This window comes from Oncorhynchus mykiss, chromosome 3 (genome assembly GCF_013265735.2).
Source record: "Oncorhynchus mykiss isolate Arlee chromosome 3, USDA_OmykA_1.1, whole genome shotgun sequence".
Classification (NCBI taxonomy): domain Eukaryota; kingdom Metazoa; phylum Chordata; class Actinopteri; order Salmoniformes; family Salmonidae; genus Oncorhynchus; species Oncorhynchus mykiss.
In genome coordinates this window covers 16596962-16741140 of record NC_048567.1, presented here as the reverse complement: position 1 = coordinate 16741140, position 144179 = coordinate 16596962, and the positions used below count along the sequence as shown (strand labels likewise).

At 44.0% G+C, this 144179-nt stretch overlaps 2 protein-coding genes and 1 pseudogene across 3 annotated transcripts in view; all 3 read right to left on the bottom strand.

Annotated features, from left to right (window-relative positions):
• Positions 1-40306: 40306 nt before the first annotated feature.
• On the bottom strand, positions 40307-62248 carry sim1a (SIM bHLH transcription factor 1a). Of its 2 annotated transcripts, none has more exons than XM_021592640.2 (12): positions 61928-62248; positions 60998-61594; positions 55457-55560; positions 54550-54639; positions 54308-54416; positions 54114-54199; positions 53576-53775; positions 53224-53330; positions 50367-50514; positions 44226-44391; positions 43501-43927; positions 40307-43164 (listed from the first exon to the last, which is right to left on the bottom strand). In XM_021592640.2, exons 2-12 carry the CDS (start codon positions 61170-61172, stop codon positions 42410-42412), a joined length of 2367 nt encoding a protein of 788 aa, XP_021448315.2. In that variant the 5' UTR covers positions 61173-61594; positions 61928-62248; the 3' UTR covers positions 40307-42409. The 2 variants fall into 2 exon arrangements, with proteins under 2 accessions (XP_021448315.2, XP_021448318.2); XM_021592643.2 differs by having other exon boundaries at positions 55478-55560.
• A 4154-nt stretch (positions 62249-66402) lies between these two features.
• On the bottom strand, positions 66403-121949 carry LOC110503770 (annotated as a pseudogene).
• Positions 121950-143138: 21189 nt separating this feature from the next.
• Positions 143139-144179, bottom strand: part of LOC118936471 (activating signal cointegrator 1 complex subunit 3-like) — a 5849-nt gene continuing 4808 nt past the window's right edge. Inside the window, exon 3 of the mRNA XM_036970560.1 lies at positions 143139-143258. Coding sequence (XP_036826455.1) covers positions 143223-143258 — 36 coding nt within the window. The 3' untranslated portion in view covers positions 143139-143222. The remainder of the gene's footprint in view (positions 143259-144179) is intronic.

The window sequence follows — 144179 nt, the reverse complement described above, 5'->3', positions numbered from 1 at the left end:
CATTCTGTCAATATTTAGTAAATATGGAGAAGTCTATGGCCAAATCTCTCAAAGTGTATTTGCTTCTCTCACTGATTAATTTATCTGTCCTCAACTAATGTTGTTTCAACCTTCTATTTCTTTCTCTTCCTCTTTCCCTCTGTGTCTTTCTCCGTCTCACTGTCTTTCTCTCACATACTGTAACTTGCAGTGTAACTTCTATATAGCATAGAATTACAATTAGTATTCCCCCTCCCTCCATCCTTACCTCCATCCTTACCTCCCTGTGAGTGTCTATAATTACCCTGTTAATATATTACTGCACAGCATCGATTACCTGGCTAATCTGATCCCAAGCCTGCCATTGATTCTTGAGCTGTGAGCAGCCCGACAATAAGCACTTTGAGCTGAGGGCCGCTCAATAGCGCTCCCACAATGGGCTCTCTCACTCAGCTAATAGGCTAAAACAAGCCAAACATTTTGGTTTCCTACTCAACAAACCAATGAAGAGTATGGGAGCTGAATGCAGATGACTTTCTTAAACCTCTCGAGTGTAGGGGGCAGTATTTTGATGTTTGGATGAAAAACGTACCCAAATGAAACTGCCTATATCTCAGGCCCAGAATCTAGAATATGCATATACTTGTCAGATTAGGATAGAAAACACTCTAAAGTTTCCAAAACTGTCAAAATATTGTCTGTGAGTATAACAGAACTGAGGAAAATCCAAAGAGGAAGTGCCTTCTATTTTGAAAGCTCCCTGTTCTATTGCATGCCTTCCCTCTATTTAAAAGGATATCAACCATATTCCTTTTCCTATGGCTTCCACATGGTCTGAACAGATTTTAGACATAGTTTCAGGCTTTTATTCTGAAAAATTAGCGAGAAAGATCACATCGAGTCAGTGGATGGCTTTTTCGAATTTTCGTCTGCCCGTCATGACCTGCACGAGCCTGTGAATTTCTGAACAAAACTCGCCAACCAAATGGAGGTATTTTGGATATAAAAATAATCTTTATGGAATAAAAGGAACATTTATTGTGTAACTGGGAGTCTCGTGAGTGCAAACATCCGAAGATCATCAAAGGCAAGCAATTCATTTTATTGCTCTTCTGACTTTCGTGATCAATCTACTTTGCTGCTAGCTGTTTGTAATGTTTTGTCTACTGAGAGAGATGTCCTTACATAAACGCTTGGTTTGCTTTTGCCGAAAAGCTTTTTTGAAACCTGACATGCCAGATGGATTAACAGCAAGCTAAGCTGTGTTTTGCTATATTGCACTTGTGATTTCAGGAAAATCTAATATTTTTAGTAATTTAATTTGAATTTGGCGCTCTGCAATTCAGCGGATGTTGACGAAAATGATCCCGCTAAAGGGATGGGTGCGCCAAGAAGTTTTAACAAGCAGTTTTTTTCTCTCCCTCTTCTATCCCTCTCTCTCTACGCCTCCTATTGCACTCCTCTCCTCATCTTCTTTCTCTATTCATTTCCTTTTTTCTCCCTTTCCCTCTCTCCTTCCCTCTCCCTCTCTCTTTCTCTCCAAATCTTTCTCTCTCCCTCCATCTCTCCTTATCCTTCTCTCTTTCTCCATCTCTCCCATCTCTCTCACACTCTCTCTCTAGCTCTCCCTCTTTCCCTACACACTTAGAAAAAAAGGTGCTATCTAAAACTTTAAAAGGTTTCTTCAGCTGTCCGCATACGAGAACCCTTTGAAGAACCATTATTGGTTCCAGATAAAACCCTTTTGGGTTCTATGCAGAACCCTTTCCACAGAAAGGGGTTCCACCTAGAACCAAAAAGGATTCTACCTAGAACCAAAACGGGTTCTCCTATGGGGACAGCAGAATAACCCTTTTGGAACCCTTTTTTCATAGAGTGTATCTCTCATTCCCTCTCTCTCCTTCTTTCCCTCTCTATCTATCTTTCTCTTTATCCCTCCCTCTCTCTTTTTCCCTCTGTCCCTCTTTCCTTCCTTCCTTCTCTCTCTCCCTCTTTTAGTCCGAGGCCCATCTGAGGGCCAGCTGGCTTGAAACAGCTGAAGCTCATAAATCACAGCAGAGAGGCAGAATTCCATACGCCACGTTGGCATGCGCTCTGTCAGCCATGAAATAAAGATGTAGTGGAGCAGGGGGTCAAAGGATATTACCCCCCACTAGCACCATCGTATACCCCCTCTTTCCACCTGCATGATGACATCCTCTCCCCAGGAAGTCGATCTGAGTCTCACATCCCTGTGGTTAGGTTTGTGTGGTCCCCACTAGCCTTCCATAATTCACAGCTTGTAACACCTCAGCAGTCTCCGTGTTCTCTTGTCCTCCCACCACAGTCCCCCCACCCTGAACTCTCGGTCCTGGGTCCGGACTGGGCCCTGCCGCCCCCCACCCTCCTCTCCCAGAAAAGCGGACAGGTCACCCTGTGGCTGACAGAAACCTGACACTCAGCCAGAGTGTCTGTAATGATGTCAAACACACCAGGGCTATGTGGCCTCTGTTAGGAACATATCAGTCACAAGTAGGGAACAGGGACACACATCTTTATGACTGCCTGTCAGTACTAACATACAGGACCCACATGCTCACACAGACACACAGACACACACACACACAGACACACACACACACACACACACACACACACACACACACACACACACACACACACACACTGACACACACACACACACACACACACACACACACACACACACACACACACACACACACACACACACACACACACTGACACACACACACACACACACACACACACACACACACACACACACACACACACACACACACACACACTGACATAAACACCAACGTCCAACACCATAAACCAACGTTATGTATTTTTGTTTTTCAATGTGTCATGCTGTATGTGTTGACATGTTTATCCCAGGCCTCTTCCCTCCCCCTGAACACAACTCTCCAGCATGTCATCATGACACACACACTAATTCAGGAACAAGCAAGACATGGATTATCCAGATATCCTCCATGTGATTCCCATGTGCTCCAGTAGCTCAGGCAGCCATGATGAAGTCTGGGCAGCTGGTCAGCCAGCCACAACAATAAAGCCTTTCACATAGTTACACTACACTACATTAACACACACTTTCCTTTTAGTTTTCCTCTTAAATATTTATTCCTTTTACTCTTCTCCTTTTACTACCTCAAACTTCTTTTATAAAACGTTGACTAAAAACAACGCCATATGGCCATGAATTGATAGATCTCCATCAATACACACACCAGACTCATTTGTGTTGGTGTACACATTAATTAACGTATTGCATGTAACCTGGATATTACACTTTCTATGTCTTGATGTGTTCATGTTTTTTGCATCACTTTTTCAACAACTGCTCCAATGAACCCTTCCATGGTGTAGAATATAATACTAATTATAAACTGGATGGTTCAAGCCCTGAATAATGATTGGTTGATTACTAAATAAACACTGATGTATTTCTTACCTTCAATTCAAATTTCTCCCAACCCTCTCTCTCTTTTACCCCTCCTCCATCTCCCTTTCCCATATTCTCTCTCTCTCTCTCTCCTCCCTCCCTCCACCTCTCTCTCTCGCTCTCTCCCTCTCTCTCTCTCTCTCTCCCCCTCTATCTCCCCGCCCTATCTCTCAATCTCTGTCCCCCCCTCTCTCTCCCCTCTCTCTCTTCCCTCTACCCCCCCCCCCCCCCCCCCCCCCTCCTCTATCTCTGAATTCAATTCAATTCAAAGGGCTTTATTTGCATGGGAAACATATGTTTACATCTCTCTCTCTTTGTGTGTCTGTCTTTTAATCTGTCTCTCTCTGTCACTGTATTTTTCAATTTCAATTTATGGGGCTGTATTGGCATGGGAAACATAGGTTTACATTGCCAAAGCAAGTGAAATAGATAAAAGTGAAATAAACAATAAAAAATGAACAGTAAACATTACACTCACAAAAGTTTCAAAATAATACACTTCAAATGTCCTATTATGTCTATATACAGTGTTGTAATGATGTGCAAATAGTTAAAGTACAAAAGGGAAAATAAATAAACATAAATATGGGTTGTATTTACAATGGTGTTCTTCACTGGTTAACCTTTTCTTGTAGCAACAGATCACAAATATTGCTGCTGTGATTGCACACTGTGGTATTTCACCAAATAGATATGGGAGTTTATCAAAATTGGATTTGTTTTTTGAATTCTTTGTTTGTCTGTGTAATCTGAGGAAAATATATGTCTCTAGTATGGTCATACATTTGGCAGGAGGATAGGAAGTTAACAAGGATCAGGCTAAGACCCAGATGCAGACTCAGATGCGGACCCAGATGCAGATAGTACGAGTCTCAGAGTTTATTATAGTACAAGACGTAGACAAAAGGTAGGTCTAGGCATGTAAAGAGTCGTAATCCAAATCAGAGTCAGGCAGGCAGGACAGCAGGCAGGATCAGGACAGCAGGCAGGCAGGATCAGGACAGCAGGCAGGCAGGATCAGGACAGCAGGCAGGCAGGATCAGGACAGCAGGCAGACAGGATCAGGACAGCAGGCAGGCAGGATCAGGACAGCAGGCAGGCAGGATCAGGACAGCAGGCAGGCAGGATCAGGACAGCAGGCAGGCAGGATCAGGACAGCAGGCAGGATCAGGACAGCAGGCAGGCAGGACAGCAGGTAGGCAGGCAGGACAGCAGGCAGGCAGGATCAGGACAGCAGGCAGGGAGGCAGGCAGGCAGGCATGCAGGACAGCAGGATCAGGACAGCAGGCAGACAGGATCAGGACAGCAGGCGGGCAGGATCAGGACAGGCAGAAGGGTCAGAACTGTGAAGACTAGGAAAACCAAAAACTAGAGTACAGGAAACACTGGAACAGGCTGGTAGGACTTGACAGGACAAGATGAACTGGCAACAGATAAACAGAAAAGGCAGGTATAAATACTCAGGGCATAATGAGGAGAGATGTGAGACACCTGGTGGGGGGTGGAGACAAGCACGAAGGCAGGTATAAATACTCAGGGCATAATGAGGAAAGATGTGAGACACCTGGTGGGGGGTGGAAACAAGCACGAAGGCAGGTATACAGTGCCTTGCGAAAGTATTCGGCCCCCTTGAACTTTGCGACCTTTTGCCACATTTCAGGCTTCAAACATAAAGATATAAAACTGTATTTTTTTGTGAAGAATCAACAACAAGTGGGACACAATCATGAAGTGGAACGACATTTATTGGATATTTCAAACTTTTTTAACAAATCAAAAACTGAAAAATTGGGCGTGCAAAATTATTCAGCCCCCTTAAGTTAATACTTTGTAGCGCCACCTTTTGCTGCGATTACAGCTGTAAGTCGCTTGGGGTATGTCTCTATCAGTTTTGCACATCGAGAGACTGACATTTTTTCGCATTCCTCCTTGCAAAACAGCTCGAGCTCAGTGAGGTTGGATGGAGAGCATTTGTGAACAGCAGTTTTCAGTTCTTTCCACAGATTCTCGATTGGATTCAGGTCTGGACTTTGACTTGGCCATTCTAACACCTGGATATGTTTATTTTTTAACCATTCCATTGTAGATTTTGCTTTATGTTTTGGATCATTGTCTTGTTGGAAGACAAATCTCCGTCCCAGTCTCAGGTCTTTTGCAGACTCCATCAGGTTTTCTTCCAGAATGGTCCTGTATTTGGCTCCATCCATCTTCCCATCAATTTTAACCATCTTCCCTGTCCCTGCTGAAGAAAAGCAGGCCCAAACCATGATGCTGCCACCACCATGTTTAACAGTGGGGATGGTGTGTCCAGCTGTGTTGCTTTTACGCCAAACATAACGTTTTGCATTGTTGCCAAAAAGTTCAATTTTGGTTTCATCTGACCAGAGCACCTTCTTCCACATGTTTGGTGTGTCTCCCAGGTGGCTTGTGGCAAACTTTAAACGACACTTTTTATGGATATCTTTAAGAAATGGCTTTCTTCTTGCCACTCTTCCATAAAGGCCAGATTTGTGCAATATACGACTGATTGTTGTCCTATGGACAGAGTCTCCCACCTCAGCTGTAGATCTCTGCAGTTCATCCAGAGTGATCATGGGCCTCTTGGCTGCATCTCTGATCAGTCTTCTCCTTGTATGAGCTGAAAGTTTAGAGGGATGGCCAGGTCTTGGTAGATTTGCAGTGGTCTGATACTCCTTCCATTTCAATATTATCGCTTGCACAGTGCTCCTTGGGATGTTTAAAGCTTGGGAAATCTTTTTGTATCCAAATCCGGATTTAAACTTCTTCACAACAGTATCTCGGACCTGCCTGGTGTGTTCCTTGTTCTTCATGATGCTCTCTGCGCTTTTAACGGACCTCTGAGACTATCACAGTGCAGGTGCATTTATACGGAGACTTGATTACACACAGGTGGATTGTATTTATCATCATTAGTCATTTAGGTCAACATTGGATCATTCAGAGATCCTCACTGAACTTCTGGAGAGAGTTTGCTGCCCTGAAAGTAAAGGGGCTGAATAATTTTGCACGCCCAATATTTCAGTTTTTGATTTGTTAAAAAAGTTTGAAATATCCAATAAATGTCGTTCCACTTCATGATTGTGTCCCACTTGTTGTTGATTCTTCACAAAAAAATACAGTTTTATATCTTTATGTTTGAAGCCTGAAATGTGGCAAAAGGTCGCAAAGTTCAAGGGGGCCGAATACTTTCGCAAGGCACTGTAAATACTCAGGGCATAATGAGGAGAGATGTGAGACACCTGGTGGGGGGTGGAGACAAGCACGGAGGCAGGTGAAACAGATCAGGGTGTGACAGAAGTGCAGCTCAGTTTAAACCACATTTTGTGGGCAGTGTGCACATAGCCTGTCTTCTCTTGAGAGCCATATCTGCCTACGGCGGCCGTTCTCAATGGCAAGGCTATGCTCACCGAGTCTACATAGTAAAAGTTTTCCTTAATTTTGGGTCAGTCACAGTGGACAGTTATTCTGCCACTGTGTACTCTCTGTTTAGGGTCAAATAGCATTCAGTTTGCTCTGTTTTTTTGTACATACTTTCCAATGTGTCAGGACATTATCTTTTTGTTTTCTCATGATTTGGTTGGATCTAATTGTGTTGCTGTCCTGGGGCTCTGAGGCATCTGTTTATGTTTGTGAACAGAGCCCCAGGACCAGCTTGCTTAGGGGACTCTTCTCCAGGTTAATTTCTCTGTAGGTGATGGCTTTGTTATGGATGGTTTGGCAATCGCTTCCTTCTAGGTGGTGGTAGAATTCAACGTCTCTTTTCTGGATTTTGATCATTAGCGGGTATTGGCCTAATTCTGCTCCGCATGCATTATTTGGTGTTTTACATTGAACATGGAGGATATTTTTGCAGAATTCTGCATGCAGAGTCTTAATTTGGTGTTTGTCTCATTTAGTGAATTCTTGGTTGGTGAGCGGACCCCAGACCTCACAACCGTAAAGGACAATGGGTTCTGTAACTTATTCATGTATTTTTAGCCGGATATTAATTTGTATGTTGAATTTTATGTTCCTTTTGATGGCATAGAAGGTCCTTCTTTCTTTGTCTCTCAGATCGTTCACAGCTTTGTGGAAGTTACCTGTGGCACGGATGTTTAGGCCGAGGTATGTATCGTTTTTTGTGAACTCTAGGGCTATGGTGTCTAGATGGAATTTGTATTTGTGGTCCTGGCAGCTGTACCTTTTGTGGAACACCATTTTTTGTCTTACTGAGATTAACTGTCAGGACCCAGGTCTGACAATATCTGTGCAGAAGATCTAGGTACTGCTGTAGGCACTTCTTGGTTGGTGACAGAAGCTCCAGATCATCAGTAAACAGTAAACATTTGACTTCAGATTCTAGCAGGGTGAGGTGCTGCAGACTGTTCTAGTGCCATCGCCAATTAGTCGATACATATGTTGAAGAGGGTGGGGCTTAAGCTGCATCCCTGTCTTACCCACCCAGCCCTGTGGAAAGAAACATTTGTTTTGCCCATTTTAACTGCCCACTTGTTGTTTGTGTACATTAATTTTATAATGTTGTATGTTTTCCCCCAACACAATTTGTATAGCAGTGTCACTCCCTGACCATAGAGAGCCCTTGTTTCTCTATGGTGTAGTAAGTCAGGGCGTGATGAGGAGGTGTTCTAGTTAAAAATGTCTATGTTGGTGTTTTGGTTTGGATCCCAATTAGAGGCAGCTGGTAATCGTTGTGGAGCTCCACGCACCAGGTCTCCAGTGCGCCTCCACAGCCCAGTACGTCTTGTGCCAGCTCACGGCACTCGTCGTGCGGAGTGTGTCATCGTTCCGGAACAATTTGTGCCAGCTCTACGCACCAGGTCTCCAGTGCGCCTCCACAGCCCAGTACGTCCTGTGCTAGCTCCCCGCGCTCACCGTGCGGAGGTTGTCATCTGTTCGGTACCAGTTGTGCCGGCTCCACGCACCAGGTCTCCAGTACGTCTTCCCAGTCCGGTACGTTCTGTGTCTCCTTCTTGCACTCGCCCTGAACTGTGTGTCCCCAGTCCGGTACGTTTCACAGTCTGTAACCTCCTGAGACGGTCCACAGTCTGGAACCTCCAGCAACGGTCAACGGTCTGGAACCTCCAGCAACGGTCAACGGTCCGGAACCTCCAGCGACGGTAAATGGTCCAGAACCTCCAGCGACGGTCAACGATCCGGAACCTCCTGTGCCGGTGCCCAGTCCAGGCATGGACTGTCACGCCCTGACCATAGAGAGCTCTTGTTTCTCTATGGTGTAGTAGGTCAGGGAGTGATGAGGTGGTGTTCTAGTTTAAAATGTCTATGTTGGTGTTTTGGTTTGGTTCCTAATTACACTCAGCTGGTAATTGTTGCCTCTAATTGGGGATCATATTTAAGTTGCTGTTTTTCCCACCCGTGTTCGTGGGAAATTATTTCGTATTTATGCACCACGTAGTCACGTTTCGTTGGTCCTTTATTTGTTTTTGCTCGAAGTTTCACTTGATAATAAAGATGTGGAACTCTACGTACGCTGCGTCTTGGTCCGTCTCTACACATGATCGTGACAAGCAGACCCTCATGCCAAATTGAGCCAAAAGAAGACTTTTGCCTTTGTTTTGTTTGTTTGTCAATTAGGGTATGCAGGGTGAATATGTGGTCTGTCGTACGGTAATTTGGTAAAAAGCCCATTTGACATTTTCTCAGTACATTGTTTTCACTGAGCAAATGTACAAGTCTGCTGTTAATGATAATGCAGAGGATTTTCCCAAGGTTGCTGTTGATGCATATCCTCCGGTAGTTCTTGGGGTCAAATTTGTCTCCTCTTTGTGGTTTGTGGTGATCAGTCAATTGATCCAAATATTGGGGAAGTTGCCAGAGCTGAGGATAACGTTAGAGTTTTAGTTCAGCCAACTGGAACTTGTTGACTGTATATTTGATAATTTCATTGAGGATACCATCAAGACCACAGGCCTTTTTGGGTTGGAGGGTTTGTATTTTGTTCTGTAGTTCATTCAAAGTAATTGGAGAATCCAGTGTGTTCTGGTAGTCTTTAATAGTTGATTCTATGATTTGTATTTGATCCTGTATATGTTTTTGTTCTTTGTTATAGAGCTTAAAAGATTGGATAAGTGGTTTATCCAAACATCTCCATTTTGGATAGATACAGTGGCTTGCGAAAGTTTTCACCCCCTTGGCATTTTTCCTATTTTTTTGCCTTACAACCAGGAATGAAAATAGATTTTGGCGGGGTTTGTATAATTTGATTTACACAACATGCCTACCACTTTGAAGATGCAACATATTTTTTTATTGTGAAACAAACACGAAATAAGACAAAAAAACAGAACTTGAGTGTACATAACTATTCACCTTAACTATATACCACCATAACTATTCATTTGCAGCCCATTCAGGGTTATATTTGGTCTCTTTGTTGCCTCTCTGATTAATGCCCTCCTTGCCTGGTCTGTGAGTTTTGGTGGGCGGCCCTCTCTTGGCAGGTTTGTTGCGTTGCCATATTCTTTCAATTGTTTTTTTTTCATGTGTTCTCCGTGTTCAAAGTTTCTGATATTTTTTTATAACCCAACCCTGATCTGTACTTCTCCACAACTTTGTCCCTGACCTGTTTGGAGAGCTACTTGGTCTTCATGGTGTTGCTTTCTTGGTGGCGCCCCTTGCTTAGTGGTGTTGTAGACTCTGGGGCCTTTCAGAACAGGTGTATTTATACAGAGATCATGTGATAGATCATGTGACACTTAGATTGCACACAGGTGAACTTTGTTTAACCAATTATGTGACTTCTGAAGGTAATTGGTTGCACCAGATCTTATTTAGGGGCTTCATAGCAAAGGGGGGTGAATACATATCCACACACCACTTTTCAGTTTTTATTTTATTTTATATTTTTTGAAACAAGTAAAAAAAAAAAAAATTCACTTCACCAATTTGAACTATTTTGTGTATGTCCATTACATGAAATGCAAATAAAAATCTATTTAAATTACAGGTTGTAATGCAACATCATAGGAAAAACGCCAAGGGGGATGAATACTTTTTAAGGGCACCGTAACTCTGTGTTGTTTGTTTTTGAGTTTTTCAATTTTCCCAGAAGTTGTTAGAGTCTATGGCTTCTTCAATTACATTGAGCTGATTTCTGACGTGCTGTTCCTTCTTTTTCCGTAGTGTATTTTTGTATTGTTTTTGTAATTCACCGTAGTGAAGGCTTAGGCTCGGGTTTTCTGGGTCTCTATGTTTTTGGATGGATAGCTTTCTCAATATCATTCTTAGGTTTTTGCATTCTTCATCAAACCATTTGTCATTGTTGTTCATTTTCTTAGTTTGTCTGCTTGAAGTGTTTAGATTTGATAGGGAAGCTGAGAGGTCAAATATACTGTTTAGGTTTTCTACTGCCAAGTTTACACCTTCACTGTTACAATGAAACATTTTGTCCAGGAAATTGTCGAGAAGGAATTGAATTGGTTGTTTTTTTGGTAGATTTCCACACTATTTTCCTTCCATTTTTAGCATTTCTTAAAATATCTTGATGCCTCATGAATGAGCAAAGCTCTGTTCAAGAAGTGTGAGATTTTGCTGTGATCTGACAGGAGTGTCAGTGGACTGACTGTGAATGCTCTAAGAGACTCTGGGTAGAGGTCAGTGATAAAGCAGTTGCAGTACTACTGCCAAGAGATGAGCTATAGGTGTACCTACCACAGGAGTCCCCTCGAAGCCTAACATTGACTATGTACATACCCAACATCCAACAGAACTGCAGGAGTTGTGACCCATTTTGTTGATTATGTTGTCGTAGTTGTGTCTAGGGGGGCATATGGGGGAGAGAATGCTGTCACCACCAGGCATGTGTTTTTCCCCCTGTGTACTGAGGGTGTCAGGTTTTGTCCAGTTTGGGCATTTAGGTCGCCACAGACTAGTACATGTCCCTGGGCCTGGAAATGGTTGATCTTCCCCTCCAGGATGGAGAAGCTGTCATCATTAAAGTATGGGGATTATATTGGGGGGATATAGGTAGCACACATGAGGACTTTTTTCTCTGTTGAAATCATTTCTAGCCAGATGTTCCTGTTTTGACTAATTGAATAGAGTGGGTTTGGTCTGCTCTATATCAAATTAGCATACTGCCTGAGTCTCTTCCCTGTTTCACACCTGGTAGTTTGGTGGATGCGACTACCAGCTCTCTGTAACCTAGAGGGCAACCAGTGGGTCCGTCTCCTTTATACCATGTTTCTTGTAGGATTACAATGTCTGTATTTCCAATTTCTTTGAAGAAGTCTGGGTTCCTGCTCTTTAAACCAAAGGCAGATAACCTCAGACCTTGTATATTCCAGGCTGTATTTTTCTCTGTCTGTCATTGTTTGTCCTCCTGCCCCCTGGTCAGTGAGAGGGGTCAAATGTGAAAAGGATAGGTCCATGTTTGTCCAGTTGTATTGTCTCTGCTGGCCCTGGTCTGTCTCACCTAAACTCTCTGTCTACAGACTCACTCACAGGATGTGCTGCCAGGGTCACAGCCCAAACACCCTATCACTGTGTGTGTGTGTGTGTGTGTTATGTGTAAAGTTGGACATGTGTACAACTCACACGTATACAGAACATAAACACCAACTTTCCTTTCGTTTTTTTCCTCTTAACACTTTCTTCTTTTAACTCCCTCACACACACTTCTCACTCATACACCCACAGCTGTTCTGCTTCCTCTGTCTAATCTGTAGAGCAGAAACATCAATGGGCTAGGAACAGGAACAGCACAATGGCTCCAAACACATCAGGCCTCTCTGTGTTTTAATGGACTGTGGCCATTGGTCTCCGGTGGAGGAGCTGTCTGTCTGTGTTCTGTTTTGTCTGAGAGGTTTAACTCCACACTGTAAAACCTGAGGTGGATTTCTCCGACCTAAGACCCTTTGACGAGGAACAAAAGAAAGCCTCGTCGTGGAGATTATTCCATTAGGTCAAGACCCGCCTTGGCCACCCACGGCGTAACACACACACACACACACACACACACACACACACACACACACACACACACACACACACACACGAACGAATGCATGCATACACGCACACAGAGACACAAACACATATACACACACTGTAACCGTCATATCGGTGAGGACGTCAACGTTAAACCAGCCCAGCAGGCAGTGGACGTGACCACATAATTACCGGATAGATACTGAACACTGTTGGCCAGGTGCTGCGTTTCACCCAGATTAGTGAGGGTTTTATTTTACCAGAAATAATATATCTTTGAGGGGGGGGGGGGGGGGGGGGAGTGAGACAGTGATAGATAGATATGAAGAGAGTCTGAGACCAAATGAGAGAGAGAGATACAGTAATACACTGACAATTTACACACAAAAAAAATCACACTTTAAACAGATAGAGGAAAAAGGAATGAGAGAGAAAATTACATTTCAATGAGAAAGACAAAGACAAAAGGACAGAGAGATTGACACTTCAATTGACACTTTTGTTTATTATCTAGTTAACTTACTTTGGCAATGATAACATATGTTTCCCATGCCAATAAAGCCCTTAAATTGAATTAAATTGAATTGAGAGAGAAACACTGTGAGACAGCAGTAAGAGGAGACTGTGTACGCCTTGTTGGCACTAGCCCTGTTGGCTCTAGCCCTGTTGGCTCTAGCCCTGTTGGCTCTAGCCTTGCGACTCGTTTCATGGAATGGAACAGCCCTGATAAAATACTGTGTGACAGTTTTATTGTGACTGGTGCCTCCCTCAACATGAATTTCCTTCACTCTGACACACAGCTGTTATTTAGACAGCAATTAACAATCTCTGCATCGCCAAGGCGATTTGATACGACTCAGCAGCGAGGAGGGGAAGGGGCTGGTGTGATGAACGTAAATAACAGAGTTTAATGAGACCTTCTGATTTTGATAGCGGCAGAAACATAAAACATATTCCCTACATCTGTGCAGTCAATCACAGCCCATGTAGGCAGAGTGGAACATTGCAGCTTCTTTTACAGGTGACATTAAAGGGGCCAGGATAGCCTGGTGTGACAGCCTTACAGAGCCTGATAGAGTGTCTGGGACACAAAGGCATGTAGGACACACCTGTAGGACAGCGATGCTATCATTGGGAGCCCTGCCAACCCTCTGACCCTTCAAGCCCATGTGTTTGGAAGAGATGCAATCATACTACTCTTAGAAAGGCAGCCATTGGCATCAATTCATCCCCCCTCCACCACCTCCCCCACCTCCACTTCACACACCCAGAGTGTTTCTCTCTACATCACAGGCATCCACCTGCCCCCCATCACCTCACGACAGGGGTAAACAAGCTGCTGGTATCTAAATAAGGTTACATCTGCCACTCCAAGTGTAGGAGGATGAAAAATAAAGAGGTATTTGCCCACAGCAGCAGACCAGAAAAGACCAATCCATCTGAAACAGTAGCCTGTGCCTGGAGCTAGTGGACCATTGGGAAGCTGAGTTTGAGACATGGTGAAAGGAACAGGACTGTGAGTGCAGCCAGCACCATTCATCGATTTACCTGGAATGGAACCTAAATTAGAAGTGTGTGTGTGTGTGTGTGTATGTCCGCTTGCGCACAAGAGAGAGTGAGAGAAGGAGGAGTCGGGTTAGATGGCAAATAGAGAGGTCATTGACAGCGAGATGGGGGTTGGGAGGGTGGAGAGACGAGAGTGAGAGATGGACAGATAGAGCATAGGATGGGGGTGTGTATGCTCTACAAGGAGGAGGAGGTAGAAACAGGCAGATAGCGTAGAGTCAGGGGTGGATGGGTTGTGTGTCTGTGTGTCTGGCAGACAGGTGAGGTGAGTGATAGTTTTATGTCTCTATCCACTGGCCGAGAATCTGTCAGGTTTGTCGCCCAGGGAGTACGCAGAGTCGAGGCTGCTGTATCAATGTCACTCAGAAGTGGGGAGGGAGAGTGGGAGGTGGGAGCTGGTTTGAGGAGGGAAAGGGATAGAGGACCACAGGGGTAGCAAGGTGGGGCTTCAAGTCTTCACTCCGGACTCACAGCTGCCCACTCACTTACTCACTTACGCCGGGGGGGGGGGGGGGGGGGGGGCAAGGAAGCAAAGGAAGGAAGCAAGAGTTACATTACCTGAAACACATTACATACCACATAATCTCAGTGGTAATTCTATATAAGGATATTAATGTATGTGACTGGGATGAACATGAACATGTCAACAGCTGTACGATTGTAGACATGCAAACGTGTGTGTGTGTGTGTGTGCGTAAAGTGTAGAGTTTGGGGAGGTCACCCTGCGGGACACTAGGCTCCTCCCCCCTCAGTCCTCTCAGTAATGCAGACTGGCAGTCTGGACTGGGGCATGAGGGATCTGTTCTGGGGTCAGCTTCCCCTGCTGACCTTTTTAACACCTCACAGCCCCCAGAAAGCATCGGGACAAAAGTTACTTTTGAAAGAGTCCCGGAGCGCAGTGGAAGCGTGCTCTGAGGGACTAACACAGTAGAGATCTACAGCATGTTAGGAATCCACCAGCAGTTAGACTCCCAGTTTCACCCAGCAGGCTCCCCCTGCTGCCACTGACTATTCCTCTGTCCCTGTGTCTTACACCTCCATCTCCACGGTGCCGTTAGCGCAGACTCAATGCTGCCGTTAGCTCAGACTCAATGCTGCCGTTAGCTCAGACTCAATGCTGCCGTTAGCTCAGTCTCAATACTGCCGTTAGCTCAGTCTCAATGCTGCCGTTAGCTCAGTCACAATGCTGCCGTTAGCTCAGTCTCAATGCTCCCGTTAGCTCAGTCTCAATGCTGCCTTTAGCTCAGTCTCAATGCTGCCTTTAGCTCAGTCTCAATGCTCCCGTTAGCTCAGACTCAATGCTGCCGTTAGCTCAGTCTCAATGCTGCCGTTAGCTCAGACTCCCACTGACCCACTTGGATTAGATAATTTCTCATAACCCTCACATAGAAGGAAATTGCACTATATTTTGCATTTTGCAAATAAGATCTTGAGGAACAGTGTAATTTCCATTACGGTCCATATCCACCTGTGGCCTCCAGCCAGCCAGAAAGATGACCAAGGACCTGCTGGGGGAACACTAAAGAAATAAACACACTCATCCCATCCAAACACCAGCCAGCCCTGTCTGACAAAACACTGGCAGAGTCTGCAGACACAGGCTGCTGAGGAGGTTTGAATGTGAGAGAGTGTGTGTGTTGGGTCGACATGCTCCCCTGAGGGTATTGTTTTCAGTAGCAGTGTGGGTTGTGGAGAGGGCCTGTCCTGTTACGCAGAGGCCTGGTCCTGTGAGAGGTCTTGTTAGCACAATAAGCAGTGGCCAGGGAATCCAGGGGCAGTGTGTTTGCCCAGGTGGGAGCCCCTACTGTCAGAGCAAGCATAAATCTACCAGGGTCAGGAGAGGGTGTGTGTGTGTGTGTGTGTGTGTGTGTGTGTGTGTGTGTGTGTGTGTGTGTGTGTGTGTGTGTGTGTGTGTGTGTGGGAAAGCTTGTAGAGGGGCACAGACAGTCTGACCCGAGAGAGAGTAGCATGTCTGGGCTATGGGTTCACACTGAGGCAGGGGGAGACATGGAAAGATACTGGAGGTGCCAACTGGAGGTGCTCTACATGCCAACTGGAGGTGCTCTGCAAGCCAACTGGAGGTGCTCTTCATGCCAACTGGAGGTGCTGTACATACCAACTGGAGGTGCTCTGCATGCCAACTGGAGGTGCTCTGCATGCCAACTGGAGGTGCTCTGCATGCCAACTGGAGGAGCTCTGCATGCCAACTGGAGGTGCTCTGCATGCAAACTGGAGGTGCTCTGCATGCCAACTAGAGGTGCTCTATATTCTAACTGGAGGTGCTCTACATTCTAACTGGAGGTACTTTACATGCCAACTGGAGGTGCTCTGTATTCTAACTGGAGGTGCTCTACATTCTAACTGGAGGTACTTTACATGCCAACTGGAGGTGCTCTACATGCCAACTGGAGGTGCTGTACATACCAACTGGAGGTGCTCTGCATGCCAACTGGAGGTGCTCTGCATGCCAACTGGAGGTGCTCTGCATGCCAACTGGAGGAGCTCTGCATGCAAACTGGAGGTGCTCTGCATGCCAACTAGAGGTGCTTTGCATGCCAACTGGAGGTGCTCTATATTCTAACTGGAGGTGCTCTACATTCTAACTGGAGGTACTTTACATGCCAACTGGAGGTGCTCTATATGCCAACTGGAGGTGCTCTGCATGCAAACTGGAGGTGCTCTGCATGCCAACTAGAGGTGCTCTGCATGCCAACTAGAGGTGCTTTGCATGCCAACTGGAGGTGCTCTATATTCTAACTGGAGGTGCTCTACATTCTAACTGGAGGTACTTTACATGCCAACTGGAGGTGCTCTACATGCCAACTGGAGGTGCTCTACATGCCAACTGGAGGTGCTCTACATGCCAACTGGAGGTGCTCTACATGCCAACTGGAGGTGCTCTACATTCTAACTGGAGGTATTTTACATGCCAACTGGAGGTACTTCACATGCCAACTGGAGGTGCTCTATATTCTAACTGGGGGTGCTCTACATTCTAACTTGAGGTACTTTACATGCCAACTGGAGGTGCTCTACATTATAACTGGAGGTGCTCTATATGCCAACTGGAGGTGCTCTACATATCACTGGAGGTGCTCTACATTCTAACCTGAGGTCCTTTACATGCCAACTGGAGGTACTTTAAATGCCAACTGGAGCTGCTCTACATGCCAACTGGAGGTGCTCTACATGCCAACTAGAGGTGCTCTGCATGTCAACTGGAGGTGCTCTGCATGCCAACTGGAGTTGCTCTACATTCTAACTGGAGGTACTTTACATGCCAACTGGAGGTGCTCTACCTACCAACTGGAGGTGCTCTGCATGCCAACTGTAGGTGCTCTACCTACCAACTGGAGGTGCTCTGCATGCCAACTGGAGGTGCTCTGCATGCCAACTGGAGGTGCTCTGCTTGCCAACTGGAGGTGCTCTGCATACCATCTGGAGGTGTTCTGAATGCCAACTGGAGGTGCTCTGCATGCCAAGTAGAGGTGCTTTGCATGCCAACTGGAGGTGCTCTATATTCTAACTGGAGGTGCTCTACATTCTAACTGGAGGTGCTCTGCATGCCAACTGTAGGTGCTCTACCTACCAACTGGAGGTGCTCTGCATGCCAACTGGAGGTGCTCTGCATGCCAACTGGAGGTGCTCTGCATGCCAACTGGAGGTGCTCTGCTTGCCAACTGGAGGTGCTCTGCATACCATCTGGAGGTGTTCTGAATGCCAACTGGAGGTGCTCTGCATGCCAACTAGAGGTGCTTTGCATGCCAACTGGAGGTGCTCTATATTCTAACTGGAGGTACTCTACATTCTAACTGGAGGTACTTTACATGCCAACTGGAGGTGCTCTACATTCTAACTGGAGGTGCTCTGCATGCCAACTGGAGGTGCTCTGCATGCCAACTAGAGGTGCTTTGCATGCCAACTGGAGGTGCTCTGCATGCCAACTAGAGGTGCTCTACATGCCAACTGGAGGTGCTCTATATTCTAACTGGAGGTGCTCTACCTTCTAACTGGAGGTGCTCTACATTCTAACTGGAGGTACTTTACATGCCAACTGGAGGTGCTCTACATTCTAACTGGAGGTGCTCTACATGCCAACTGGAGGTGCTTTACATTCTAACTGGAGGTGCTCTACATGCCAACTGGAGGTGCTCTACATTCTAACTGGAGGTACTCAACATGTCAACTGGAGGTGCTCTACATTCTAACTGGAGGTGCTCTACATGCCAACTGGAGATACTCTACATTCTAACTGGAGGTACTTTACATGCCAACTGGAGGTGCTCTACATTCTAACTGGAGGTGCTCTAAATGCCAACTGGAGGTGCTCTACATTCTAACTGGAGGTACTTTACATGCCAACTGGAGGTTCTCTACATGTCAGCAGCACACCACCCTGCATTCCACTGCTGGCTTGCTTCTGAAGCTAAGCAGAGTTGGTCCTGGTCGGTCCCTGGATGGGAGATCAGATGCTGCTGGAAGTGGTGTTGGAGGGCCAGTAGGAGGCACCCTTTCTACTGGGATAAAAAACATGTAAAAAAAATATCCTAATGCCTCAGGGCAGTGATTGGGGACATTACCTTGTGTAAGGTGCTGTCTTTTGGATGGGATGTTAAACAGGTGTCCTGACTCTCTGTGGTCACTAAAGATCCCATGGCACCTATCGTAAGAGTAGAGGTGTTAACCCCAATGTCCTGGATAAATTCCCAATCTGTCCCTCATACCATCACAGTCACCTAATCATCCCCAGTTTACAATTGGCTCATTCATCTCCCCTCCCGTGTAACTATTCCCCAGGTCATTGTTGTTAATGAGAATGTGTTCTCAGTCAACGTACCTGGTAGAATTAGGGATTCAAAAATACATGCCAACTGGAGGTGCTCTGCATACCAACTACATAGTACATGTTGTAGTTCTCAACCCTCCATAGTACATGTTGTAGTTCTCAACCCTCCATAGTACATGTTGTAGTTCTCAACCCTCCATAGTACATGTCGTAGTTCTCAACCCTCCATAGTACATGTTGTAGTTCTCAACCCTCCATAGTACATGTTGTAGTTCTCAACACTCCATAGTACATGTTGTAGTTCTCAACCCTCCATAGTACATGATGTAGTTCTCAACACTCCATAGTACATGTTGTAGTTCTCAACCCTCCATAGTACATGTTGTAGTTCTCAACCCTCCATAGTACATGATGTAGTTCTCAACCCTTCATAGTACATGATGCAGTTCTCAACCCTCCATAGTACATGATGTAGTTCTCAACTCTCCATAGTACATGTTGTAGTTCTCAACCCTCCATAGTACATGTTGTAGTTCTCAACCCTCCATAGTACATGATGTAGTTCTCAACCCTTCATAGTACATGATGCAGTTCTCAACCCTCCATAGTACATGATGTAGTTCTCAACCCTTCATAGTACATGATGCAGTTCTCAACCCTCCATAGTACATGATGTAGTTCTCAACTCTCCATAGTACATGTTGTAGTTCTCAACCCTCCATAGTACATGTTGTAGTTCTCAACCCTCCATAGTACATGATGTAGTTCTCAACTCTCCATAGTACATGATGTAGTTCTCAACCCTCCATAGTACATGATGCAGTTCTCAACCCTCCATAGTACATGATGTATTTCTCAATCCTCCATAGTACATAGTTTAGTTTTCAAACCTCTCACTCTGACTCTTCTTTGTCTCCCAGTCTCTCTCTCTCAACTGACTGACAAAACATTATCTGAGCACAGGTGCAGCGTGGGCAAAAGGAACTAATCATATGAAACATGTTACTGTAATAACGAGGTGTTAAACCTCCTCGTGTTTACATCCTCCCTCCAGAAGCACAACAGGAAACATTAACAGGTTTTGCCCTCTGGTATCAGTGAGAAACTAACCACTAACACATAAAGTGTGAAACTAATGTGTCATTATCAGGGAATACATTCAAACCATGCTTTAACCCCTATTAACACACTTCCTGCTCTTCACAAATGGTTAACTTTACACATAAACAGCTAATAACAGGCCATTTAAACCGGGGGTTTTCTGCACATTTACAGTGTTTTAGTGTATTGGAAAGTGTTGGCTGAATGGTAGAGTTTGAACATTTAACTGCAGCGAAGCAGTGCAGGTCTTCTCTGCTGCCCTTGACTGAGGAAGAGGTCAGACTGTGTTTTCACTGTTAAACGGAGCCTGAGGGGATGACTTCACAGGACAGGAGAGAACCCTTCTCTGTTCTGCCTATTCTCTGGGAATTGATGTGTGTGAGTGCGTGCGTGAGTATGTGTGTGTTAGTGTGTGTGTTTGTAATCCTCCTGTCCATGTACACAGCTGGTAACAAGGTGCAGGAGGATTGCAGCTGGGGGACCAAGACAGCGTAAACATGGCCTCACCTCTCTTCTCCTCTCTCTCCTCTCTCGTCTTCCTCCACCCCCTTCTCATTGCTCTCTTGTATCCCTCTGCTTTTCTTCTCTCTCTCACCTTCCCCTCAATCGACACTCTCTCTCTCTCTCTCCTTCCTTCCTTCCTTCCTTCCTTCCTTCCTTCCTTCCTTCCTTCCTTCCTTCCTTCCTTCCGTCATCCCTCCCTCCTCCCTCCCTCCCTCCCTCCCTGTCGACTCACTCTCTTCCCTCTCTCTCTCTCTCGCTCTCTTGCTCTTTCACTCACTCTCTCTTTCTGTCTCTCTCTCTCTCTCTTCTCTCTCTCTCTCTCTCTCTCTCTCTCTCTCTCTCTCTCTCTCACCTTCCCCTCTCAACTCTCACTCTTCCCTCTCCTCTCTCTCTCTCTCTCTCACCTTCCCCTCTCCCCTTTCTTTCTCTCTCTCCTTTTTTCTCACTGTAACATGGCAGGATAAACAGATGCCATCACATCTGGAATGGATCTGCCAGAACCTTAATTGACTTGCAACATGGTTGTTTGCCTTCCACACAAGATGCATTACTTTCTTTCCAAATTCCATCCACCAGATACAAGAAGCACACTGGTTCCAGATCTATTAGTGCCGCCTTGTCAGTGGTGTGACAATGACCATATGAGTTGGCAAGCCAGCACAAACAGGTCTGGGACCAGGCTAGCAGGCCAGGGATTGGATAGAGAAGAATGAGGAAAGTTCAATTCCCTGAGCATGATCTCCATTCCTTATGAATGTCTCTGTCTATTATTAAAAATGAAATTCTAATACTAGACAAGAAACTAAAACGCCATTAAATATGACCACCCAGCCCTTGAAATGTGAAGGAAGAGGACCTTCTCATTCTTGGGGCAGGGGTGTGAAGGAAGAGGTGTTGAGTGATTACAGGGTGCTAATGGGCGAGGAAAGGAACGTGTGTCTAAGATCTTCTCTAACTGAGAACCACCTGTTCAGAATAAGTTATAGTGTTATCCACCCAGCTCCTCTGTAGTGGGACAAAGAGACCCAATGTAATCTCTACTATGGCCTCATCTCTAGAGAGATCAGAGAGAGAGAGAGAGAGAGAGAGAGAGAGAGAGTGGGAAAAATAATGAGTGAAGAAAAAAGTGAATCTCAACAAGCAGTAGCACCAAATGGTGTGTTTAATTCATCTCCAATCCTCCACACAAAACAGGCCATTTGTATGTTAAAGAAGGGAGAAGGGAGTATGTGGGGGACGTCCGACATGAGGGAGTGCCCCTAGGTGCCCTCAGCAGCCACCAATCTGTTGCCTACTGCTGACTGGTAATAGTGGCGTTTTGATAGCGAGAGGCGCTGTTGGAGCCTGGGTGGAGGTTTGGAGTACCATGGGTTGATAGACAGAGAGACAGAGACATACGGGGTGTCATGAGCATACAGGGGTATGGGGGAGAGATGAAGAAGGGAAAGGGGGGACATTGAGACGGGCAGAGGGGGAGATTGAAAGCGGGAGAGGGGAAAGGAGGGGGAGACGGGGAGGGGGCACGGGGAGGGCAGGGGCCATGAGCTATGATGTCTTCTCCTTTGTTCCCCATTATCTGCTTAAACACACAAACTCCTCATTCTGCTGTTAGACACTCAGCTCACTATGCTCTAGCAGTCTGCTCAGAGACAGATGGCTGAGAACCCCTCCCAGCACAACACTATGGCACACACACAGAGATACACATACAGACAAACATACAGATACATTCTCAGACACTCACATCCCACACTATGGTACTCAACATTCACACTTATATGGTCACATACGCATAGACCACACACATACAATAAATGCATCCCAATACTTTAAATAGAGTACCAGTCAAAAGTTTGGACACAAAATACTCATTCAAGGGTTTTTCTTTATTTTGATTATTTTCTACATTGTAGAATAATAGTGAAGACATCAAAACTACGAATTAACACATATGGAATCATGTAGTAACAGAAAAAGTGTTAAACAAATCTAAATATATTTTATATTTGCGATTCTTCAACGTAGCCACTCTTTGCCTTGATGATAGCTTTGCACACTCTTGGCATTCTCTCAACCAGCTTCATGAGGTAGCCACTTGGAATGCATTTCAATTAACAGGTGTGCCTTGTTAAAAGTTAATTTGTGGAACTTCTTTCCTTCTTAAAGCGTTTGAGCCAATCAGTTGTGTTGTGACAATGTAGGGATGGTATACGGATGACAGCCCTATTTGGCAAAAGACAAAGTCCATAACATGGTAAGAACAGCTAAAATAAGCTAATAGAAATGACAGACCATCATTACTTTGATACGTGAAGGTCAGTCAATCAGGAAAATGTCAAGAGCTTTGCAGTTGTGCAGTTGCAAAAACCATCAAGCGCTATGAAGAAACTGGCTCTCATGAGGACCGCCATGGGAAAGGAAGACCCAGAGTTACCTCTGCTACAGAGGATAAGTTCATTAGAGGTACCAGCCTCAGAAATTGCAGCCCAAATAAATGCTTCAAGTAGCAGACACATCTCTGTGTTATTTCATAGTTTTGATGTCTTCCCTACTATTCTACAATGTAGAAAATAGTAAAAATAAAGAAAAACCCTTGAATGAGTAGGTGTGTCCAAACCTTTGACTGGTACTGTATATCAAACAAGACTTTCATCAAATCTGTCAAACAAGATACATAAACAATCTAATAATACATGTTACATTGAACGTATATACGTTTTTCTTTACTATACAAGTGGCTAGAAGACATTTCTACTTCCTCAAACAGTCATTATATTGAATTGTTCGAACATCAGCAATCATCAATTTACAAGACATCCAATCTTCAGATGGAAAACAGCAACACGAACTGTTGATTTTTCAAAGAAGATAAGATGAGTTTTGGAAAACACATTTTTCTCAGTAATTGCTCATCAGCCAGGGCAGGACAATCCACCTCTCACTCAATCAGGCTGAGCTGATGACTTCAACAATGGAAAAGCTAAGGACCTTTCCAAAGCTAAGGACCTCTCCAATACATCAGCCGACACGCAGCAGGTTTCGCCTCACACAGTCCTGCTCTCTCAGAATAACCCTGGTCTTCTCAGAATAACCCAGGTCTTCTCAGAATAACCCTGGTCTTCTCAGAATAACCCAGGTCTTCTCAGAATAATCCAGGTCTTCTCAGAATAACCCTGGTCTTCTCAGAATAACCCAGTTCTTCTCAGAATAACCCTGGTCTTCTCAGAATAACCCTGGTCTTCTCAGAATAACCCTGGTCTTCTCAGAATAACCCTGGCCTTCTCAGAATAACCCTGGTCTTCTCAGAATAATTCACTGTGGAAATGCTTTGACTCAATGATGTTTTTAGGTTCCAGTTTTGATTGCTGCTTTGTTGGGTGAAAGAGATGGGGGGGGGGGGGATTATTTGTTTTCTCTATTTCTTTATCATTATTTCTCTCGTCAAACTCCTACACCGTGAACTTTCACCCCAGCACCTGGACACGTTCTTCCTCAAATCAATTATACTCCCTTAATCCATGTTAGTATGTACATTACAGAATTTACACACAGAATGAGTGTGTGAGTGTGTAAGCGTGTGTGTGTGTTCGGGCCTGTTTGAGTTCTTGTGACCCTGTGTGCCTTGTCACACTCATCAAGTTTATTTTCATCACAGCAGGAGAGAGAATCTTTAGTCACTGCAGAGGCAGAGCATACTGAACCTACTTCACTCTGTGGATTCTACAATGTGTGTGTCTACACACTTTCATCTCAACCAGGAACAATAGGGCATAAATATGTGTTACATACTGATGAGATCAAGTGATGCCTGTGTGTGGGCCACAGTACTGGATGTGTGTGGCTGTGTTGTGTAAGTGAATCTGAGAGTGTGATGATGGTATCTAACCACCGGTCGTGACAGGCTTCGTTTCACTTTCCCTTAGGTAAACATTCCAATTGTATCTCTCTGTCCGTGTCCTTCTGTTCCTGTCTGTGTAGCACCATGCCCATCCCACCAATCCACTCGGCCTGCCTGCCACTCCGCTGGGCCTCATAAAGCTGTGGTGGAACTGTGGTGCAGCTGGCCCAGAACACAACTGATGAGGGGGCTTTCATCCTTTCATTCCTCTCTTTCCATTTAGCCTTTATCTTTGATGAGGGGAATCAGAGATAAGGCTGGGCTTTGCCTTGAGAAAACAGAGGGACACACATGAAGCCAGAGATGAGGAAAGGAGGAGAAGAGGAGGAGGAGGATGTAGGTGTTCTGTTTCAGGCTCTTGCCGGACTTAGTGAGGAAAGGTTGTGAAAATAACACTGGAGTCAAAAGCTCATGCGTGAAATCGCCAACAGAGAGATTATTTGAGACTGTGAAAGGAGCATTAGAGTGGCGGGCGGGCTGGTAGGAGGACCCCCCCCCCTTCATAGAGGTATGCGTGAGCCGACCCAATGCTGCAAAAGTCTGTTCCACTTTTGAGTGAGAGGGGGTTTCAAGGATGAGGGTTTAAGGATTCTTTGAGAGTGACCTCATAAACATTCCTTAAGATGAAGAGAGAGGAAAATAAAATACAATATGGCTTTATTCCAAAAACACACAAAACTGAAAGGTTAGTGGGAAAAAGCATTTGAGATGTAGGTTTCACTGCTGCGTGGCCTTCGGTGGCTTGTGAGGGATGTCATCACGCAAACTAGATGATAAACACTGTATGAAATTCAAATGTATGATCCCACTTGCCATCTTTGATGGGTTGAAGAAAAAAATCATATGATCAGTCCCTGAACAAACCTCCATGTCTGAATAATATCATACAATATACATTTACAGTATAGTACACTTGTACATTTAGGCTATATACAGTACATCTGTATACATTTATAGTCCACTTACATTATACTACACAGTGAGCAATGGAGACAGTAGTACCACCAATAAATATTTTAAAATGTTTTATTGAATATATTTGATCTAAACCCTCAATGGTTTTTGCATCTGTAACCTTTCTCTGTGCAGACGTATCGAACTGTACTGCGTTGTTTGCTGTGACATTTTCTGACATTTGAGCATAAGAACAAACATTTCAGATGGGACAAGAATATTTAATCTGGACTAGCATCAAGATAATCCCCAAAACTAACAGTGAAGTCTGTGCTTGTGTGGCTAGGATCGATATAATAGACAAGCCACTCTTTTCACAGTTGAATAACAGGTTGGTGGGGTAAACAAGCCTTCTGTTCAGGCAGATGGACGCACGCACACACACGCATGCACACACATTCCCGGATAGACGGAAAGACAGACAGTGGCCCTCTGCTCGTCACAGGGAAAGACAGACAGTGGCCCTCTGCTCGTCACAGGGAAAGACAGACAGTGGCCCTCTGCTCGTTACAGGGAAAGACACAGTGCCTTCGGAAAGTATTCAGACCCCTTGACATTTTCCACATTTTGTTACGTTACAGCCTTATTCTAAAATTGATTAAATTATTTGTATTCCTTATCAATCTACACACAATACCCTATAATGACAAAGCGGTTTTTAGAAATGTTTGCAAATGCATTAAAAATAAAAAACATAAATATATTATTTACATAAGAATTCAGACCCTTTGCTATGAGACTCGAAATTGAGCTCATATGCATCCTGTTTCCATTGCGCCTCCTTGAGAAGTTTCTACAACTTCATTGGAGTCCACCTGTGGTAAATTCAATTGATTGGACATTATTTGGAAAGGCACTGTCTACATAAGGTCTCTCAGTTGAAAGTGCAAGTCAGGGCAAAAACCAAGTCATGAGGTCTAAGGAATTGTCCGTAGAGCTCCGATACAGGATTGTGTTGAGGGACAGATCTAGGGAATGGTACCAACAAATGTCTGCAGCATTGAAGCTCCACAAGAACACAGTGGCCTACATCATTCTTAAATGAAAGAAGTTCAGAACCACCAAGACTCTTCCTAGAACTGTCCACCGGCCAAACTAAGCAATTGGTGGAGAAGGGCCTTGGTCAGAGAGGTGACTAAGAACCCGATGGTCACTCTGACAGAGCTCCAGAGTTCCTCTGTGGAGATGCGAGACATTTCCAGAAGGACAACCATCTCTGCAGCACTCCACCAATCAGGCCTTTATGGTAGAGTGGCCAGACGGAAGCCACTCCTCAGTCAAAGGCACATAGCAGCCCGCTTGGAGTTTGCCAAAAGGCACCTAAAAGACTCTCAGACCATGAGAAACAAGATCCTCTAGTCTGATGAAACCAAGATTGAACTCTTTTGTCTGAATGCCAAGCGTCACGTCTGGAGGAAACCTGGCACCATCCTTAATGTGAAGCATGGTGGTGGTAGGATCATTCTGTATGGATGTTTTTCAGAAGCGGGGACTGGGAGACTAGTCAGGATAGAGGGAAAGATGAATGGACCAAAGAGAGATCCTTGATGAAAACCTGCTCCAGAGCATTCAGGACCTCCGACTAGGGCGAAAGTTCACCTTCCAACCAGACAACTACCCTAAGCACACAGCCAAGACAACGCAGGAGTGACTTTGGGACAAGTCTCTGAATGTCCTTGAGTGGCCCAGCCAGAGCTTGAACCCGATCAAACATCTCTGGAGAAACCTGAAAATAGCTGTGCCACTCAAGGAGATAGCTGTGCCACTCAAGGCGATGCTCCCCATCCAACCTGACAGAGCTTGAGAATCCAACCTGCAGAGAAGAATGGGAGAAACTCCCCAAATACAGATGTACCAAGCTGGAGCGTCATGCCCAAGAAGACTCGAGGCTGTAATTGCTGCCAAAGGTGCTTCAACAAAGTACTGAGTAAAGGGTCTGAATACTTATGTAAATGTGATATTTATGTTTAAAAATATTTATTCATTTGCAAGAAATTCTAAAAACCTGTTTTGATTTGTTAATATGGGGGATTGTGTGTAGATTGATGAAGGGGGGGGGACAATTTAATCCATTTCAGAATAAAGCTGTACTGTAACAAAATGTGGAAAAAGTCAATGGGTCTGAATACTTTACGAATGCACTGTCCATATCACAGAGATCTACGTATAACAGACATGTACATATCACAGAGATCTGTGTATAACAGACATCTACGTGAAACAGACATGGACATATCACATCTACGTATAACAGACATGTACATATCACATCTACGTATAACAGACATGTACATATCACAGACATCTACGTATAACAGACATGTACATATCACATCTGTGTATAACAGACATGTACATATCACATCTGTGTATAACAGACATGTACATATCACAGACATCTACGTGTAACAGACATGTACATATCACAGAGATCTATGTATAACAGACATGTACATATCACATCTACGTATAACAGACATGTACATATCACATCTACGTATAACAGACATGTACATATCACATCTACGTATAACAGACATGTACATATCACAGACATGTACGTATAACAGACATGTACATATCACATCTACGTATAACAGACATGTACATATCACAGACATCTACGTATAACAGACATGTACATATCACATCTACGTATAACAGACATGTACATATCACATCTACGTATAACAGACATGTACATATCACAGAGATCTACAGTACAACAGACATGTACATAGCACAGACATCTACGTATAACAGACATGTACATACCACAGAGATCTAAGTATAACAGACATGTACATATCACATCTACGTATAACAGACATCTACGTATAACAGACATGTACATATCACAGAGATCTATGTATAACAGACATGTACATATCACATCTCCGTATAACAGACATGTACATATCACATCTACGTATAACAGACATCTACGTATAACAGACATGTACATATCACAGAAATCTACGTATAACAGACATGTACATATCACATCTACGTATAACAGACATGTAGATATCACAGAAATCTACGTATAACAGACATGTACATATCACATCTACGTATAACAGACATCTACGTATAACAGACATGTACATATCACAGACATCTACTTATAACAGACATGTACATATCACAGACATCTACGTATAACAAACATGTACATATCACATCTGTGTATAACAGACATGTACATATCACAGACATCTACGTATAACAGACATGTACATATCACAACTGTGTATAACAGACATGTACATATCACATCTGTGTATAACAGACATGTACATATCACAGACATCTACGTATAACAGACATGTACATATCACATCTACGTATAACAGACATGTACATATCACATCTACGTATAACAGACATGTACATATCACAGACATCTACGTATAACAGACATGTACATATCACATCTACGTATAACAGACATGTACATATCACATCTACGTATAACAGACATGTACATATCACAGAGATCTATGTATAACAGACATGTACATATCACATCTACGTATAACAGACATGTACATATCACAGAGATCTACAGTACAACAGACATGTACATACCACAGACATCTACGTATAACAGACATGTACATACCACAGAGATCTAAGTATAACAGACATGTACATATCACATCTACGTATAACAGACATCTACGTATAACAGACATGTACATATCACAGAGATCTATGTATAACAGACATGTACATATCACATCTACGTATAACAGACATGTACATATCGCAGACATCTACATATAACAGACATGTACATATCACAGACATCTACGTATAACAGATATGTACATATCACATCTACGTATAACAGACATCTATGTATAACACACATAAACATATCACATCTACATATAACAGACATGTACATATCACAGAGATCTACGTACAACAGACATGTACATATCACAGAGATCTACGGATAACAGACATGTACATATCACAGAGATCTACGGATAACAGACATGTACATATCACAGACATCTACTTATAACAGACATGTACATATCACAGACAACTACGTATAACAAACATGTACATATCACATCTACGTATAACAGACATGTACATATCACATCTACGTATAACAGACATCTACGTATAACAGACATGTACATATCACAGACATCTACGTATAACAGACATGTACATATCACAGACATCTACTTATAACAGACATGTACATATCACAGACATCTACGTGTAACAAACATGTACATATCACATCTACGTATAACAGACATGTACATATCACAGACATCTACGTATAACAGACATGTACATATCACAGAGATCTACGTACAACAGACATGTACATATCACATCTACGTACAACAGACATGTACATATCACAGACATCTACGTATAACAGACATGTACATATCACATCTACGTATAACAGACATGTACATATCACATCTACGTATAACTGACATCTATGTATAACACACATGTACATGTCACATCTACGTATAACAGACATGTACATATCACAGAGATCTACGTACAACAGACATGTACATATCACAGACATCTACGTATAACAGACATGTACATATCACATCTACGTATAACAGACATCTACGTATAACAGACATGTACATATCACAGAAATCTACGTATAACAGACATGTACATATCACATCTACGTATAACAGACATCTACGTATAACAGACATATACATATCACAGACATCTACTTATAACAGACATGTACATATCACAGACATCTACGTATAACAAACATGTACATATCACATCTACGTATAACAGACATGTACATATCACAGACATCTACGTATAACAGACATGTACATATCACAGAGATCTACGTACAACAGACATGTACATATCACATCTACGTACAACAGACATGTACATATCACAGACATCTACGTATAACAGACATGTACATATCACATCTACGTATAACAGACATGTACATATCACATCTACGTATAACAGACATCTATGTATAACACACATGTACATATCACATCTATGTATAACAGACATGTACATATCACAGAGATCTACGTACAACAGACATGTACATATCACAGACATCTACGTTTAACAGACATGTACATATCACAGACTTCTACGTATAACAGACATGTACATATCACATCTGTGTATATCAGACATGTACATATCACAGAAATCTACGTATAACAGACATGTACATATCACATCTACATATAACAGACATCTACGTATAACAGACATGTACATATCACAGACATCTAATTATAACAGACATGTACATATCACAGACATCTACGTATAACAGACATGTACATATCACATCTGTGTATATCAGACATGTACATATCACAGAAATCTACGTATAACAGACATGTACATATCACAGACATCTACGTATAACAGACATGTACATATCACATCTGTGTATATCAGACATGTACATATCACAGAAATCTACGTACAACAGACATGTACATATCACAGACATCTACGTATAACAGACATGTACATATCACAGACATCTACGTATAACAGACATGTACATATCACATCTGTGTATATGAGACATGTACATATCACAGAAATCTACGTATAACAGACATGTACATATCACATCTACATATAACAGACATCTACGTATAACAGACATGTACATATCACAGACATCTACTTATAACAGACATGTACATATCACAGAGATCTACGTATAACAGACATGTACATATCACATCTACGTATAACAGACATCTACGTATAACAGACATGTACATATCACATCTATGTATAACAGACATGTACATATCCCAGACAACTACGTATAACAGACATGCACATATCACAGAGATCTACAAATAACAGACATGTACATATCACAGAAATCTACGTATAACAGACATGTACATATCACAGACATCTACGTATAACAGACATGTACATATCACATCTACGTATAACAGACATGTACATATCACATCTACGTATAACAGACATGTACATATCACAGACATCTACGTATAACAGACATGTACATATCACATCTACGTATAACAGACATGTACATATCACATCTACGTATAACAGACATGTACATATCACAGAGATCTATGTATAACAGACATGTACATATCACATCTACGTATAACAGACATGTACATATCACATCTACGTATAACAGACATGTACATATCACAGACATCTACGTATAACAGACATGTACATATCACATCTACGTATAACAGACATCTACGTATAACAGACATGTACATATCACAGACATCTACGTATAACAGACATGTACATATCACATCTACGTATAACAGACATCTACGTATAACAGGCATGTACATATCACAGACATCTACGTATAACAGACATGTACATATCACATCTACGTATAACAGACATGTACATATCACATCTACGTATAACAGACATGTACATATCACAGACATCTACGTATAACAGACATGTACATATCACATCTACGTATAACAGACATGTACATATCACAGACATCTACGTATAACAGACATGTACATATCACATCTACGTATAACAGACATCTACGTATAACAGGCATGTACATATCACAGACATCTACGTATAACAGACATGTACATATCACAGACATCTATGTTTAACAGACATGTACATATCACATCTACGTATAACAGACATGTACATATCACAGAGATCTATGTATAACAGACATGTACATATCACATCTACGTATAACAGACATGTACATATCACAGACATCTACGTATAACAGACATGTACATATCACAGACATCTACGTATAACAGACATGTACATATCACATCTACGTATAACAGACATGTACATATCACATCTACGTATAACAGACATGTACATAACACAGACATCTACGTATAACAGACATGTACATATCACGCTGTGTCACCATAGCATCACCCACCTGTAGCACGTGCTCCAGCAGGTATATCTCTCTGGCCACCCCCAAAACCAATTATTTCTTTGGCCGCCTCTCCTTCCAGTTCTCTGCTGCCAATGACTGGAACGAACTACAAAAATCTCTGAAACTGGAAACACTTATCTCCATCACTAGTTTTAAGCACCAGCTGTCAGAGCAGCTCACAGATTACTAAACCTGTACATAGCCCACCTATAATTTAGCCCAAACAACTACCTCTTTCCCTACTGTATTTATTTTATTTATTTAGTTATTTTGCTCCTTTGCAGCCCCTTATTTTTATTTCCACTTTGCACATTCTTCCACTGCAAATCTACCATTAAAGTGTTTTACTTGCTATATTGTATTTACTTTGCCACCATGGCCTTTTTTTGCCTTTTGCAATTGCTCACACCGTATATATATATATGGGGGCGGCAGTGGTTAGAGCGTTGGACTAGTAACCGGAAGGTTGCAAGTTCAAACCCCTAAGCTGACAAGGTACAAATCTGTCGTTCTGCCCCTGAACAGGCAGTTAACCCACTGTTCCAAGGCCGTCATTGAAAATAAGAATTTGTTCTTAACTGACTTGCCTAGTTAAATATAGGTAAAAAAAAAAAAAAAAAAAAAAATATATAGACTTGTTTCTACTGGATTATTGACTCTATGTTTGTTTTACTCCATGTGTAACTCTGTGTCGTTGTATTTGTCAAACATTTTTGCTTTATCTTGGCCAGGTCACAATTGTAAATGAGAACTTGTTCTCAACTTGCCTACCTGGTTAAATAAAGGTGAAAAAATCTAATAAAAAATCACAGACATCTACGTATAACAGACATATACATATCACAGAGAACTATGTATAACAGACATGTACATATCACAGACATCTACAGTGGGGCAAAAAAGTATTTAGTCAACCACCAATTGTGAAAGTTCTCCCACTTAAAAAGATGAGAGAGGCCTGTAATTTTCATCATAGGTACACTTCAACTATGACAGACAAAATGGAAAATAAATCCAGAAAACCACATTGTAGGATTTTTTATGAATTTATTTGCAAATTACGGTGGAAAATAAGTATTTGGTCACCTACAAACAAGCAAGATTTCTGGCTCTCACAGACCTGTAACTTCTTCTTTAAGAGGCTCCTCTGTCCTCCACTCGTTACCTGTATTAATGGCACCTGTTTGAACTTGTTATCAGTATAAAAGACACCTGTCCACAACCTCAAACAGTCACACTCCAAACTCCACTATGGCCAAGACCAAAGAGCTGTCAAAGGACACCAGAAACAAAATTGTAGACCTGCACCAGGCTGGGAAGACTGAATCTGCAATAGGTAAGCAGCTTGGTTTGAAGAAGTCAACTGTGGGAGCAATTATTAGGAAATGGAAGACATACAAGACCACTGATACCGCATTCAAAGAACACCATAGCTACTGTGAAGCATGGGGGTGGAAACATCATGCTTTGGGACTGTTTTTCTGCAAAGGGACCAGGACGACTGATCCGTGTAAAGGAAAGAATGAATGGGCCATGTATCGTGAGATTTTGAGTGAAAACCTCCTTCCATCAGCAAGGGCATTGAAGATGAAACGTGGCTGGGTCTTTCAGCATGACAATGATCCCAAACACACCGCCCGGGCAATGAAGGAGTGGCTTCATAAGAAGCATTTCAAGGTCCTGGAGTGGCCTAGCCAGTCTCCAGATCTCAACCCCATAGAAAATCTTTGGAGGGAGTTGAAAGTCTGTGTTGCCCAGCAACAGCCCCAAAACATCACTGCTCTAGAGGAGATCTGCATGGAGGAATGGGCCAAATACCAGCAACAGTGTTGCAAATAAATTCATTAAAAATCATACTCTTGATTTTTTTTTCTCATTTTGTCTGTCATAGTTGAAGTGTACCTATGATGAAAATTACAGACCTCTCTCATCTTTAAGTGGGAAACTTGCACAATTGGAGGCTGACTGAATACTTTTTTGCCCCACTGTATGTATAACAGACATGTACATATCACAGAGAACTAGGTATAACAGACATGTACATATCACATCTACGTATAACAGACATGTACATATCACAGACATCTATGTATAACAGACATGTACATATCACAGACATCTATGTATAACAGACATGTACATATCACAGACATCTATGTATAACAGACATGTCACATCTACGTATAACAGCATGTACATATCACAGACATCTATGTATAACAGACATGTACATATCACAGACATCTATGTATAACAGACATGTCACATCTACGTATAACAGACATGTACATATCACATCTACGTATAACAGACATGTACATATCACAGACATCTACGTATAACAGACATATACATATCACAGAGATCTACATTTAACATACATGTACATATCACATCTACGTATAACAGACATCTGTGTATAACAGACATATACGTACAACAGACATATGCATATCACATCTATGTTTAACAGTGACAGTGAGAGAGACAGGAATGGCTAACACCCAAATGATCTAGGTTTGAACCGGATGTGGACGTGATGTGAGATTTGGACATGAAGCTAGGGTTAGGGGTAGAGCTCGAGCTAGGTAGTCATGTCCACATTGCAGTTCAACCCTAACCTTAGCCTCAACCACAACACTTACCCAAGTAAGACATTTGCCAAGTGTTTTGCAACCGTAATCAAACCTTTGTTTTTACCCTACTTTTCTCTTTGATCCGGCTTTCCCTTTGACCCAAGGTGCAGCTCACTTTAACTGCTGCATGTGTGTTCGTGTACTTCTTCTGGTGGCTATGAACATACAGTAATATTTATGTTGTGTGTTACAATGTGTTATTTACACGCTGTGTGTGTGTGTGTGTGTGTGTGTGTGTGTGTGTGTGTGTGTGTGTGTGTGTGTGTGTGTGTGTGTGTGTGTGTGTGTGTGTGTGTGTGTGTGTGTGTGTGTGTGTGTGTGTCACATTCTTGGGGGCAACAGCAGGCCCTCACCTCTCTGGGCTCCACTACAACAACGGGCTCTGGTTTCCTCACTGGGCATGCTCCACAGCCCTGTCGTAAACAGCACAGGATTAGCCAATCAGCATTTGTGTCTTCTTGTCTTTCTTTTGGGATGACACCACCAAAAAACGACACCTTTTGTTTGGACAATATTCTGCAATTGGTAACTGTGGTGGCTAAGCTAACCTATGTGTGCTGCTTTTGGAAGTTAACAGAGAGAGAGGAGGAGGGGTCATGGACTAACAACCAGTTCTTCTTCTTCCAGAAATGATGAGTAAACAACCAGTTCTGATAAACAGTTGTTTTCTGGCTGGGTAGGACCTAAATCCAACAGATCCATTTGGCTTGGTCACTGAGAATATATCACAACATTGGCTTGGTTGTTTCCCTCCCCAAGAGCTTGAGAATGGAAAGGCATTTGTAAATGATTAGTGAGTTTATGGAGTGTTGGATGGATGTATACAGCTAGCCCATGGGTGGATGTATAGTCACAGTGAAAGGTAGCATTATAAATGAAGCTGGTCATTAACCCCACTGGACCACCATTAGACATGCATTGATACTTCTGCAGGGAAAGGGAGGGGGAGGGGAGTGTGAAAGATGACTCTTATTTCCTCTATGGGGAAACACCCAGTCATTTCAATATCCTAGTTAATCCAATCAGAATGTCTAATGGTTGGAGATTTAACAATGGAACCCTAACCAGAGTGGACATAATACCTGAGCAATATAGCAATGTGTTTAAATCCACTCCATAGACCTCCTCCAGTCCAGCATCTGGTAGCTATCCAGACCATTGAGGAGGCCATGCATTGAACCTGATCTAACTACTGCATAGAAATACAATTATTCTAGTTGATTTTGTTGACTAATTGGATTACATAGTGTTCTGTTTATAATAAAAAAATTAAAAATACTGTGCATAAAGTATATAAATCCAACAAATATACTGTATACATCCAATCATTATCAAATATGTATGCTTTTCTCCCTAACCAATACTAAACGTATGAGACAGACCTGCGTTAAAATACTATTTCAGGTATTTCAATTACTTTAAACACATTTCAAAATAAGTATTCAGACCACCTTTCTTTAAAAAAAAAACAGTAGTTGAATATTGGAATATATTCGTAAAATACTATTTTGAAATACTCAAATACACTCCCATGCATTTCACCCAGGTATTTTACAATTGTATTTGAAAGAAGTATTTGAAAATTGTGTCAAAAATGATCACACCATATGTGGGTGGGTAGGTTACATGCTGACCCTTATAAGAAAAAGTAATAACTCCTGCAGGAGTATGACTTGTCCAGCAGAAATGTTGACAATCTTGCACAAAGATGGCAATTCCTGAAAGACCATGACATGAATCCTGAAGGATCGAAAACTGCAAGATTGTGATATTCCTGCAGGATATGATCATTCCTGAAGGACCAAGTAAACTCCCGCAGGAATCCTTCAGGTATGAAACCTGCCGTATTTTTATATTTGTGCAGGACTAAGTAAATTCTAGGTTGAATACCACAGGACCGAAACCTGCAGGATTTTGAAATTCTTGCAGGATATGGCAATTGCTTCAGGACCTGCCAAGTAAATCCCAACATGATTCCTGCAGAAATTAGATATTTTATCATATAGTCAAACTGCTGAAGGAGGCAATAGATTGTATATGGAGATGAGTGCACATAATTTTGTATATCCCAGAAAACTTGGTTTTAACTGTCCTTTGCAATTTACAACAAGAAGAGGAAAGGTCATGTGGCATCTTGGTCACCATAGCAACAGTTGACAGGTTGGCAGTTGAGGAAATGGCTATCAGGCAGTTTAGCTACTGCTAATAAAAAAAAAAATACATGCAAGGAGTCAGAGAAGCATGCTAAAACTACAACAAATGTTTATATGAACATGTTAGGAGGTAGCATAGTTATTTTTTATATGTTGTGTTTGCAGAATATTTTTTATGAGTAAATTAGCAAGCTTAGCTAGCATGTTCGCTACCACTGGCTCCTAGCTGGCTAGCTCTGACAGAAACAAAATGTTTACAACTTTTGCTTCCATGGAAAGTGACAAATGATGTTTGATATCCCTCTTGCTATGTCTCTTTAGTACTGTTGTCACAAGTTTGTTATGTGTTTTGAAATGGATGGTGATATATTATATTTTTTTTATTATATATATATTTTTTAATTGGAAGTTTACATACACCTTAGACAAACAAATTTGAAGTCAGTTTTTCACAAGTCCTGACATTTAATGAGAGTAAAAATTCCCTGTCTTAGGTCAGTTAGGATCACCACTTTATTTTAAGAATGTGAAATGTCAGAATAATAGCAGAGAGAATTATTTATTTCAGCTTTTATTTCATTCATCACATTCCCAGTGGGTCAGAAGTTTACATACACTCAATTAGTATTTGGTAGCATTGCCTTTAAATTGTTTAACTTGGGTCAAACGTTTCGGGTAGCCTTCCACAAGCTTCCCACAATAAGTTTGGTGAATTTTGGCCAATTTCTCCTGACAGAGCTGGTGTAACTGAGTCAGGTTTGTAGACCTCCTTGCACACACACACTTTTTCAGTTCTGCCCACAAGTTTTCTATTGGATTGAGGTCAGGGCTTTGTGATGGCCACTCCAATACCTTGACTTTGTTCTCCTTAAGCCATTTTTCCACAACTTCAGAAGTATGCTTGGGATCATTGTCCATTTGGAAGACCCATTTGTGAACAAACTTTAACTTCCTGACTGATGTCTTGAGATCAATGTCTTGTGCTTCAATATATCTACATAATTGTCCATCCTCATGAAGCCTTCTATTTTGTGAAGTGCACCAGTCCCTCCTGCAGCAAGGCACCCCCACAACATGATGCTGCCACCCCTGTGCTTCACGTTTGGGATGGTGTTCTTCGGCTTGCAAGCCTCCCCCTTTGTCCTCCAAACATAACGATGGTTTGACATAACCTGAAAGGCCGCTCAGCCACTGCTCCAAAACCGCCATAAAAAAGCCAGACTATGGTTTGCAACTGCACATGAGAACAAAGATTGTAATTTTGGAGAAATGTCCTCTGGTCTGAGGAAACAAAAATATAACTGTTTGGCCAGTAGTCTACTAGTTAAGTTAAGGTGTAGTAGGTTGTATTCTACTAGTACAGTATGTAATTTGCTCTATTTTGTCGCTTTTTTTATGTAACACACACACACACAGATGTTCTTGCAGTTATATTCTGAACTCTGCCCCTCTCATCTCTCTCCTCTCCTCTGCAGTTAAGACAGAGCCTGTAAACAACAGTGAGACTGACTACCACAGAAGGCAGCACTGGATAGCCATGCAGGCAAAGATAACAGCAAACACAGTTTCAGCCTCTCATTTCTCCCTTTAAAACAGAGCCTCGGGTCCTCCTGAGTGGCGCAGCGGTCTAAGGCACTGCATCACAATGCTAGAGGCGTTACTACAGTCCCGGGTTAATTCCCGGGCTGTGCCGCAACCGGCTGTGGCTGGGAATCCCATAGGACGGTGCACAATTGACCCAGTGTTGTTCGAGTTAGGGGAGGGTTTGGCCGGTGGGGCTTTACTTGGCTCATCTGCGCTCTAGCGACTCCTTGTGGCGGGCCGGGTGCCTGCAGGCTGACACCAGTAGCCAGTTCAATGGTGTTTCCTCACATTAGTGCGACTGGCTTCAGGGTTAATCTGGCGGGTGTTAAGGAGTGCGGTTAGGCAGGTCAAGCAGGACTCCACTGTCTCCTCTCCCGAGCCAGTTGGGTAGTTGCAGCAATGAGACAAGATCAAAAATTGGGGAGAAAATAGGGTAAAATAGAAAAAATAAGAGTCTTACACATACGCATACTCACATACAGTATGTTACAAAATATGCTTTTTACCATGATCCTACAAATCATCTTTTATGCAGTGATGATGAAATGGACAAACAATCAAAAGTACCATGCAGTCTGTTGTATTGTGCTTTCTGTACAATCTTTTGAAAGATTGTGGATTGTCCTAGATTAAATTCTCTGAAGGTTGAGGAAGGGATCCAGCAGGTTTGTCCTACAGGAAAGTGGGCCCAAAAATCCTACGGAATATCCTGCATGACTTCCTATACAAGATTTTCTGCAGGATTTTTTAAATGCAGGATTCCCATAGGGGATAAAACAATTTTTTCGATCACTAGGACTTTTTGGTAATTTAGATTCCAATGCACTTGTTTTTTTTCCTCAATTTTTTTTGTGTATTCTGACATTTCAGGATAAATCTTATTATGTTAATAAGTATGACCTGTCCAAACCATGACAAATATCTCCTTCCTTCTGGTCCTAGCTGAGGAAGTAAAGTGAAGAACAAGAACAACAAGAACAAGAACAAGACTAACAACAAGAAGAAGAACCACCACCACCTGTGGGATTAAATGGTCTTAACGTCCTTGTAATATCTATGACAGACAGAGGCACAGGGATGGGGAAAGTGATGCAGTTCTGGAGCCTGAGCTGTCTAGGGTTGAAACGACTGTAGCAAACACCCAGTAAACATCCATCAGACAGTAGAGAGAGGGGGAGGAGAGAGGAAGAGAGAGAGAGAGAGAGAGAGAGAGAGAGAGAGAGAGAGAGAAAAAGAGAGAGGAAGCTCCTCATCACTGACCTCTCTAGACCCACAAATCTTCTCGCTTAATTGGAGATCGTCCCGTATCGATTTTCATCCGTCTCTTTATTTGCCGTAGCAGCCACACATAACCAGGGGACATTTATTGTGCTTCTCACTGCTAAAATGTCCCATCTCTGAAACGCTATTAAATTGAATCATTGCAGAAAATGGTTTACGTAAACAGAGTAAACATACCACAGTTTTGGGGTGTCTTTTTTAAAGTCTTTTAAAAAAGAAATTGCAGTTCACTTCAGTCTTTTTTTGTGTATTATTAGCTAGTCAGAATGCAATACTTTTATTTTTATGGGTAAATGTAACAGTAAATATACAGTTTCATGTTGTCTAATATATTTTTTTTTCTTATATGTTTTTCAACATCTATAGCCAATATAAGTTAATTATTGCATTTACACTCAAATGCTTACAGTAGCCTACAATATAAATCACCCGTCAATTATGAGTCATTTGTTCTTTGCAAAAAGTGTTCTGTTTATTTAATTTTTTCATAGAATTTGTTTAAATCAAAACACACTCATATGCAAGCAGACTGTTTTGATTGCAACTATACTTCAAAATCCTAAATAAACATTCACTAAATAAATACAACTTTTCCCCTGTGCTTCAAAATGGTGTCTTTTTCTGAGCATATTTACATCATAAATAACTTTGGAGAAGCACAATTCAGAAAACTAACAAATCCAAACGTATAAATATAAGAGATATGGTAACCACATTTACGATAGAATCCAAGGGAACGTTTGAAATGTGTCACACTGCCTACAAAACAGTATAATAAACATGATATGAAGGTTGTCACAAGCATTAGTGAAAGGTAATGCAAGCATTAGCATGATCAGATGTGATGAGGATTTAGGCTGTCTAAACGAATACCCAATTGGTTGGATTGCATATTGCTGCATATATCATGACTTTGTGAAAACATCTCATGAATTGTCATATAACTCATTATTATGGTACTAATAACTAACGTCATGTTGGTACAAGCAAGCGTTGCCATGGCATCATTCTGTAGTATTAGACAGAAAGTGACCTCTTCTAAACACTGTACTAGTCAATCAACCACAGCAGACACAACCTCTTCATTTCACCTCTCTTGATTTTTCCTTCATCTCATCAAATGTTCAATAAACAATGAGCATCTCTTTCCCCTTGTTTACCCTTGTTGACAATTTAACACGACATGCTTCGGAGATACACACATGCTCAACCTTATAAGTATGCTAACTCCCACCTCAGCCATGTTAGCATGCTAGCTCTCACGTCAGCCTTGTTAGCATGCTAATTCTCACGTCAGCCGTGTTAGCATGCTAACTCTCACGTCAGCCGAGTTAGCATACTAACTCTCGAGTCAGCCTTGTTAGCATGCTAACTCCCACATCAGCTTTGTTAACATGCTAACTCCCACGTCAGCTTTGTTAGCATGCTAACTCCCACTTCAGTGTTTACCTTGTAAGCATGCTAAATTCCCCCTCAGCGTTTACCACTACACCTGGCTAATAAGACAATCCACGTCATCATATTGACCCTTAGCCTCTCAGTAATCACACCTCAATAAGGTTGTTCATTAGAGGCTGTATATAATGTTGTTATCCTCACTGAGGTGACAGACCAAAGCACTAATAACTGTTGTTATACACACCAACAAGACATTTAGCCCAAGTAAAGCCTGCTATCTGACAGTCCAGGTAAACTGCTGTATGTCTCAATGTAAATGTAGGCACATGTACCATCTCTTGCATGTATCCCTTAGATCGCCCCTTTGCTTTCTCTGAAAGTGTGGGTACACTTCCCTTAATCCATAGCTTACCTACTGGGGAGAACATAGATAGAATGAATTTGCATAATCATTGATGTCTGTGAATTGTTTTTGTGTCATTTTTGCTTCATCTCTATACTGCACACCTTTAATCATAGCTACTGGAAGTAGGGGTGCTGAGGGTGCTGCAGTACCCCCTGAATTATTATCGCAAAAGTACTGCCCTGGGCCTTTACTAGTCCTGTATTAGCAGACAGATATAGCCGTCTGTAGCACGGACAAAAAATATATCAATTTAACCAGGTCTAGTTGACTTTAACTCTATAGAGTTGTGCTGTGATAAGGGGATTCTGACCACCAACACTAAAAAGTGCACTAACGTTGAACCCTTCCCGGTTAACTCAAAACATATCCACAACCCTATCTTCAACCCTAGGGATGAGGTTCCCACAATGAAACTCCATTTCTGACAGTGCAAATGGAATAACGTAGCTCTGTAAAAACAAAAACAAAAGGAAACACAAGAAGTAGGACAGGAAAAAAGTATTTTTGCTGGCTAAAATGCAGATGAGGCAGTTGAAGCTGGGCTATAGCATGGAGATTCCATGGATCTACAGTTTCTTCTTCCTGTGTTTTAGTGAGCACCCGAAATGTCAGCCTATTCCCTATGTAGTGCATTACTTTTGACCAGAGCCCTATGCAGGCTTTGGTCAAAAGTAGCGTGCAGGGAAATGGCACCCTATTCCCCTATGTAGGGAATAGGCTGACATTTTAGACTTTAGTATTATTGGACAAGCAGGCGTTAGCTGCCGTTGGTGATGATGACGGAGGTCCCCTTGTGTCCCGGCCCCTGCTCTGCCTGCATGCGCAGGTGTGAAGTCACGTCGTAGTGGGTGGAGCCAGCGGAGGAACAGAAGTCCCTGAGGCTCTCGGGGTCATACAGGTGCTCCAGAGCGTAGCCCGTCAGGGAGTAGGTAGCAGCTTGCTTGTCCAGATAAGGCCTCCCCATTTGGGTTTGGGGGTGGGAAGGGTAGAGGGCCGGGGCAGGGGTAGGGGAGGAGGATGTGCAGGGGCCTGGACGGCCAAGCTGGTGGTAGGGGGGCTGGGAGAGAGGGGACAGGTCTGACTGTCCTGCCTGCTGGAGGTAGTTTTTGGGCTTGGGGAGGTAGTGGTCAGACCCTGGGCTGCTGAGCCTGGAGAGAGGGGCAGGGCTTGATCCGGGGCTGATCACCTGACCCAGTTGACCCAGGCCACGGCACAACACACTCTGTAGCACCCCCTGGGGGTAGTCGGTGGTGAAGCAGGGGCCGGGGCCCTTCGGGAGGCCGTTGGCAGGCCCTAGAGGAGTGTCAGGGCCTGGGTGGAGCTTGCTGCGGTGCTGCAGACGATTCTCCTCCTCCTTGATCATCTGCTGCGTGGCTCGGATCAGGGTCTCGATCTTGCTCGGCTCCTGGGGGCTGGCCCGGAAGTAGTCTGCGTGGTAACGGTCCCCAGAGTCGCTGGCGGAGCCCCCGTCTGGCGAGCTGACCACACTGTCCTGGTCCCATTGGCCACGGTCTGTAGAGGGAGGGACAGGACACTGATCTTAGAGCCAACAGGAAGCTATATCCAGGGCTAAGCAGAGTTAGCAGCATGTTATCTTCCGTGTTAAAACTAACCTGTATTTTGCTGCTGACCTCTTCCATGTCACCATTGCAAAGAGGTTATAACCACAAGATTTTTTCCTGGTTAAATTAAGGTTAAATAAAGCAGAGGTGGGAAATCTGAAGTATGAGCAGGTTTTTGTACCAACCCGAATCAAATCTGTGTGTCTTTGAGCCTGCAACAGTGGAGTTCACCCATCTCCAGCCTCCTACAGTAATACAAGCTAAAGGGCCAGGGATAGGGACTTACTATGCAGACTGTGGATGGAGGTGATGTGGGGCACGCTGCTCTCATATCCCTCTCCATTCTCCAGGGATGAGGTCTTGACCAGGGGCAGCACAGAGCGGGCAACTCCCCACCACGCCTCTCTCCCACCCTGGGGAGCACCCAGGAAGTACCTCCCTGCCTCACAGCGGCCCCGCTCGCACGTCTGCTTGTGGCCGTGTGTGTCGAGGTGGGAGTGGCTGTCGCTGGGGTTGTGATGGTGGTGTTGCTCCTCAGTGATTGGGAGGCTGTAGCAGAGGGGACGTGGCTCGGAGAACTGCCTGTAGGCACAGGAGGTGCCAAGCCCCTCCCCCTGCTCCAGCAGCTGAGGGGAAGCGGAGTCTGTGAGGGGAGATCCTGCCCAAGGGCTATCCTGGTCCGACTCTGAACGCTCGGCCTGGAAACCAGCGTACTGCAGAGACAGAGAGAAAGGGAGAGTGCGCGCGAGAGAGGGAGAGAGTGCGCGCGAGAGAGGGAGAGAGCGCGAGAGAGCGCGAGAGAGAGGGAGAGAGCACGAGAGAAAGGGAGAGAGACAGGGCGAGAGAGAGGAGAAATATGAGTCATTACCTGGGTAATCAAGAAGTGATACATCAGGTATAAACCACCTCCCATCGCTGATAGATCATGCAGTATCCTGGCTCAAATAGAGAGAGTTGCCTCTGTGTAGGATGTGTACAGGACCAGTGCTTTCTGTTCCTATAGAGCCTCACCTGGGTGTAGGGGGAGAGTCGAGCCTTGGCCTTGGCTCGGGACACTCTGCTCTTGGGTGCTCTGCGGTTCTCAGTGAGGCTGGTGGGAGCACTGCTGAAGGGGACGGAGGGCTTGGTGTCTGTCACCTGGTCCAGAGACAGCTGGAGTCCTTTATACTCAGTATCCCTGCAGAAACATACACATACAGTATGTACTGTAGATCATGTAGATCATAGGTGTCCAACCCTGTTCCTGGAGAGCTACCTTCCTGTAGGTTTTCTCTCCAACCCCAGCTGAAACTAACCTGGTTCAGCTTATCAATCAAGAGTGCTAGATTAGGGTTGGAGTGAAAACCTACAGGATGGTAGCTCTCCAGGAACAGGGTTGGAGAGCCCTGATGTAGATACACAGATATATTCCTGATTTAACTGTGTTAGGATTAGATAAAGACCATCATTAAACAAGACAATGCAGCTCCAATGTTACGACTGTTTATCCAAGTGTGGCTTGTCTACCTGTGTATTTTATTTTTTTCACTCTCAGTGTGCAAGTACCCAATAACATCTGTCTGGTAATTACAGTAAAGCATGGGGTGTGTATGTGTGTGTGTGGTGTGGTGTGGTGTGGTGTGGTGTGGTGTGGTGTGGTGTGGTGTGGTGTGGTGTGGTGTGGTGTGTGTGTGTGTGTGTGTGTGTGTGTGTGTGTGTGTGTGTGTGTGTGTGTGTGTGTGTGTGTGTGTGTGTGTGTGTGTGTGTGTGTGTGTGAGTGAGTGAGTGAGTGAGTGAGAGCGGGGCAGAGAGGCTTTTGGAAGGACTTGTTTCTCCATCAGGATTGTAACAAGGCCTTTAACAAACATACAACAGAGGGGAGGCTGTCCGTTCAAATACACATGCGATTAAGGGCTAAACCAAGCCCACGGGCTAAACCAAGCCCACAGGCTAAACCAAGCCCACAGGAACACCATGCCAGGAGACAGTACTTGGAAATGGGAATTGATTTCTCTGTTAAGCAGGGGTGGACTGGCCAGCTGGCATTTCAGGCAAATGCCAGATGGGCTGGTACATAAGCATTATCTGGCTAATAATGTGCCATCAAGGGGAAAAAATGGGCAGGTGTAGGGGCCTCAAGATGGGCCAGTGTGTTAGAAATGCCAGGGCCGATTTCAGGTCCCAGTCCTCCCCGTATGGATTCTGTTCACTATGATGAATCAAGTTGGAGAAGATGGATGGAAAAATCTGGACATCGTTTACTCTGGCCAAACACTGATCCATCCTCCACACACACACACATAAACAAACACACACACCCCAAGCATGTGCACATGCTCACTCGCACACAGACACATTTACAGGTACATGCACATACACACACACACACACACACACACACACACACACACACACACACACACACAAACAAACACACACACACACACCCACACACACACACACACACACACAATCTTTGATTTCTAAATCACACACAATCACAATCAAGAAGTACACGTTCCATACAAACACCATTAAAAACATACAGAATAGTATTCTCATAGGATCAGGTCAGGTCACGCATTTCAGTGCATGACAAACACACCAACTCCTTTATGTGATAAAGTGTTCATGTCTCTCTGTAAACACAGAGTATTGCCTAAGAAAGGTCAGGGCTCACAGTGACAGGCTCTGGTCAATAGGAAGGGACGGAAGGTGGAAGGGTTATCAGTACTAGCCAGTAGGACGAGGCAGATAGGTTATCAGTACTAGTACACATAGAGTCAGTTCAACCAGAGGTGAACTCCTGTGTTCCCTACTAGCTGTGTGTTAATCAGTGTAGACTGGTACACCTCTACCTGCTACTGTGTGAATCACCCACCACTGCCTCTGATAACAACAGTGAGAAAGGGGCTGTGATAGTTCTCTGATGAACTGACTAAATCCCATGCCCATTTCTCAGAAATTTAGGGGAAACAATTAACTCATTATTATTAGTATTATTTAGCCTCAGACAGGACAGGAACACTCAGTGGATGACATTGTATTGTTATCGCTCTCTCTGCTAATGAACTGAGTTACAATGAATTCACTGACTGACTGATGCTATTCTCACAGATACGTTGAGGCAAAAAAACACATTGTCTCATTACAGCTTAATGTATCACACGATAAAACATCTCAACAAGATCACAAGACGGTACTAATTGACTGTACAGTATGTGATTCAATAAAAATAAAACAATTGTTTATAAAAAAAAAGATCACATGGGGGGAATGAAAAATCTCCATCCAAACTTTAAACTCTCTACTCTCTCACCAAGCTGGCAGCCATAAACACTCCTCATCTTTATGGCCTATCAATTAAAACCTCATAAACACCGTTATGGATTTGAGGAGGGGGGTAGTCTGCGGCTGTGCATGTCGAGTCATTTCCTTCTTCTCTCCTCTGTACGGAGAAGCCTCTTCTGCCTCCTCTGGTTAATGGAGTGTTTTATGGGCCTAATTAATCTACTGAAACACTTTTACATCTGCAGCAATACACGTTACACACAGCAGCACACCAGGAAATAGGCTAAATGTCCCATCCTAGAAGGCAGTGGCACCGTTTCCACAGACCTAACCGGAAGGTTACAGATGTTACAGATGTAGGATCTTAATTTGAGCCAGTTTGCAACAGCAGGAAAATAATCCTGCAGAAACAGGAAATGTGAATTATTATGTGGAATATAATTATATGATTTCTAAGTGGAAATTACAAACTTCAGAAGCCCTTTTAAACCTCAAATGCATGACAAGTTAAACATTTCCTGCATTGTAGGAAAGTTCTCCTGCAACAAGGTGATCAAATTAAGATTCTACATCTGTACTGAGCCAATACTAACACACAGAACCAATAGAGCTTGTCTCAGACTATATCTATATATTTATATATATCTGGACTGTTTGCGCATGGCGAGTGAAAAGAGGTTTGAACGTTATGGTGACCTGTCCAGTGGAAAACTGGGTTGAAGCAAATTGTGTTGTTTATCAGTGCTCATGCACGATGGAGGCCCACACTTAGCTCAATACCACTGGCTGAGAAAGACCCAGATCTGGGTTCAAACTGTATTTGTTTTCTTTCTAATACTTAAGCTTGACTGGATTGAGGTTTGCCAAGGCCAATAGAGACAATGGAATATTGCCAACAGTGAAACCACTTCTATCTGACACCTCAGGCCAGGTTGACTCAACCAAACAAATTAAAACTATAAGGAAGAAAAAAAATACTTTGTGAACCCATGAGACAGTTGACACAGTCTGCAGACAGACAGATGGACATGTTGTTCATTCCACAGACACCTTGCCAACTGACTTTCCCTTCCTGGGTAAGGGTTCCAAAGGTAACAGCCAAGTCCATAGCCATGAATAAGATTTTGTAAACCTGATAACTCAATGACCTCTACACACAGACACCCACGCTACTCAGCACAATAACTATACTACACACAGACACCCACACTACTCAACACAATAACTATACTACACACAGACACCCACGCTACTCAGCACAATAACTATACTACACACAGACACCCACGCTACTCAGCACAATAACTATACTACACACAGACACCCACGCTACTCAGCACAATAACTATACTACACACAGACACCCACGCTACTCAGCACAATAACTATAATACACACAGACACCCACACTACTCAGCACAATAACTATACTACACACAGACACCCACACTACTCAACACAATAACTATACTACACACAGACACCCACGCTACTCAGCACAATAACTATACTACACACAGACACCCACGCTACTCAGCACAATAACTATACTACACACAGACACCCACGCTACTCAGCACAAAAACTATACTACACACAGACACCCACACTACTCAGCACAATAACTATACTACACACAGACACCCACACTACTCAACACAATAACTATACTACACACAGACACCCACGCTACTCAGCACAAAAACTATACTACACACAGACACCCACGCTACTCAGCACAAAAACTATAATACACACAGACACCCACGCTACTCAGCACAATAACTATACTACACACAGACACCCACACCACTCAACACAATAACTATAATACACACAGACACCCACGCTACTCAGCACAATAACTATAATACACACAGACACCCACACTACTCAACACAATAACTATACTACACACAGACACCCACACTACTCAACACAATAACTATACTACACACAGACACCCACACTACTCAACACAATAACTATACTACACACAGACACCCACACTACTCAACACAATAACTATAATACACACAGACACCCACGCTACTCAGCACAATAACTATAATACACACAGACACCCACACTACTCAGCACAATAACTATACTACACACAGACACCCACACTACTCAACACAATAACTATACTACACACAGACACCCACGCTACTCAGCACAATAACTATACTACACACAGACACCCACACTACTCAGCACAATAACTATACTACACACAGACACCCACACTACTCAGCACAATAACTATACTACACACAGACACCCACACTACTCAGCACAAAAACTATAATACACACAGACACCCACACTACTCAGCACAATAACTATACTACACACAGACACCCACGCTACTCAGCACAATAACTATACTACACACAGACACCCACGCTACTCAGCACAATAACTATACTACACACAGACACCCACACTACTCAACACAATAACTATACTACACACAGACACCCACGCTACTCAGCACAATAACTATACTACACACAGACACCCACGCTACTCAGCACAATAACTATACTACACACAGACACCCACACTACTCAACACAATAACTATACTACACACAGACACCCACACTACTCAACACAATAACTATACTACACACAGACACCCACGCTACTCAGCACAATAACTATACTACACACAGACACCCACACTACTCAACACAATAACTATACTACACACAGACACCCACACTACTCAACACAATAACTATACTACACACAGACACCCACACTACTCAACACAATAACTATACTACACACAGACATCCACACTACTCAACACAATAACTATTCTACACACAGACACCCACACTACTCAACACAATAACTATACTACACACAGACACCCACACTACTCAACACAATAACTATACTACACACAGACATCCACACTACTCAACACAATAACTATTCTACACACAGACACCCACACTACTACACAATAACTATTCTACAGCAGAAGAAAGTGACCGTAAACAACTTTCAGTTTTTCAAGAAAATATGATTCTAATTGAAAACAGTGACAGAACGCTGCAGCCTTCCTGTCAGCTACTGTAAACTCTCACCCTATTAGACAGAGAAATCTAACAGAACATTTCATCCTAACATCTACAGAACAACAAAAAACACAGTCGACAGGCTTTGATGAGACGAAAATACACAATTTCGTTCCACTATAGATGAGCTTAACAAATAAAAAGTCATTTTTACAATCCTGTCAAAACTTACCTTCAACAAACACCTCATCCACTACACTTAAGTCATTTAAGCAAATTAACAAAAAAACGTGTCATGTTTCTTATTAACCTCAAAATAAATATATTTCTTATTAACCTCTCGTTAATTGCTTTGCAGTGATGGCTTGTGTAAACCTCGATAATACTCATTATCTTATCAGAGAGGGAAACGACAGCTAAGCTGAGCTACAAAGAAGTCTGTGTGTGTGTGTGTGGTGCTGTGTAAAAATCTGAACAGGCTCAAGCCTGGCCTGACCATCCCAGAGCCAGGAATCACATCAGACCAAACAAATCAAGGACAGATGTGACTGCTGATGTCTCTCTGCGGTGCCATGCCTCCTGATAGAAGATATAACCATCCACTGAAGAAACACCAGACACCCTAGACCTACAGCACCATTCTTTCCACTGACAGTACTACAGAATTATTGGTGTTGTACAGACAAACCAAAAGAGGTAGGCTATACACACTGTGGGACTAGCACACATATTATGACCCACTGATGTAGTATTGGGCCTGTATGTCATCCACCAAGGATCACATAAGAAACAACGGTTGTACAATGTCTTTCATGTGTTGTCCTCTGGGGTTTTGCTGAGGTACCTACGTGAGGACGTAGTTGACACTGACGATACAGTGGGGTCTGGAGGAACGACTGTTGTGTACGATGGTGGCATAGCTCTGGACCCAAACCCAGCCACCCTGCTTAGCCAGGAACCTATAGTACTTAGTGGTCACTTGGCCTTTCACCAGCACTGGGGAGACAGACAGACAGACAGACAGACAGACAGACAGACAGACAGACAGACAGACAGACAGACAGACAGACAGACAGACAGACAGACAGACAGAGACACAGAGACACAGAGACACAGAGACAAAGAGACAAAGAGAGGGAGATACAGAGACAAAGAGAGGGAGACACAGGGACAAAGAGAGGGAGACATAGACAAAGAGAGGGAGAGAGACAGAGACAAAGAGAGGGAGACACAGAGACAAAGAGAGGGAGACACAGAGGCAAAGAGAGGGGGAGAGAGAGACAGAGGCAGAGACAAAGAGAGGGAGACATAGACAAAGAGAGGGAGAGAGACAGAGACAAAGAGAGGGAGACACAGAGACAAAGAGAGGGAGACAGAGGCAAAGAGAGGGGGAGAGAGAGACAGAGGCAGAGACAAAGAGAGGGAGACATAGACAAAGAGAGGGAGAGAGACAGAGACAAAGAGAGGGAGACAGAGACAAAAAGAGGGAGACACAGAGGTAAAGAAAGGGGGAGAGGCAGAGACAACATGAAGGAGACAGAGACAAAGAGAGGGGTAGAGAGAGACAGAGACACAGAGACAAAGAGGGAGACACAGAGACAAAGATAGGGAGACAGAGACAAAGAGAGGGGGAGAGAGAGAGACAGAGACACAGAGACAAAGAGAGAGAGATAAATAGAGGGAGACAGAGACAAAGAGATGGGGAGAGAGAGTTAGAGGGAAACTGAAATTCTTGTTTATATCATTGTTCAAAATAATGAATCATTAATTAGTGGTCATGTATACCATAACATATGATTGTAGTGCAACATGGATGTTGTTCAAAGTGGAACAGGTTATTATAATTACGCTGTCATATACACAAAATATATTAGAACTGATAAAACATAATTGAAAATATATATGCTTTATTTGTCAGATAATAATTTAGACTCTGGCGACGTGAAACCATAATATCAATCAGATAGTTCATAAAGCAATACAGGCACTTTGTTTCAGGTGATGTAAGCTATTATTAAAGTACAATTACAGTGCATCCAGAAAGTATTCAGACCCCTCGACTTTTTTCACATTTTGTTACGTTACATCCTTATTCTAAAATTGATTAAATTAAATAAAAATCACAATACCCCATAATGACAAAGTGAAAACAGGTTTTTAGATATTTTTGGGGGCGAATGTATTCAAAATAAGAAAGAGAAATACCTTATTTACATACGAATTCAGACCCTTTGCTATGAGACTGTCACGTGTGCTCCCTCTCTGGCATCTAGGTCATCGTTATACAACTTGATTGGAGTCCACTTGTGGTATTTTTCAACTGATTGGACATGATTTGGAAAGGCACACACCTGTCTATATAAAGTCCCACAGTAGCAGCATTGAAGGTCCCCAAGAACAGAGTGGCCTCCATCATTTTTAAATGGAAGAAGTTTGGAACCACCAATACTCTTTCTGAGCTGGCCGCCCGGGAAAAACTGAGCAATCGGGGGAAAAGGGCATTGGTCGGGGAGGTCACTAAGAACATGAGATGGTGGGAGACACAGGGACAAATGTTCTTAGTGACCTCCCCGACCAATGCCCTTTTCCCCCGATTGCTCAGTTTTTCCCGGGTCACTCTGACAGAGCTCCAGAGTTTCTCTGTGGAGATGGGGGATCCTTCCAGAAGGACAACCATCTCTGCAGCACTCCACCAACCAAGCCTTTATGGTAGAGTGACCAGACAGAAGCCACTACTCAGTCAAAGGCACATGACAGCCCACTTAGAGTTTGGCAAAAGACACCTAAAGACTCTCAGACTATGAGAAATAAGATTCTCTGGTCTGATGAAACCAAGATTGACCTCTTTGGCCTGAATGCCAAGTGTCATGTCTGGAGGAAACCTGGAACCATACCTAAGGTGAAACATGGTGGTGGAAGCATCATGCTGTGGGGATGTTTTTCAGCGGCAGGGACAGGGAGACTATTCAGAATTGAGGGAAAGATGAACAGAGCAAAGTACAGAGAGATCCTTGATGAAAACCTGCTCCAGATCACTCAGGACTTCAGACTGGGGTGAAGGTTCACCTTCCAACAGGACAACAACCCTAAGCACACAGCCAAGACAACGCAGGAGTGGCTTTGGGACATGTCTCTGAATGTCCTTGAGTGGCCCAGCCAGAACCCGGACTTGAACCCGATCGAACATCTCTGAAGAGGCCTGAAAATATCTGTGCAGCAACGCTCCTCCTCCAACCTGACAGAGCTTGAGAGGAACTGCAGAGAAGAATGGGAGATACTCCACAAATAAAGGTGTGCCAAGCTGGTAACGTCATACCCCAGAAGACTTGAGGCTGTAATCGCTGCCAAAAGTGCTGCAACAGAGTACTGAATAAAGTATCTGAATACTTACGTAAATATGATATCAGTTTTTTATTTTTAATACATTTGCAAATGTCTAAAAACCTCTTTTTGCTTTGTCATTATGGGGTATTGTGTGTAGTTTGATGAGGGGGAAAAATTTGGAAAAAGTCAGGGGTGTGAATACTTTCCGAATGCACTGTAAGTACATTATATATGTGTATAACATTCAGCACTGACAGTGGTGTTAGTTTTGTCTATTGTATTACTATTGCCACTACACTGTTAATATATCACAGATAGAAAATACTAGTTCTGAGGACTGGGAGATAGTAACTGTAGGAGAGCAAAACAAACCTAACTCACACAAGTGGTGTGCACATCTCAGGTGGAAGGAGTCACAGCTATGGACATGGTGATAGAGGGTCTTCTCTATAAGATCCTGGGGCTCATAGCCTGTCAGCTCAGCTACCCTGGGACACAGACAATATTAAATACACTCAGAATTACTGATACATGTGCATACAGAATGTACCCAATTTCCGCATCTTCCTCATTATTTCAGATGTGTATGACTACTCATGCATCTATGTAGTGTTTATGAAGACGTTATGAATTCTATATACAATGCCGTTAGAAGTTGTTTCAAGTGGAGCCTTAATTATTTGGGACCACTAAGCTTCTCCAGTGTGTGAGTGGCGCTAAATACCCTATTTACCTGGAGTCGAGGAAGATGAGCTTCATATCCAGGCTGGCTCTGAACATGAACATGTTGCTGTGTAGTTTGATTTCAGTGACAGCGCTAGGGGGTAGAGAGTGGCCCACCGCCACCAAGCCCACGTTCTGATAGCAGCCATCAAATGGAGACATGTCCAGGCTGTACTGACGGATCTTTAGGTACCCGCTGCAGTGGATCACCTGACAGAATTGTACACACAAATATGCATGTAGGCCTACAATACATAAGAATACACATATGGAAATATGTATTCAACCAGTTTAGAGCTATTGCAAGAGAGTTGTGTTATTATGGACTGCATGGCAATGGAGAGTTTCTAGCAGGGCTAAAAGTACAGTTTGATGGATTTAAAAAAAATCAACTGCAGTTTGCCAGAAAAGTTGAAAATATAGGCTTAATTTATAAAGATGATGTGCAAACTATCAAGAATTTGGTCACACAAGCAGTACAAACTGGAATGACTGACTATAAAATCTAACAACTTCGACATAGAGAAAGATGGCACCAACAGGCTTACCTTGTATCCACCACATGTCAGACCAGCATTTCTTTTCGCGAGGACGCATTTCATTCTCAAAAAGAATGAACGTTCCATTTCATATTCTTCAAAGGCAGAGAGAAAACGCAATCAAAGACGACCATATAATGTAAATACCACGACACATGATTCAGTGCTCATTCAGTCACCATAGCACACACAGGCTCCCATACCTTGGACAAAGTGCGAGTGGCAGGGTTGGTGAGCTGTCAGCACGGCTGTCATTTCGTCGTGGTCAGCGGGGTGGATGTACTCGTAAATACTATTTCCCGTCAGCTCTACCTGTTAAAATACACGTTTAGTCATTGTTTTCAAGGAACGTAAAACATAGGACTATAGGCTATGTATACCGTAGCACAAAGCACAATGATCGATTTAAATCGAATGCAAAATAAAGCAATCAGTAGCAGCGTACCTGTGATAAGCCCAAATGGACCGATGCTGTTTCAGATATGTACATTATTTTCCCGTCCGGAGCAACCACAAAAATGAACCCGTCCAACGTCTGAAAAATAAATGTAATGTACATATTAATTAGGTCCAAAGTGGACAAAATGTGCGTAGACTTTTGCCTAGCTAGGCCTACATATTAATGCTACTATACAGGTTATTAGATCATTTAATTTATCATATTAATAATCAATCAATCTGTTGTCAATGCAAAATAAGGAAAATATCGGATACACGTCTATGACAGCATCGAAGCATAGTGTTTTTTATTGGTTGACTGTATCAAAAAGGTTGTTGCCAATTAGCATAATAATAATAATAATAACACAATTTACTTAATGTATCCAAATTATTTATATTGAAATTATTAATTTTCTCGAACTTATCAATAGAAAAACACTAATAATGTCTGCATACTTAATATCATTATGATCATTATTATAGTCTAGCAATTCGACTATACTAGGCCATGGTGCTCTTGCTGTGTTGCATTTAGTGTTGTTACGATCATATAGGAACGAACCCTTGTAACTAGAGACGCTTGGAGGAGAGAAGAGAGGCGCAGCGCGTGACTATGAATGCGTTGAAGATATTTCCAGATTTATATCCACAAGAATGAGAGCAGCAGGAGGCGTTGTGAGGAAGAAAATCACTCTCCTTTTAAAACATGGATAACGGGCGACAACTGCTGCTGTCACGTGAGATAATGATAATAATAATAATGATAATAATAATAATACAATAAAAAATAAATCATGCATACAGAATTTACAATAATAAAAACAAGTTTTCCATTCGACATTTAAAAAAAAAAAACTTTATATTATATTCCAAAGATAAAAATGGCGTTCATAATTCAAATAAGTCTGCACCTGTAGTATATGTGATCCCACCTGTAACAGATGTGATCCCAGCTCTCGCCCAACATTATCCAGAGATCTGGTCCGACTCACGTGGCCCCAGGACTCTCCCAGCCCTGCAACACACATGGGAAAATAAGTGAATGTCAGTGAGTATTTTAGAATGAATGTACATAAGTTAAGTTATAATTAAAGCGACATAATAATACTCATCATCATAATAACCAAACATGACAATAATAATCTTACATAGGCCCAATATCCTTATAGAGAGGATGCCTTTGAGATGCAGACATTTTCGACGTAATTGTGTAAATGTAATAATATGGCTATCAGCGTTAAAATCAATGATAATATCATAATAATATTCACACTTGAAATAAATATAATATTTGGGTCTATATTTAAAAACCTAATATTATTCGTTCAATTGAGCACACCTGAATTCACAGCGAACGAAAATATTTTCGCATTGAATGGACTGTAAACAGGTTGGCAAGACATTGGACGTGCAAATCTCCTCCACCGCACACCCGAAGGAACCAACTAAACTCGATAAAGCAAATAAGAGTTGGTGTCCCCGGTAAACCACCACGCAATCCCGATTGAAATGCAAATTCCATACGAAAACAAACACGCGCCAGTGCAAAGATCACAACAACGACAGAAACATTTCGCATTTTGATATTAACCAAAAATGCACTTCACGTTTACACAACGGAAACAAACAAATAACTCCTTAACCACAACTCAAATATGCAGCCTCTTCACTACAGGAGCTGGACCATTCAGCATCATATGGAAAATCATATATTATTCAATAGACAATGATTACATCTAAATCTCTTAACTTTTAGCATTTCATATCATTCTAATGAATGACTACTGACTTTTTTGTGTGTCAATCCGTCACGTTTTAATATAATTGCAATCAAGCAGGGCCATAGGTGGGTTTCCACTAGGTACCAAAGCCACAAAGTCAAAATTGGCTATATTGTAAAAATGTATGACATTTTTTTTTTGTCTTAATTTAAGGTTAGGGTTAGGCATAGGTTAGCAGTGTGGTTAAGAGTAGGGTTAGATTTAAAATCAATTGAAAATAAAATTGTACAAATAGGCTGTGGTAACCAGTCCCTCCCCATAGCTGGGACTGTATGTTCCTCTCCGCGCCGTGGTAATCTGTGTGGAAGCTCGAGCTGGGGCCTTTAGGTTCTCGCACTTGACCTACCGCAGGGAATTAGGCTCTCTTCGACATCAACGCGCGCTTATGATAATCACTAAATTGGGCATTACATTCAGAAATAGGATCTAAAGATACTCCTGCGACATGAAGTGGTCCAAGCTGAACAAAAGTAGGCCTACATTTCAAACAAAAGAGGCGTTAGTGACGACTCAAAGATTAGTCTGGAGAGCCCTGTCCTGAAAGAGTGTTCTATTGCTCGCATGCAGGGTTAGAAAATTGTATTCGTCTCCTATAAAATTGCAGTTGGAAAAGCTCCCAGTTTCTCTGAGCTCAATTTGTTATTTTGCTCACGTGCGGGTCCACAACAGATTTAGATCATTATTTACATGGGCCTCAGCTCTTAGAAGAAGCATAATACGTTTTGTAGGCCTACACACAAATATATCGTATTCCATTAATTGTGCAGGTTTCAACGACGTATAAGAATATAAAAAGCTTAAAAATCCTCCCAAGAAATGGGATAGGCCTAATAATGTCCTATATTGCAATTATGATTCTAATATTGCATATTTGCGTCAGCAACTCCTGACAAGCCAGACACATTGTTTGCTGTTATGGTTATCTATTGTCGAAACATTTTGTTGAACCAAATAAAATGTGAGGTGGCCCAAATACGCATTGTATGTCTGTTTGTGCTTTCGATTAATCTAACAGCGGCGGAAGACTTCAGCAAAACAAACGCATCAACACGTCTCTCCCGCTCTCTCTCTGATGTGACTTGTAATTCAACACCGTGGGACAACATAGGGTGGAGCAAAGGTTATTGGACGCTCGCTGTCAATAACGGCCATAAAACACTCTCACCTCTATACATTGTCATATAATATTTTACTGGCGAATACTCAGAACATTTTCTTTGCAATAAACGCGGTCACTTTCCGGGCCTAATTCGACATTGTGTTATGTGCTTCAATGCGATTTGCTTTGCAGCAGTGTGTGTGTTTGGACAGCCTTTTAAAACAGCAGAGGCTATTTAATGAGGAAAGCACATGGCTCCCAAAACGGATCGTAAAACGCATCAGTGACAGGACCCTCCTAAACTGAGTATACAGAAGATTCCCCCATACAGCCACTATCCCTTCCTCCCTGTGAGACTGTAGCTTAAATTATTCATCAGTTTATTTTACCATATGCTAGTGTTGGGAAAACGACCGCATGCTTTGTTTCCTTATCAAGTGTGGAAACGGTGAGCTGTAGCCTAATAAAATCCTGGAACGGTGATAAAAAACGAATTAAGCATAGTCCTGTCATAATTTCCTCATCATTCCATTCACACAGACAAACGGTGACTGAAATGAGCTTCTGGTGAGAATGGGTGTACATAGGCTACTAACGCTAGATAGACTATTTCTGGTTTACATTTTTTTCTACACTCGTCTTTTATTAATATTAAATAGTAGGCGGGCCTATCTATAAGAAGCTTAAATTGATAGCCTATGATAGCCTATAGCCTACACTGTAACGCAAAACTCACATTTGAGGTATTATCAACAGTAAAAAAAAATATTAAAAAAAATTAAAAAATAAACGTATCTTTGGAGCGCCAAAAACCTTTTCACCACTAGTGGGTGCATGGTAGGCTTATTGTTGTTTCTGGCTCATTAACATATTTCGAGGCGTGCCTTGCAAGAGGCTATATTTGTTGCACCTGTGAATGCTGTACCAATTTAACTTCTATGGTTATCATGGCTCATAAATTTAAAATGTGTAGGGGACAGATTGGAGTGGCCTGATTTTGGTGATTTTCACTAGATGTAATCGAAAGCAGGGTCCTTTGGAGAAAGGATTGTTGACATATATTTAACATTTGTATGATTGAGAAATAATTAATTGCAGTTGGAATATATGACAGGCCTCCTTTAAGACGCCATAATGTTTTATCTGTAGGTGCTACAAATAAAAGATTGGTGTATTTACCGCTTGCTCGGTGATATCAGCTATATTTTTCTTCTAAAAATGTACAACATAAATATATAATATTGAAAAATATAAAACATGAACATTGAAAATATAGGCTACCATTTTGGATTTGGCTAATTTCTCTATATATGGCTGAACATAATATACTCTACAGGCTATCAAAGTTCCAGAGTGGGATCTCTGCTACTTTTAGAGTAATTTGTAAGTATTATCAATGAGGGAATGTGAAAATGGATTCAAAATGGTCGCCCTCTGCTGGTGATTTGCAGGATGAGCAATGATGCAAGTTAAAGGAGGGTTGTGATTGGTTACATTGCCTACTTCGTCAATTTCTCTGTATAAAATGGTCCATAAATTTAAAACTAGCAGAGATCCCACTCTGAAACTTTGATATGCCTGTAGAGTAGGTAGACTATAGGTCTAGAGTAGGTATGTCTATATTATGTTAAACCATAGGCCTATATTGAAAAAAAAATAGCCAAATCCAATTTTTCAATTGTTATAAATTAATGTGAGAAAATTGTTATTGAAATCAAAATGCTCCTAATATCACAGAGCAAGCAGTAAAGCTTCATGTGAAACCAATTTTTGTTTTGCAGCACCTACAGATGAAACATTATAGAGTATTAAAGGGTAAGACAAAAATGTCACAAATATTCGAAATTCAAGTCTTTATTTCTCAATTATCCTTTAAGATACAAATGTCAAATATATGTCAACAATTCTTCCTCCCAAGGAACATTCTATGGATTCAATTTCGTGAAAATCCCCAAAATCATGCTATTTTTTTGTTTTTAGTTCGTGAGGAATCCCCCAATACAAAGTAGGTTTATAGTGTAAATCAGATATGTGGACCTTGGACAACTCAGTAAAACACTGATGAAGATCCAATTAACAATAGACAAGATATGACACTTGTCACAACAACGTCAAAACAACCAATCGCGTGTGCGACATATGTTTAGTAGGCCTATTACCTGCAGTGTTCCACTTCTTATACTGACTGCATTAACATTATTGATAGGCTAATATCTACTTGTACACCATAGACGCCCGTGCATGCGATGAATCGTTGATCACCTGCAACGTCATACATAGGTTAGGCCTATTGACCTAAAAACAACATTCGACACATAGGGGGAATCGATCTTAAGCAAAATCCACAATCCATATACTCTCGTGCGTTTTTGTTGTTGTGTGTGTGTCTTAACAGCCTAAGCTTGAGAAGTCATTCTTGAGAAGTCGCTTCTCTTCTTTGCCTCAGTGTCACAAGGCCCCCCCATATGTTCGTAAGGATCAGACCGCTAGTCGCCCGGGCGACGCTAATTGGCGCGGCTCTGTAGCGGTCACGCAGAACAGGGGCCCGTTGAGACCGCGGGGAGAAGGTGGCAAATGACGGCTAATCGTCTTCCAGGGGCATCATGGTCGCCTGACTCTGAAAGGGGACTACACGTGTATAAATGTAAAAAGACACGCACAGTCTATTCTTCACAGACAAAGAGGTGTGTACAACGGTCCATTTATGCGCGCACACTACTTATTTCACAGGACATTGTGTGCATAAAGTTGCCATCTTTAGGCTACTTAGGCATAAATCAAGTTTGTTTTGGAAAAATATTATGGTAGATTCTGATTGAATAAATTCCAATGATAAACATTTCTTAGTCCTAGTTAATAATATTGACACAATTTCATGGCCATAATTCGAAAGTCCCACAAAAGTTTCCTTAAGTCGTATTGCATTTTGACCATCTCTCCGATTGCCTATATTTGACTATATATAACCAACTAATATATAAAACTATTCCATATATCAGTATGGGAAATAACAGGTAAATAACAGCATTCCCTTCACGTGCAACAGTGGCGAGATTATTGAATGAAATTTAATTGGGCCTAACGAGTTATGTTGTGCAACATATAGCTTAATTTAGATTCATGTAGGCCTATACCTCTCCCATACGTAAACACAATAATTACTGTAGTCTTATTGATTCCCCAATGATTCGTGTAAATGAGGAGAAGTGGCAGCACAAGCGTTTTGCAGAATGAGAGCGGAATTAAAACGTTAATAACATGACATGATTCATCATTACAAGACATCATTATAATATAACACATGCATATCAGTGTATAGATAAGGCAAAGTCATTTGATAATATGTGGCAACATTTGGAATGATTATTTTCATTATTATCCTTGCATAAGAACATGAATATCTAGCATCAAAACAAAAAACAAAAGCATATCTGTGACACAAATAGAATATTAAACACACCAATAACACTTATGATAACATCAATATAAACGTTGGTTGTTATAATAGCCTAATAATAATAATCATACTATACATTTAATATAATATATATATATAATATATATAACCTTACCTTCAGGAAAAACAATTCTCATTTTCAAGTAACTTGTTGTGAGTCGAATAATTGAAGCTTTATCAAGTTGAGACGTGATGGCAGAAGGTAAAGGCAACAGCTTGGCCAGCTCATAGAATTCACTATTTTCCTTTTCCCGTCGAGTCCGGGCAGCATTTTTCGATTTTTCTTTCATTTTCGAATAATTCTATTTTCCACGACCTGGGCGTGATTTCACCAAACAATAAAAGTCTGTCAATATACAGATCTCAATTCTAGATCATTTTACTGCTTTGACTCCCATGCATTCTGTTTAATGCGCTGGCTCTTCAAAAGCACGAACTGTATTTCTCTGGCGCGGATACCTTGTGTGGTTGGTCAAGTTAACACCGTAGCTGCTCGGTTCTCCTTCCTGACTAAATCCAGAAATAAAATATGAACATTCCCATGTTACTTCCAGGATAGATTAAGCTGGCGAAGAAGGATCTGAGTATCCTGTTTATTATGAGGAGTAATCGCCCATAGAGTCAGATTCACTGTACATGACGTCCGCTTGGGCCCAACATCTCTTTGAGGAGTTCAGGTCCTTCACACCGTTTCCGAAGACATCATGTCCCTCTGAAAAAAATCATAATAATATGCGCGAATACATTAACACTATTAACCTAATACTGTTCAAGTAGGCATAGGCCTACTGATGTAAAATTGTAATTTGCACACGTTCAATTGCACCAGATAGGCCTATGTAAAATGTGAACATCACACTTGTGGCGACCATTGATTGCAATGCACATTACACACCAATTAGGTTGGTTTACTAAACTTGAGTAATTAGCCTAGAGACAGAGTGCCAATACGCACAATCTAATTTTAGTGGTCCTTAATGACTGTATCTTCGTTTCAAGGCAGTATCAGATACAGTATTGGAAACATGCTAGATTATCAACCTACCTCGGAGCGTCGATACAACCAAACCCAACTTTTTTTTCCAGAAGTCCGCAGCAATGTTACCTCTTCTCACTTCTGTTCTCATGTCCTAGTTTCTCCAAAAATCCGCAGTAGACTTTCAACTACGACAGCAGAGGCACACTAGACTTCCATCATCTCTCCTTTAGGGTTGCGAGTGTATCAAAAGTAGTTTTTCAAACCCTCCTCTGTTTTTAACACGATCTCCCTATTTCTCCTGTAGAATCCGAGAACGGCCCACCCCCGCGTTACTACCAGCCAGCCTGTCCCTCATTGGGCAGTAAGTAGTCTGTTCCATTTCCCTATTGGGCATTATTATTATAAACGTGTCAGTGCTCGATGTGAATCCGGGATTTGCTCTTATAGATCCTCACCTCTAGCCTTGTTGAAATCATCCTGGGACATTATAGAGAGTCATACGGCTAATGTTATTCGTTTATTATATAGGCTTATACGTTGATATATATTTTTTTTTTATAGCGACACATTGTTTTAGATATTTTTTTTTATTGCTGTGTGAACCAAGTTTAGCATATAAGGGCTAGTCGTTTGTCATCGTCTGATTCTCCAGATCAAAAATAAAGCTTTCATATTTCATAGTCCTAAAAAGGAAATATAGGCTACGTTTAGGGCTATTGAGGAATAACATAGTAGGTTAATAACCAAAAAGTATAAACACGGTTATAGTACAATTTCAAAATGTCAAGTCGTTCAACAATGTAGGTATGCAAAATGTTTTTCAATGTAATATCTCGGGGATAGCAGGTTAGATGACCATGCACTATAGATGCAATTCCATGACATAACCTGATGTATGTTGATAGACCAGTGCCACAGCGCATTTAGTCCGCGGAGCTTATTCAATTGATGCAGTTGATAAACTGCCAAACGAGATGGCAGATATGGAAACGCTGGATGTCTAGGGCCTATAGGGTACATTTTACGCAAAACAGATTAATAATGTACGTTCGTGATATTGAATAAAATTGAAAATGTTGCAACATCGAAGTGATTCTTTATTGAAAATGAGGAATATTTGAAAGATAGGCTTAGATTATATGTCGATGGGACATTTTTCACGCCATTTCGATACCTAGCAATTTTTTGTAGGAGGTTAGGAGAGTATTTTTGCTTACCCTTAACCCCAACCCCAGTCTCCTTACCTGCCACGAAAAAAGTCACTTCAGTATCAAAGTGGCGTGAAAAGAGTGTTTCCCATATCTCGACCTTTCCGTTTTATTTCCGATAAAACAGACAATTGCACAAAATAAAATCGCTGATGACAAACGGCAAAATATATAATTATAGCCCCAGCAGTTAATATAAAAAATAAGAATTTGTTAATTTATTGCAACCCAGGTTTAAACAACTAGGCCTATGCGAAATCAATTTGGAACGTAATATAACATTTTTTTCCTCGGATCTTGACACCATATTGGGATACGTTAACGGAAAGACAAGTGTGCCCTTGCCCATGCACTCTCCCACCCCACCTCATCCACACTCTTCTAGTCTTTCTCCCATCATGTGTTGTGTTCGTATTCTTTCACTTTCGACACGGACGCCCAGATGATAGGAATATCTCCTGCGGCGCGCGATGAAGAAAAATAACCCAGGATGGGTGCATGCACGGAATAGTTGATGCCAGTTGAACCTTTTCGTAAAACCCAAATGTACTACTAATTAGACTGCAACTATCTGTGGGAAAGAGAATAGAAAATACTCGAGCTTATTAAGTCCCCAGGATGGACTTAAAATGATTCCATACAGTTATTAGCCAAACATGACGAAATTCACAGCAACATGTTCACTGTCATTGATGGCCTTAATCGAAAGTAATGTAGCATGCCTCAAGTTAGACAATCTAACGACGTTTTGTGTAAATGGCTACACACAGAGATAGCCTACACTTTGAAAATAACAGAAAAGTTCATCCTTAAGAATCTAAGCTGGGGTTCTACTAAAATAACATTTGGCATTGTTTTAAGATGGTCATACCAAGGATCATTTAGCTATGATTTTGAATTTTAGGACCCCTTTAGGTAGGCCTATAAAAAGAGTATTCACTTACTTGATAAAACATTGAATTTGGCCTTATTGCTATTAGTTTATAGAAACACATTGAATAACATTCATACATGGAAAAAACGATTATCAAAAAGTTAATAAAACATTTTATTTTTAAAGTGTCTGTCCTATATCTGAGAGATTAAAGATCAGGAAATATGTTTTTTTTAACCCATATTAAAACAAAAATACATTTTGGGCGCTAAACTATTTCCATAAATCTGGTACTGGGCCACCTTCAGATGAGGCTTGTGGGTGTCCTAGAGCAAAACAACATGTATATGTTCATAATAGCCTTACCTTTCTATAGAGGGGTCATATTAGTGTGTAGCCCAAACTGACAATTCCGACCGAAAGCTGGCAGATCAGTGGTAAGACTTCAGACGTGTCCCATGAAGTGACGCTTGTGGGGGTAGTAGAGAAAAACGGAGAACATATTCGTTTTTTAGGCCAAACCGTTCAGATGACAGAGATGTTTTTGTGAGATGTCTCCTGATCTGACAAACACCGCTGTAGCTCGATCACCTTCCACCACAGATGCGGAAGGCCGCCATTGGCAGAAGCAGTAGATTGAGACGCAGCCCATGCCAAAAAAAACATCAGATATAAACAGATACCTCTAGCTAGCTTAAGCAGAAGGATTTTGATGGTGATTTGTTCATTATGCTAATTAGATTAGACTCTATAGTTTTTAACTCGAAAACGTGGATTATCACATTAGGCACTGCTAGACTAATATCCATAACTAACCGTAATGCAGTAGGCTACACTACCAAACAACCTACACCTATAATAAAATACAGGTCTTGCACTGAGGTCTGCACAGCCCACTATTTAGCTATGTGGCCTACTCAGACGAAAATCATCAAATTACATTGGAGTCCCTGTCACACTTTGGCTATAAAGTAACACAATTATATTCGTATTTAATTAAGCTCAAATTTGGGATACCCTGCATACAGACTGAAAAAAAGTAGCTTATGCTATTTTCTTTCTTATGGTTTAATTCCCATACAATAGGCCTATTAGCATTCTGCAATTCTGAATCCAATAGTAAAGAGGTGGATATATGGCGATCACGTGGTGAACCTGACCGCTACAGGAGAGGAGAGTCCAGCGCAGGGGTCGAGGTACAGATCTAAATCATGCTCACCACAAACACTACCAAATACTTGAAACTGTTTGACATGTTTATTTGACCCATGTCTGACTGACAGAGTTGTTCTTTAGGACCACACGGTGTCCATATTCAGATGAAACCATAGCAGAGGAAAATGGCCCCAGTGACAGACTGTATCCTATAGAAAGGACATGGTGGTGCAACCAGACAGACAGTGTCAGTAGAGAAAGTATTTGTACATGCTGTGTAGTTTGAGATGAAATGCTGTGCTTTTTATAATAGGAGGTTTATCGGTAATTATTTGCATGATATGTTTTTTTGGCATTAATAGTAAGTGTAATATATAACATAACAATATATAGATCACTTTCCCAAAGTTGAAAAACCCACAAATAATTTCAAAGACTTTTCAAACCAAACAAAAGTATTTTACAAAAGTCATTATATTCAATCAACAGAGAAGTTACATCTGCTTCGATTGATTGGACAATCCAAAAATCAGAACAAAGACGCAGCTGAATTTTGTCATAAGTTTTGGTTCTAAAATATAGTTGTCAGCTCTCCCAAGAAAATAAACACAGTTACAACATAGTAATGAATGAGACACAGACACCTTTACACATTTACCTCTATGCATTATGGTTATGTTCTTCTGTTCCTTGTATGACTGTCTACGGCAGTTTGATCAGCTTCTATAGATGAATCTTCCACAAAGAAAGAGGAGAGGAAGAAGAAGGAAAGGAGGAAGCTTAACTTTGCTATACACTAAGGATTGTGGGGGTGGGGGGCAGTACCTGTAGCCCCACAGCACTATTTTATTTTTTCTCAATACCAGTTCAAAAGTTGGTGGATTTGGGGAGTTTTAGATAGTAGGCCAATGCCTGGAAATATAATTGACATAATATGACTGGGGAATGATATGATATACTGCAACAAAATAGGTATTCATTGTATTACACAATGTTGATGAGGTAACTTCACAGCCCCGTCTTTCATGAGTATTTCTTTTGACTGACTGATCATTGTACAGGAGGGTCCCATTAGGCCCAATAGTTTCTTATAGCCCATGACCCAGACTCTCCCTCCCTCCCTCCCTCCCTCCCTCCCTCCCTCCCTCCCTCCCTCCCTCTCTCCCTCCCTCTCTCCCTCCCTCTCTCCCTCCCTCCCTCCCTCCCTCCCTCCCTCTCTCCCTCCCTCCCTCCCTCCCTCCCTCCCTCTCTCCCTCCCTCCCTCCCTCCCTCCCTCCCTCCCTCCCTCGCTCCCTCCCTCCCTCGTTCCCTACATCCCTGCTTTAAGGCTAACATCCAGTCACACAATTACCACCATCACATCATCAGGGTAAATATCCCAAACATTGGCCTCTAAATACACATGGCCATTGTCTCTTGTCATTTTTAGATGGTCATTGTCACCATGTCACTCATGATGATGTCATCATGTTGATGTATCACTTGACGGACATTCCTCCCATGGCCTCAGTGACTTCACTGTTGACCTGGGCTGCGATGCAGGCAGGGGTCATGTTGAGGTGGAGGTCATAATGCTGGTCCAGACCCAGGTAACTGTCACTCATCAAGCATAGCGTGTAGATACACCTGGAGCGAGAGGAGGGGGTTACCAGGGGAAGTAAGAGTTTGTGGTGGGATAAATATAAATTAATCCAACTATTTTATAAAGCCCTTTCACACTGGCAGCTGTCCCAAGATGCATAAAGTAACCGGGCTTAGACCCAAAATAAAATAAAGTGTTGACCTTTTTCCTATTCTTTTTAACATTCCCGTACATACTTTCCGGTCATCTCAGGGGTGTAGAAGGCCAGGGAAACGGTGCTGCGGTGTCGGCAGTATCCGATGCGTTTGACGGCCAGTAGCTCTCTGCGCTCCACCTCTCCTAGAACCAGAAACCAGCCCTCACTCATCCTTATTCTTGGGGAACCTGGGGGCCTGGGTCTTACTGTCCTGCTTCCTCTGGAAAACATGACGACAAATCAACTCATAACTAACGTCAATAATGTTTGTGTGGGCTCCTTTATACATGTGTGAGCATGAGTGTGTGTACGTACCCTCTGCTGGCCGGTGTTGATGCGCTGCAGTGAGACCTGCAGGACGTACTCCTGGTCAGCGTGGACGTCCAGCCAGCTTCTTTCGTCTCTGAGCTTTCCCCTGGCCGCAGGGAGGGGGCGCTGTGCCTGCTCCCCACACCCCTCCCACCAACCCTTCACACTCAGACGCACCTCCACCACCGGCAGATGGCTGAGGAACGACCAGGCCTGGAAGAGAGAGGAGAGGGAGGAGGGATAGTAAGAGAGAAACAGAGAGGAGTGCAGGGAAATGAGAGAGGGAGAGAGAGACAAGGAAATGTGTTAGACCGAAGTGCAGAGAGAGAGAAAAGAGGAGGGAGACAAACAAAGAGCCAGAGGTGAAGAGAGAGAGATAGTCAGACTTAAGTGAGAGCCTTGTATAAGATGGACATATCTATCTGGTAAGACTGGAGCGTTTGAAGAAGGCTTGATTCATTCAAACACACATAATTCCCATGGTCTTAGGTGCCTCTTAAAGCTTTGTCATGGTGACTTTAACATCTCTGACTCGAATGGAGAAGAAAACACAAATCCAAAAGGGGATAGAGAGCAAGAGAGGTAAGGTAGAGAGAGAGAGTATGGATGATAGGTGTGCGAATGTGTGTGTCTGAGTGTGTGTATGTTTTCCTCCTGAAGACCCTGTCAGTGTCAGGGAGGGACTGGGATGGGAGAAGGAGAAAAGCCTCTCAGATTCACCCAACAAAAGCTATTTATGTAAGGATTACTGTCCCCTGGCGAATCAGACTGGGATGCTGCCACGCATCTAGTTATTTAATTAGCCAGGCCGCAATGCCATGGGGGGGAGAGCGTTGAGTGGCTGGGAGGCGGGGGAGCATTGACACTGATTGGGCAAGGCCGCTGGGCTGGCAGTGGTGCCTGGACGCTCTCATTACAGCTGCAATTAGCACTTAGATTGGTGCTGTAAATCCTTGCATTGGACCGTAATAGGAGATCCTGGAGGTACCTTGGAACACCGCGACAGACTGATGCTTCTCTGATGCTTCTCACTCTGTGTGTGTGTGTGTGTGTGTGTGTGTGTGTGTGTGTGTGTGTGTGTGTGTGTGTGTGTGTGTGTGTGTGTGTGTGTGTGTGTGTGTGTGTGTGTGTGTGTGTGTGTGTGTGTGTGTGTGTGCGTGCGTGCGTGCGTGCGTGCGTGCGTGCGTGCGTGCGTGCGTGCGTGCGTGCGTGCGTGCGTGCGTGCGTGCGTGCGTGCGTGCGTGCGTGTGTGTGTGTGTGGGCTGACGTTGGTAGAGTGTATGTAAATGTTGTTTGCTAGTGCTCTGGTAGTGTATTTGAGAACATTACATGAATAGAGAGATGAGGCCAACACCTTGGAAGTATTTCACGTTATTTCATTGTGGTGGAGGACAATAGAGACGGGAGGGTTCATGGTGAAGAGTATGTACCCCTAGAAAGCCTCTGTCTCGAATGGAAAGTGTCACTTTACACATCCAGTATAACAGTGAGGTGAAGGAACGCAGAATGTTAGAAGGTTGTTACCTGGGAGATCTGATGGGGTTGAAGCTCCTCCCCCAAGATGGCAGCGAAGGTGTTCTCCCGTCCCTCGCAGGAGGCAACCAGCTTAGGGAGCCCTTCTATTGGTCTGTGGAAGCCCCTGGCTCCACCCCTCCCTCCCTTGGAGCTCCACCTGCTGCGGGGAACAACAGGGGGCAGATCTAGTCATGTGATTTTAAATCCTAACCACACTTCCTGCTGTGTCGTTGCCACTGGAACCTCTGTCCTCTCTCATCCCTCTATCCCTTTCTCCTTACCATATTTATTGAGTTGGCACAAAATTATTCTTCACTGCAGGACACAGTGTCTCAAATCCACATGGTGTGTATGTAAAAATAATTAAGATTGCCTTGGACACTCACTCTTGAATTTCCTCTCTGTCTGTGTGTGTGTGTGTGTGTGTGTGTGTGTGTGTGTGTCTGTGTGTGTTAGTGTGTGTGCATGAGCAGCCCTGAGGTTAGCAGAATGTAACCAATGCTGCCAAATGATAAGAATGCTTGCAGAGTTTGGGGGTGGGGGTGGGGGTCAGTAGAGTCATGTTGTCTACCTGAACAGGTAGAGGTGCTGCTGCTCTATGGTAGGTAGGGTCAGTATAGAGGAGTCACAGCCACCTGCCCTGAATGATCATCTGCACCAGGTTACAGATGCTGAGAGCAGTCACCAGCCAGCCCTCGTTGGCTGCTACGTCCAGCATGGCCTGTAGACAGACAGGGAATACTTTAGTTGAAAAATGCGTGCATTTATATGACTATATAACATCCCCCACTGACATCAGTGTGAGATTTACTCACAATAAGTTATGTTAGGATTGAGCCCATTTTGCACACTCAAATTCAGCATGTCTTTACACATTCATGCACATGTTAAACATCTACACAATAAATACAGCCCTCAATTTCTCTAACACCCCCCACACTACTTTTTCGCAGGTTGACGTTTTTTGGGATGAGCCTTGTCCTGGAGGCAGAACTGGGGCAAGCTGACAAGTAAAAATGGGCTATATTGCTTTTTGGTGTTGCTTTTTAAGGTTAGGGATAGGCATTAGGGTTAGCAGTGTTGTTAAGGTTAGGGTTAAGGTTTAAAATCATATTTTATGACCACTCTGCAGAGCTCGCTCCAGAACAAGATTCATGACGAAAAAACGCTAACCTGCTCCCTCCCTCCCTCATAAGGTTAGAGTTGCCAAGCTCCGATGCATTCTAATAAACTTAAATAATCAGAAAGTAATTCCCAGGCAGTAACTATGACTAAAGAGAACCCTGAGTGCACAGGCGAAGCCCCGGCAGAGTTAATCAAAATGCTAATGCAGTACAAATTAAAGTAGTACTGATTAACATTTCACAGAAGCTGAAGAAGCAAATGGATGGTGACAGAACTACGGCTGACGTCACTGGAGTCCCCGTTAGCTGGGCCATATTCATTAGGCACCAAACGCAAGAAAACGGACTGAAACTTCAGTCCAAAAAGAGACGCTTGATTTCATTTTCCGCTTGGCTCTAATGAATACGATACCCTCGCCACATGAGGAAAAAGGCTCTGTTAGCCTGTGGACGAGCAACGGACAATCACTACCAGACACACACACAGTCAGCGCTTCGCAGATCATCCCCCCACACATACAGTACAAAGGCAGCAACAATGGGTTACAGAACCAGATCCTACAGGCAGACATGGACCAAATCTCTCCCAGTGTCACGTTCTGACCTCTATTTCCTTTGTTTTGTATTTATTTAGTATGGTCAGGGCGTGAGTTGGGTGGGCAGTCTATGTTTGTTTTTCTATGTTTTGCGGCAGTTCTATGTTTTCGGCCTAGTATGGTTCTCAATCAGAGGCAGGTGTCATTAGTTGTCTCTGATTGAGAATCATACTTAGGTAGCCTGGGGTTCACTGTGTGTTTGTGGGTGATTGTTCCTGTCTTTGTGTTTGCACCAGATAGGGCTGTTTTGAGTTCTCACGTTTCTTGTTTTCGTTAGTTTGTTCATGTATAGTGTCTTCATTAAAATACAATGAACAACCACCACGCTGCGTTTTGGTCCGCCTCAACTTCACAACAAGAGAATCGTTACAGAATCACCCACCACAACAGGACCAAGCGGTGTGGTAATGGGCAACGGAAAAAGCAGCAGCAGGAGCAGCGCGAGGAGGTATGGACATGGGAGGAGGAATTAGACGGAAGAGGACCCTGGGCTCAGCCAGGAGAATATCGCCGTCCCAAAGAAGAACTGGAGGCGGCGAAAGCGGAGAGGCGCTGGTATGAGGAGGCAGCGCGGCGTCGTGGATGGAAGCCCGGGAGTCAGCCCCAAAAATTTCTTGGGGGGGGGCTAACAGGGAGTATGGCTACGCCAGGTAGGAGACCTGAGCCAACTTCCTGTGGTTACCGGGGGGCTGGAGAGACCGGGCAGGCACCGTGTTATGCTGTGGAGCGCACGGTGCCCCCAGTGCGGGTGCACAGCCCGGTGCGGTACATTCCAGCTCTGCATATCGGCCGGGCTAGAGTGGGCATCGAGCCAAGTGCCATGAAGCCGGCTCTACGCATCTGGTCTCCAGTGCGTCTCCTTGGGCCGGCTTACATGGCACCAGCCTTGCGCACGGTGTCCCCGGTTCGCCTGCATAGCCCAGTGCGGGCTATTCCACCTCGCCGCACTGGCAGGGCGACCGGGACCATTCAACCGGGTAAGGTTGGGCAGGCTCGGTGCTCAAGAGCTCCAGTGCGCCTGCACGGCCCGGTCTATCCGTCACCACCTCCACGCACCAGCCCTCCGGTGGCAGCTCCCCGTACCAGGCTGTCTCTCCGGCCCATCCTTGCAGGGGCTCTCTCCTCTCCAGCGCTGCCGGAGTCTCCCGCCTCTCCGGCGCTACCAGAGCCTTCCTCCTCTCCAGCGCTGCCGGAGTCTCCCGCCTGTTCGGCGCTAGGAGAGCTACTCAGCCCAGCGTTGCCGGAGCTTCCCGTCTGCCCAGCGCCGCCAGTGCCGCCCGTCTGCCCAGCGCCAGCACCGCCCGTCTGCCCAGCGCCGCCAGCGCCGCCAGCGCCGCCCGTCTGCCCAGCGCCGCCAGCGCCGCCCGTCTGCCCAGCGCCGCCAGTGCCGCCCGTCTGCCCAGCGCCGCCAGTGCCGCCCGTCTGCCCAGCGCCGCCAGTGCCGCCCGTCTGCCCAGCGCCGCCAGTGCCGCCCGTCTGCCCAGCGCCGCCCGTCTGCCAGGAGCCGCCAATGCCGCCCGTCAGTCAGGGGCCGCCAGTGCCGCCCGTCAGCCAGGGGCCGCCAGTGCCGCCCGTCAGCCAGGGGCCGCCAGTGCCGCCAGTTAGCCAGGGGCCGCCAGTGCCGCCAGTCAGCCAGGGGCCGCCAGTGCCGCCAGTCAACCAGGGGCCGCCAGTGCCGCCAGTCAGCCCAGCGCCGCCAGTCAACCAGGGGCCGCCAGTGCCGCCAGTCAGCCAGGGGCCGCCAGTCAGCCAGGGGCCGCCAGTGCCGCCAGTCAGCCAGGGGCCGCTAGAGCCCCTCCGCCCGGAGCAGCTGCCCCTCTGTCCCGAGCAGCTGCCCCTCTGTCCCGAGCAGCTGTCCCTCTGTCCCGAGCAGCTGTCCCTCTGTCCCGAGCAGCTGTCCCTCTGTCCCGAGCAGCTGTCCCTCTGTCCCGAGCAGCTGTCCCTCTGTCCCGAGCAGCTGTCCCTCTGTCCCGAGAAGCTGTCCCTCTGTCCTGAGAAGCTGCCCCTCTGTCCCAAGCAGCCCCTCTGTACAGTGGGGTCATTGAGAGGGGTGGGCATGGTGAGTAAGCCACGGAGGCGGACAATAAGGCGGACTAAGACAATGGCGACGTGGGGTCCGCGTCCCGCGCCAGAGCCGCCACCGCGGACAGACGCCCACCCAGACCCTCCCCTATAGGTCAAGGTTTTGCGGCCGGAGTCCGCACCTTTGGGGGGGGGGGTACTGTCACGTTCTGACCTCTATTTCCTTTGTTTTGTATTTATTTAGTATGGTCAGGGCGTGAGTTGGGTGGGCAGTCTATGTTTGTTTTTCTATGTTTTGCGGCAGTTCTATGTTTTCGGCCTAGTATGGTTCTCAATCAGAGGCAGGTGTCATTAGTTGTCTCTGATTGAGAATCATACTTAGGTAGCCTGGGGTTCACTGTGTGTTTGTGGGTGATTGTTCCTGTCTTTGTGTTTGCACCAGATAGGGCTGTTTTGAGTTCTCACGTTTCTTGTTTTCGTTAGTTTGTTCATGTATAGTGTCTTCATTAAAATACAATGAACAACCACCACGCTGCGTTTTGGTCCGCCTCAACTTCACAACAAGAGAATCGTTACACCCAGGCATGGCCAATCACCAGCAGACCTGGGATCTGGTGGCCAGGGCACTTGGTGGGCAGGCCTGGTTGTTAGGAGCAATCCCTGACAAGGCTCTTTTTACGAGGAGCTACAACTCATCTGCACCCCTCAACAGCCTCCTGAATGACAGGGCCTCCTGCCGGTCAGGATCCACATTATGTGTGTGTGTATTCTAAGATTGTGTGTGTGTGTATTGTGTGTGTACTGGAACTATCAGCAGTAAGTGTGTGTGTGGTGGTTAGGTTAGTTGCAGACAGTGCAGTCTGTCTTGTTAAAGTCCCTGTGAGGTCCTGTGGTCAAACCTGACTGTCTTCCTCATCACGCTCAACACTTTCACGCTAGGAAGCCAGAAACCCAAAATAGACACGGTATTTGCCTTTGTCTTTTAAAAAGGCTGAAATGATCAACAACAGTAAAAACATATGGAAATAGTTTGAACACAAGTCAACAATGACCATTTAGATTATTTGAAAACCTTGTCAGGCTTTTGGTTTACCAGTCTCCTGGCATCTGATGCACTCTATGACACCTCTATGGCACCTCTATGGCACCTCTATGTCATGTCTAAATCCAGGGCTCTAAAAAGCAACCATTTGGCGGCAACATGCTCCTGGATATCGTGCTGTGGAGCTAACATTTTATTTTGAGAGCACCAGTATAACCAGGAAAACAAATCACCCAGATAATAATGGTTGTAATGATATGCTTCACTGCGCAGTTGTTTCTGAGTGCCCTACCGCAGAGTCATTCAATCCAAAGTAAAGAATGTCCAAGAATATTCAAGTATGCATCACTAACTTGTATTTTTCCTTCAACTTTGTGAAGACGTGACGGCATGGGAATGCCCGTGTCCACCACTTCCTGTAGCCAGTTAGCGACGCCGAAACAGTCACTTCTAAAGACTTTCCCACACAACTTTCCAAATTAAATGTTAACTGCAAAGTAGACTTACCTGGAATAATGATATATCTTGATGATTTGTACCAATCGAGTGGTCCTTTATTTGGCGAACTCTATTACACACGCAGTGCACAAACCCCACCTGCCAAACACTTTGTCATTTAAATGATAGGTTTTTGTATCAACATTTTAGATTTTGACAATAAGCAAATGTCTTACAGGGTTAAATATTAGTTATATACCACAACATGTGCCCCAAAAGTAGCTGGAATTCATATAGGCCCAATATGCTATATCTCAATCAATTAAAACATATACATATTTTGGTGCTCCAAGATTTTATGTTGTGCTCCTAACTTTTTTAAAGTTGGGAGCACCAGTGCTACCAATAAAAACATATATTTAGAGCCCTGTCTATATCTTCTCTATGTCATCCCTATGTCACCTCTACTGCACTCTGTCCTGACCATGCTACAAAGTGGCTCCAAGCACTAAGCAGAAACTGCCTCTCTGTGTCTTTAGACAAGCCTTCCATTTCCCATATTGAATGAACAGGGAAGAGCTTTCTTCCACCCAGAACATCTAAGTACTGGTGCTCTGACTGACACATGGCAATGTGCTCAGGGTCTGAATCCCAGGGCCGAGAGAGGATCCATTCTGGGATGTATGAAAGCAAGCTGTTCTTTTTGATGGGAACAAAAGGACAGAGAGAAAACAGAGGAAGTATGTCAGAGATGCACTTTTCAGAAAGGAGCAGGGTGGTGGATGTCCCCAGAGGGATGCAGTGTGTGGTACAGTACATAAACCTACACAGCAGATCTTGCACACCACATAGTCAGCCACTAACCTGACAGATGCGTATGGCGTTGTCCAGCACGGTCTTGGTGTCGGTGCCGTAGTCGGAGCAGGGCAGCTGTGCGCGGCTGAAATGGGCCTGCAGTAGCAGGTGGGTCTTGATGTGGGCGCTGTCGGGCAGCTCCCCGTACTCCTCAGCATCCTGGAGAAGAGAGGGAGGGAGGGGAGAAAGGGAGGGAAGGGGGAGAGGGAGGAAGGGAGGGGGAGGAGAGGGCGAGAAGAGAGAGGGGGATATAAAGAGAAAGCGAGAAGGAGAGAGATCAAAGTCAGCGAGTGGGAAGTTAGTTCCCTGCTGTGGTTAGATCCTTTGTTTCAGTCATCTCTGTTAAAACAGCTGCATCAGGATCACTGGCTCCCCTCTCCCAAGAGAGCTGTCCCCCCAAAATATATTTAAGAGCAAAACCTCTCAGCGAATGAAGAAACCTTAAGTTACAACTGTCCACACCTGCTCATAAAATCCTATGAACAGTCAGCAACTACACAGCAATTTCCCACAATATAAAGTTGTATTTTTTAATACAATGTGCAGTGGTGGTTCCCTTTCATATTGTTAGACTCTGTGCTAAACTGTGAATGGATGATGTTGAACAACCAAAACACTCATGTCTAAATGTCTACCCACATCTCTATTCTTCATTTCTCATAGGATATGTATAGGCTATATAAAACCATTTGGTCTAATATAAAACCATTTGGTCTAACATAAAACCATTTGGTCTAACATAAGACCATTTGATCTAACATAAAACCATTGGGTCTAGTATAAAACCATTGGGTCTAGTATAAAACCATTGGGTCTAGTATAAAACCATTGGGTCTAGTATAAAACCATTGGGTCTAGTATAAAACCATTGGGTCTAATATAAAACCATTGGGTCTAGTATAAAACCATTGGGTCTAATATAAAACCATTGGGTCTAGTATAAAACCATTTGGTCTAGTATAAAACCATTTGGCTAGTATAAAACCATTTGGTCTAGTATAAAACCATTTGGTCGAATAAAACCATTGGGTCTAGTATAAAACCATTTGGCTAGTATAAAACCATTTGGTCTAGTATAAAACCATTTGGCTAGTATAAAACCATTTGGTCTAACATGAAACCATTTGGTCTAATATAAAACCATGATGCCCTATCAATCGGGCTGTGTTTAGTGCTGACGTGGTGTTCTGTGTTGAGGCTTGTTTGTGGGGTTTCAGAGGACACAGATGCATGGACACGCATGGCTCTTTTTCTGCGTTTCTCTAACTCAATGCAGTACGTTAAGTTTCCCCAACGTATTTCCATCAACAGAGGACCAGCGGAGACATTTGTCATTGGGCCTACCCTGCTCTGGACTGTTAAGCTGACATCCATCAGCAGAGAGATGCAGTGTTAGAAAAGAGGGGGATTGAGGAACAGAGGGAACGATGAGGGGAAAAACGGGATTGATATGGCAGTGGTTTAGTGTCTGCATGCAGATGTGCAGGGGATAAAGACAATAGATCTTTATACAGAGATCCTCATAACACACTAACTGCTAATTTCCCTACTCACTCCATCCAGCAATCCATCCCTGCCTCCCTCCATCCATCCATCTCTCCTGCACACTTTCTCTTTAGTTACATTTACAGACAGGGAGGGAGGGAAAGGGGGAGGCTGATATTGGAAAGAGCAGGAGAGACAGACAGAGAGACAGACAGAGAGACAGACAGGGGGAAGAGCAACATACTTTTTTCACATACTCTCAGTTTGTGTGTGTGTATATAGTAGGTCACTTGTGAACTTTAAGAAGAGGCAATAGTAGAGCTTCGGGGAGTGGATAAGGGAATCTAGCTGGGGGAGTGGATAAGGGAATCTAGCTGTGGGAGTGGACAAGGGAATCTAGCTGTGGGAGTGGACAAGGGAATGTCGCTGTGGGAGTGGACAAGGGCATCTAGCTGGGGGAGTGGACAAAGGAATCTAGCTGGGGGAGTGGACAAGGGAATCTAGCTGGGGGGAGTGGACAAGGGAATCTAACTGGGGGAGTGGACAAGGGAATCTAGCTGTGGGAGTGGACAAGGGAATCTAGCTGTGGGAGTGGACAAGGGAATCTAGCTGGGAGAGTGGACAAGGGAATCTAGCTGGGAGAGTGGACAAGGGAATCTAGCTGTGGGAGTGGATAAGGGAATCTAGCTGTGGGAGTGGACAAGGGAATCTAGCTGGGGGAGTGGACAAGGGAATCTAGCTGTGGGAGTGGATAAGGGAATCTAGCTGTGGGAGTGGACAAGGGAATCTAGCTGGGAGAGTGGACAAGGGAATCTAGCTGTGGGAGTGGATAAGGGAATCTAGCTGGGGGGAGTGGATAAGGGAATCTAGCTGGGGGAGTGGATAAGTGAATCTAGCTGGGGGGAGTGGATAAGGGAATCTAGCTGGGGGGAGTGGATAAGGGAATCTAGCTGGGGGGAGTGGATAAGGGAATCTAGCTGTGGGAGTGGATAAGGGAATCTAGCTGGGGGGAGTGGATAAGGGAATCTAGCTGGGGGAGTGGACAAGGGAATCTAGCTGTTGGAGTGGACAAGGGAATCTAGCTGGGGGAGTGGATAAGGGAATCTAGCTGGGGGAGTGGACAAGGGACAGGGGGGTGTAGGGGCCGGCTGGGGGCATTGTGGGAGCAAAAGAGGGGAAGATAATGTCTACATATTTTCTGCATTTTCAACACATTTCTTTCCCGACAGTTCCTCTATAATCTGTGATTCTTCACCATCCCATCTCGTCGAAATGTCTGGGTGAGAGCCATCATAGGGGAGTCAGAGGGTGGAGGGGGCACAACGGGTTATCTGACAACTATGATGTCGCCGGGTGACCCCTATTGAGGAGAGGTGTGAAACCGCTTTGTTTCCTAATGATCCCACCAATTACCAGCCACCAATTACCAGTCACCAATCAGCAGCCTCACTAGGAATAACAGACTAAAACAAGGAGTAGAGGGAGAGGAGGAATAGGTACTCGCTATTAACAGGGAAAAAGAGGAAGAAAACCATATGGAGGAGAACAAAGACACATACACACAGGAATAATGAGGGGAGTTAATGAGGCCCAGATAAAGAGGTGTTAATTTGACAGAACTGAGATCCAGACCTCAATCATGGTCATCTACCTATCCTACTGTCCAGTAGTCTATCCCTCTCTCTCAATGTGAACACAATGGGAGAAGCACATGTAAAAGCACAGTAGTATGGTAAACAAATGACATCGGCCTGCACAATGCCTGATAGACTATTAGATTAAACTACACACTCAAACATTCAGAAAAGCAAATGCAAATCAATGGCTGTAGTCCCACCGCTGATGATCGAGTCGAGTCTAGTCCAGTCCAGGATAGTCCAATCCAGGACAGTCCAGGGCAGTATATAGTAGAAGAGATAGATGCCCTGATGAAAACAAGACAATGTCATCATGTTCTGTGGTCATTCCCAGCAGGCAGTCAGCCATAGCGTGAGGACAGAGAGGATGTCCTGGATGGGCAGCTCAGCCCTCAGCCTCTCCTTGAACATCCTGACTGTCTGGTGCTTCAGGTAGTAGTAGGAGGAGATACGACTGTACGTCAGGGCCTCAATGGTGCAATCATCCTGGTGGAAGAGAGGAGGGAAGACAGAGAGGAGAGGAAACAGGGCAGAAGAGATGAAAGGAGACAGTGAGGAGAGAAGACAGAGATGAAGAGGGGCAAGAAGACATGGTCAACTGTACTGATTCATGTTAAATCTATCAACACAAACCACAATGGTTCCCTCAGTATGTACCTGTGTGCCTTATATCTTCACACTGCCTTACTACTATAGGCACATTAATCAATATGAATACATGTGCACATACACACACGTCGTACACACAAACACTCCCCTACCTCTCCTATCTCCATACAGTAGGAACACTCCAGGTCTCGGAGACTCCTCTCCACCAGGTTGGACAGGAACTTGTTGATGGTCTCGTGGCTGATGTCATCCAGGCTGTTGTAACTGGACAACACACAACCACAGTTAGACCTACATGTAACAGCAACCTAGGAAGAGAGATGATAACAATTAGGAAACAAGACGACAACAAAAAAGCAACAGCCACGTTTATAAAAGATCCTAGGCTATTTAATAGAGGAAATTGCAACGTTTTATCATTTTCATATCTAGTTCCCGACTATTACTCCCAAATCAAGCGACCTCTGATAGGTCCAGAACACCACATGAGCAAGTCAAATCCTTTAAAAAGTCCCTAAAAAGGAGTCCATCTTTAAAGAAATAGCTGACACGTCATACAATGCTTTTCTACCTCTCCCTTCTCTCTGATAAACCCTCTGTAGCCGCTGTAAAGTTATGCTAAAACAGATAAATACTATTGGACATGTTTAAGATGTGGCCGGTGGCAGTAATAACTCAGCGGTATCAAAGGAGTCTATGGGGAGTCTGTAATATATGTATGTTTTTACTGCTTATTGATTTACTCATAACCCTGCGCTGACCATAGTAACGACTCCATGCTCCCCACACTAACACAGATACACTTCATCTATACAGACATACCGTATATTATCAACACACGTCAGCACACACACACACAGTGTATTCTCTAGCTAGCACATAAAAATCAATACACGGCACACATCGATCAAAAGCCACTGCATCATACGCATCAATAATACCACAGAATAGGCCTGTTAGTCTTCTCTGGGTTTGTTTTAGGGGTAAAACTGGGGTATCAGATAATTATTAAGACAAACCGTAGGTGTAGAGGACCCTTGCCCTTGGGCCATGCCAGCCCACAGCCTGGAACAAACAAAATACCCTCTTATCACAAAATGATTCCCAGGTTTTGGGCCATATAGTATTTGCTGAGCTAAGACAACGCACAGCCAAAATGGCTTCCATGCGTGGCTCAGCGGCTCTAATGGGTAAGAGCTACCACATGAGACATGGCCATAAGTGCACACAACTACGTGCTTCATTAACTTCTAATAACAAATAACATTTGAGTGTGTGTGTGTGTGTGTGTGTGTGTGTGTGTGTGTGTGTTTGGGTGAGCGTTTGAGTGTGTGTGCACGTTTGAGTGTGTGTGTGTGTGTTTGGGTGCGCGTTTGAGTGTGTGTGTGTGTGTTTGGGTGTGTGTTTGTGTGTGTGTGTTTGGGTTTGGGTGTGTTTGGGTGTGCGTGTTTGGGTGTGTGTGTGTGTGTTTGGGTGTGTGTGTGTGTGTGTGTGTGTGTGTGTGTAAAGCTTTAAAGTTAGTGGTATGAAAGATGTGGTTATACAGCATGCAGAGGAGTTCAAGCTATTACACGTCATTTGCAGAGGAGAGGAAATAGAGAAATAATACGAGAATGAAACAGATGGGGAGAGAAAGAGATAGACAGAGAGAGAGATAGACAGAGAGAGATAGACAGAGAGAGATAGACAGAGAGAGATAGACAGAGAGAGAGAGATAGACAGAGAGAGAGAGAGATAGACAGAGAGAGAGATAGACAGAGAGAGAGAACGAGCGTGTGCAAGAGAGATGGAGGATGAATACCAATGGCTCAGTTAACAGGTAGAAGGATGCTTAATGAAGGTAATTTGACAGTCGCCTCCATACTGATGTATAATAATGTGTGTGTATGTAAACATGGATCCACTCACTCCGACACAGCCCACTCCTCACATTACACTCATGTAAACAATCCTCCCATGATTATCATTCACAATCTGTTGTTCTGTTGAAAACCAGAGGAGGTGTGGGGTGGGGGGAGAAACAGAGCCCATTGGAAAATAAAGCAGCGTTAAAACGGAAACAGCAGTTGTGGAGCGGCGGCCATACTTAATGTGGGTTTAATGTTAAGTATGGACGTCATTATCATCACTCCACATGTCAACACAGCCCAGCAGCCAACGCGTTTATTACTGACCACATTTCACAGCTCTGTACTGGGGTGTGAGAGAGTGTGTGTGTGAGAGAGTGTTATGGGCTGTCTGATTAAGTCATGTCCATTAGAATCATCACCATTAGACTCCTGATGCTGCACAAATACATTTATGGTGTGTGTATGTGTTGTGTGTGTGTGTGTGTGTGTGTGTGTGTGTGTGTGTGTGTGTGTGTGTGTGTGTGTGTGTGTGTGTGTGTGTGTGTGTGTGTGTGTGTGTGTGTGTGTGTGTGTGTGTGTGTGTGTGTGTGTGTTGTGTGTGTGTAGCAGCGCTGGATACAAGCCTCCCCAGTCAATCATGTCTCCATGAGTAACGGCCGGTGACAAGGTGACCGTCTCCAGGGCTTGCAGGACAGATCAGCTGGCCAATTGGCCATGTATAAAATACAGCTGTGACAATGTGCTGTTGGGTGGAACACCTATCTAACCCATAAATCACCTGATATTACCGATACTAAACCAAGTATAAAAAAAAAATAGGACAGGCTGAAAGGGTTTGTAGAGCTTGAAGTATAACTTAATGGTGCTAAAAATGTATGTTCATCTTTAAACCAACAGTGTGTTTTCAACTTACATAACACAATATGTGTGTGTGTGTGTGTGTGTGTGTGTGTGTGTGTGTGTGTGTGTGTGTGTGTGTGTGTGTGTGTGTGTGTGTGTGTGTATCTATGTAGGGGCTGTGAGGCCGGGTCAGGCCTTAGTGGTAAATGTGGGCTGACAGCCGTGTCAATGCCAGCAGTCTGGAATGTTCTGGAATCCTCGTCCTCAACGCATAGCAGATGTCTCTGCAGCACAGTGCTTCCTTCTACCCAGCCATCCAGGAGGATCAGTGTTTGTGTGTGTGAGTGTGTGTATGAATGTATATGTACGTTTGTGCGTCCCTGCATGTGTGTACTTGTGTTGTTGCAGAGACAGAGTGCTGTTGTGGCTGTAAATCATCTGTGGAATCCCTAGGGTTGCTGTGTAATCACTAGGATTGCAAAGGGTCGGAAACTTTCTGGTAAATTTTCAGAATTTTTCAGGAAATTTTCCATTGGAAGTTTTGTGGGATACACATAACGCATTCTAGGTCTTGTGGCACATTTTGGTTAAACTATCCCCAATTCAATGGAATTACAACCCTCTGCATGCACAGTGCATTCTACCATCACATGTGCACTGCACTCTTCTATCACATGTACAGCTGATTCTTAAGATCTTGCACACTAATGAGATGCTATTGAGCCCACACTACTACACTGTCTGAGCCAATGACTACATACTTTCTGGTAAGTTTTGATTACAATACTAGGTGGGGTGAATATATGTTATGTGACATACATGATTTTTTGTTAACTAGAAAATAGTAGCCTACAGCAAAGTGTGTTTAAATTATTTCTAACTTGTTAACAATTTCTGCTAGTTAGTTTTTGCTACCATGTGGGTTTAAGCTTGCTTGAGCATGCTAACTGAGGAGTGTTAATTCACCTGTTCCATACATGTTTCATAGAAAAATGTATCTTACAAAGGAGTTGTTAATCTAACTGCTTTAACTATTTATCTGTACATGGAATTGTATTTGTTTTTCTTTACACATTTTTTTCCTAATCTTTTCAGGAAAATGCCATGGGCACTATCTGATGTGTGGAGACATTTCACTGCAGCTAATGTAGAAGGTAAAGCTGTGCAAATTTGCAAATACTGTGCCAAATCATATGTGAAGAATGCAACAGATGCAGAATCATCTGGCCAAGTGCATAAAGTTCCCTCAGCACTCACAACAAGTAACCTCTAACAAAAGTCCCTCTACTTCTTTTCAAGGTGAAAATGAGGAATCAGACACCTTATCGATAGCAACAGCTCATGGTCCTCCTGGAATCAGACATTCTTTTGACTCAATGGAGGAACATAGTCAGAGAAATGCTGATGAATGTCTTGCTCGAGCTGTGTATGCAACTGGCTCACCACTGGTGCTCACAGGCAATTGTGTACTGGAAGATATTTCTGAATGTTCTTTGCCCAGCATACACCCCTCCAACCAGACATGCTTTATCTACTAATTTGATGGATGCAGAGTTCAGAGTTCAAGTGAAGGTCAAGCAAATCATAAAGAAAGCAGACTGTATTGCAATCATCTCTGATGGGTGGTCAAATGTTCGTGAGAAAGGAATAATTAACTACATCATCTCCACCCCTCAACCAGTATTCTACAAGAGCACACCCACAAGGGACAACAGACACACTGAAGACAGTCATCAATGACCTTGGACCACAGAAGGTATTTGCACCGGTGACAGACAATGCTGCGAACATGAAGGCTGCTTGGTCTAAAGTGGAGGAGTCCTACCCTCACATCACACCCATTGGCTGTGCTGCTCATGCATTCAATCTGCTCCTCAAGGACATCATAGTACTGAAAACAATGGATGCACTCTACAAGAGACCCAAGGAAATGGTTAGCTATGTGAAGGGTCATCAAGTTATAGCAGAAATCTACCTCACCAAGCAAAGTGAGTAGAATAAGAGCACCCCATTGAAGCTGCCCAGCAACACCCGTTGGGGTGGTGTTGTCATCATATTTGACAGTCTCCTGGAGGGGAAGGAGTCTTTCCAAGAAATGGCCATATCACAGTCTGACGATATGGACAGCTCCATCAAGAGGATCCTCCTGGATGATGTATTTTGGTTGAGAAGGGTAAGCAGCCTGAAACCTATAGCAGTAGCCATTGCACGGATTGAGGGAGACAATTGGATTGGGCATTGGATGGAGATGCAATGTGGCAGTCGTCCAAACATATCACATATCTCACCTGGTGGAAGGGACTTTGTGGATCTGAGGCTCTTTCCCCTGTTGCCTCAATCATCCTCCAAATCCCACCAACATCAGCTGCCTTAGAGGTCCTTGTTTGGGAACACACACACCAAAGTACGCAACAGGCTGACCAATACAAGGGTTGAAAAATTGGTAGCCATCCCGGCAAATTTGAGGCTTTTTGAGCCTGACAATGAGCCATCCTCAACAAGGTTGGAAAGTGAGAGTGAAGATGAAGCCTCAGAGTCTGATGTTCAAGAGGTGGACATTGAGGAGGTCCAGGGAGAAGACATGGAAGCCTGAGAGGAAGACAACCAAAGCATTCGTTTCTAGACTATCATTTTACAGATTTTACAGGCAACATTTTTGGGAGATGCAAAGGATCATTGGGGATCATTCAATATTCCCTTTCTTTTGGTGTTCAGTGAAATCATCCCATGTGAAGAGTCAACTCAAGTTCAATTCATAACTAAATATTTTTTATTTCTATTGGAAGGATTTAATCATTTGCAATTATGATTATTTATAAGGTAAACGGTTTATGTTTCTGTCTCCATATGATATGGTAAATATATTCAATGCAAAAAACATCTACATTTAAAGGGTATTAATATTAATATGCATATATTTCCGTGAATTCTCACGGAAAGTTTCCACCTCTGAATATTCCCCAAAATGTGCAACCCTAACCATTATCACCACATATTATTATTAGAATACAGGAAAATAATGATGCTGTCAGATTAAGGGGAAATCAATAATCATGTGGGGAATTTGGTAACATCAATCCATGTGCAGGAATCCCTAGGCTAGAGTGGATTTGAATCGGATCATGTATTAGGACAATACTTACCTTTCTTCATATAACATCTAAGGTTAAACTCAGCTGGTCTTATTTTAGCATTGTACAAATCACCATTTAAGACTCAGCGTGCAAATGCACCTAAACGCATTGTGTAGCGCATATTTATTGATTTTTCCTTTTGAAACTATGCCAGTATTAGACATTACACAAACATTTAAACTAGCTACTAGCTTCGGATGCACAACCTTCGCTCAGGTTGGTTGAAAACCTGGGGAAGTTGTCAGCGGGGAGATGCTAGCCCTGTGAGACTCTTGGTTGCAAAAAATTAAAACAAAGAGGAAAAACAAGGAAATAACTCTCCTGAGGGGATTTTTTTTCCAAACGTAATTTTCTTCAGAGCCAATCAGATGCAAACGTTAACAGCCTGCCCAGAGAGCCTGCCCAATAGTCAAGTCAATGAGATTTGGAAGGATAGCCTCGAGAGGCTGACTGTATTGGAGTAGATTTACATTAGTAGAATATGTGTAGTAAGGTCTCTCTCTTCAACATCAGTTGCAACGTTTCTGTTTACACTATCCTTACGTTAGCCTTGGATGTAGTGTGGCCAAAGCCACATTCCTGCTTCGTTTGTGTGCAGCTATTAACATACCTTAAATATCATAGTATATAGGCAACCAAAATAAGGAATGCTATTCAAAACAAATTGTACGTTTGTATGTGAAGTTTGACCCTAAACAGAAAATGGGTCTCTGCAGGAGACATCTGCACGTGATGTTTCACACTTGATTAATGCAACGATTCTCAAATAAAATAAAAGCCATTAAGTTTTATTTGGCTGACAGAAAAAAAATGTTGTCTACTGGTATTAAGGTCGGGGAGACCGGGGCTAATAGTAAAACAGGGTCAGTCGTAACAGCTAAATAACGCACATTTAGAAACCACTTAGAAAGATGTTAAACAGGTGCGCCTGGTACCTACTAGCATACCCCGTTTAAAGGCACTAAAATCTTTTGTCTTGCCCATTCACTCTCAATGGCACGCATACACAATTCATGTCTCAATTCATGTCTCAATTGTCTCCTCACCTTCATGTACACCGATTGAAGTGACATCAATAAGGGATCATAGCTTTTACATGGATTCATCTGGTCAGTCTACGTCATGGAAAAAGCAGGTGTTCCTAAGGTTTTCCTAATGTTATAGTAAACACACAGTCTCAACGTCAAAAGTGAAGAGGCGACACCGGGATGCTGGCCTTCTAGGCAGAGTTGCAAACAAAAAGCCATATCTCAGACTGGCCAATAAAAAGAAAATATTAAGATGGGCAAAATAACACAGACACTGGACAGAGGAAGATTGTATAAAAGTGTTAAGGACAGACAAATCTAAGTTTGATGTGTTCAGATCACAAAGAAGAACATTTGTGTGATGCAGAAAAAATGAAAAGATGCTAGAGGAGTGCTTGACACCATCTGTCAGGCATGTGGTGGAGGCAATGTGATTGTCTGGGGCTGCTTTGGTGGTGGTAAAGTGGGAGATTAAAGGGTTAAAGTGATGTTGAAGAAGGAAGGCTATCACTCCATTTTGCAACGCCAGTCATACCCTGTGGACGGAGCTTAATTGGAGTCAATTTCCTCCTACAACAGGACAATGACCCAAAGCACAGCTCCAAACTATGCAATAACTATTTAGGGAAGAACCAGTTAGCTGGTATTCTGTCTATAATGGAGTGGCCAGCACAGTCACCAGATCTCAACCCTATTTAGCTGTTGTGGGAGCAGCTTGACCGTATTTGTGGGAGGTGAGGTGAAATCTCTTCAGATTACCTCAACAAATTGACAACTAGAATGCCAAAGGTCTGCAAGTGTCATGTTGTCTTGTCTCTGTCCTTTCCCTTCACCCTGTCTCCCTCTGCTGGTCGTGTCAGGTTACCTTTTCTCCCCTTCTTTCCCCCAGCTGTTCCCTGTCTCCTCCTAACTACCCATTCACCCCGTTCCCCACCTGTTCCCTTTTTCCCTCTGATTAGGTCCCTATATCTCCCTCTGTTTCTGCTCCTGTCCTTGTCGGATTCTTGTTTGTTTGTGTTTCATGCCTGAGCCAGACTATCGTCATGTTTGCTGTAACCTTGTCCTGTCCTGTCGGAATCTGCCGGTCTATCTGAGCCTACCTATGTTTTGTTATTAAAGAAGCTCTGTTTAAGTTAGTTCGCTTTTGGGTCCTCATTCACTCACCATAACAGAAGAATCCGACCAAGAATGGACCCAGCGACTTCGGATCCTCTCCACTCAGCCGTCGGGATCCAGGGAGCGATGCTAGGCAGACACGAGCAGGAAGTGTCTGCTGCTCGACATGCCGTTGAGACCCTGGCCACCCAAGTCTCCAACCTCACAGAACAGGTTCACCATCTCCGCCTCGATCCACCGGCCACTTCCAGGGCTTTCGAATCTCCGGAGCCCAGAATCAATAACCCGCCGTGTTACTCTGGGGAGCCCACTGAATGCCGCTCGTTCCTCACCCAGTGTGATATTGTGTTTTCTCTCCAGCCCAACACTTACTCCAGGAGCACTGCTCGTGTCGCCTACGTCATATCTCTCCTTATTGGACGGGCTCGTGAGTGGGGCACGGCAATCTGGGAGGCAAGGGCTGAGTGTACTAACCAGTATCAGGACTTTAAGGAGGAGATGATACGGGTTTTTGATCGATCTGTTTTTGGGGAGGAGGCTTCCAGGGCCCTGTCTTCCCTATGTCAAGGTAATCGATCCATAACAGACTACTCTATTGAGTTTCGCACTCTTGCTGCCTCCAGTGGCTGGAACGAGCCGGCTTTGCTCGCTCGTTTTCTGGAGGGTCTCCGCGCAGAGGTAAAGGATGAGATTCTCTCCCGGGAGGTCCCTTCCAGCGTGGATTCCCTGATTGAACTCGCTATTCGCATTGAGCGACGGGTTGATCTGCGTCACCGAGCTCGTGGAAAGGAGCTCGCGTTCTCCGTTGCCCCCCTCTCCGCATCACTACCATCTTCCTCTGCCGGCTCGGGAGCTGAGCCTATGCAGCTGGGAGGTATCCGCATCTCGACTAAGGAGAGGGAACGGAGAATCACCAACCGCCTCTGTCTCTATTGCGGTTCTGCTGGTCATTTTGTCACTTCATGTCCAGTAAAAGCCAGAGCTCATCAGTAAGCGGAGGGCTACTGGTGAGCGCTACTACTCCTGTCTCTCCTTCAAGATCCTGCACTACCTTGTCGGTCCATCTACGCTGGACCGGTTCGTCAGCTTCCTGCAGTGCCTTAATAGACTCTGGGGCGGAGGGCTGTTTTATGGACGAGACCTGGGCTCGGGAACATGACATTCCTCTCAGACAGTTAAGGGAGTCCACGGCCTTGTTCGCCCTGGATGGTAGTCCTCTCCCCAGGATTCAGCGTGAGACGCTACCTTTAACCCTCACTGTTTCTGGTAATCATAGCGAAACCATTTCTTTTTTGATTTTTCGTTCACCTTTTACACCTGTTGTTTTGGGCCATCCCTGGCTAGTTTGTCATAATCCTTCCATTAATTGGTCTAGTAATTCTATCCTCTCCTGGAACGTCTCTTGTCATGTGAAATGTTTAATGTCTGCTATCCCTCCTGTTTCCTCTGTCTCTTCTTCACAGGAGGAGCCTGGTGATTTGACAGGGGTGCCGGAGGAATATCACGATCTGCGCACGGTGTTCAGTCGGTCCAGGGCCACCTCTCTTCCTCCACACCGGTCGTATGATTGTAGTATTGATCTCCTTCCGGGAACCACTCCCCCCCGGGGTAGACTATACTCTCTGTCGGCTCCCGAACGTAAGGCTCTCGAGGATTATTTGTCTGTAGCTCTTGACGCCGGTACCATAGTCCCCTCCTCCTCTCCCGCCGGAGCGGGGTTTTTTTTTGTCAAGAAGAAGGACGGGTCTCTGCGCCCCTGCATAGATTATCGAGGGCTGAATGACATAACAGTTAAGAATCGTTATCCGCTTCCTCTTATGTCTTCAGCCTTCGAGATCCTGCAGGGAGCCAGGTTTTTCACTAAGTTGGACCTTCGTAACGCTTACCATCTCGTGCGCATCAGGGAGGGGGACGAGTGGAAGACGGCGTTTAACACTCCGTTAGGGCACTTTGAATACCGGGTTCTTCCTTTCGGCCTCGCTAACGCTCCAGCTGTCTTTCAGGCATTAGTCAATGATGTCCTGAGAGACATGCTGAACATCTTTGTTTTCGTTTACCTTGACGATATCCTGATTTTTTCACCGTCACTCCAGATTCATGTTCAGCACGTTCGACGTGTCCTCCAGCGCCTTTTAGAGAATTGTCTTTTTGTGAAGGCTGAGAAGTGCACTTTTCATGCCTCCTCCGTCACATTTCTCGGTTCTGTTATTTCCGCTGAAGGCATTAAGATGGATCCCGCTAAAGTCCAAGCTGTCATTGATTGGCCCGTCCCTAAGTCACGCGTCGAGCTGCAGCGCTTTCTCGGCTTCGCGAACTTCTATCGTCGTTTCATCCGTAATTTCGGTCAGGTGGCCGCTCCTCTCACAGCCCTTACTTCTGTCAAGACGTGCTTTAAGTGGTCCGTTTCCGCCCAGGGAGCTTTTGATCTCCTCAAGAATCGTTTTACATCCGCTCCTATCCTTGTTACACCTGACGTCTCTAGACAGTTCGTTGTCGAGGTTGACGCGTCAGAGGTGGGCGTGGGAGCCATTCTTTCTCAGCGCTCCCTCTCTGACGACAAGGTCCACCCATGCGCGTATTTTTCTCATCGCCTGTCGCCGTCGGAACGTAACTATGATGTGGGTAACCGCGAACTGCTCGCCATCCGGTTAGCCCTAGGCGAATGGCGACAGTGGTTGGAGGGGGCGACCGTTCCTTTTGTCGTTTGGACTGACCATAGGAACCTTGAGTACATCCGTTCTGCCAAACGACTTAATGCGCGTCAGGCGCGTTGGGCGCTGTTTTTCGCTCGTTTCGAGTTCGTGATTTCTTATCGTCCGGGCTCTAAGAACACCAAGCCTGATGCTTTGTCTCGTCTCTTCAGTTCTTCAGTAGCCTCCACTGACCCCGAGGGGATTCTCCCTGAGGGGCGTGTTGTCGGGTTGACTGTCTGGGGAATTGAGAGGCAGGTAAAACAAGCGCTCACTCACACTCCGTCGCCGCGCGCTTGTCCTAGGAACCTTCTTTTCGTTCCCGTTCCTACTCGTCTGGCCGTTCTTCAGTGGGCTCACTCTGCCAAGTTAGCCGGCCACCCTGGCGTTCGGGGTACGCTTGCTTCCATTCGCCAGCGTTTTTGGTGGCCCACCCGGGAGCATGACACGCGTCGTTTCGTGGCTGCTTGTTCGGTCTGCGCGCAGACTAAGTCCGGTAACTCTCCTCCTGCCGGCCGTCTCAGGCCGCTTCCTATTCCCTCTCGACCGTGGTCTCACATCGCCTTAGATTTTGTCACCGGACTGCCTTCGTCAGCGGGGAAGACTGTTATTCTTACGGTTGTCGACAGGTTCTCTAAGGCGGCCCATTTCATTCCCCTTGCTAAGCTTCCTTCTGCTAAAGAGACGGCACAAATCATCATCGAGAATGTTTTCAGAATTCATGGCCTTCCGTCAGACGTCGTTTCGGACAGAGGTCCGCAATTCACGTCTCAATTTTGGAGGGAGTTTTGCCGTTTGATTGGGGCTTCCGTCAGTCTCTCTTCCGGCTTTCACCCCCAGTCTAACGGTCAAGCAGAACGGGCCAATCAGACTATTGGTCGCATCTTACGCAGTCTTTCTTTTCGCAACCCTGCGTCTTGGTCAGAACAGCTCCCCTGGGCAGAATACGCCCACAACTCGCTTCCTTCGTCTGCGACCGGGCTATCTCCTTTTCAGAGTAGCCTCGGGTACCAGCCTCCGCTGTTCTCATCTCAGTTCGCCGAGTCCAGCGTCCCCTCCGCTCAGGCTTTTGTCCAACGTTGCGAGCGCACCTGGAAGAGGGTCAGGTCTGCACTTTGCCGTTATAGGACGCAGACTGTGAGGGCTGCTAATAAGCGTAGAACTAAGAGTCCTAGATATTGTCGCGGTCAGAGAGTTTGGCTCTCCACTCAGAACCTTCCCCTTAAGACGGCTTCTCGCAGGTTGACCCCGCGGTTCATTGGTCCGTTCCGTATTTCTCGGGTCATTAATCCTGTCGCAGTTCGACTTCTTCTTCCGCGATACCTTCGTCGCGTCCACCCGGTCTTCCACGTCTCCTGCATTAAGCCCGTTCTTCGCGCCCCCGCTCGTCTTCCCCCCCCCCCCCCCCCATCCTTGTCGAGGGCGCACCCATCTACAGGGTCCGCAGGATTTTGGACATGCGTCCTCGGGGCCGTGGTCACCAGTACCTTGTCGATTGGGAGGGGTACGGTCCTGAGGAGAGGAGTTGGGTTCCCTCTCGGGACGTGCTGGACCGTGCGCTGATCGAGGATTTCCTCCGTTGCCGCCAGGTTTCCTCCTCGAGTGCGCCAGGAGGCGCTCGGTGAGTGGGGGGGTACTGTCATGTTGTCTTGTCTCTGTCCTTTCCCTTCACCCTGTCTCCCTCTGCTGGTCGTGTCAGGTTACCTTTTCTCCCCTTCTTTCCCCCAGCTGTTCCCTGTCTCCTCCTAACTACCCATTCACCCCGTTCCCCACCTGTTCCCTTTTTCCCTCTGATTAGGTCCCTATATCTCCCTCTGTTTCTGCTCCTGTCCTTGTCGGATTCTTGTTTGTTTGTGTTTCATGCCTGAGCCAGACTATCGTCATGTTTGCTGTAACCTTGTCCTGTCCTGTCGGAATCTGCCGGTCTATCTGAGCCTACCTATGTTTTGTTATTAAAGAAGCTCTGTTTAAGTTAGTTCGCTTTTGGGTCCTCATTCACTCACCATAACAGCAAGTCTGTAACTGCGGAAAATGGAGGATTCTTTGACGAAAGCAAAGTTTGAAGGACACAATTATTTCAATTAAAATCATTATTTATAAAACTTGTCAAGTCTTCACTATATTTTCTATTCATTTTGTAACTCATTTCATGTATGTTTTCATGGAAAACAAGGGAATTTCTAAGTGACCCCAAACTTTTGAAAGGTAGTAAATGTCACATATGATTGGCAAGAGAACAGTCTGGGATACATACCAACATCAGAAGCAATATAAATTAAATAGTTGAGTAGGGCCGAAACTGTGAACATACAGTGGGACAAAAAAGTATTTAGTCAGCCAAAAATTGTGCAAGTTCTCCCACTTAAAAAGATGAGAGAGGCCTGTAATTTTCATCATAGGTACACTTCAACTATGACAGACAAAATGAGAAAAAAATCCAGAAAATCACATTGTAGGATTTTTAATGAATTTATTTGCAAATTATGGTGGAAAATAAGTATTTGGTCAATAACAAATGTTTATCTCAATACTTTGTTATATACCCTTTGTTGGCAATGACAGAGGTCAAACGTTTTCTGTAAGTCTTCACAAGGTTTTCACACACTGTTGCTGGTATTTTGGCCCATTCCTCCATGCAGATCTCCTCTAGAGCAGTGATGTTTTGGGGCTGTTGCTGGGCAACACGGACTTTCAACTCCCTCCAAAGATTTTCTATGGGGTTGAGATCTGGAGACTGGCTAGGCCACTCCAGGACCTTGAAATGCTTCTTACGAAGCCACTCCTTCGTTGCCCAGGCGGTGTGTTTGGGATCATTGTCATGCTGAAAGACCCAGCCACGTTTCATCTTCAGTGCCCTTGCTGATGGAAGGAGGTTTTCACTCAAAATCTCACGATACATGGCCCCATTCATTCTTTCCTTTACACGGATCAGTCGTCCTGGTCCCTTTGCAGAAAAACAGCCCCAAAGCATGATGTTTCCACCCCCATGCTTCACAGTAGGGATGGTGTTCTTTGGATGCAACTCAGCATTCTTTGTCCTCCAAACACGACGAGTTTTACCAAAAAGTTACATTTTGGTTTCATCTGACCATATGACATTCTCTCAATCTTCTTCTGGATCATCCAAATGCTCTCTAACAAACTTCAGACGGGCCTGGACATGTACTGGCTTAAGCAGGGGGACACGTCTGGCACTGCAGGAGTTGAGACCGTGGCGGCGTAGTGTGTTACTGATGGTAGGCTTTGCTACTTTGGTCCCAGCTCTCTGCAGGTCATTCACTAGGTCCCCCCGTATGGCTCTGGGATTTTTGCTCACTGTTCTTTTTGCTCACCGTTCTTGTGATCATTGATAGGAGAGGCGCATACAAGCAGATGAGGAAATGTGGCTATATGGATATATTATATAGTAAAATGGCAAATGTAAATGAATGGGGGAAAAAACACACTACCATCCCCTGTGCCCAATAAAAAAAACACACAACCTTCCCCAAAGAAACAAAACAAGTTATATACTACATTTCAAACTGTCCTCAAGGTAGTTAGTTACCTGATGTGATCCCCCTGGAAGAGTAGAATAATAGAAGATGTTCTGACCAGGCAATTAAAAAATACCTGAGTCAATTATCCATGAGAGCAACAGAGACAAAGAGTAGGCCCACCATTCACCTCTCAGCAATTATGAAATTCTCCCAGATCGATGATATTGATGATCGCCGTCTTTACATTCATATTAATTAGTCATATCAAATGACATAATCACAGGCCATCAGTAGGTTTCTCTGCTAGAAAGGTTATCAGGACAGGATCAGAACTGAATCCTAATGGGTGCTCTGGGTATAAGAGATACTGTGGTACTGTGTGTGTGTGTGTGTATGTGTGTGTGTGTATCACCTGGTGTGTGATATCACATAGTGAGAGTTGTAACTGTCGGTTCTAAAGATGACTCTGTGGTTTCACCGGTGCTGCCATGAACACCAGCTATTGTTTGTCTCCCCAACATTCACTAGTAATTAATGAATGGTTATAATGTACTCACACTGACAAAAAAAAAAAGCTTGACATTTATTGGAAAGCCGTGTAGCCTTTGCCTGCTTCTACCATTGGAAGAAAAAATAAATGGTGATTTCTTATTCCGAGGTTCTTCAGAGAGAACTGGTCATTAGTTGCCCTATCAGACTTCAGAATGTGGTAGCCACTCAATTGGCTTCCGAAATTACTGAAACTTCACAACCAGCATTTCTGAACAACCTGGGAACGGTCCTACTTGGGGTCATTTTATTTGTGATGAATCGTTACAAAAAGTCAAAAACAATCCAAACCTGCCTGGGGTTCATGACCAGCCTGCGGAAGAAGTACATCCAGGTGATATAGTCCATAGCATCCTGTTTAGAGGTGATGGTCCCTGCAGCGATCTCAGCGTTCAGATGGTCTGACAGGACACCCAGGAGACTGAGGAAGAGGTGGTAGTGAAGGAGAGATGACTTTCCCCCCTTACAATGTTAAATACACAGAGACCAAGTTAAAAGCTGTAGCAGTGGCCTTCACTATGTAGGGTCACCACAAAGCCAAGGGATAGCCTCTCACCTGGACTCAACAGGGAAGGGTTCGTAGAGGAACTTCTTGTAGAAGTCTTTCTTGATGTCGTGGACCAGGATCACAGCTTTGCCTTGGTCGTCATACTGAGGGCGGCCTGCACGGCCCATCATCTGCAGCACGTCTGGAGAGACCACAACACAACTACAGTAACCACAGCCCAAATGGAACAACTACAGGCCTAGGAGAGCTGAACCACTTCCTACAGAATGACAACCTACTGTAACTACAGGAGATAAACCACAGCTACTGAACAACTACAACCTACTGTAACTACAGGAGAGATAAACCACACCTACAGAACTACAACCTACTGTAACTACATGAAAGATAAACCACAGCTACAGAACAACTACAACCTACTGTAACTACAGGAGAGATAAACCACAGCTACAGAACAACTACAACCTACTGTAACTACAGAGAGATAAACCACACCTAAAGAACAACTACAACCTACTGTAACTGCAGGAGAGATAAACCACAGCTACAGGACAACTACAACCTACTGTAACTACAGGAGAGATAAACCACACCTAAAGAACAACTACAACCTACTGTAACTACAGAGAGATAAACCACACCTACAGGACAACTACAACCTACTGTAACTACAGGAGAGATAAACCACAGCTACAGAACAACTACAACCTACTGTAACTACAGAGAGATAAACCACACCTACAGGACAACTACAACCTACTGTAACTGCAGGAGAGATAAACCACACCTACAGAACAACTACAACCTACTGTAACTACAGGAGAGATAAACCACACCTACAGGACAACTACAACCTACTGTAACTACATGAGAGATAAACCACACCTACAGGACAACTACAACCTACTGTAACTGCAGGAGAGATAAACCACACCTACAGAACCACAACCTACTGTAACTACATGAGAGATAAACCACACCTACAGAACTACAACCTACTGTAACTACATGAAAGATAAACCACAGCTACAGAACAACTACAACCTACTGTAACTACAGGAGAGATAAACCACAGCTACAGAACCACAACCTACTGTAACTACATGAGAGATAAACCACAGCTACAGGACAACTACAACCTACTGTAACTACAGGAGAGATAAACCACACCTAAAGAACAACTACAACCTACTGTAACTACAGAGAGATAAACCACACCTACAGGACAACTACAACCTACTGTAACTACAGGAGAGATAAACCACAGCTACAGAACAACTACAACCTACTGTAACTACAGAGAGATAAACCACACCTACAGGACAACTACAACCTACTGTAACTGCAGGAGAGATAAACCACACCTACAGAACCACAACCTACTGTAACTACATGAGAGATAAACCACACCTACAGAACTACAACCTACTGTAACTACATGAAAGATAAACCACAGCTACAGAACAACTACAACCTACTGTAACTACAGGAGAGATAAACCACAGCTACTGAACAACTACAACCTACTGTAACTACAGGAGAGATAAACCACAGCTACAGAACAACTACAACCTACTGTAACTACAGAGAGATAAACCACACCTAAAGAACAACTACAACCTACTGTAACTACAGGAGAGATAAACCACACCTAAAGAACAACTACAACCTACTGTAACTACAGAGAGATAAACCACACCTACAGGACAACTACAACCTACTGTAACTGCAGGAGAGATAAACCACAGCTACAGAACAACTACAACCTACTGTAACTGCAGGAGAGATAAACCACACCTAAAGAACAACTACAACCTACTGTAACTACAGGAGAGATAAACCACAGCTACAGAACAACTACAACCTACTGTAACTACAGGAGAGATAAACCACACCTAAAGAACAACTACAACCTACTGTAACTACAGAGAGATAAACCACACCTACAGGACAACTACAACCTACTGTAACTACAGGAGAGATAAACCACAGCTACAGAACAACTACAACCTACTGTAACTACAGAGAGATAAACCACACCTACAGGACAACTACAACCTACTGTAACTGCAGGAGAGATAAACCACACCTACAGAACCACAACCTACTGTAACTACATGAGAGATAAACCACACCTACAGAACTACAACCTACTGTAACTACATGAAAGATAAACCACAGCTACAGAACAACTACAACCTACTGTAACTACAGGAGAGATAAACCACAGCTACAGAACCACAACCTACTGTAACTACATGAGAGATAAACCACAGCTACAGGACAACTACAACCTACTGTAACTACAGGAGAGATAAACCACACCTAAAGAACAACTACAACCTACTGTAACTACAGAGAGATAAACCACACCTACAGGACAACTACAACCTACTGTAACTACAGGAGAGATAAACCACAGCTACAGAACAACTACAACCTACTGTAACTACAGAGAGATAAACCACACCTACAGGACAACTACAACCTACTGTAACTGCAGGAGAGATAAACCACACCTACAGAACCACAACCTACTGTAACTACATGAGAGATAAACCACACCTACAGAACTACAACCTACTGTAACTACATGAAAGATAAACCACAGCTACAGAACAACTACAACCTACTGTAACTACAGGAGAGATAAACCACAGCTACTGAACAACTACAACCTTCTGTAACTACAGGAGAGATAAACCACACCTACAGAACCACAACCTACTGTAACTACATGAGAGATAAACCACACCTACAGGACAACTACAACCTACTGTAACTACAGGAGAGATAAACCACAGCTACAGAACAACTACAACCTACTGTAACTACAGAGAGATAAACCACACCTACAGGACAACTACAACCTACTGTAACTACAGAGAGATAAACCACACCTACAGAACTACAACCTACTGTAACTACATGAGAGATAAACCACACCTACAGGACAACTACAACCTACTGTAACTGCAGGAGAGATAAACCACACCTACAGAACAACTACAACCTACTGTAACTACATGAAAGATAAACCACAGCTACAGAACAACTACAACCCTCTGTAACTACATGAGAGATAAACCACAGCTACAGAACAACTACAACCTACTGTAACTACAGGAGAGATAAACCACAGCTACAGAACTACAACCTACTGTAACTACAGAGAGATAAACCACACCTACAGGACAACTACAACCTACTGTAACTACATGAGAGATAAACCACAGCTACAGAACAACTACAACCTACTGTAACTACATGAGAGATAAACCACAGCTACAGAACAACTACAACCTACTGTAACTACAGGAGAGATAAACCACAGCTACAGAACAACTACAACCTACTGTAACTACAGAGAGATAAACCACACCTACAGGACAACTACAACCTACTGTAACTGCAGGAGAGATAAACCACACCTAAAGAACAACTACAACCTACTGTAACTGCAGGAGAGATAAACCACACCTAAAGAACAACTACAACCTACTGTAACTACAGGAGAGATAAACCACAGCTACAGGACAACTACAACCTACTGTAACTACAGGAGAGATAAACCACAGCTACAGAACAACTACAACCTACTGTAACTACAGAGAGATAAACCACAGCTACAGAACTACAACCTACTGTAACTACAGGAGAGATAAACCACACCTAAAGAACAACTACAACCTACTGTAACTACAGGAGAGATAAACCACACCTAAAGAACAACTACAACCTACTGTAACTGCAGGAGAGATAAACCACACCTAAAGAACAACTACAACCTACTGTAACTACAGGAGAGATAAACCACACCTACACATTCAGATGAAAACACATGGATGTACTGGACATTCTAACTCACTACCAAACGGGGAGTATTTGACCCGACAGGAAAAAGTAGACTTAAAGTAGAAGTAGACTTAATTCAATACAGAAACAGTGATGGCAACAACTGGACATGAGCCTGTACCTGTGATGGGGTAGTCCACGTAGCGTCTGGTACTCAGTACCTTTGAAAATGACCAGATGGGCAGGGAAGTTGACTCCCCAGGCCAGAGTACTGGTGGCTATCAGTATCTGGAGACAGAGAGAGATTAGTGTCATACCAATCATGGATTTAACAGCAAAAACACCTTCAGTGTCGTATCTGCACCTATTCAATACGTATACACCTGTAACTATTCAATATTTATATACCTGTAACTATTCAATATGTATATACCTGTAACTATTCAATATTTATATACCTGTAACTATTCAATATGTATATATATACCTGTAACTATTCAATATGTATATACCTGTAACTATTCAATATTTATATACCTGTAACTATTCAATATGTATATATATACCTGTAACTATTCAATATGTATATACCTGTAACTATTCAATATGTATATACCTGTAACTATTCAATATGTATATACCTGTAACTATTCAATACGTATACACCTGTAACTATTCAATATGTATACACCTGTAACTATTCAATATGTATACACCTGTAACTATTCAATACGTATACACCTGTAACTATTCAATATGTATATACCTGTAACTATTCAATATGTATATACCTGCAGCTATTCAATATGTATATACCTGTAACTATTCAATATGTATATACCTGCAGCTATTCAATATGTATGTACCTGTAACTATTCAATATGTATATACCTGTAACTATTCAATATGTATATACCTGTAACTATTCAATATGTATATACCTGTAACTATTCAATATGTATATACCTGTAACTATTCAATATTTATATACCTGTAACTATTCAATACGTATACACCTGTAACTATTCAATATGTATATATATACCTGTAACTATTCAATATTTATATACCTGTAACTATTCAATATGTATATATATATACCTGTAACTATTCAATATGTATATACCTGTAACTATTCAATATGTATATACCTGTAACTATTCAATATGTATATACCTGTAACTATTCAATATTTATATACCTGTAACTATTCAATACGTATACACCGGTAACTATTCAATATGTATATACCTGTAACTATTCAATATGTATATACCTGCAGCTATTCAATATGTATATACCTGTAACTATTCAATATGTATATATATACCTGTAACTATTCAATACGTATATACCTGTAACTATTCAATATTTATATACCTGTAACTATTCAATATTTATATACCTGTAACTATTCAATATGTATATACCTGTAACTATTCAATACGTATACACCTGTAACTATTCAATATTTATATACCTGTAACTATTCAATATGTATATACCTGCAGCTATTCAATACGTATACACCTGTAACTATTCAATATGTATATACCTGCACCTATTCAATACGTATATACCTGTAACTATTCAATACGTATATACCTGTAACTATTCAATACGTATATACCTGTAACTATTCAATACGTATACACCTGTAACTATTCAATATTTATATACCTGTAACTATTCAATATGTATATACCTGCACCTATTCAATACGTATATACCTGTAACTATTCAATATGTATATACCTGCACCTATTCAATACGTATATACCTGTAACTATTCAATACGTATATACCTGTAACTATTCAATACGTATATACCTGTAACTATTCAATACGTATATACCTGTCACTATTCAATATTTATATACCTGTAACTATTCAATATGTATATACCTGTAACTATTCAATATGTATATACCTGTAACTATTCAATATGTATATACCTGCACCTATTCAATACGTATATACCTGCACCTATTCAATATGTACATACCTGTAACTATTCAATACGTATATACCTGTAACTATTCAATATGTATATACCTGCACCTAATCAATACGTAAATATCTGTAACTATTCAATACGTATATACCTGCACCTATTCAATACGTATAAACCTGTAACTATTCTACCTGCAACTATTCAATATGTATAAACCTGTAACTATTCAATATGTATATACCTGTAACTATTCAATATGTATATACCTGTAACTATTCAATATTTATATACCTGTAACTATTCTACCTGCACCTATTCAATATGTATAAACCTGTAACTATTCAATATGTATATACCTGCACCTATTCAATACGTATATACCTGCACCTATTCAATACGTAAATGCCTGTAACTATTCAATACGTATATACCTGTAACTATTCAATACGTATATACCTGTAACTATTCAATACGTATATACCTGTAACTATTCAATACGTATATACCTGTAACTATTCAATACGTATATACCTGTAACTATTCAAAACGTATATACCTGTAACTATTCAATATGTATATACCTGTAACTATTCAATATGTATATACCTGCACCTATTCAATATTTATATACCTGTAACTATTCAATATGTATATACCTGTAACTATTCAATACGTATATACCTGTAACTATTCAATACGTATATACCTGTAACTATTCAATACGTATATACCTGTAACTATTCAATACGTATATACCTGTAACTATTCAATACGTATATACCTGTAACTATTCAATACGTATATACCTGTAACTATTCAATACGTATATACCTGTAACTATTCAATACGTATATACCTGTAACTATTCAATATGTATATACCTGTAACTATTCAATACGTATATACCTGAAACTATTCTACCTGCAAGTATTCAATACGTATAAACCTGTAACTATTCAATATGTATATACCTGCAAATATTCAATATGTATATAGCTGTAACTATTCAATATGTATATAGCTGTAACTATTCAATATGTATATAGCTGTAACTATTCAATATGTATATAGCTGTAACTATTCAATATGTATATAGCTGTAACTATTCTACCTGCACCTATTCAATATGTATATACCTGCACCTATTCAATACGTATACACCTGAGGAACCTCAGTGTGTCATTCATGTATGAGTGTCTATTATTTGTTTTTTACCTGTGTCACCTGTCTGTGTCATACCTGTGTGAGAGTTGTCTTTCTGTGTGTCGCTGTCCTATCAGGGTCTTACCTGGACCTATCAGGGTCCCACCTGGACCTGTCAGGGTCCTACCTGGACCTGTCAGTGTCCTACCAGGTTCTACCTGGACATATCAGTGTCCAACCAGGTCCTACCTGGACATATCAGTGTCCAACCAGGTCCTACCTGGACCTGTCATGGTCCTACCGAGTTCTACCTGGACCTGTCAGGGTTCTACCTGGGTCCCACCTGGACCTATCAGGGTCTTACCTGGGTCCCACCTGGACCTATCAGGGCCCTATCCCACTTGAACCTGTCAGGGTCCTACCAGGTTTTATTTGGACCTGTCAGGGTCTAATGAGGATCTACCTGGACCTGTCAGGGTCCTACATGGGTCCCACTTGGACCTGTCAGGGTCCTACCAAGTTTTATCTGGACATGTCAGGGTCCAATGAGGATCTACCTGGACCTGTCAGGGTCCTACCAGGTTCTACCTGGACCTGTCAGGGTCCTACCAGGTTCTACCCGGACCTGTCAGGGTCCTACCAGGTTCTACCTGGACATGTCAGGGTCCTACCAGGTTCTACCTGGACCTGTCAGGTTCCTACCAGGTCCTACCTGGACGTGTCAGGGTCTTACCTGGGTCCCAACTGGACCTAATCAGGGTCCTACCTGGGTCCCAACTGGACATGTCAGTGTCCTACCTGGGTCCCACCTGGACCTATCAGAGTCCAATCCCACTTGGACCTATCAGGGACTTATCCCACCTGGACCAATCAGAGTCCAATCCCGACTGGACCTGTCAGGGTCCTACCTGGGTCCCACCTGGACCTGTCAGAGTCCTACCTGGGTACCACTGGGACCTGTCAGGGTCCTATCTGGGTCCCACCGGGACCTGTCAGGGTCCTATCTGGGTCCCACTTTGACCTGTCAGGGTCCTAGCAGGTTTTATCTGGACCTGTCAGGGTCCAATGAGGATCTACCTGGACATGTCAGGGTCCTACCAGGTCCCACCTGGACCTGTCAGAGTCCTACCTGGGTACCACTGGGACCTGTCAGGGTCCTACCTGGGTCCCACCGGGACCTGTCAGGGTCCTATCTGGGTCCCACTTGGACCTGTCAGGGTCCTACCAGGTTTCATCTGGACCTGTCAGGGTCCAATGAGGATCTACCTGGACCTGTCAGGGTCCTACCAGGTTCTACCTGGACCTGTCAGGGTCCTACCAGGTTCTACCTGGACATGTCAGGGTCCTACCAGGTTCTACCTGGACCTGTCAGGTTCCTACCAGGTCCTACCTGGACGTGTCAGGGTCTTACCTGGGTCCCAACTGAACCTAATCAGGGTCCTACCTGGGTCCCACCTGGACCTGTCAGGGTCCTACCTGGACCTGTCAGTGTCCTACCAGGTTCTACCTGGACATATCAGTGTCCAACCAGGTCCTACCTGGACATATCAGTGTCCAACCAGGTCCTACCTGGACCTGTCATGGTCCTACCGAGTTCTACCTGGACCTGTCAGGGTTCTACCTGGGTCCCACCTGGACCTATCAGGGTCTTACCTGGGTCCCACCTGGACCTATCAGGGCCCTATCCCACTTGAACCTGTCAGGGTCCTACCAGGTTTTATTTGGACCTGTCAGGGTCTAATGAGGATCTACCTGGAACTGTCAGGGTCCTACCAGGTTCCACCTGGACCTGGAAGCGTCCTACCAGGTTCTACCTGGACCTGTCAGGGTCCTACCAGGTTGTAGCTGGTCCTACCTGATTCTACCTGGACCTGTCAGGGTCCTACGTAGGTCCCAACTGGACCAATCAGTGTCTTACCTGGGTCCCACCATGAGGGTCCTACCTGGGTCCCTCCTGGACCTGTCAGTATCCTACCAGGTACTACCTGGACCTGTTAGGGTCCTACCTGGTTCTACCTGGACCTGTCACGGTCCCACCTGGACCTGTCAGGGACTTACATGGGGCCCACCAGGACCTGTCAGGTCCTAGCTGGGTCCCACCTGGACCTAATCAGAGTCCCACCTGGGTCCCAACTGGACCTATCAGAGTCCAATCCCACTTGGACCTATCAGGGACCTATCCCACCTGGACCAATCAGAGTCCAATCCCACCTGGACCTGTCAGGGTCCTACCTGGGTCCCACCTGGACCTGTCAGAGTCCTACCTGGGTACCACTGGGACCTGTCAGGGTCCTATCTGGGTCCCACTTGGACCTGTCAGGGTCCTACCAGGTTTTATCTGGACCTGTCAGGGTCCAATGAGGATCTACCTGGACCTGTCAGGGTCCTACCTGGGTCCTACCTGGTCCTGTCAGGGTCCTACCAGGTTTTATCTGGACATGTCAGGGTCCTACCAGGTTCTACCTGGACCTGTCAGGGTCCTACATGGGTCCCACTTGGACCTGTCAGGGTCCTACCAAGTTTTATCTGGACATGTCAGGGTCCAATGAGGATCTACCTGGACCTGTCAGGGTCCTACCAGGTTCTACCTGGACCTGTCAGGGTCCTACCAGGTTCTACCCGGACCTGTCAGGGTCCTACCAGGTTCTACCTGGACATGTCAGGGTCCTACCAGGTTCTACCTGGACCTGTCAGGTTCCTACCAGGTCCTACCTGGACGTGTCAGGGTCTTACCTGGGTCCCAACTGGACCTAATCAGGGTCCTACCTGGGTCCCAACTGGACATGTCAGTGTCCTACCTGGGTCCCACCTGGACCTATCAGAGTCCAATCCCACTTGGACCTATCAGGGACTTATCCCACCTGGACCAATCAGAGTCCAATCCCGACTGGACCTGTCAGGGTCCTACCTGGGTCCCACCTGGACCTGTCAGAGTCCTACCTGGGTACCACTGGGACCTGTCAGGGTCCTATCTGGGTCCCACCGGGACCTGTCAGGGTCCTATCTGGGTCCCACTTTGACCTGTCAGGGTCCTAGCAGGTTTTATCTGGACCTGTCAGGGTCCAATGAGGATCTACCTGGACATGTCAGGGTCCTACCAGGTCCCACCTGGACCTGTCAGAGTCCTACCTGGGTACCACTGGGACCTGTCAGGGTCCTACCTGGGTCCCACCGGGACCTGTCAGGGTCCTATCTGGGTCCCACTTGGACCTGTCAGGGTCCTACCAGGTTTCATCTGGACCTGTCAGGGTCCAATGAGGATCTACCTGGACCTGTCAGGGTCCTACCAGGTTCTAACTGGACCTGTCAGGGTCCTACCTAGGTCCCACCTGGACCAATCAGGGTCTTACCTGGGTCCCACCTGGACCTATCAGGGTCCTATCCCACTTGGAACGATCCCACCTGGACCTGTCAGTATCCCACCTGGACCTGTCAGTGTCCTACCTGGGTCCAATCTGGTCCTGTCAGGGTCCTACCAGGTTTTATCTGGACATGTCAGGGTCCTACCAGGTTCTACCTGGACCTGTCAGGGTCCTACCTGGGTCCCACCTGGACCTGTCAGAGTCCTACCTGGGTCCCACTGGGACCTGTCAGGAACCTAGCTGGGTCCCACCGGGACCTGTCAGGGTCCTACCTGGGTCCCACCTGGACCTGTCAGAGTCCTACCTGGGTCCCACTGGGACCTGTCAGGAACCTAGCTGGGTCCCACTGGGACCTATCAGGGTCCTACCTGATTCTACCTGGACCTGTCAGGGTCTTACCAGGTTCTACCTGGACCTGTCAGTGTCCTACCAGGTATTACCTGGACCTGTCAGGGTCCTAACAGTTTCTACCTGGACATGTCAGGGTCCTAACTGGACCTGTCAGGATCCTACCAGGTCCTGCCTGGACCTATCAGGGTCTTACCTGGGTCTCACCTGGACCTGTCAGGGTTCTACCAGGTTCTACCTGGACCTAATCAGGGTCTTACCTGGGTCCCAACTGGACCTAATCAGGGTCCTACCTGGGTCCCAACTGGACATGTCAGTGTCCTACCTGGGTCCCACCTGGACCTATCAGAGTCCAATCCCACTTGGACCTATCAGGGACTTATCCCACCTGGACCAATCAGAGTCCAATCCCGACTGGACCTGTCAGGGTCCTACCTGGGTCCCACCTGGACCTGTCAGAGTCCTACCTGGGTACCACTGGGACCTGTCAGGGTCCTATCTGGGTCCCACCGGGACCTGTCAGGGTCCTATCTGGGTCCCACTTTGACCTGTCAGGGTCCTAGCAGGTTTTATCTGGACCTGTCAGGGTCCAATGAGGATCTACCTGGACATGTCAGGGTCCTACCAGGTCCCACCTGGACCTGTCAGAGTCCTACCTGGGTACCACTGGGACCTGTCAGGGTCCTACCTGGGTCCCACCGGGACCTGTCAGGGTCCTATCTGGGTCCCACTTGGACCTGTCAGGGTCCTACCAGGTTTCATCTGGACCTGTCAGGGTCCAATGAGGATCTACCTGGACCTGTCAGGGTCCTACCAGGTTCTACCTGGACCTGTCAGGGTCCTACCTAGGTCCCACCTGGACCAATCAGGGTCTTACCTGGGTCCCACCTGGACCTATCAGGGTCCTATCCCACTTGGAACGATCCCACCTGGACCTGTCAGTGTCCTACCTGGGTCCAATCTGGTCCTGTCAGGGTCCTACCAGGTTTTATCTGGACATGTCAGGGTCCTACCAGGTTCTACCTGGACCTGTCAGGGTCCTACCTGGGTCCCACCTGGACCTGTCAGAGTCCTACCTGGGTCCCACTGGGACCTGTCAGGAACCTAGCTGGGTCCCACCGGGACCTGTCAGGGTCCTACCTGGGTCCCACCTGGACCTGTCAGAGTCCTACCTGGGTCCCACTGGGACCTGTCAGGAACCTAGCTGGGTCCCACTGGGACCTATCAGGGTCCTACCTGATTCTACCTGGACCTGTCAGGGTCTTACCAGGTTCTACCTGGACCTGTCAGTGTCCTACCAGGTATTACCTGGACCTGTCAGGGTCCTAACAGTTTCTACCTGGACATGTCAGGGTCCTAACTGGACCTGTCAGGATCCTACCAGGTCCTGCCTGGACCTATCAGGGTCTTACCTGGGTCTCACCTGGACCTGTCAGGGTTCTACCAGGTTCTACCTGGACCTAATCAGGGTCCTACCTGGGTTCCACCTGGACCTATCAGGGTCCTACCTTGGTTTCACCTGGACCTATCGGGGTCCTACCTTGGTCCTACCTGGACCTATCAGGGTCCTATCCCACCTGGTCCTATCAGGGTCCTATCCCACCTGAACCTGTCAGGGTCCTACCAGATTCTACCTGGACCTGTCAGGGTCCTACCTTGACCTGTCAGGGTCCTACCTGGACCTGTCAGGGTCCTACCAGATTCTACCTGGATCTGTCAGGAATCCTACCTGGTCCTACTTGGACCTATTAGGGTCCTACCTGGGTCTACTAGGATCTATCAGTGTCCTACACGGTTCTACCTGGACCTATCAGGGTCCTACCTGGGTCTACTAGGACCTATCAGGGTCCTACAGCGGTCTACTGGGACCTATCTGGGTCCTACCTGGATCTTGCAGTTGACAAACAGTTCCTCCACAGTCTTCCTGTCTCTCTGGTGTAGTCCAGTGTGATGCATGCCGATACCAAACGCCAACGTCAGCTTCAGGTTGGACTCCCTCACCGTGGCGATGATGTCTGTCATCTGGATAACATTAACCAATTACAGCATGAGACCTCACCTCATCAACCCACGACAGCACGAGACCTTATCTTCTCGACCAATAGAGATACAGTAAAGCAGTACACAGTGTAGGACTAGAAGACACCTCCATGACGAAGAAGACATTGTTGGACATAAGCAGGGAGGGGGGCTACGGAAGGAGTGGAGAAAAGGGAGGTGGAGAAAAAAACAAAACATGTGGGACAGAGCAAGCAAAACCTTTGAGAGGGTTTTACAGGGAGAGTTACAGGGAGGACGAGGGGTACATGTTCACAGAGGAAGGAAGGCGGGAGAGGGGCTAACTGCAGCAGAGGAAGTAATAGAGAGATCATAAGGCTAACTCGGGCAGAGAGGAGACGGAGGGCGGGATGGAGGGACCCCCACTGAGACTGAGGCAGCTAGCGCCAGCCGCCTGTCACTCAAACCACAGGGACTCCAGCAGCTACACGGCCAGTACAGAAACACAGCAGGGAGCAGCATATATCACTGGAACACACACACACTGCAGGGCCAGTTCAACACACCCAGGGCTAAAAATACACATACAGTAAATGTCAGGTTCTCACACACACACAGACAGACACACAGAGCTAGGAAATATGGAGCAGAAAGGATGAAATGTGTCCTGTGAAATAGATTTTTCTGCTGCATATACGGCAGGTAGCCTAGTGGTTAGAGCGTTGGACTTGTAACCGAAAGGTTACATCGAATCCCCGAGCTGACAAGGTAAAAATCTGTCGTTCTGCCTCTGAACAAGGAAGTTAACCCACTGTTCCTAGGCCGTCATTGAAAATAAGAATTTGTTCTTAACTGACTTGCCTAGTTAAATAAAGGTTAAATGAAAAACAATATATATATATCCAGTACTAAGGACTCTTTGCTCTGTGTGTGTGTGTGTGTGTGTGTGTGTGTGTGTGTGTGTGTGTGTGTGTGTGTGTGTGTGTGTGTGTGTGTGTGTGTGTGTGTATATTTTACGAGTTGGGGTTTGAAGTCAGTCAGAGCTCCATATTTCGCTCAGACCACAGGCTTGGTGTGAAAGGCGAGCAGCCCCATAAAACATGTTAATATCCATATTTTACAACGCCAAGCCTACTGTGACTTCACAAGGCCCAATATGAGGGATTATACACCAGACACACATCCAACACCGTTCTGCTCTCTGTATCCACATCCAACACCGCTCAGCTCTCTGTATCCACATCCAACACCGCTCTGCTCTCTGTATCCACATCCAACACCGCTCTGCTCTCTGTATCCACATCCAACACCGCTCAGCTCTCTGTATCCACATCCAACACCGCTCTGCTCTCTGTATCCACATCCAACACCGCTCTGCTCTCTGTATCCACATCCAACACCGCTCAGCTCTCTGTATCCACACCCAACACCGCTCTGCTCTCTGTATCCACATCCAACACCGCTCTGCTCTCTGTATCCACATCCAACACCGCTCTGCTCTCTGTATCCACATCCAACACCGCTCTGCTCTCTGTATCCACATCCATCACCGCTCTGCGCTCTGTATCCACATCCAACACCGCTCAGCTCTCTGTATCCACACCCAACACCGCTCAGCTCTCTGTATCCACATCCAACACCGCTCAGCTCTCTGTATCCACATCCAACACCGCTCTGCTCTCTGTATCCACATCCAACACCGCTCTGCTCTCTGTATCCACATCCAACACCGCTCAGCTCTCTGTATCCACATCCAACACAGCTCATCTCTCTGTATCCACATCCAACATCGCTCTGCTCTCTGTATCCACACACAACACAGCTCTGCTCAGCTCTCTCGCTGTTTGGCAGGCCTGAGCAAATACATTGTTTTACTGTTTTTTAATGTGTGTGTGTGAGAGAGATAGCAGGAGAGAGAGCATTAGCTAGTGTGTGTGTGTTTATATTTTAAGAAATTATCCTTGTTTATGGGCCCCTATATGTCAGACACACATGTTAATTACTGCCAATCTTCTATCAGAGCACATTTTCTCATCTTGAAATAATCCTGAAGTATGCAGAGAAAATAATGGGATATGACACAGGCGTTTCCTGTAGAAATTGGTTTGAGTTCCCTCTGTAATTACACTAAAACAAGTGCTTAGAGAGAGAGAATATCAGGAGGAAGAAGACGATGAGAAAGGAGAGAGCAACAAGCAGCAGAGGACGAGGAATAGCAAGACTGGAGGAACAGTCAGAGGAGGTAGAGACTAAGAGAGAGCGAGCGAGAAATACTGTAGATGTACACAGCTCTGATTACAGGGTTAGTTCCACTAGGAGGAAGCAAGTATAAGCCTGGTCACCTGAGTCTTGTCCTGGTGCAGCCACTGTTTGGGGTCGTCCTCCGTGGCCAGGAAGGCTATCAGCTCTAGAGCTGTCAGACGAGTCTGTCGCCGCGACGACATAACGATAAGAACAGGCATGGCTGGAGAGTGACTGCGAATCGCTGAGGGGGAGGGGGAGATATATATATATATATATATATATATATATATATATATATATATATTGAGAGAGCGATATAGAGAGGGGGATGCACAGTGTGGTTGCACATAGAAACACAGTTTTGTGGTATATTGTACCTTGGAACACAGGCTTGTTCATGCTGGCCTGTCCTGGGAAGCCGTGGATGTGAAACTCCAATGGGACGGGACGCACAGAGGGCCGGAAGTTAAACAAACCCACCTGTAAGAAAGGGGGAGAGGCAAAGAGAGAGAGTTACAGTGGATGAAAGAGAACCATATGGATATAGAACCATAGAAAGAGAATGAATGTCTTCTCTCAGTCAGTCAGTGAGAGAGAGAGAGAGAGAGAGAGAGAGAGAGAGAGAGAGAGAGAGGGAGAGAGAGAGAGAGACAGTGGATGAAAGAGAACCAGAATGAGAGAGAGAGAGGCAGAGAGTGATAGATAGATAAAGTGAGTCCAGCTGGAAGCAAGGCCCATCTGGGTGTCTAAAGGTTTGTCATTGTCCTTGTCCTGGGGAGAGGGACAGGGAACTGAGCGCTTTTTGTCTGGTGTGCTCAGAGGCTCGCTGGGTAGGGCAGCAGTGCATTGTGGCGTGTGGAGTGGCCAGGCAGGGCAGGCGCGTGTGTACACATATCTAAAGGCCTGGATAATGTATTGGGCATCTAAACCCAGCCAACATCCCCAGTCCCTCCCGTCCCCAGTCTAAACAGCCATATTTATAACCAGACAATCTGTCTGCCAGGGACACTGCAACAGTAACACAACGTTTAGACAACCAATACCGTCACAGAGAAGACTGGAATGGTAGGATACAGGTGGAATTTCAGAGCAATGTTTGAAAAGCATTACAAATGACGTTATGGTAACACTTTATAACTTTCAGTAATAAGCAGCTGTAAATGCTTATGAATGCTTTATAAATGTTATATAAAATGTTTTTCATCAGATATACATTTTTATCTCAAAAAGAAAATACTGAGTGAATGTAAAGAGTGTCTGTCTACATGTGCTTTTCATGTGTGACTGGGGTCATGTTGGACATGCAGGCATACAGGAGTTCCCATGTCTCTCTGCGGTGGACAAGGAGGTTATTAAATACCCTTCTGAGATGATTACTGCTATTATTATTATTATTAAACTGTCTAGTCATCTGTCCGCATTGGTGCCGTGATTTCTGTTGATTACCAGAGCAACTCCAGCATGGCTCCAGAGAAACAGAACTCCAAACCATTACCATACTGTGGTCAAAACAATTACACGGATTCCCTGCCAAAAACAGCAGTATTATTCTAATAACTCTTATTATATACATTTATTAAATATGAAAAGGGGAGGCGGATACATGAACCCTAAAAAACACTGGCTAACACCACAAATGTGGTTACTGGTTGGCTTGAGAACAACAATGTCAATTACAAAACCTCCAATTGATGAGAGAGACATGAAGTCTATCTGAACACAGGACAGGAGGTCAAAAGGTGAAAGGGTGAGCTGGTTTAAACTTCAGGAGATGTCTTGGTGTGATCAGGGTAGAACACTGTTGTAATGCCTGATCCAGATAAGAAACTGATACTAGGTCTGAGCCTAAGTGCAACTCCTACCAGGAGCGGCATTTCACGATGCTTGTAGTGTCTAGTATGTGGTTGCTATGGAGAGCTCACCCGTGGACAGGCCCACCACCGGACAGTCTTGTTGGTGTGGGAGGAGATGAAGTTGGTCCTGGACACTATGACCTCCAGCACAGGACCTCTGTCCTCCCCTGGGATACAGGCACAGTGGTATGGACCAGTGTGAGACACAGTGGTACAATCCAGTGTGAGAAAGTTTGACAAAGCACTTCACTATGGAGAGTAGTATTATTATTAACTCTTTAGAATTATATAAGAATGTTGTTTGTGTGATGGTTAAAGTTAAGGCTCTATAGAACGTTCTGTTTGTATGAGGGTTTATGAAGGTTAAAGTTTAGGCTCTATAGAACATTCTGTTTGTATGAGGATTTATGAGGGTTAAAGTTAAGGCTCTATAGAACGTTCTGTTTGCATGAGGGTTTATGAGGGTTAAAGTTAAGGCTCTATAGAACGTTCTGTTTGTATGAGGGTTTATGAGGGTTAAAGTTAAGGCTCTATAGAACGTTCTGTTTGTATGAGGGTTTATGAGGGTTAAAGTTAAGGCTCTATAGAACGTTCTGTTTGTATGAGGATTTATGAGGGTTAAAGTTTAGGCTCTATAGAACGTTCTGTTTGTATGAGGGTTTATGAGGGTTAAAGTTAAGGCTCTATAGAACGTTCTGTTTGTATGAGGATTTATGAGGGTTAAAGTTAAGGCTCTATAGAACGTTCTGTTTGTATGAGGGTTTATGAGGGTTAAAGTTAAGGCTCTATAGAACGTTCTGTTTGTATGAGGGTTTATGAGGGTTAAAGTTAAGGCTCTATAGAACGTTCTGTTTGTATGAGGGTTTATGAGGGTTAAAGTTTAGGCTCTATAGAACGTTCTGTTTGTATGAGGGTTTATGAGGGTTAAAGTTAAGGCTCTATAGAACGTTCTGTTTGTATGAGGATTTATGAAGGTAAAAGTTTAGGCTCTATAGAACGTTCTGTTTGTATGAGAATTTATGAGGGTTAAAGTTTAGGCTCTATAGAACGTTCTGTTTGTATGAGGATTTATGAGGGTTAAAGTTAAGGCTCTATAGAACGTTCTGTTTGTATGAGGATTTATGAAGGTAAAAGTTTAGGCTCTATAGAACATTCTGTTTGTATGAGGATTTATGACGGTAAAAGTTTAGGCTCTATAGAACGTTCTGTTTGTATGAGGGTTTATGAGGGTTAAAGTTAAGGCTCTATAGAACGTTCTGTTTGTATGAGGATTTATGAAGGTAAAAGTTTAGGCTCTATAGAACGTTCTGTTTGTATGAGGGTTTATGAGGGTTAAAGTTTAGGCTCTATAGAACATTCTGTTTGTATGAGGGTAAAAGTTTTGATTTCATGGGGTTTGTGAGGCAAGAACCATACCCATAGATATTAAATATCTCTATATATGCTTCTAGATAGAACTCGTCTGTGGTACCTAGCAGGTGGATCTCAACGATGATGAGTATGGCTACTTTCTGGACGTAGCTGCGGTTCTGCCTTTAGCGACTCACGCCGTCCCACTTCTCCACCGTGGTCACGATAAGGTCGGCCGCGGCGATGGCCCGCATGTCTTGAGTCACATCACCTGTCAGCTCCACAACCCTAGGGACGAGGAGAGTGGGAAGGAGGGAGAGAGCAAGAAAGAGACAATAGATGGATGGATAGATGGATGGATGGATGGATGGATGGATGGATGGATGGATATACCACAGCTGATGGTGTTGGGAGATGTGAATGCAACAGAAATGCCATGGTTATAACCACGTCTCTCTCACTTCTTCCCCAGTTTTTCCTCTATCCTGATCTTCCAGTCCTCAACCCTCTCCCTGACCAGAGCTTTCAGAGGGGCAATGTACACCACCTGAGAACACACACAGAGCAAGGATATAAACAGAGAGAAATGTATAGCGACATAGAAAGAGAAAAAGAGAGAGAGATAGAGTGAAGGAGGGCAGACACAGCTTGGAGGTAGGGTACTGGTTGAAGACTCGGAACATGGCCAACTCGGCAGCGATGGTTTTACCGGAGCCCGTTGGCGCCCCCAGCAGGACGTTGGTGTCGGTGTGGTAGATCTGTGTCTGGATGGGATTGAAGTGGGTGAACTTGTACAGACTCTCGTACTCCGGGTTCCCCAGGGCGGTGATGGGCAACGGCTGCAGGTCCAGCAGCTCTGAGAATCCACAGGGCAACATTGAGACAATGTATGCTTTGTCAAGGAAAAAAAGACAAAGAAAGGTGTATGTGTGAAGTATGAAGAGTTGTTTCATCTGTACACCTCTGAGGGTTGGTCTGTCTGTGCGTGTGAGTCTGTTGTACAGTACCAGTATGTGGGGGATGTCTCTCAGGCAGGATGAGGTGTTGGAAGTTGATAATGCAGACAGCCTCTGAGCCCAGCCAGCGGTCTGACACAGCGTCTGTGGGGAAAACACACACAAGGTAAGAAAGACTAGGCTCAACCATATCCACTGATACAGGGTCAGATATATTCCATACCCGTAATGGTTAAGGTTAGGATTATGGGTCAGGTAATCTGATCCTAGATCTGTAGTTAGGGGCAACCTTTGCCCGAAGGGAACACAGGAGTGGCTCTCAGACACATTCTAGAAGTTAATGGTACCCAGAAACCCACCTATTTCTTCTGTAGGAGCAGATACTCTGAATGGTAGATGATGGGGTCCTCCACCCACAGCCACCAGACCTCTCCCACTGAACCATGACACTAAGAGAGGAGAGAGGAGAGGAGAGGCAGAGGAGAGAGGAGAGGCAGAGGAGAGAGGAGAAAGGCAGAGGAGAAAGGCAGAGGAGAGAGGCAGAGGAGAGAGGAGAGAGGCAGAGGAGAGAGGCAGAGGAGAGAGGAGAGGCAGAGGAGAGAGGAGAGGAGAGGCAGAGGAGAGGAGGGCAGAAGCATGAAGAATCAGTGGCATTAGAAGATCAGAGCACTCCCAGGTTGTTTAACCAGATAGTAGCAATTCAAAACAAAGCAATGTACTTGTGTATTTGTTAGTAGGTGCGTGTGTTGTGGTGCATGTGTGTATGTGTGTATGTGTGTAAAACGTTCAGGAATGGGTTTTGGGGTGACTCCAAACAGAAACATCAGCCCTATCCTCTCCTCTCTCCCCAGTAGGAGGTGCACTGTACTGTGCATTTCTCTGCTCGGCACTGACCCCCTGTAGAACACTGTACGCTAATTCCTTTCCACTGCTGTGGAAACAACTGCTGGCTGGCTAACAGACCACAGGTCCAGGAGACTGCTTTATGACACATGGAGAGAGGAGACAGTCCAGTTTGCACAGACAAACACACTAAAACAACAGCTATAATGTCATCTTCTGGCCTGGTCCCTAGCCCTCTTGTGTAAATGTCTAAAGATATCAGGGACACTACTCTTGATTAGGGCTAGGAGTTATTCCCAACCATGTGACCTGAACCAGGAACAATTCTGGGTCCTACTCATGATAAATACACAACATTCGGATGACCCCAAATTAGAAAAACACTAAAGGGAGTGGGGAACCACACATTAATATTAGAAAACGACATCCAACTCCCTATTAGAATGAGTCATGATCCTGGAGTCTGTGGCTTGGGTTAGAGTTAGGGAGAAGGAGATCTCATGTGTCTCTACATGTGTCGTGGCTAGCTTGCGCGGCAAGGCGTGTGTACATATGCAGCAGGGATCACTGGCTAAGCTGGGGGTGTCCCATTACAACTCTCCCATGAGCAGAGCATGCATCGCTAATCACACAAACATTCATCTTCATACACAGCCTGGCTACAGCGGGCCTCCTATTCCACCCTGACTCCCTCACAAACTACAGGAGTCATCTGCCTCAATGACATTCTCCAATCTCCATAGAGATTCTATAGCCTCACTCACATGTAGTATTAAAGCCGCAGGATAATAGTACAAGAAGGTGATGCACCTAAACACTGATCTAGAATCAGCCATCTCCCCTTTAAATAAACCTTCATTTTAACCATCAAAAGAAAAGAAGAGCCCTCAACCAGTACACTTCCAGAGGTAAAGTCTGTGACGAGGAGGGAAACACAGTGATGGGAATCAGACGCTTCAGGGTTGTTTCAGCAGCTGGCTGCTCCACCTCGTTTATTTTCAGAAGCTACAGAGGTAGAACAGCAGCGAGATTCCCACTTTTCACTTATTAATCTACCACTGGCTGGAGGAGGAAAGGAGCAGGGCCATTGGTGGAGAGGACAGCTCCATACTGACAGACTACTGACACTTCACACTAACACATTTCTACTGTTAACAGCATTTAGACACACTTAAAGAGTGCTCTGATAATGCCTACTGTTTGTGTACTGTGTGTGTGTGAGGGAGAGAGAGAGAGCGAGAGACATCGAGGTGATCCTAGGTGAGGTCGACATGGTTACCTGGTCGTGCCACTGGAAGTCGGGGGTGATCTGGAGGCGGATCCTGAACACGGTGCGTGTGATTGGTTGGATGGTGGCCTCCATCAGTATGGAAGGGTGGACACACTGCTTCACCTTCAACCCGATGTTCACATGGTGGAGCATGTGACCTGGGACACAGAGAGAGAGGGGAGAGGTATAGCACGCTGCGCGAGCGAGCGCATACTCTCTCACACACACACACACACACACACACACACACACACACACACACACACACACACACACACACACACACATCTACAGAACACAATAGAATTGTGTCTAATTTGGTAGTGAACCACACCTGGCCCAGTATCGTCTCACCTATCTCGTCCTTCTGCATATCTTTCAGTTTGTCCACAGTTTCTTCTCCTCCAGACGGGCCAGCACGTTGTGAGGCAGGATGGAGAACTGTCTCAGGGGGTGAGTGAAGCCCCACAGACACTTGTCTATCACTTTACACAGGTTGAGCAGGCGGTAGGTCATGGCAGGCCAGCGTTTCCTCAGAGCAATCTCAAACAGAGCCCTGACGATACGAGCTGCGTTCTACACAGGGACGAAATACACACACAGTTACAATTTGAGTGGCATTCTATAGTAGAAAAACAAGGACAGTCACAATTGGAGTAGTGTATTACAGCAGGTGTAAAAACACACAGGCTACAGCCAGACTTAGAGCAGTGTTCTACAATGGGTACAGCAGGACAGAGAGAGTCATGCAGAGACTGAAATAATCCATCAAGATGTAGGACGATTAATCATGTCTGATCGAGAGCCGCGGGACTGGTATGATCAGGCTCTGTTCTGAAACATGGGTCAGGCCTGGCTGTGCGATGATGAATTGCTCATGTCTGTCCTGACAGATGGGTCAGGTGGTTGGCGCTGCTCGCTGATAAACTGGTCAGATTTGACGTGGCTGGGCTCTTATTGATTTGGGCAGGTGTTAATGACATGATGGATTGGCCGTGCTGGGATTGATTTGTTGGGCCTGGCTCTGTTGTGATGGATAAGTCGGGGCAAGGCTGCTATCTGTGATAGATTGGTCAGATCTGCTTCTGTCCGGGACATGTGGTTGAGTGGGAGGATGGACAGAGACAGGCAGGCAGACATAGAGACAGGCATATAGATAGGTAGAGACACAGAAACACCAGCTGGGCCAGATGTTGGTCTGCTGCTGGTTAAAAGGCCACTAGGGCAACCGCACTCCTACATCAAACCCTCTGGAGAGAAAACCCTACACTTACACCCTTACTGAGCCTACACTCACACCCTTACTGAGCCTACACTCACACCCTTACTGAGCCTACACTCACACCCTTACTGAGCCTACACTCACACCCTTACTGAGCCTACACTGACACCCTTACTGACCCTACACTCACACCCTTACTGAGCCTACACTCACACCCTTACTGAGCCTACACTCACACACTTACTGAGCCTACACTCACACCCTTACTGAGCCTACACTCACACCCTTACGGAGCCTACACTTACACTCTTACTGACCCTACACTCACACCCTTACTGAGCCTACACTCATACTCCAAATAACAACCAACAGCCAAAACACATCAGGCCTCACAGTCCGAGTCACAGCACCAGCATAGTTCCAACCAGGGAGATTATTGAGATTGACTAACTTCATGATTAAGCTGCCTTCCTCCTCCAGTTATTTTGTGTGCATGTGTCTTTAAGAGCATGCAGTAAACACAGGTGAACTGTGGTCTCAGGTCTCTCAGCGCTCATGTACAATAATCTACTCTCTCAGGAGAACTCCTGGTGTCCTGCGGTCAAGTGCACCGGCCTGCAGAACAGCTCTATCTATCATCCAGTTGCTAAAGCCATTGAGGAGTGTGTGGGTATGCATGAGAGACAGGGAGTTAGCCCCTGGTAGAGAGAGAGAGTGTGTGTGTGTGTGTGTCTGTGTGTGTCTGTGTCTGTGTCTGTGTCTGTGTGTGTGTGTGTGTGTGTGTGTGTGTGTGTGTGTGTGTGTGTGTGTGTGTGTGTGTGTGTGTGTGTGTGTGTGTGTGTGTGTGAGAGAGAGAGAGAGAGATGGTGAGTCTGCCAGTGTTTGTGAGTGTGCGCACATATCTGTATGTATGCAACTTTATCTCTGTGCTTGTGTGTGTGTGTGTGTGTGTGTGTGTGTGTGTGTGTGTGTGTGTGTGTGTGTGTGTGTGTGTGTGTGTGTGTGTGTGTGTGTGTGTGTGTGTGTGTGTGTGTGTGTGTGTGTGTCTCTGTTGGTGTGTAGTGGCAGTATCATGCGGGAGCAGGACCTATCAGTCCTCAGTCTGGATTAACCATCAGATCCCCTCTATTCCACTATGGCTGCCTGCCTCCCGGCCACAGCAATCCAAACCGGCTGAACATCTGAAATCGGGCGAAATAGGAGCAAAGAGGGAATTTGCTGTGAACAATTCCAAATATTCAGCCACATGGAATCAGTTACCGCGGAAACCATGGATAGATGGGTTCAGCAGAGGGGATGGGAAGAGGGGATGGGAAGAGGGGATGGGAAGAGGCGATGGGATGCGGGGAGAAAAAAAACTACAAATGTAAAAAAGATTCCAGGCTATCAGTCATTGTGAAATATGCACCAGCCAAACATATTACATTCCATCAGATATATCAAAGCATTTGATTTTCATAAAGAGCATAATGCAGAGATGCCGGCATGGCAGATTAACTGTGACAGTTCATGAAAGCCTCATGATCCCTCTGAAACGATGGAGATGCTGGTACAAACAGGAAACCAGTTTATGGATGTGTACTATATGATTAGTTAAGACACCATTTCTAAACCCCTATCAGTACAACAGTCTGCTCTAGGATGTGGACGCCATATGCTGCTGGCTGAGGGAAGGGGAAGTCTTGGCAGGGGCTGCGGCCTAGCAGGGGACACAGGGGTAGAGCTGAACCCCTCAGAGGGGCTAGGCTAGCTCAGTTTGGGGGTGAAGCAGAGTATGTACACAAGTTGAAGTTTATTCAGGTATGGTTCAGTTTGTATGAGTGTGTGTGTATATGTGAGAAACAGATGGAGAGAGAGCATATGTGTGTAGTGTGTGTGTGGTGCTGTGTGTGGTGCTGTGTGTAGTATGTGTGTGGTGCTGTGTGTGGTATGTGTGTGGTGCTGTGTGTGGTGCTGTGTGTAGCATATGTGTGGTGCTGTGTGTAGTGTGTGTGTGGTGCTGTGTGTGTGGTGCTGTGTGTAGTGTGTGTGTGGTGCTGTGTGTGTGGTGCTGTGTGTAGTGTGTGTGTGGTGCTGTGTGTAGTATGTGTGTGGTGCTGTGTGTGGTGCTGTGTGTAGTATGTGTGTGGTGCTGTGTGTGTGGTGCTGTGTGTAGTGTGTGCGTGGTGCTGTGTGTGTGGTGCTGTGTGTAGTGTGTGTGTGGTGCTGTGTGTGTGGTGCTGTGTGTAGTGTGTGTGTGGTGCTGTGTGTGTAGTGTGTGTGTGGTGCTGTGTGTGGTGCTGTGTGTGGTGCTGTGTGTGTGTGGTGCTGTGTGTGGTGCTGTGTGTAGTATGTGTGTGGTGCTGTGTGTGGTGCTGTGCCTGTAACCCACCTGTGCTACGTAGGACAGGTCTGAGATGAGGGAGAAGCTGTCCACCTCTCCGGCCGATGTAGGTCTGCAGTAGGATGCTGATCTTGCCGTATCCGTTCTCCACTCCGCCTGCAGCAGGCAGCTCACAGTAGTTACACAGCATCTGTTCTAGTTCCTCCATCTCCTCATCACGCACCTTGAAAAACACACACACACACACACACACACACACACACACACACACACACACACACAGTCAGGAGCACTTCCACCTGGGTACTAAACTATATCAAGACCTTGCTATACTGTTGAGCAGGTGTCCTGCAGTAGTCTATAATGTGTGATGAGTGACCTCACGGTGTGACCTGTGAACTCTCACCTTGACCTGTTCAAACTCCTCGTCTTGGAGACGATGCTGAGGATGTCAGCCTCTGTCTTCTGGGAGTTGAACAGCTCGTTGAACGTCTGCATGGAGGAGGAGGTGGACAAACACAAACATGACATAAGGAACAGCTGTTATCTAGTTGTATATTGCATGTTACTGTACCACCATTCATGATTAGTTTTTTTGTAGATAATACCATGCCATACTACACCTACACAGAAGGGTATCTATACCCGGTTACAATAATATAATACATTGGAGTAAACCAAACATTAGGAACACCTTACTAATATTCAGTTGCATCCCCTTTTGCTCCCAGAAAATATTCCATTTGTCGGGGCATGGACTCTACAAGATGTCGAAAGCTTTCCACAGGGATGCTGGCCCATGTTAATTGAAATACATTCCAGGTGACTACTTCATGAGGCTGGTTGAGAGAATGCCAAGAGTGTGCAAACCTGCCATCAAGGCAAAGAGTGGCTACTTTGAAGAATCTAAAATCTAAAATGTATTTTGATTTGTTGAACACTTTTGTGGTTGCTACATGATTCCATATATGTCATTTCATCGTTTTGATGTCTGCACTATTAATCTACAATGAAGAAAATAGTCTAAATAAAGAAAAACCATGGAATGAGTAGGTGTGTCCAAACTTTGACTGGTACTGTATGTCATGGAAAGAGCAGGTGTTCTTAATGTTTTATACACTCAGTGTACAATACAACATAGTACATATAACATCATGTTAAGGAACTCTGGTGTACCTCCATGGTGTTGTATTTGATATAGAAGTGCCCGGTTGGTTCTGCCCAGGTCAGTGGAAGTGAAGTATCCTGTCCTCTCCTCGAAACGGATCATCCCGGCCTTGTCCAGTTTCCTGGCTGCCATCACCACCAGTTCCTTACGATACAGCTCCAGACCTGGGTCCATCTAACACAGAGACAGAACAGTTTAACCCTGCCATCATCACCATTTCCTTACAGTACAGCTCCAGACCTGGGTCCATCTAACACAGAGACAGAACAGTTAAACCCTGACATCATCACCATTTCCTTACAGTACAGCTCCAGACCTGGGTCCATCTAACACAGAGACAGAACAGTTTTTATTTTATTTAATCTTTATTTAACTAGGCAAGTCAGTCAATAAAAAAATCTTATTTTCAATGATGGCCTAGGAACAGTGGGTTAACTGCCTGTTCAGGGGCAGAACGACAGATTGTCAGCTCGGGGTTTGAACTTGCAACCTTCCGGATACTAATCAAACGCTCTAACCACTAGGCTACCCTGCCACCCCTAGTTTAACTCTGACATCATCACCAGTTCCTTACAGTACAGCTCCAGACCTGGGTCCATCTAACACAGAGACAGAACAGTTTAACCCTGCCATCACCACCAGTTCCTTACGATACAGCTCCAGACCTGGGTCCATCTAACACAGAGAGCTAGACAATAAGAGAAGAGAGTGCACATTATGTATGTACACATGAGTGTGTACACGTGTGTGTGTATGCACATGCATGTGTGTGTACCTGGTAGGCCTTGTGGTTGATCCCGTAGGCCAGAGGGTTGGCTCTCATGCAGATGTACAGGTAACTCATCCACCTCACTGCTTCCTCCACGTTAGTCACAGTCCCTAGTGACACCTGCAGAGAGAGGGAGAAAGAGAGAGAGAGATCAATAACATCACATTCAGTCATTTCAGCCCCCTTACAGCACCTGGTGGAGATTCCATACTCACCATTGATTCCTTCTCAATAAGTCCTCATTGAAACTTTGAGGTGGGTGCCATCTAGTGGTGACTTACTGTACTGTGTTCATTTCGTGAAAAGGGTATTGGTTGGAGATGAGAAGAGAACATGATTGAAGGGGGCCAGTGGCATCTGCTGTCAAACACAGGTCGCCGTGAAATATCGTTTTGGTCCACCAGCTTCAAACAGCTGCAAAAACAATATTTTTTGTTATTGAAAATACATTTCACAGCGATTTAGATGGTACAATGATTCCCGACACTATTCAGTGCTTGTTTTCTCACATAAACTGAATTAACTGAGTTAACAGTGTAGAATTTTAGCAACCAGGAAATGACAGAGCGATCTCCACTAGATAAAACAGCCACTAAGCTGAAATTACAATGCAAAAATAAAATAAAAAGTATATTTTTAACATTTTGGACCATGCATATAGCCTATACATGTTCCATATTATCATGTATGCTATTAGCAATAAGCATTATCACCTGTAGCCTAACTGATGCAGCATAGTGGCTAGAAATAAATATGTTGAAGCATGTGATTGCCTATCTGCATTTACCCTATTGGGCTGATCATTCATAATGATGCATTTTATGTCCCCCCAAAATTGCATAAACACAGGGTAAAACACTAACCGGGGTAACACACCACCTGCCTGTACTTCTCACAGAACCCCCTTTCCCTGATTGCCACTACTCTTGAACAACTAAGAGTTACATCTGCCTCATGGCCATTTTTTAAATCACTCCCCAAAATCGAGTGGCGTTTTAAGTTACCCTATAATTGCCCTGTGTTACATTTAGCCCACTCTCCCCTATGCACAGTGAGAATGACTGCTGAGTTTAACCCATGCTGCTGCTGGTGCAGTTTGAGCATATTTAGGAGTTGGGAAATAAAGTAGGAGTCCCACTATTACATTATGAATTGTTGTGCATTGACTGCTTGTCAGAATGGATGTTCCCCTCCCTATGGCACTCGCAACTGCAATGTGCCTTGAGAGGAATATTTACCTTGGATAGAACGCACAACAACAAGGCGACTAAGTAAATGCAAAAACTATTTAACTATGGGGATGTTTGCAGAGGAAAAGTACATTTGGACTGTTCTAGCATCTTCAATGTTTCATTTTTATTTTGTGTTGCAGCAATGATTTTGGTGTGGTGCAGCGCCACAGCTAAATGACTGCAGTGGAAACACTGGTATGATTGTTAAAGGAGAGGTCCCAAAGATGTGTGATCGGTTAGTAAGAGCTATATTATTGACGGTGGCGTGTGTGTCCCTACCTCAGCGTTGAGGTTGTCAGCCATGGTCTCTAGGAACTGGCTCTCTATGGGGTTCTGCTGGGTGAGCAGGGTGAGGTAGTGGCTCAGCTTGTCATGTGCCATGATGATGGTGCCCTCGCCGTACTTGTCGAACTGGGGCCGCCCGGCACGCCCGAAGATCTGCATCACATCCAGGATGCCCAGGTCCACCAGGGTACCACACTTAGTATCGTAGATTTGGGTGCCCTGTTGTTACCACGGGAACAAGAGAGGCCGGATATGAGTGGCTTTGGAGAGATTATACAGTCCTAATGAGGCAAACGTCTGCGTGTTTTAGTACAGACACCTACACAGACTTACCGTCTTCTAAGAGTAAAGGGCACATGATAGAGACTTACAAGTTCATACCTCAATCAGACGGGAAAACTCCCTCGCACATACAAACTAACAAACTACCACAAGCACACTCACCCAATGAAAGTAAGCATTTTGTTGGACAGTGTATACCATGTGTATCCTGTTCATACGACTAGCGGAATTTGAAACGCACGCGCACGCACAAACTGACCTTGATGATGACAGCGTGTGCAGGCAGGTTGACTCCCCAGGCCAGAGTGGCAGTACAGCACAGAACCTTGAGGTAACCCCTGGAGAACATGCTCTCCATCAGGCTACGGTCAGCACGCAGCATCCCAGCGTGGTGGATCCCAAAACCATCTGGGAACATCTCCTTCATCTGCTTGTTCCTGGAACGCTGGATCTGGGGGAGGGAAGGAGAGAGAGGGAACAGTCAGAGGTGGGAGGGAAGGAGAGAGAGGGAACAGTCAGAGGTGGGAGGGAAGGAGAGAGAGGGAACAGTCAGAGGTGGGAGGGAAGGACTGAGAGAACACAATCAGGAGAGAAGGAAAGAGAGAACACAATCAGCCTGGGTATGTAGAAGAGAGGGAGAAGGATGTAGAGGGAGTATTGCTTTAACAAGTACGTTGTCATGCCAATAAAGCATTGCCGACTACCCCCAAGGATCAGAGGTCAAAGATACATTTCGGCCACAGTCGGCACAACATGTCAACTGCGTACTGTGTACTTATTCAGACCCAACTCCCCACTGCAGCTGCTAGAGGGCACCATCAAGGTGTCCAGACCGCTACCCAATAGAGTTATTATCACACATCTGTAGTGTAGTTCAGACAGATCTATAAAACAGCTGTTGTATTGATCCTGCTGGGCCAGTATCAGTCAGTGTCCTTTAGTATCTGATAAAACCCTGTAACACTAAGTTGAGGTTTTATTTCAGCTTTAATAGCTGCTTCTCTGTTAGTTTAAGGACCAGTAATTTAACTGAAAGTAACTACATTTTTTAAACCTTGTTTCAAGTACACACATATGCAGCATGTGCACACTAAGGCACATGCAGGCCGAGAGGTGAGGTGGTGACCTGGCCAGGCAGTAATAATGGCCTGCTCATCAGCTTTATCTCTCTCTGGACAACTAAACGGAGGTCAGAGAGAGAGCACAGAGGAAAAAGCCCATTATAGCTAGCATCTGTCTGCGTGTGTGTGTGTGTGTGGGTGTTGAGGGAGAGAAAGTGTTTCTCTGTGTGTACAGTACATGCGCCAAATTGCACATTGGCTCCCACTCAGATTTAAATACCAATTGTGTTTCCGGAACACCTGATTTACTTAACAAAAGGTGCATCTCAATAGGTGGTCCAGGTAAGTCATGACATAGCACAAGTGGGGGGGTTGGGCTTTCCTCTTTTGTCCTCTATTGCCCCTCTATTGTTCCTCAAGCAAGAGGTGAAGACAATAACAGATTCCCATCAAACCAACACAGTGAATGCCCTACTCCTTGGACTTTGCAGTTGTGCCTAAAAAACACTATATTGCTCAAAACATGTATCTTTTTCTACCCTTTAGTGTGTGTACTTTACTGTACTTACACTTAGGATATTGCTTTTCAACAGTAAAAGTCCAAAAATGGCTGAAGGACGTCTTTAACAAATGGCTCTTCACAAACAAGGCTTTTCTTCACAAACTATTCTTTACAGACGATGAATACACTGCTTATCTGAATGAGTTCTCCATTCATGTTCCTCCTTAACCACCTTACCTACTATACCCTCACAACAGAGTGGTGTGTGTCTAAGAAAGTATCCCTGCGGAGAATGTCTTTCAATAAACATGATCATGTATGCTAATGTAGTATCGGGTATTACACTGTCGGGTCAGTTTATTATGTACACCACCCAGTTCACGAAAATGGTCCTCTCCTACAGACAGTGAGTCAAGTGGCAGTGAGTGACCTGCTATATAATGCAGGCATACAGGGATTGAGGCACTCAGTTACTGTTCAATTCAATGTTAAAATGGGCCAAACGAGTGACCTAAGTGACTGAGTGTGGTATGATAATCGGTGCTAGGCACGCCGGTTCCAGTGTCTCAGAAACGGTCGGCCTCCTGGGCTTTTCATGCAGGACGGCAGTCCTGTGGGTGAAAACAGCTCGTTGATGTGAGGTCGAAGGAGAATGGCAAGAATCGTGCAAGGTAACAGGCAGGCCACAAACAGGCAAATAACTGTGCATTACAACAGTGGTATGCAGGACTGCAGAACAGCATCTCGGAACGCACGGACGAGCTATTGCAGCAGACGACCACACCGGGTTCCACGCATATCAGCTAAAAATAAGAAGAAGTGGCTCCAGTGGGCACGCAATCACCAACACTAGACAATTGGGGAGTGGAAAAACATTCCCCACACCATTACACCACCAGCCTGTACCATTAACACCAGGCTGGGTGGGGCCATGGAGTCATGCTGCTGACACCAAATCCTGACTCTGCCATCAGCATGACGCAACAGGAACCGGGATTTGTCAGATAAGGCAATGTCTTCCTGGCACACGAGTATGTCCCTTGACACCAATTAGGCAATGTTTCCATGCCCCAGAGAATTCAGGCTGTTCTGGAGGCAAAGGGGGGCCTGACCCGGTACTAGATGGGTGTACCTAAGTGTATCTGTGTATGAGTTTGCGAGAGAGAGATGATGCTAAGCGTCAAGGAGCGGCCAAGCCTGAGGCATCAGAGCACTGTATACACACGGCACGCACACCACTACCACGGCTCCAACTAGACACACACCGTTAACCACAGTATGACACCGGTTGTATATCATGTTAGGGCTCAGTAAAACTGACATCAAACTCCACACACAATACAACTAGCTAAAAGTCAACTGCCTGTGCAAGTGATATAAAAGAAACATCAACAATTAGGATGCAATGTCCCTGTACAAACATACAGCACATAGCCCTGACTCCATTGGACCGTCCTGTAGCTATCTAGTCTATACTGATGCACTAGGCAATACTATCATCACTCCATTCTCTGTAATACTGCCAGCTCTTCTGTTATTCAGATCTACATAACTAGCTCCCTCCACCACTGCCAACAGTGATACCCACAAGCACAACTCAGCATGCAATGAAGTGTTAATTTACTTAGCAAGATTGCAACAGACAGAATGGTTAATTGTTGATTTCATTTGGCCAGCCCTTGATAGTCAATGTTTGGCCCCTTACTTTGACAGGCTTTGGCGGAACGGGCGGAGGAGCTGGCGGAGTGGGCAGAGGAGCGGGCAGAGGAGCCAGCGGAGCGGGTGGAGGAGCCGGCGGAGGGGCTGGAGGAGCGGGCGGAGGAGCAGGAGGAACTGGCGGAGCTGGCGTAGCAGGCGGAGGAGCTGGCAGAGCTGGCGGAGCGGGAGGAGGAGCTGGTGGAGCGGGTGCAGGAGCTGGCGCAGGAGCTGGCGGAGGAGCTGGCGGAGTGGGCGCAGGAGCTGGCGCAGGAGCTGGCGCAGGAGCTGGTGCAGGAGCTGGCGGAGGGGGAGGAGGAGCTGGCGGAGCGGGAGGAGGAGCTGGAGGAGCGGGTGGAGGAGCAGGTGGAACTGGCGGAGGAGCTGGCGGAGCTGGCGGAGCTGGCGGAGGATCTGGTGGAGTGGGTGCAGGGCTGGCGGAGGAGCTGGCGGAGCGGGCACAGGAGTTGGCGCAGGAGCTGGCGGAAATGGTGGAGTGGGAGGAGGAGCTGGAGGAGCGGGAGGAGGAGCTGGCGGAGCGGGCACAGGAGCTGGCGGAGCAGGCGGAGGCGCTGGCGGAGGGGGAGCAGGCGCTGGCGGAGTGGGAGGAGGAGCTGGCGGAGCGGGCACAGGTGCAGGCGGAGCAGGCGGAGGAGCTGGCGGAGGGGAGGAGGAGCTGGCAGAGCGGGAGGAGGAGCTGACGGAGCGGGCGCAGGAGCTGGTGGAGGAGCTGCCACTTACTCACACTCTACTCCACTTTACCGCTCTCTTTTTTCCTATCGCTCTTGCTCCATCTCTACCTTTGTGTCTGATCAAAACATTTCCTCTGGGTACAGTACATCCAGCACAGTATAAACAGAACGTAGGTCTATGTACGGGGTGGAGGGGTTTGCATGCACATGGCCTGAGTGTACAGTGTGTTATGTGCTTACATGTAATGTGTGAATCGTCTGCGCGTGTGTGTGTGCGTGTGTGTGTGTGCATGTGTGTGTGTGTGTGCGTGTGCGCGTGTGTGTGTGTGTGTGTGTGTGTGTGTGGAGAGAGGAGATGAAAGCCAGGCACAGTGTGTGATAACAGTTCTTTGTTTTCTCAGAGGAACACGGTGGGAGGCACAGCGGAACCACACACTCAACTCAGCCTTTTACAACCTGATGATGTAGCAATTAAACAGGACGATGAGAGAGAGTGGGTTGGTTTGCATGACCACGGTTACATGTCAGACCGGTCCCTCAGGCTATGAGGCTACCAGACTGCAAATTAGCTTTTATACTAAAATGTTTATTTTCCTTTGCAGTACTTTTCTTGCACCCTTCTGTCTGTTTATCTACAGCCCTGTATTACACATCCAGTCATCTTGTGGTTGTCAGTGATTGAGTGTGTTACCTGTATCCGACTGTGTGTTTGTGTGTGTGTTCTCTGAGTGTGTTTCTGTCTCATTGCAGTTTATCACTCTTTGGTCTGCGCTATCAGCTTGGGCGTACAGTAGCGACAGATCGTCACGGCAGCTCAGACATGTTCATAAGATCATCGGCGGTGTAAAAATAGCCCCAAACGAAGGCAAATATAGACATTAATGAGCGCGTTGAGGTCTTGTGTATCGGCAGGCGGGCGGCGTGGAGTCCCAGGTGGCCTAGCGTCTCCGCCGCGTCTGAACGTCTACAGAGAAAAACGCTTCCCTCCGACAGACACCCTGTCAACGCAACAGGACATGAAACCCCATCAAAGACACAGTACTGTATAGTACAGAAGATGAAAGATACACTTCACTACCACCACCACACACACCCCCCTAGAGTCCAGAGAGAGTGACAGATAAAAAACAAGATGGATGGGAGAGGGGGAGAGGAAGAGAGAGGGGTGGATGGGAGAGAAGGGGAGAGAGACAGAGTCATCATCCTTTCATCCACATCAATGGGCATCCATCCATCGCAATGCCTCTTTCCTGTCTGCAGTCTACACTAGAGCACCTCTCAGTACCTCTCCACTAAATGAGACTGGCCTTCAATACAAGTCAACATCTCTAACTAAAACAAGCACTCTCAGCACCATACAATAGACCTACACCATACATACTGGTGTACCGGCCATAGACACCACTTCACTGACTAGAACAGATTTATTTGTATTTATTTATCCGTTATTTTACCAGGTAAGATGACTGAGAACACTTTCTCATTTGCAGCAACGACCTGGGGAATAGTTACAGGGGAGAGGAGGGGGACGAATGAGCCAATTGTAAACTGGGGATTATTAGGTGACCGTGATGGTTCGAGGGCCAGATTGGGAATTTAGCCAGGACACTGGGGTTAACACCCCTACTCTTACAATCGGTGCCATGGGATCTTTAATGACCTGAGAGTCAGGACACCCGTTTAACGAGAGTCAGGACACCCGTTTAACGTCCCATCCGAAAGACGGCAGGGCAGTGTCACTTTTTAGACCAGAGGAAAGAGTGCCTCCTACTGGCCCTCCAACACCACTTCCAGCAGCATCTGGTCTCCCATCCAAGGACTGACCAGGACCAACCCTGCTTAGCTTCAGAAGCAAACCAGCAGTGGTATGCTGCTGGCAATGGCTCTAGATGGCTGTAAAGCCACGATGGACTCATGGCCATGGCTCTAAAACGGCTCAATCTGGGTTCACTGGATTCAAAAGTAATACACTATATAGGGAATAGGGTGCCTCTCCTCCGCACCAAAAGAGGTGCGGAGGAGAGCTGTCCTGCTGTACCCTAACCTGGCCACTAGGTGGCTCTTTACCTCCACTGCTGAGCTGAGCCACTGTACACTTCTCTGGTGCTGGGTCGCTGTGACAGGCCTGCACCTTTCATCTCACAGAGAGGACCCATCAAACTGGAGAGAACAAACTAGTGGGCTCCTCAGTGTAGGTGGAGTTCTCACACAGGCATACTCACCATGCACTCGTACACCACACACATTACATGTACACACATGCTGAGGGCACACACATGCTAAGGGCACACACATGCTGAGGGCACACACATGCTGAGGGCACACACATGCTGAGGGCACACACATGCTGAGGGAACACACATGCTGAGGGCACACACATGCTGAGGGCACACACATGCTAAGGGCACACACATGCTGAGGGCACACACATGCTGAGGGCACACACATGCTGAGGGCACACACATGCTGAGGGCACACACATGCTGAGGGCACACACATGCTGAGGGCACACACATGCTGAGGGCACACACATGCTAAGCGCACACACATGCTGAGGGCACACACATGCTGAGGGCACACACATGCTGAGGGCACACACATGCTGAGGGCACACACATGCTGAGGGCACACACATGCTGAGGGCACACACATGCTAAGGGCACACACATGCTGAGGGCACACACATGCTGAGGGCACACACATGCTGAGGGCACACACATGCTAAGGGCACACACATGCTAAGGGCACACACATGCTGAGGGCACACACATGCAGAGGGCACACACATGCTGAGGGCACACACATGCTGAGGGCACACACATGCTGAGGGCACACACATGCTGAGGGCACACACATGCTAAGGGCACACACATGCTGAGGGCACACACATGCTGAGGGCACACACATGCTGAGGGCACACACATGCTAAGGGCACACACATGCTGAGGGCACACACATGCTGAGGGCACACACATGCTGAGGGCACACACATGCTGAGGGCACACACATGCTGAGGGCACACACATGCTGAGGGCACACACATGCTGAGGGAACACACATGCTGAGGGCACACACATGCTGAGGGCACACACATGCTGAGGGCACACACATGCTGAGGGCACACACATGCTGAGGGCACACACATGCTGAGGGCACACACATGCTGAGGGCACACACATGCTGAGGGCACACACATGCTGAGGGCACACACATGCTGAGGGCACACACATGCTGAGGGCACACACATGCTGAGGGAACACACATGCTGAGGGAACACACATGCTAAGGGCACACACATGCTGAGGGCACACACATGCTGAGGGCACACACATGCTGAGGGCACACACATGCTGAGGGCACACACATGCTGAGGGCACACACATGCTGAGGGCACACACATGCTGAGGGCACACACATGCGAAATAACCCTTATCAAAAGTAGTATGGAGAGGCCAACAGATGGTCTGACCATTCAAATGTTCCACTTAATGAGAAACGTTGACTCTTTCACTCTGATAGACATGATTTGCATAGACATGATGAACTAGCTCAATAAATAACCATTATTCCAGCAGTACTCTTTATTCTAGTGGCTGCATTAAGATATCCAAGCTAGATTGACAGCCTCTTCAACCCCCGAGTCAATTAATGAACATTATGACAGAAAATATACTGGAATCACTTTTGACTTTTAAAGGTAGGATAAATAATGGCACATTTTTTAATTGACCTTAGAGGTGCTGCATGCTCCACTACATATGCATACGGGAGATTAAAAAACACCTATAAATATTAATGTGCGCCAATTTCCCAGCACAAATAAGTCATGCATTATCCCTTTGTGGGCTTAGAGTGGAATCAGCCTCGTGCTCCCTCCCCCTCTAATACAAGACTGACAGATGGATGGAGAGACAGACACGAGGACAGCAGGACAAACAGGACAATGGAGGAGAGAGATCAACTACTGCTCTAGAGGTCTTTCTCCAAACACTTTATTTGATGTTCTGCTTATTAACATCTTAATAAGGCATTGGTAAATACTTTAACAATTAGAAGACTACATCATTTGTTGACATAGCACACCTATATGCAATCCATTTATTACGCATAGCATTAATCTGTATAAACCATGGAACAACCAGCTTTAATCATATACTGTATAAACCATGGAACAACCAGCTTTAATCTGTATAAACCATGGAACAACCAGCTTTAACCTGCATAAACCATGGAACAACCAGCTTTAATCACATACTGTATAAACCATGGAACAACCAGCTTTAATCATATACTGTATAAACCATGGAACAACCAGCTTTAATCTGTATAAACCATGGAACAAACAGCTTTAATCACATACTGTATAAACCATGGAACAACCAGCTTTAATCATATACTGTATAAACCATGGAACAACCAGCTTTAATCATATACTGTATGAACCATGGAACAACCAGCTTTAATCATATACTGTATAAACCATGGAACAACCAGCTTTAATCATATACTGTATGAACCATGGAACAACCAGCTTTAATCATATACTGTATAAACCATGGAACAAACAGCTTTAATAATATGCTGTATAAACCATGGAACAACCAGCTTTAATCTGTATAAACCATGGAACAAACAGCTTAAATCATATACTGTATAAACCATGGAACAACCAGCTTTAATCATATACTGTATAAACCATGGAACAACCAGCTTTAATCATATACTGTATAAACCATGGAACAATCAGCTTTAATCATATACTGTATAAACCATGGAACAAACAGCTTTAAACATATATACTGTTTAAACGATGGAACAACCAGCTTTAATCATATACTGTATAAACCATGGAACAAACAGCTTTAATAATATGCTGTATAAAGCATGGAACAACCAGCTTTAATAATATGCTATATAAACCATGGAACAAACAGCTTTAATCATATACTGCATAAACCATGGAACAACCAGCTTAAATCATATACTGTATAAACCATGGAACAACCAGCTTTAATCATATACTGTATAAACTATGGAACAACCAGCTTTAATCTGTATAAACCATGGAACAAACAGTTTAATAATATGCTGTATAAACCATGTAACAAACAGCTTTAATAATATGCTGTATAAACCATGGAACAAACAGCTTTAATCATATACTGTATAAACCATGGAACAACCAGCTTAAATCATATACTGTATAAACCATGGAACAACCAGCTTTAATAATATGCTGTATAAACCATGGAACAACCAGCTTTAATCATATACAGTATAAACCATGGAACAACCAGCTTTAATAATATGCTGTATAAACCATGGAACAACCAGCTTTAATCATATACAGTATAAACCATGGAACAACCAGCTTTAATCATATACTGTATAAACCATGGAACAACCAGCTTTAATAATATGCTGTATAAACCATGGAACAACCAGCTTTAATCTGTATAAACCATGGAACAACCAGCTTTAATCATATGCTGTGTAAACCATGGAACAACCAGCTTTAATTATATACTGTATAAACCATGGAACAACCAGCTTTAATAATATGCTGTATAAACCATGGAAAAAACAGCTTTAATCTGTATAAACCATGGAACAACCAGCTTTAATCTGTATAAACCATGGAACAACCAGCTTTAATCTGTATAAACCATGGAACAACCAGCTTTAATCTGTATAAACCATGGAACAACCAGCTTTAATCTGTATAAACCATGGAACAACCAGCTTTAATCATATGGTGTATAAACGATGGAACAACCAGCTTTAATCATATACTGTATAAACCATGGAACAACCAGCTTTAATAATATGCTGTATAAACCATGGAACAACCAGCTTTAATCTGTATAAACCATGGAACAACCAGCTTTAATCATATGCTGTATAAACCATGGAACAAACAGCTTTAATAATATGCTGTATAAACCATGGAACAAACAGCTTTAATAATATACTGTATAAACCATGGAACAAACAGCTTTAATAATATGCTGTATAAACCATGGAACAAACAGCTTTAATAATATGCTGTATAAACCATGGAACAACCAGCTTTAAACATATGCTGTATGAACCATGGAACAAACAGCTTTAATAATATGCTGTATAAACCATGGAACAAACAGCTTTAATAATATGCTGTATAAACCATGGAACAACCAGCTTTAATCATATACTGTATAAACCATGGAACAAACAGCTTTAGTCATATATACTGTATAAACCATGGAACAACCAGCTTTAATCATATACTGTATAAACCATGGAACAAACAGCTGTAATCATATGCTGTAAAACCATGGAACAACCAGATTTAATCTGTATAAACCATGGAACAACCAGCTTTAATCTGTATAAACCATGGAACAACCAGCTTTAATCATATGCTGTATAAACCATGGAACAACCAGCTTTAATCTGTATAAACCATGGAACAACCAGCTTTAATCATATGCTGTATAAACCATGGAACAACCAGCTTTAATCTGTATAAACCATGGAACAACCAGCTTTAATCATATGCTGTATAAACCATGGAATAACCAGCTTTAATCATATACTGTATAAACCATGGAACAACCAGCTTTAATAATATGCTGTATAAACCATGGAACAACCAGCTTTAATCTGTATAAACCATGGAACAACCAGCTTAAATCATATGCTGTATAAACCATGGAACAACCAGCTTTAATCTGTATAACCCATGGAACAACCAGCTTTAATCATTTGGTGTATAAACCATGGAACAAACAGCTTTAATAATATGGTGTATAACCCATGGAACAACCAGCTTTAATCATATGCTGTATAAACCATGGAACAAACAGCTTTAATAATATGCTGTATAAACCATGGAACAACCAGCTTTAATCCGTATAAACCATGGAACAACCAGCTTTAATCATATGCTGTATAAACCATGGAACAACGAGCTTTAATCATATATACTGTATAAACCATGGAACAACCAGCTTTAATCTGTATAAACCATGGAACAACCAGCTTTAATCTGTATAAACCATGGAACAACCAGCTTTAATCTGTATAAACCATGGAACAAACAGCTTTAATAATATGCTGTATAAACCATGGAACAACCAGCTTTAATCATATGCTTTATAAACCTTGGAACAACCAACTTTAATAATATATTGTATAAACCATGTAACAAACAGCTTTAATCTGTATAAACCATGGAACAACCAGCTTTAATCATAGACTGTATAAACCATGGAACAACCAGCTTTAATCTGTATAAACCATGGAACAACCAGCTTTAATCTGTATAAACCATGGAACAACGAGCTTTAATCATATACTGTATAAACCATGGAACAACCAGCTTTAATCAGATACTGTATAAACCATGGAACAATCAGCTTTAATCATATATACTGTATAAACCATGGAACAACCAGCTTTAATCATATACTGTATAAACCATGGAACAACCAGCTTTAATCATATACTGTATAAACCATGGAACAAACAGCTTTAATAATATGCTGTATAAACCATGGAACAACCAGCTTTAATCATATACTGTAGAAACCATGGAACAACCAGCTTTAATCATATGCTGTATAAACCATGGAACAACCAGCTTTAATCTGTATAAACCATGGAACAACCAGCTTTAATCTGTATAAACCATGGAACAAACAGCTTTAATAATATGCTGTATAAACCATGGAACAACCAGCTTTAATCATATGCTGTATAAACCATGGAACAACCAGCTTTAATAATATACTGTATAAACCATGGAACAACCAGCTTTAATCTGTATAAACCATGGAACAACCAGCTTTAATCTGTATAAACCATGGAACAAACAGCTTTAATAATATGGTGTATAAACCATGGAACAAACAGCTTTAAACATATGCTGTATAAACCATGGAACAGCCAGCTTTAATCTGTATAAACCATGGAACAACCAGCTTTAATCATATACTGCATAAACCATGGAACAACCAGCTTTAATCATATACTGTATAAACCATGGAACAACCAGCTTTAATCATATACTGTATAAACCATGGAACAACCAGCTTTAATCTGTATAAACCATGGAACAACCAGCTTTAATCTGTATAAACCATGGAACAAACAGCTTTAATCTGTATAAACCATGGAACAACCAGCTTTAATCTGTATAAACCATGGAACAACCAGCTTTAATCATATACTGTATAAACCATGGAACAACCAGCTTTAATCTGTATAAACCATGGAACAACCAGCTTTAATCTGTATAAACCATGGAACAACCAGCTTTAATCTGTATAAACCATGGAACAACCAGCTTTAATCTGTATAAACCATGGAACAACCAGCTTTAATCATATACTGCATAAACCATTGAACAACCAGCTTTAATCTGTATAAACCATGGAACAAACAGCTTTAATCTGTATAAACCATGGAACAAACAGCTTTAATCTGTATAAACCATGGAACAACCAGCTTTAATCATATACTGTATAAACCATGGAACAACCAGCTTTAATCTGTATAAACCATGGAACAACCAGCTTTAATCTGTATAAACCATGGAACAACCAGCTTTAATCTGTATAAACCATGGAACAACCAGCTTTAATCTGTATAAACCATGGAACAACCACCTTTAATCATATGGTGTATAAACGATGGAACAACCAGCTTTAATCATATACTGTATAAACCATGGAACAACCAGCTTTAATAATATGCTGTATAAACCATGGAACAACCAGCTTTAATCTGTATAAACCATGGAACAACCAGCTTTAATCATATGCTGTATAAACCATGGAACAAACAGCTTTAATAATATGCTGTATAAACCATGGAACAAACAGCTTTAATAATATACTGTATAAACCATGGAACAAACAGCTTTAATAATATGCTGTATAAACCATGGAACAAACAGCTTTAATAATATGCTGTATAAACCATGGAACAACCAGCTTTAAACATATGCTGTATAAACCATGGAACAAACAGCTGTAATCATATGCTGTAAAACCATGGAACAACCAGATTTAATCTGTATAAATCATGGAACAACCAGCTTTAATCTGTATAAACCATGGAACAACCAGCTTTAATCATATGCTGTATAAACCATGGAACAACCAGCTTTAATCTGTATAAACCATGGAACAACCAGCTTTAATCATATGCTGTATAAACCATGGAACAACCAGCTTTAATCTGTATAAACCATGGAACAACCAGCTTTAATCATATGCTGTATAAACCATGGAATAACCAGCTTTAATCATATACTGTATAAACCATGGAACAACCAGCTTTAATAATATGCTGTATAAACCATGGAACAACCAGCTTTAATCTGTATAAACCATGGAACAACCAGCTTAAATCATATGCTGTATAAACCATGGAACAACCAGCTTTAATCTGTATAACCCATGGAACAACCAGCTTTAATCATTTGGTGTATAAACCATGGAACAAACAGCTTTAATAATATGGTGTATAACCCATGGAACAACCAGCTTTAATCATATGCTGTATAAACCATGGAACAAACAGCTTTAATAATATGCTGTATAAACCATGGAACAACCAGCTTTAATCCGTATAAACCATGGAACAACCAGCTTTAATCATATGCTGTATAAACCATGGAACAACGAGCTTTAATCATATATACTGTATAAACCATGGAACAACCAGCTTTAATCTGTATAAACCATGGAACAACCAGCTTTAATCTGTATAAACCATGGAACAAACAGCTTTAATAATATGCTGTATAAACCATGGAACAACCAGCTTTAATCATATGCTTTATAAACCTTGGAACAACCAACTTTAATAATATATTGTATAAACCATGTAACAAACAGCTTTAATCTGTATAAACCATGGAACAACCAGCTTTAATCATAGACTGTATAAACCATGGAACAACCAGCTTTAATCTGTATAAACCATGGAACAACCAGCTTTAATCTGTATAAACCATGGAACAACGAGCTTTAATCATATACTGTATAAACCATGGAACAACCAGCTTTAATCATATACTGTATAAACCATGGAACAATCAGCTTTAATCATATATACTGTATAAACCATGGAACAACCAGCTTTAATCATATACTGTATAAACCATGGAACAACCAGCTTTAATCATATACTGTATAAACCATGGAACAAACAGCTTTAATAATATGCTGTATAAACCATGGAACAACCAGCTTTAATCATATACTGTATAAACCATGGAACAACCAGCTTTAATCATATACTGTAGAAACCATGGAACAACCAGCTTTAATCATATGCTGTATAAACCATGGAACAACCAGCTTTAATCTGTATAAACCATGGAACAAACAGCTTTAATAATATGCTGTATAAACCATGGAACAACCAGCTTTAATCATATGCTTTATAAACCTTGGAACAACCAACTTTAATAATATATTGTATAAACCATGTAACAAACAGCTTTAATCTGTATAAACCATGGAACAACCAGCTTTAATCATAGACTGTATAAACCATGGAACAACCAGCTTTAATCTGTATAAACCATGGAACAACCAGCTTTAATCTGTATAAACCATGGAACAACGAGCTTTAATCATATACTGTATAAACCATGGAACAACCAGCTTTAATCATATACTGTATAAACCATGGAACAATCAGCTTTAATCATATATACTGTATAAACCATGGAACAACCAGCTTTAATCATATACTGTATAAACCATGGAACAACCAGCTTTAATCATATACTGTATAAACCATGGAACAAACAGCTTTAATAATATGCTGTATAAACCATGGAACAACCAGCTTTAATCATATACTGTAGAAACCATGGAACAACCAGCTTTAATCATATGCTGTATAAACCATGGAACAACCAGCTTTAATCTGTATAAACCATGGAACAACCAGCTTTAATCTGTATAAACCATGGAACAAACAGCTTTAATAATATGCTGTATAAACCATGGAACAACCAGCTTTAATCATATGCTGTATAAACCATGGAACAACCAGCTTTAATAATATACTGTATAAACCATGGAACAACCAGCTTTAATCTGTATAAACCATGGAACAACCAGCTTTAATCTGTATAAACCATGGAACAAACAGCTTTAATAATATGGTGTATAAACCATGGAACAAACAGCTTTAAACATATGCTGTATAAACCATGGAACAGCCAGCTTTAATCTGTATAAACCATGGAACAACCAGCTTTAATCATATACTGCATAAACCATGGAACAACCAGCTTTAATCTGTATAAACCATGGAACAACCAGCTTTAATCTGTATAAACCATGGAACAAACAGCTTTAATCTGTATAAACCATGGAACAACCAGCTTTAATCTGTATAAACCATGGAACAACCAGCTTTAATCATATACTGTATAAACCATGGAACAACCAGCTTTAATCTGTATAAACCATGGAACAACCAGCTTTAATCTGTATAAACCATGGAACAAACAGCTTTAATCTGTATAAACCATGGAACAACCAGCTTTAATCTGTATAAACCATGGAACAACCAGCTTTAATCATATACTGCATAAACCATGGAACAACCAGCTTTAATCTGTATAAACCATGGAACAAACAGCTTTAATCTGTATAAACCATGGAACAAACAGCTTTAATCTGTATAAACCATGGAACAACCAGCTTTAATCATATACTGTATAAACCATGGAACAACCAGCTTTAATCTGTATAAACCATGGAACAACCAGCTTTAATCTGTATAAACCATGGAACAACCAGCTTTAATCTGTATAAACCATGGAACAACCAGCTTTAATCATATACTGCATAAACCATGGAACAACCAGCTTTAATCTGTATAAACCATGGAACAACCAGCTTTAATCTGTATAAACCATGGAACAAACAGCTTTAATCTGTATAAACCATGGAACAACCAGCTTTAATCTGTATAAACCATGGAACAAGCAGCTTTAATCATATACTGCATAAACCATGGAACAACCAGCTTTAATCATATACTGTATAAACCATGGAACAACCAGCTTTAATCATATACTGTATAAACCATGGAACAACCAGCTTTAATCTGTATAAACCATGGAACAACCAGCTTTAATCTGTATAAACCATGGAACAAACAGCTTTAATCTGTATAAACCATGGAACAACCAGCTTTAATCTGTATAAACCATGGAACAACCAGCTTTAATCATATACTGTATAAACCATGGAACAACCAGCTTTAATCTGTATAAACCATGGAACAAACAGCTTTAATCTGTATAAACCATGGAACAACCAGCTTTAATCTGTATAAACCATGGAACAAACAGCTTTAATCATATACTGTATAAACCATGGAACAAACAGCTTTAATCATATACTGTATAAACCATGGAACAACCAGCTTTAATCTGTATAAACCATGGAACAAACAGCTTTAATCATATAGCGTATAAACCATGGAACAAACAGCTTTAATAATATGCTGTGTAAACCATGGAACAAACAGCTTTAATAATATGCTGTATAAACCATGGAACAAACAGCATTAATAATATGCTGTATAAACCATGGACCAAACAGCTTTAATAATATGCTGTATAAACCATGGAACAACCAGCTTTAATAATATGCTGTATAAACCATGGAACAACCAGCTTTAATAATATGCTGTATAAACCATGTAACATCCAGCTTTATTAAAAACAGCTTTAATCTGTATAAACCATGGAACAACCAGCTTTAACATGTATAAACCATGGAACAACCAGCTTTAATAATATGCTGTATAAACCATGGAACAACCAGCTTTAAACATATGCTGTATAAACCATGGAACAAACAGCTTTAAACATGGGTTTACTCCATTTAACGGTTAACATCAGAAATCAAAAGAATGCAACAATAATTGTATCTTACTGTATCACTGACTAAAGTGTTGCAGCCCCATCTGTACTGAGGGTCTAATTCACAGCTCAACAGGAGCACGCAGTCCTCTTTACAGTTGATTAGCTTTCTGATGTCTATTTTAGTCTCCTTACAGGCACTATAAACAACAGATAATGATGTGTATTATTGTGCTACACACAATTAAAATATGTATATTCCCAGGCATACACACACACTTTATCTTCAACATTCATCCATTCTGTCAAACCAGGCCACGAGGCACCATTTTTAACCCACTACATCATCTCTCGTCTGTATTTGTGGATTTACAAAGCGTGAAAAGTGATATGATTTGTATATTTATACATTTCCCCATATAAATAGGAGGGAAGATTAGAGGCCCATCAATCTTGGGTTGGCCCCGAGGAATAAAGGAAAGGTTAGTAGATTTATCACTCTGCCTCATGTTGCTGTACTGCTCTCTCTCTCTGCTGGGGGAGATTTAAATACGGAGAGACATACAGTCTGACTAACCGTCGTCCTCCGAGGACTGCTGCAGATACACCCGTGTACTCTCCATGCACACACACCATTAACTAAGAGAGTGTGTGCGCACAACACATGCACACACGGCACACACAAAAAGACACAGTGAGAATGCGGTAAATGCCGTAGCCCCAGTGGTACAGTAGTTGTGTGAAGTGGAGAGGAGAGGCTTTCAGAAATCACTGAGGGAGCAGCAGGCCAACCCTGACACTGGTGTGTGTGTGTGTGTGTGTGTGTGTGTGTGTGTGTGTGTGTGTGTGTGTGTGTGTGTGTGTGTGTGTGTGTGTGTGTGTGTGTGTGTGTGTGTGTGTGTGTGTGTGTGCGTGCGTGCGTGCGTGCGTGCGTGCGTGCGTGCGTGCGTGCGTGTGTGTGAGTGAGTGCATGTGTGAGTGCATGTGTGAGTGTGTGTGAGTGCGTGGCTGTCTATTGATCCCTGTCCTGTGTGATTGATTCCATTCAATCATGACCAGCAGGTTCTGACCAGCAGGTTCTGACCAGCAGGTTCTCATCATACGTTCCTCTACTCTCCCTGGACAAGAAATAGTGAGTAGGGTTGGGTCCAACTGGACTAGAGCATGGGCCAAGCTACACACCACTGACAGTCTGTCTACATCTATAGGTGTAGGTCTGTCGGCCCGCCTCGGTCTTCAACCAGAACTCTACTCCACGGTCTACACGTTAAATGTCCGTACTGTCCTCCTCAAGCACATTCAACACCTGAGCTGTTCTCATTCACAGTATATGTAGAAGGCAGTCAAACACCCAGTAGATAAAACACTTAGACAACACACACCGAGTGATTGAGAGCTCCACTTCACTTCCCTGGCCTGTTAATTGGCCTGGATCTGAGTGCTGTAAAGTTTGTTCATGGTATCTACGGGGGCAGAGCAGGACTCTGACTCTCACACACATCCTTCCTCTTTGTTTACAGCTCTCCCCTGAGGAACCCGCTCTAAAGAGGTGCCTGACCTCAATTTCTCTCACTTTCCTCTCCTTTAATAAATCTCATGAATAAATGCTCATAAATAACGGTGTTTGTCTGAGGAGAGGAGAGACAGCCCAGGAGCGCACAGCCACTTTACAGTACACACAGTAACTTTAGTACCCACTTCAGTAGACTGGAGTCTACAGTTACAGTAACTTTAGTACCCTCTCCAGTAGACTGGAGTCTAAGGTTACAGTAACTGTAGTACCCTCTCCAACAGACTGGAGTCTACAGTTACAGTAACTTTAGTACCCGCTTCAGTAGACTGGAGTCTAAGGCTACAGTACTTTAGTACACACTCCAGTAGACTGGAGTCTACAGTTACAGTAACTTTAGTACCCTCTCCAGTAGACCGGAGTCTAAGGTTACAGTAACTTTAGTAACCTCTCCAACAGACTGGAGTCTACAGTAACTTTAGTACCCACTCAAATAGACTGGAGTCTACAGTTACAGTAACTTTAGTACCCTCGCCAATAGACTGGAGTCTACGGTTACAGTAACGTTAGTAAACACTCCAGTAGACTGGAGTCTACAGTTACAGTAACGTTAGTAAACACTCCAGTAGACTGGAGTCTACAGTTACAGTAACTTTAGTACCCTCTCCAATAGACTGGAGTCTACGGTTACAGTCACTTTAGTACCCTCTCCAGTAGACTGGAGTCTACGGTTACAGTAACTTTAGTACACACTCCAGTAGACTGGAGTCTACAGTTACAGTAACTTTAGTACCCACTTCAGTAGACTGGAGTCTAAGGTTACAGTAACTTTAGTACCCTCTCCAACAGACTGGAGTCTACAGTTACAGTAACTTTAGTACCCTCTCCAACAGACTGGAGTCTACAGTTACAGTAACATTAGTAAACACTCCAGTAGACTGGAGTCTACAGTTACAGTAACGTTAGTAAACACTACAGTAGACTGGAGTCTACAGTTACAGTAACGTTAGTAAACACTCCAGTAGACTGGAGTCTACAGTTACAGTAACGTTAGTAAACACTCCAGTAGACTGGAGTCTATGGTTACAGTAACGTTAGTGAACACTCCAGTAGACTGGAGTCTACAGTTACAGTAACGTTAGTAAACACTCCAGTAGACTGGGGTCTACAGTTACAGTAACGTTAGTACACACTCCAGTAGACTGGAGTCTATGGTTACAGTAACGTTAGTGAACACTCCAGTAGACTGGAGTCTACAGTTACAGTAACGTTAGTAAACACTCCAGTAGACTGGGGTCTACAGTTACAGTAACGTTAGTACACACTCCAGTAGACTGGAGTCTACAGTTACAGTAACTTTAGTACCCTCTCCAATAGACTGGAGTCTACGGTTACAGTAACTTTAGTACACACTCCAGTAGACTGGAGTCTACGGTTACAGTAACTTTAGTACACTCTCCAGTAAACTGAAGTCTACGGTTACAGTAACTTTAGTACACACTCCAGTAGACTGGAGTCTACAGTTACAGTAACTTTAGTACACACTCCAGTAGACTGGAGTCTACGGTTACAGTAACTTTAGTACACACTCCAGTAGACTGGAGTCTACAGTTACAGTAACTTTAGTACACACTCCAGTAGACTGGAGTCTACGGTTACAGTAACTTTAGTACCCACTCAAATAGACTGGAGTCAACGGTTACAGTAACTTTAGTACCCTCGAAAATAGACTGGAGTCTATAGTTACAGTAACCCACATCTACTCCTAACCAGTAGTTACTCCTACCCACATATAGTCCTAACCCACGTCTACTCCTGAACCAGTAGTTACTCCTAACCAGTAGTTACTCCTAACCCACATCTACTCCTAACCAGTAGTTACTCCTAACCCACATCTACTCCTAACCAGTAGTTACTCCTAACCCACGTCTTCTCCTAACCAGTAGTTACTCCTAACCCACATCTACTCCTAACCAGTAGTTACTCCTAACCACGTCTCGTCCTAACCCACGTCTACTCCTAACCAGTAGTCACTCCTAACCCACATCTACTCGTAACCAGTAGTTACTCCTAACCCACGTCTACTCCTAAGCAGTAGTCACTACTAACCCACATCTACTCCTAACTAGTAGTTACTCCTAACCAGTATTTACTCCTAACCCACGTCAACTCCTAACCAGTAGTTACTCTTAAACCACATCTACTCTTAAACCACATCTACTCCTAACCCACATCTACTCCTAACCCACATCTACTCCTAACCAGTAGTTACTCCTAACCCACATCTACTCCTAACCCTCATCTACTCCTAACCCACATCTACTCCTAACCCGCATCTACTCCTAACCCACATCTACTCCTAACCCACATCTACTCCTAACCCGCATCTACTCCTAACCCACATCTACTCCTAATCCACATCTACTCCTAACCCACGTCTACTCCTAAGCAGTAGTCACTCCTAACCCACGTCTACTCCTAACCAGTATTTACTCCTAACCCACATCTACTCCTAACCAGTAGTACACACTCCAGTAGACTGGAGTCTATAGTTACAGTAACTTTAGTACATTCAAACACGGCATCATGATAGATAGGGGTAGGAGTAACAGTCTCCAGCTTAGCTACTGTATTGGTTGGTACTGAATTGAGTCAACACTGTCTAGAAGAATAGTGATTAGTGTGTTCCTTACTGGTTTCTCACACTGGCCGTAGTCAGGTCCATGGTCTGGCTGGAAGAAGGTTCTTAGCCATCTCGATCAGCCCCATGGCTGTCCTCACCGGGGCATTACGAGCGAGACAAACACCATCACCTGGGTCACACAGAAAACAGAGACATGGGTCAGTCTGGGTCAAAGGGAACAACACAGAGGACGGAGAGAAGTCAGTCTTGAGCATAGACAAACACCATCACCTGGAATGGATATGCAGAGAACACAGACATAGGTCAGTCTGGGGTCAAAGGTCAGAGGTCAAAACACACAGAGGTAGAGGTCAGCCCACAATGTACGCTACAACATTCCTCTTTCATCTAAAAGCACTACTGTACAGTGGTGTTTGTTCCTTGCCACACTAAAGCTCCATTGTGATTGCAGATACTTCTCTTGCTGTATTGTATGAGAACAACAGAAGGTCATGGTGCCATTTTAATCTTTTGTTAAAGGACAGAGAAGGGCTGTAATTTTCCTATTACACTCAGACTGCCCTTGTAAAACAGTCAATACCACAGACAAAACAATCAATAACAGAAATACAAGACAGTTATGAGATGGAGGCAATGGACTCTCTTCCTCTCGCCCCCCCCCACCCCCCTCTGAGGGAGAGAGAGAAAATATGAGAAACAGTGGGTGGGGAGATATGAAAGGGAGAGATAGCATGTTAATATCCATGTGTGAGTGTGTGTCTCTCTATGTGCACGTGTGTGAGTACAGGCCTGAAGGGTGTGTGTTTCCTTAGAACAGATAATGTGCCACCATTGATTCCTGTTCTGCTGCAGAGCTCAGAAGTGTCATCCCTCTCTCTGTCACTGTTCTCGTTCTAACCACTCACTGCTGGGCTGGCACAGTTACACCCCTACTATGCGCACGCACGCACGAACGCACGCACACAGGGCTGTTCCTGTTATGGAATTTTGGATAACAATTAATTGTCATGCAAATGGTCACGTTGTCAATTTTTGTAGAATTTGTTTTTGCACATGTATCATAATGCCACTGCACCCACCGATCAGTTTA

Bases quoted from the DNA above. Each gene is read 5' to 3' on its own strand.
- sim1a (XM_021592640.2), bottom strand. From the start codon at position 61,172: ATGAAAGAAAAATCGAAAAATGCTGCCCGGACTCGACGGGAAAAGGAA. The intron at 50,515-53,223 runs GTGAGTTAGGTT...CTGTCTCCCCAG, and splicing joins GAGATGTGCACACCACTTGT to TGCTGGTGAAAGGCCAAGTG. The intron at 43,928-44,225 runs GTGAGGCTCTAT...CTGTCTCTGCAG, and splicing joins GACTCTCCCCCTACACCCAG to TACGCTGGTTTCCAGGCCGA.